Here is a 142,194-nt window from a genome sequence, read left to right as displayed (position 1 = left end):
CTGGGAATTGAACCCAGGTCCTCTGAAAGAGCATCCAGTCCTCTTAACTGTGGAGCCATCTCTCCAGCCCCCTCTCTGAAAATAACGTTTAAGGATTTATTTACTTCATCTTATGGGTATGTATGAGTGCTGCATGTGTGTATATGTACCATGTGTATGTCTGGTGCCTGAGGAGGCCAGAATCCAATTTTGGGATTCCCTGGAGCTGGAGTTGCAGGTGTTTGTGGCATGTGAGTACTGGGAATCGAACCTGGATCCTATGTAAGAGCAGGAAGTGCTCTTAACTGCTGAGCCATCTCACCAGCTTCTATTTGTTTATTTATTTATTTATTTATTTATTTATTTATTTATTTATTGTGTGTGTGTGTGTGAGTGTGAGTGCACGTGCGTGTGCACCATAGTACACATGTGAAAGTCAGAGGACAACCTGTGAGATATCTCACTCCTACCATGTGGGTCCTGGGCACTAACCTTAGCTCATGGGGCTTGTCTGAACATGCCTTTATCTGCTGAGCTTTTGCATTGCTTTTTAAGCTCTGGGTGTTTATTTTTTCTGCTTCCTTAGGAAGAGAGAACTCTGAGGAGATTTCTGTCTCCTCACATTCCTCCCCCCCTCATCTCCTATGTGGCTGCTGTGTTTCTATCTATGGGGTTGGGGACTTCCTATACACGTATGGTGATCCTTTTTGCCAGGAGATACCTGACAGCTCCATGGGGCACGCTCACGTGGAAGGGCAGTCAGGTGGGACAGGCTTGGTAGAAGCCTCCTGTTAGTGTATGGAGACTTTCGCCTCGGCCAGTTGGTCTCTCTCAAGTGAGTCTCCCATCTCCCACCTGGGAGTATAAACCTTCCTTCCAGGATGCTGAGAAGTGTGAAGGAGAAAAGAGCTGCCACCCCACAGTTCAGGGTACAGACGTCCACTTATCCCTTTTCCCAGTATGGTGCATAAAGTGGATTGAACAGTGGCTCCCCCAACAAATATGCCCATGACGTATGCCTGGAGCCCACGAGTGCTCCGATGTGAGCCTATCCAGAAAAAGAATCTTCGCAGATATAATTGGATGAGGTCATCCTGCATTCCCCAGATGTCACATCCAGTGACAAGTGTCTTATAAGGAGCTTACAGAAAAGATGAGCTCACAGGACAGTGAAGCCAGAGGCTGGCGTGATGCGGCCACAAGCCAAGGGACATCGAAGCCACTGGAAACCAGAGGGGCGAAGAGTGGCCTTTTGATTTTAGGCCTCTGGTTTTATTGTCTTCGGCCCCCAGTGTATGCTGGCTTGTTCTACCAGCTAGCAAACTTACTCAACACTCCTCCTCCAGCAGGCCCGCTGTTCCTCATGGCAGAGACCCTTTGGCTCAGTCTTTCCTGGGAGGAAATCTCCTTTTGCTGGGGTAGAAGGATGTTGGCTGCCTGGGGTGTGAGGGATGTGAGGGGCTGCCTGCTCCTACTAAAGAGTCTTTAATTTTTAAAAATTATACTTATTTATTTATGGAAAGAGAATCTCAGAACTGGGGATGGGAAAGGTGGAGAAAAATGGACCCTTTGGGCTTGCTTGCCAGCCAGTCTAGCCCAGTCTATGAACCCCCCCATTCAGTCTATGAACCCCCAGTTCCAGTGAGAGATCCTGTCTCAAAACTACAGTAATGACTCTGAGGAACAATGCCTGAGGCTGACCTCTGGTCTCCTCCTTCACAGAAATGTACACATGTGTAATCGTGTGCGCACGCACGCGAGCGCATACACACACACACACACACACACACACACACACACACACACAAATAAATCCTTCATATAAATGTACACATATAATTATATGGGCACACATACATGTAAATACTTTCAGAGAGAAGTAGAATATACTCAGTTTGAAGAATTAGGATAGCAAAGGTAAAGAGTATTAAAGAAAGTTCATCTAACTTAGTTGACATTCTGATTTCCTTCCTTCCTTCCTTCCTTCCTCTCTTGTTGGTTTTTCGAAACAGGGTATCTCTGTGTAGCTTTGCGCCTTTCCTGGAACTCACTCTGTAGACCAGGCTGGCCTCGAATTCACAGAGATCCGCCTGCCTCTGCCTCCCAAGTGCTGGGATTAAAGGCATGTGCCTTTTTTTTCTGGAGCTGAGGACCGAATCCAGGGCCTTGTGCTTGCTAGGCAAGTGCTCTATCATTGAGCCAAATCCCCAACCCCCCCCCCTCCCAGATTTCTTTCTTAAAAAAAAAAAAAAAAAAAAAAAAGCTATTAGCCAGGCGGTGCACAGGCAGATCTCTGAGTTTGAGGCCAGGCTGGTCTACAGAGCAAGTTTCAGGACAGCAAGATTATATATGTGTGTGTGTGTGTGTGTGTGTGTGTGTGTGTGTTTGCCTGCATGTATGTGTACCACCATGTATGATGTATGTGCACCACCATGTCTGTGCCTGGTGCCTGTGGAGGCCAGAAGATGGCGATGGAACTGGAGTTACAGACTGTGTGAGCTGTCATGTGGTGCTGAGAAATGAACCCCATTCTTTTACAAGAGCAGAAAGAGCTCTTAACGGCGGAGCCATCCTCCCTATTCCCTGTTCTGATTTCTTGGTTTTATAACTGACAGGCTCATGCGCCCTCCACCCCCATCCTAGCCCATAGGCACAATCATCTATACCCAGTGGAGTGAGGTTGGCATGATGAGATAAGATAAAGCCTCATGGAAGGAGAGTAGGGCACTTGGCTATTTTCACTTTATATTTTTGGTTGTGAGCCTAGCCTTTAATGGCTGAGCCATCTCTCCAGCCCGGTTATTTTCACTTTAATCTGTGGTTGTATTGCTAGAAATCCCTTCCTTGGAGATGTAAACAACGTCTACCCCTCCTTCTAAAGTCTTGATGACAAACTGAGGTATGATTCCACCAAAGTTCACCCAAGGGGGGAACCAGTGCGTTTATTAGGCTTACTGGGCAATGGGTGAGGGGCCATGAGAAGGGGTATAGACGACGTTAAAACAGCCGCATTGGAGGGTCTGCACTCAGCGGGGATGATAGCCTCCCTGTGGCTGGGCTACAGGGAGCCCCTGCCCTCTCGCTTTCCCTCCTATATGCCCCATCTCTTCCCAGAGATCCTGAGACCACGTGCAGTTAGGGCAGAACCACAGACATCTGGTTGTGGGGGGTGGCTACTCAGGAGAGGGTCTCATGACCCTCCCCTCCCTCTCCTTCCAAGAGAACAGTCAACAGTCAACAAGCCCAGCTGTGATGTCTTTGGTGGGCAGGAGGAGCAGCTGACCTCCTGAAGACGGTGGCAATCTGTCTTGGAGGGAAGTCCCATGCAACAGGTGGTTTGCATTATTTTGATTGACATGGGACTCCCCTGCTCAGGCATGCCTGTTCCTTCCTGCTGGGTGGGCCTGCCAGCCTGGCCTCACAGGTTTGGGACATTGTGGCAAGTTAGATCTTCATATCAAGAAATAGTACTGTGGCGACTTGAAAGAAATTGGCCCCCAAAGGGAGTGGCCCTATTAGGAAGTGTGGCCTTGTCGGATTAGACATGGTCTTGTTGGCAGAAGTGTGTCACTGTGGAGGCAGGCTTTGAGATCCCCTATATGCTCAAGCCATGCCCAGTGAAACAGAACTCTTCCGTTGCCTGTGCAAGATGTGGAACTCTCAGCTCCTTCTCCAGCATCATGTCTGCCTGCATGCTGCCATGTCCCACCATGACGATACCATTACCTAAACCCCTGAAAAGGTAAGGCACCCCAATTACATGTTTTTCCTCTATAGTAATTGTGGTCATGATGTCTCTTCACAGCAACAGAAACCAGAAGACAAGTGCCTTAGGACTCCTCCCAGTAACAGGGAGGTGGTCAGGTCTCCTTCTTCTGAGCTCACAAGTCTGACCCCTCCTACCTCTAGCATCAAGGACTGTAGGGACTTTTCAGCTATGGAAGAAACAGGGGGCATCAAGAGGGATTCTGGAAGGAGCTAAAGATACAGAAGTGGCTGGGGCTATTAGACAAGATGATGGGAGACTTATCATTCCAGACTGAGCCCTACAACAGGCCCCAGTGGGCTTGGCCAACCCAAAATGGAATCACCCATGTTCAATGCCACAAAACCAAACACAAACTTTGACAGACAGATCCAGAAAAAAACATGTTTCTCCTAAAAACAGGAGGTTCTTAGTCTGCCTGAGTCAGTGAGATAAGGGAGATAACCCTCTGACTTTTGAAAATTACGCTTATTTATTTTATGGGAGGGGCACGTGCATGTCACAGCCCATGTTTGAAGGTCAGAGGATACCTTACGTTGGTTCTCTTATTCCTCCTTGTGGGTTCTGAGGATAGCGCGCTCTATCCTCAAGCAGCTCAAGCAGCAGGCACCCTTACCTGTGAGCCATCTTGCCAGCCCAAGACCCTCTGCTTTTTGGTATTTTGATTTTAGTATTTTGATTAATGTGTACGAGTGTGGGTCTGCATGGGTCTGATCCCCCTGGAGCTGGAGTTAGAGGCAGTGTGAGCCCCCCCACCCATGTGGGGCTGGGACTCGAACTCCAAGGGAAGAACAGTATGGACGCCTCACTGCTGAGCCATCACCTCTGCAGTCCAAGACCCTCTGCCTTCACCCTTACGAAAAAGTGACTTGAAGTGATTTGGTGTCAATCACTCGGCGTTTTTTTTTTTTTTCCTATTGCTCTCTTTCCTTGATCCCATCTTATAAACCCAATGTGCTGGCCGCGCATGTGGGAGCTCACTCCGTCTGCAGAATGGAGGCTGCCCTGGTTCACCAAGCACAAATAAAAGCCAAGCAGACCCAGAATTAAATCGGGTCTTGTAATGCTATGTCTCAACCAACCCAAGGTCTTAGCTCATTACTCTTTGGCAGGGAACTTTGAAGGGGGAGGCTTCCAGGGGGCTGAACTTGATGGTTCTGTGTGGGAGGGAGGAGGAGGAGGCAGCGGCTACAGTTCCTCAGAGAGGACAAACTATGAACTGGGCAAACTGTGGCACCTCTCCTTCTGCCCCAGGACACCAGCCGGTCCGATCTACGGATGGAGTAAGAGAGGTGGGCTAGTGCTTGGACTGGGTGGAATGGGGGCATCTAACGCTCTTCCCAGGAAACAGTTTCTGGTATCTGAGGCCTCACTGCTCTCTTCAAGACCAGTAAGGAGTACCCCAATATCCTCACTATCTAAGAGGACTGGTAGCTGAGAATGGGGGAGCCCTAATGTCAGCCACCTCTTTTCACCCCCTCTCCCCTGCCCTTCCTCTACCTTCCCCTAGGAAGCAGCAGATAAAATCAGCAACTTGTTTTTTTTTTTTTTTTTAATAAAAAGGCACTTTAGGGCTTTTATGCAGGAGGCTGAGGCCCATTAAGACACAAATTAAATCTTTGTGGGAACAGCCAGAGTGTGGAGGCTCTGTGTGAGGAGGGCCCCTCACTGGTGTGGCAGCCCCCAGCTCCTGCTTCCACTGGCCTTGAGCCCCACCTCCCTCCCCCTCTCCCTCCAGGACTAAAGTGCATCTTAGCGGCGGGAAGGAAATTAATCAGTGTTTGCACGAAGGAGGTTATAGAGCAGGGCTGGAGTGAGGTGGAAGTGGAAGGAGCAGGTGAGGGAGTGGGGGATGGGGGCTGAGGGAGGGAGACAGGAAGTGACTCACTGCCGGTACCCCATGAGTCTCTCACGGTGTATCCGAGGGAAGGACCGAGTTAGCGGCCCTTGCGCAGACTGGGGAGCAGCGGAGGTTCAACCCCAAGAAGTTCTGCGACCACCCACACAATTTCTCTTCTCTCTGTGCCCCCTCCCTTCCCTCAAGCATTTTTCTGCAACTGGTCCAGGAACTTGAAAATCCTGACCTCATCTCCCTGGGATCATTTTGTTGTTGTTGTTGTTGTTGTTGTTGTTTTTCATGACTGGGTTTCTCTGTGTAGCCCTGGAACTCTCTCTCCATAGACCAGGCTGGCCTCGAACTCAGAGTGAGTGCTGGGATTAAAGGCATGTGCCGCCACTGCCTGGCATCCCTGGGGTCTCTTTTGAGGGTCCCAAAGCAGTGCGTTTTACTGAGGCTAGGGGTTCCCAGAACTTGTATGTGTAGGAGAGGGGACCATTGGCTCACACCCAAGAAGCCTGTGGAAGCTCTTCCAGGAACCTGGGGGTTGGACAATGCGGTGGGGACTGAGAAGTCAGAGCTGGGTCCACAGTGCAGGGGGTGGGGCTGTGGCCAGGGTGGGGGCTCCCTGTGTCTTCACACTTGTGCAGTGGCCACCTGTCACTCATTCATTTCTTCAGCAAATGTTTATTCTGCACCTGCCGCGCAGCTGGCAGGGGGCTAAGTACTTCAGTTAGGGAAGTAATGAGAAGAGAGAATAATGTTGGATTTCTTCTTTCTAAGAAGCACCCCACCCCCGGGGCAATTTGAATATTTTTGAAATCAGGGTGCATTTTTTTTTTTTTTTTTTTTTTGTTCGAGCCCTGAGTGTTAGAGTGATTTTCTGTAGTGTTTCGGCATCTGGGGAAACGGCATGGGCTCTTCACACCAAGGCAGTTTAGAGAGTATGAGACCCGGCCACAGCTACAGGTCTACCTTCAGGGCACTTTAACAAGGTGCCCGGCCCATTCTACATTCTTTTCTATTAATTAATTAGCTAATTAGCTCATGTGCACACCACTGTGGGGATGTGGGGTTCCAGCACAGCTTTTGGGACTTGGTTCTCTCCTTCCACGGTGTGGAACCCGGAGATCCCACTCAGATCAGCCTTGGTGGCACATTACGTTGCCTGCTTCATCACATCTCGCTGACCCCATGGGTCCTGTCCTAAATGCCTGCCCCGTGGCTTTTCCTAGGGAGACGTGAAGAAACGTCCATTTGTCCCAAAATAAGAAGTCAGGGACGGACTTAGAACGAGGATTCCGTTCAAGCCCGGCTTAGCAAGCCAGTGTGCTTACGGGGCCAGTTACACCACCAGAAGTCACTCCAGCCATGCTCCAGACCAAATAAACCAGGGGAGGTGGTACAGCTCTCTAATCCTAGTACTCAGAGGGTGGAGGCAGGAGGATCCAGGGTTCCGGGTCATCCTCGGCTACATAGTGAGTGTGAGGCCAGCCTGGGCTACATGAGAGCCTGCCTTACAACAATAAAACCCAGAGTTCCAACCCCTACTCAACTTCCCGTCTCCTCTCGAAGTGCTGGGGGTGGGGGTGGGGGTGGGGGTGGGAGGCTCATGAGCCTCTTCCTTCTTCTGTGAAGGATCCTGTCAGGCTCTCCTGCCAGACGGTCATATTTGCTCTGATTCAAGATCTCGGTGACCACATCTAATAAACCAGAGGAAACAACCACACGACAATGGTCTCATGGAGCCCAGGCTACATGAGCTCAGGGGATAATGGTCAGGTCCCTTAGCTGGGCAGAAGCAATTCCAAAATCAGGAATCCAAACCACCGCTATATCTTGGGCTACATGAGAAACAGGTCTCCTGTAGCCCAGGGTGGCTTTGAATTTGCTCTGTTGCCAAGGGTGGCTTTAGCCTTTTGTCTCTGGTCCTAAATGCTAGGCTTACACTGTGTACCACCATTCTGGCTTTAAGAGGTTTTTGTTTGTTGGTTTGTTTGTTTTTGGAGACAGTGTGTCATGTAACTCAGGCTACCCTCAAACTCAACTATGCAGCTGAGGGCGAGCTTGAACAGATAGATCCTCCTGCCTCTACCTCCGGAGTGCTGTGATTGCAAGCTCGTGGTGTCCCCAGTTATGGAGAGTTGGAGATCTCACCAAGAGCTTTCTGCATGCTAGGCAAGCTCTCTACCCACTGAGACACATCCTAGCCCCCTTCTCTAACCATTTCTGCATTGAAATTAGTACCGTCCTCATTTAAAAGACGAGGAAACTGGGGCCCAGGGAGACGAATTTTCGTCTGGCCCTCAAAGAACATGGCACCTCATAAGCTGCCTTGCGAACGTCAATGGTAGCCTAGTAACCACAGTCGAGTTGTCGGGGGTGCGGGGCCACAAAGAGGAGGGTGGAGGATGGAGTCTGCTTGGATATGGCCACACAGTGGCTTTGGAGCCTGGGGACCTCTCCCTCTCTCAGAAGAGCCCCCTTTTTCTTGGTGAGCCTGGGGTGATTAATCACAGAAACACATTCCATTCACTCCTATCAACCTGGCAGCTAGCCATTCTTCCAGGCCAGGGGAGGGGTTGGGGGAGAAGAGAGAAGTTCAGGGAAGGGCCAGTGCAGCAGCCTGGCCCTCCCCAACCCCTCCCACAGCAGACGCGTGGAGCTTTCTCATTCCGGTTTGTCTGTTTCGGGCTGGGATGCTTGGGCTAGTGAGGAAGGCTGGCACACATCAGGGAGGAAACGAGGAAAGAAGTTACTAGAAGTCCCCCTGTCTCCTTCCTCATTACCATCTGAGGCAGGCTGAAAGCCAATTTGGGATGTAAGGAGCCTGGGGCATCACCCTTTCCTCCTCCAAACCTGCAACCCTAGAGGCAAACCTCTCAGCCTGTTTTTTAGGCGGGATGGTGGAATGGAGTCTCCCGTCAGGAGGCCCTGGGCAGGAGCCCTCTGTTCAGCCTGCGTCCTCTCTCTCCCCGACTCCCTCCCCCTTATTCTCCACCTTTACCCAGGCCCAACTCTGCCAAGTGCTAGGAAATAAAGACCTCACCTGCCAAGAGGAGCCGGGAGGGGCGCCGAGGGCCCTGCCAGCAGCCTGGAGCTGTCAGGCTGGCGGTAATTAATTAATCAATCCATCCGGGAGGCTCTCAGAGGCGGCAACCACTTCTCCTGAGCACGGCGCGGTGGGCAGGGACAGCAGCTACTCCAAGGAGGTTGAGGTCCCGGAGACCCTGCCAACCTTGGCCACATGGCTGTTGGTCCTGTGACCTGAGGGGGGCCTGGAGGGGCGGAAAGGAGGGGCTGACTCACCCAAGCCTGGTGTGTCTATCCTGTTCATTGACTCCACAAATACCGTGCACCACCTGCTGTGTGTCTTAGGCTTGCTGGAAACAGCCTGAGACAGGGTTCAGGGCATACACATGCATGAGTGTGCAAGCACACTAACATGCACACTCACCCTTCTACCGAATTCCTGGGGAGGGGGACAAGGATGTGGTCTCAGTGAAACACTAGTCTTGGCTAAATCCACAGGGCCTGGAGCACACACAAAGTGCTAAATTGTCTTGCCCTTTGAGAGGACAGTCCTATCTGCCTCCTCCTCAATGGTCATTGGCTACGAGCTTGTGTGTGTGAGCCCTTAGTAGCAGACTCCACAGCAGCTGAGGCCTGACTGACACCTGTGTGTTTACCTGGGCCTTGGGAAGACATCTGTCAGTTTTAGTCACTAGTTCTGCAAGCACCATGACCCCTGGACCAGCAACCATCACCACAGCATCATCTGGGAAATAGCCCATTGCCATCCTCATCCCATATGTCCTGAGTCCCATCCCCACCACAGGGGCGGTCACAGGTTTTAGCAAGCCTTCCTGGTGGTTCTGCTCTCTGCTCCCCTGGGACACGGCACTTCTCGGAATGAGGGGGACAAAGAAGTCCTGGTCCCTGTGTTTATGGGACTGGGACTCTAGTGCAACTGACCGGTAATATGCATGGGGTCTGTACTCTTCCCATCCATGCTTAAAGGAACGGCAGCTAATATGGGTGCTCAGAAGGTGCCAAGCGGTGTGAGGAACACCTGGCCCTTTTGTATAGCTCTCTGAATGCCTACATTGGTATGAGACCCATGTGCTGCCCTCTGGTCCCTGTTTCAGGCTTTAGGACCATGGGAACATGAGTAACAACTTGCTTGGGACCAGTTTGCTGGGTTTTGTTTTGTTTGTGTGTGTGTATGTGGTGTGTGTGTATAAGTGTATATGTGTGTGTGTGTGTGTGTGTGTGTGTGGTGTATGTGTGTGGTGTGTGTGTGTGTGTTGGCTTTCATGTATTTGAGATATTATTTCTTTTCCACTAGCTACATACCTACAGTCCCAGGAAACACAGGCTACATTCATATAGAGACCAGATCTCCACCCTGCACCTCTGTGTCCTGTTTCTGAAGAAGTCAGCCTTGTGGGAAATAAGAGTATTTCTTTTTAATTAAAAAAATCATTTACTATTGTTTAAGACTTTTTTTTTCGACACAGGGCCTCCCTGTGTAGCCCTTGGAACTTGCCATGTAGCCAGCTGACTTTGAACTTACAGAGATTTCACCTGCTTCTGCCTTCTGAGTCCTGGAATCAAAGGTGTTCACCACCACCTCTGGCCTAAGAGATTTATTTCTATTACTTTTAATTATGCGCAATGTGGGGGTGGGGTGCTATAAGTGCAGGCACCCTCAGAGTCCAGAAGAGGATATTAATTACTCTCTTGTACTCTGGAGCTGTAGTTACGGGGATGGGGGCTTCTCGACATGGATGCTAGGAACCAAACTCAGGTCCTCTGAAGGAGCAGCAGCTGCTCTCAACCACGGAGCCACGTCTCTAGTCCCTAATTAGTTGTTTGTTTTTATTATACTTCTATTTATTTTGTGCGCAGGTGTGGGGGGCACACATGTACCATATTGTGCACCTGGAGATCAGAGGACAGTCTGTAGGCGTCAGACCCCATCCAAGTCCTCAAGGGCTCTCTCCAGATGAGCCATCTCTGCAGCCTAGGAGTATTCTTGAATGTCATTCTCTCCCTAGGATGGCTGGTGACAACGGATGTGGAAAGGACTGAGAATCAAATGTACACACCCACCAAACTCAGCCGGCACGGATCTCTCATTTTCCCCCCGAGCTGGATCTTCTCAACGCCCGTGACCACTCCAGCACCTCCAGGTGAGGGCAAGTGTGATGAAGGGGACCGCAGGGAAGGAAGAGAAACCTAAACTGGTTATGGTTAGAATAGCCATGCTTGCAGACTGTGCACAAGGTCCCCGCCTGTGGAGCTATTTGTCAAAGACCCTCTGAGGAACTACACAAGTGAGTGACTTTGAAACAGAAGCTGCGTCAGATACACTGTGAAGCCATTGGGTCTGCCTCTGAGTGCACAAAGGACAAAGAGCCTTGGGGACACTGCCCGTCCTCAGCCCTGGTCCTGTCTCCAGTCTTCTCTCTTGCTGGTTACATAACCACTGCCTCCTTAAAACAAGTCCTCTGGGCCAGGGAGATGGCACCTGCCAAGCAATCCTGGTGACTCAACTTTGATTCCCCAAACATACAGAAAGGTGGAAGGAGACAGCACACACACCCATACATACATACATACATACATACATACATACATATATACATGCACACACATACATACACACATACATACATACATATATATACACACACACATACATACACACATACATACATACATACATTCATACATACATACAAATACATACATACATATATACACACATACATATATACATACATACACACATACACATATACATACATACATACACACAAATACACACATACATACATATATACATACACATACATACATACATACATACTGTGGATATTGCTCTGTATACATAAAATGCTGATTGGCCAGTAGCCAGGCAGGAAGTACAGGCGGGACAAGCAGAGAAGAGAATTCTGGGAAGAGAAAGGCTGAGTCAGGAGATGCTGCCAGCCACCACCATGAGTACCAACATGTAAGATACTGGTAAGCCACGAGCCATGTGGCAAGGTATAGATTTATAGAAATGGGTTAGTTTAAGGTATAAGAACTAGATAGCAAGAAGCCTGAGCCATTAGGCCAAACAGTTTAAGTAATATAAGTCTCTGTGTGTTTGATTGGGTCCGAGCAGCTGCGGGACTGGCAGGTGAGAAAAATTTGTCCTGACCGTGGGCCAGGCAGGACCAGGAAAACTCCAGCTACCCATACATATACACATACACATACATGCATACATATGCACACGCATGTACGTGCACATACACAGAGATGAAAATAGACAGAGACAGAATAATAAATAAAATGTGAAAACCAAGTGTCCTGTTTTTACCTGGCTAGGTGGTAATTTGTTCACATCCCTTTATTTGGGGGTAGGGTCTCATGTAGCCCAGGCTGGACTCAAACTCATTATGTAGCAGAAGATGACCTCAAATTTTTGGTCCCCCTGCCTCCACCTCCCACTCCGCGTTTACAGAGTGTTGGGGATCTGACCCAAGGCCTTGTGCACGCCAGGAATACCCTCTATCAGCACAGCCACGCCCCCTTTTCAAATCCTTTTAGATGGCCTCAGGACTGAGTGACAGCCCCACCAGAGCAGGACAAACAACTCCTCACCGACTCATCCAATGGCCCTGAGGCTAAGGTGTCACAGCACTGCCATCCTTCATTCTAGGGTTAATTTGGCAATGCATTCTGGGTGTTTGGTCAGAACCAGGCCCTGAGGTAGGCCTGGGGGAGCCACACAGCAGGGTCCATGCTTTCTCTGTTCAGAGCCGCTGCCGGTGGCCGCCTTCACCTCATCATCGCCACCTGGTCTTGTTCCTACAAAGTGCTCTTTTACCCTCAATCTCAGGGCTGTCCCCACACCCTCCACTCAATTTCATCTCATTACGCTTGCTGCTCTTGACCATCCTGCCAAAATCACTTTGGATCTTGCTTCTTCATGCCCTATCCTCCCTCTCCCTCCTGGCTCCGCGTCACCAGTGAACTCGACAAGCCTGTTACGTCTTCATTGCTGTCCCTGGTAACAGCCTTCCTTGTCCAGGCTGAGGACAGAGCCCCGAGGCTCTGCAAGTTTCCCTGCGGATAGACACGGCTTCCTTAATCAGCACCCTTCGGGGACAGTGGTTCAATTCACCTCATTACATGGTCACCCGGCCATGATGGGCCATTGCTTCTCAAGGACACTGTAAGAGGCCTTGTCACCATCCTCAGGACCTGACACACCACATGTGACACTGTTTCCTTCCGTCAGTCTGGTAACCTTGTCAAGGAGAGAGGGTGACTTTTGTTCTCCAGCTACCAATGGTTGGCTTTCTCTCTCTCTCTCTCTCTCTCTCTCTCTCTCTCTCTCTCTCTCTCTCTCTCTCTCTCTCTCTCTGTCTCTCTCTCTCTCTGTCTCTTTCTCTCTCTGTCTCTCTCTGTCTCTCTCTGTCTCTCTCTGTCTCTCTCTCTCTCTGTGTGTGTGTGTGTGTGTGTGTGTGTGTGTGTGTGTGTGTACAGTCTTCTCTCTCTTCCTTCCTTTCTTTCTTTTTTTGAGCTAGGGTTTCACTATGTATCCTTAACTGTCTTGGAACTCTCTATGTAGACCAGGCTGGCCCCAAATTCACAGAGATCCACCTACCTCTGCCTGCTGAGTCCTGGCATTAAAGGCATGTATCAACATGCCCAACTTTTATTATTTAAAAAAAAAAAACTATTGTATTGAAACATACATTCAGGAGTTCTCAGGTCACAAGCATACAGCTTGATAACTTTCCAGGGTGACACGCCATATAATATTACTACCCAGAGCAAGAAACAAAACAGTACCTCACTTAGGTCACCCCATAAAGAAGAACCCTCTTAGGGCTTCTAACTTCACAGACTATTGTCTCTCATTTTTGAAATGCATACATTCATATATATGTGTGTGTGTGTGTGTGTGTGTGTGTGTGTGTGTGTGTGTATGTGTATGTGAAATGTACATATATTCTGTTTGTGTCTGCTTTTTGTTTATTGACTGCTGTGATTTTGTATCTTGCTGTTTACATTCTTTTTTTGAGATTATAATTTTTTTTTTAGCTTTTTATTTTTAGTTTTTTTGAGACAGGGTTTCTCTGTGTAGCTTTGCGCCTTTCCTGGATCTCGCTCTGTAGACCAGGCTGGCCTTGAACTCACAGAGATCTGCCTGGCTCTGCCTCCCAAGTGCTGGGATTAAAGGCGTGCACCACCACCGCCTGGCAAGATTATAATATTATTACATTTTCTCTCTCCCTTTCTTCCCTCCAAGCCCTCCCAAATACCCCTACCTGTTCTCCTTCATGGTCTCTTTTCCCACTGATTGCTATTGCATGCACATAGTGTGTGTGTATGTCTATATAATTATATATTATATATTCCTAAATATGGCCTGTTCATCTATATAATGCTACTTGTATGCATCCTTCCAGGAGGAACATTTGGCACTGGACAACCACTCGGTGTGCTCCTCCCTAGGGAGGACCACCTCTCCCGTTCCCAGATTGCCTCAGTTGCCTGTGGCTCAGTTGAGGCCCTGTGGGCTTCTTCCTGTCCACTCTGGCATGGCCATTGGTGTCATCCTGTTTCAGCTCATGTTTGGATGGTCATGGGTGTAGCTTCTGATGTTACTAGAAAACACAGCCTCACAGCAAACTCCCTGATCCTCTGCAACTTACAGTCTTTCCGGCCCTTCTTATGAAATGTTCCCCGGGGCCTTAGGTGCAGGATGCTTTTTCTTTTTTGAGACAGAATCTCCTATAGTCCAGGCTGGCCTACTACTCACTGTGTAGCCAAGGATGACCTTGAACTCCTATTCCTCCTGCCTCCATCTCCCAAGTGCTGGAATTGCAGGCATGTGACGTCATGCACAACCTTGTATTTAGTTTCTTTTGCTCACATTATATCTAACCTTCATCTGTATTGGAAGGCACCGTAGATGTCCTTTCTCATGGTTGCATAATATTCCACAATATGAATATTGCATAATGTATTTATCCATCCCCCTGCTGCCAATCAGCACTGCTTAACCCTCAGGACTATGATTTATGGGCTGCATTGATAGGACTTTCTATTTTTTTTTATCATATGACATGCACATGAAACTTCCCATGCACAGTCAGTCCCTAGAATTAAGTCTCTGGGTCACGATGTGTGTAATTGGTAGTTTTACCAAATAGCACCACTGTGTATTCCCATGAGCATCCTCACCAGCAGTCAAGGGATTCTGTGGACTGGAGGGAAATCTCCCAGCATCTGTGTCTCCCTGGTGATAAAGCACAGCACTCTTTCACAGGCTCACAGCCAATCAGATGGCAAATTTGGGAAGTTATCTGTGCCAACCCTTTGTTAGTTTTTCTAGTGGCTTATCTGCCTTTTTCTTGTTGATTTGTAGTGGTTTCTTTTCTATATTCCGTGTGTACACCAAGATGTCATCTAACCTTCTTCAATTATTTGTGCAAATGAGTATATCAGATCCCAGGAGGCAGCTGGGGAGCGGGTAAGTTCCCGTTAGTGGAAAGCTGAATCTGAAGGAGTCTGTGAATCAGCTGTCAAGGCTTGTCTTCATTCACACTACCATGCTTTTCTTAAAAATTGGTGGGGAACATGGATGATCAGAAATGATACATTGAGGGTGGCCTTAATAAACTGGGTGAGGCAGGATGGCGGGAAAGGCTGTCACAGTGTTGCTGAGGACTCTGAAGTTGGTTATGAGCAAACCTAAGGGTGAGCATTGGCCACCCCACTTCTGGGTGTGTCATTGTGGACCAACAAGCCTTCCCAAGCATCCCTTCTCTCTTTCAGGATCAGAGAGGAAGGCTCAAGCTGGTGAGATGGCTTTGTGGGTAAAGCTGCCTGCCCTAAGCCGGAAGACCAGGACCAACGTAGTGGAAGGAGAGTCGCCTCCCACGTGCTTGCTAAGGTGTGGGCACATGGCCATACATGCATGTTCAAACGCAGATAAATATCGTTACAGCTATCTCTAAAAATGAGGAGTCTCCATCGCATCTGAGGTTAAACAAGAAAGCAGGTGATGGGGTTTAATAGTCATGCAAATGTCAGATACCTCTTGAATTTGAGAAAAACCCACAAGTCCAGCTTAACGCGGCAGTGGATCAATAAGTATGCATTGTTGAGCACCTAATGTATACCAAGTGAGCAATCAAGGTGGAAAAAAACTGATGTAAGACAGTCTGGATGCAAAGGCCACTTGTGCCACCCATGAGGGCCACGGTAGGCATAGTACCTTATGTATAAAGAGATAGAATAGTGCCTGACCACACAGGGCGGGTGTGAGAACGCAGTGCAGCCATTTATGTGAAGATCCCACCTTGGTTCCATTTCTGTGGCTGTAACAAAAATACAATAAAAAGAAGCTTGTGGGAGAAAGGGGCTTCTTATCTGCTGGCATTTCCAGATTACAGTCCACCATGGAGGGAAAGTCAAGGCAGGAACTTCGAACAGCCAGTCATATCACCGTCGAGGGCAGAGAGAAACAAATGCAGATGGGCTCCCTCGTGGCTTGCTTCTGCTCAGCTCCATGTTTCCACTCTTGACAGTTCAGGACCCCCCTGCCTAGGGAATGGTGCTGCCCACAGTGGACAGGGTCTTCCTATATCAGTTAAGACAATCTCCCCTGGACATGCCCGGAGGCCAACCCAACGTGATCATCCCTCATTGAGACTCTTACCAGTGATTCTCAGTTGTTTCAAATTGACAATTAAAACTAAGTATAACAGCCCCAGCGGAGGTGGTAGCACACGCCTTTAATCCCAGCACTCAGGAGGCAGAGGCAGGCCTGATCTACAAAGCGAGTTCCAGGACACCCAGGGCTACACAGAGAAACCCTGTCTCAAACAAACAAAAACAAACAAAAAACCTAAGTATAATGGACTCATGCTAGGCTCACAGAAGGCACACATATGTCAACCGATATGTCATGAGGAGGTTTGTGTGAATGCCTATACATATTTCACATTACATTCACATTACACCTTGTAAGGTGATGTTAATGCTCGCTCCACTTAGAAGATAAGGAAATAGGTTGTGCATTACTACCAAGACCACAAGTTCGTGTGAGTAGCAGAGCCAAACTTGTGCCTAGACCTCCATGGATATGTTACCATTTGGCAAAGCTAATCCAACTGCCGCCAGGCTCGTATGTGTCCAGCTTATTTTTAAGAACATCAGGAAAACCCTTATCAGAAGCCGTCCTCGATTTCTCGAGGGTTAGAGGGTCAAGAGAGGCCTGAATCTTTTGATACCCGGACAGATAGCGTGGGTATACCTGGCCCGCCATGAAGGAAGGGGGCTGCTAAGAGTGAGGGCAGTGAGCCCTGAGTCCTGAGCTGCAGACCCATCAGGAACCCCACACCAGAGGCCCTCTGGAGCCCCAGGACCCACAGCCTGGGATGGCCCTCGGGCTTTCTGTAATGAGCCTGCCATACAGTTGGACAGAGACTTATGACTTCTGGTGTCTGGGCCGCCTCCTCCCGCTTGTCCTCCCTGGTTATTTATCACATTTGTCCCTCTGGAGAGGCAGGGCCATCGCTTACACTGTCCAGAACAGGGAATGCAATAAAGCTGGTTCTACACAAGTCCTGAGCCCTGCCCTCCCCACACCCGTGGTTTGTCTGCTGGGGGTGGGGCAGGGCCCCCGCGGCAACGTTGGCCCCTGTTCAGCTTCCCTGGAGATCTCTGGCAGTACCGCCACGCACAGTGACAAATGTCACTCACCTCGCCAAGCTACCATAGCACAAACAGAGTCATACACAGCATCCCAACATCCACTCATTCAATTACCTCTTACACCACCTGCCCCCCAGCCATCCAACTGCACCAGTATCACCCCTGGGAAGGTAATGTCAGGCTGAGTGAATATTCCTCATCATAAAATCCAAAAGTCAAGATGCCTTGAAATCTGAAACAGTTTGAATGATGACATAATGGTGTTAAGTGGAAAACTCTACACCTGACCTCGTGTGACAGGTCCCAGTCAAAACACAGGTGCTCTAAAGAGATTGTCTAAAATTATACCGTCAGCCTGGGTGCCTAAGGCGTACATGAAACACTAATGAATTACATGTTTAGACTTGGGTCTCCTTCCCAAGATATCTCATGAATCTTTAAAAATAATTAGATTTGTTATTATTTCTGTGTATACGAGTCTTTTGCTTGCACATATGTCTGTGTACCACGTGCATGCCTGACGCTCATGGAGGTCAAAAGAGGGCGTCAGACCCTCTGGAACTGGAGTCATGGATGACTGCAAACCACCATGTGGTTGCTGGGACTTGAACCCTGGTCCTCTGCAAGAGCAGCCAGTGCTCTTAACCACTGAGCCATCTCTCCAGCCCCCATATTGTCCCTTTTAGTTTAGCTTGCAGAAGCAGGAGAATGAGAGTTGTCACAGCTGGTCTGCCTCTTGGGTCATCTCTCAGAGGCTCCTAGAGAAAGCAGGGACCTTCTCCCATGACTCCCCTTGGTTCCTTGGCTGATGACATCATTGGAAGAGCTTGGCTCTAGACAGGCCTGACCTTGGACTTGTCTGTACCATTCACATCTCCCCAGGGTCTTAGTGGTGTCATCCATAAAAATGGGAATAGTGCAGATCATCTCATGAGGTCACAGGAGGGAAATGTTGTGTGCAGTAGGTGCTTTCATAAGCATCACATAGAAGAGTTACCAACAATACCGTTATTCTCTAGCCTCCTTGCCTCTGCCTAGAGAACTTGCCTCCTTCCAGCCTGGTCCCCTAGCCCAGGACAGTAGCTTCTGTCTTTATCTCCCCCGCCTGACCCAGTTTCTGTGAAAACCTGAGATTCTCATGGGGTGGAGATGACAGTCACATCTACGGGTCTCATCGTCCTATTAGGACAACATCAGTGTAAACATTAGTTATTCACAAACCCAATTACATTTTGATTGCTCTGACCCAAGTGAGATTGGGGTTGCTCTCAATCCACATTTCTCTTTTGGCACAGGCTTCCTAAGGTTCCCAGAGACGAAAACAACCTCCCTCCCTCCCTCCCTCCCCTCAGCTGGACCCTGGCAGGAGTCTTTTCCAGACTTCATTTCTTCTCTTTCCCAGTTCCCAGATGTAGCCATTCCTGGGCACTCTGCCATTCAAGGGGAACGGATCTTGGTTAGAGTGAACTGAGAACTTCCGTCAGGGAACCAGGGAAGAAGGGAGTGAATACGGGGGATTTCGAGTCTTTACCCAGTTAAGGAGACTTGGAGGAGCTCCCTGCTTTTGGAGCACAGCTGGAGGGCTAGCCTGCTTTTGGAGCACAGGCAGAGGGCTAGCCTCCCCCTCGCCAGAAGACTCAGTTCTAGTCTGTGCCTCTACTAAACCACGTTCATCGTTAATTCCCCTGGGAAGCCGCTTCTCCCCAAATCTTTCCGGGTAAGTCTTTGCTCAGGTGAAAATCTTTGGCGTCTCCCACAATCCCTTGCTCTCTTTCACTCCAGTCCATCAGCACCCTCACCCTTTCCACTGCAGCCCCTGTATTAGTCCCGCCTCTCGATGCTATAACCAAGCAGCTGACAAGAAGCAATTTCAGAGGGGGGCTTTAAACTGGACATGGTGGTCGGTGCCTTCAATCCCAGCACTCGGGAGGAGAGACAGGTGGGTCTCTGAGTTCGAGGCCAGCCTGGTCTTCAGGGTGGGTTCCAGGACAGCCAGGGCTACAGAGTGAAACCCTGTCCCAAAAAACAACAAAACAACAACGACAACAACAACAACAAAAAAGAGGGAGGGTTTATTTTGGCACACAGCATAAGGGGATAGATCCTGGCAGGAAGGGATAAAGGCAGAGGCATGAGGCAGCTGGTGTCACACATCTGTGGCCAGGAAGCAGGGAGTAGGCAGGAAATGGAGCGAATCTATAAAACCTCAATGCCCTCCCCCTCCCTCCGGCAAGGCTCTAACTCCTAAAGGCACCATAACCTTCCCCACAAAGTACCATTTGGAGACCGAGTATTCGAACTTGTGAGCCTATGGGGGACATTTCACATTCAAACCACCACACCCACTCTGGGCCCAGGCACCGTCATCTTCTGCCAGCATGTCCACAGCTGACACCTAACTGACCTCCTCTCTCCTCACAGCTCACCCCCATGGAGCCTCTGCCACCTTTTTGCAGTGTGCCCAACCAGCGCTCAGACGCGGCTGCAAAGGCTGGCCGTGGCGGCACACCCCTGTTATCTCAGCATGTGGGAACTGGAAACAGGAGGATCTGGAATTTGAGGCCAGCCTGGGCTATGTCGTAAGACCTTGACCCCAAAACAAAACAAACAAACAAAGCCAGGGGCTGGAAAGGTGGCTCAGCAGTTAAGAACACTTGCTCCCGCAGAGGGCCGGGGTTCAGTTTTCAACACCCACCTGGAAGGCAACAATTGCCTGTAACTCTAGGTAATCTGATGCTGTCTTCTGACTTCTATGGTCACAAGACACAGGACACAGACACACATACAGGTAAACACTCATGCAGGTAAACTATATAAATTGGAAAAAAAAAAAACAAAACCTAAAACAAAATCCAAAACCATCTCCACTGGTTTCTGTTTCTCCCAAAGTGAAAGATGAAGTCCTTAAGATGACTCTGAGGAGCCTTGGCCAGATGGCTCATTGGTTAAGAGAACTGGAGTTTGGTTCTCCATGCCATTTAATATGTATCAGTTCATTTTATATGCATCAGTGTTTTGTCTGCATGTATGTATGTGCACCATGTGCATGTAGTACTGGGGGAGGCCAGAAGAGGGCACTAGACCTCCCTGGAGCTGGAGTTACAGTTGGTTTTGAGCCACCACGTATGTGCTGGGAATCAAATCTGGGTCCTCTTAGAAAAGCAGTCACTGAACCCCCTGCCAGCCCCATAAAATAAATCTTTATAGTCACTTAATAAAAGTCTATCAGGCTGGCCTTGAGCTCTACATAGCCAAGGACGACCTTGGACTTCAGATTCTCCTGCCGCTGCCTCTTGATTGCTGGGATTACAGAGGAGTACCACCACAGCTGTTTTACGTGGCACTAGGGAAGGAACCCAGGGCTCTGTGGATGCAAGGCGAGCACTGTGAACTGAGCCACATGTCCTGCCCCCTCTGTCACTGTTGCCATCACTCACAAGGCTCTAGTTCACGGGGATGCAGGCACTGTCGTCTCTGGCTTCCCTCTGCCCTTGATGCTTTCTTCCAGATGTCCACGTTGTTTGCTCACCTGCTTCGCATCTCTGCTCAAACGTCACTTTACCAAAGAGGCCATCTTTACTTGTCAGAACCCAGGAGACAACAGATGGCAAATCCAGATCCTTTGATGAGCAGTTAAAATTAGATTGGATTGTGCAGTTAGAATCTCTGTGGACCATGGGGACAGTGCTGGGACCCCCAGGCTATTAATGGCAGCATTGTGAGGAGAGCTGTGACCATCCGAGGCCAGACTGGGTAGGCAGAGGCAGCTGTTACAGCATCCAAGATGCAGAAAAAAAACAAAAACAAAGCTGCACGATGCTGGTTCAAGACCAGCCTTGGCTAGATGAGAGCCTATCTCAAAAATAAGAAGGGCTTGGGGTTCAAGAGATGGCTCAGCAGTTAAGAACACTTACTGCTCTTATAGACTTGAGTCCAGTTCCCAGTACCCATGTTTGGCAGCTCACAAATGCATGTAACCCCAGCTCTAGGGGATCCAACACCCTCTTCTGGCTTCTGAGAGCACTTCACGTACGTGCACATATGCATACACAGACATGCCTGCATATACATTAATACAAACAAATCCTTAAAAAATAAATAAAATGGGGAGGGTGTTATGTGGAAAGGACAACCTGGGGGCTGAGAATGTTGAGAACCAGTTACAGCCAGCCCACATCCTCTCTTGTCTCTGCTCTTCTTCAAATCTCCACCCCCTGGCCAAACTCACAGAAGTCAAAAGTCAGGGGGCTCAGGTGACGCTTTGCCTGCAAAGCAGTGTCCTAGAGCACAGATCTGGGTGAAGCAAGGCATGAAGGGTCAAGGGGAGGGTGCCCTTGTCACCTAGTGCCCCGGAGTATTTCAGTCACCACCTGACTCCACACCCATCTGCCTTTCCTGCCTGTTTTTCTGCTTCCCATTCACCATCTTTTAAAGTACCCAACTTTTTTTTTTTCCTCATCCTCCATTGTTTTGTGAGTCCTACAAGAACCAGATTTTATCTCTTTAGACTACAGATGCATCTTTGGTGCCCAGCCCAGAGCCTGGTGTACTCTAATAAATATGTGACAAACTGAGTCACCGTTCCAAGGTGGGCAGTGGGGGAGAGAGCCAAGAGAGCATGAACGCGTCCTGAATGCGTCCTGAGGTTACTTCCTGCAGCTGAGGTCTCTGGGCTTGGCCCTGGAAATTGCCATCTGTAATGGAGAAAGAATGCATTTGTTGTTCGGGTAATTGGTAGTAACTGATGGTAATTTCGAGTAATTAAACACTAATTAATTCAATGAGTCAGTAATGTATTTATTTATGGTCTCCGTGTTTGTTCCCTTATAAATATTGGTGTTACTTTTGTCAGGCAATTAAAATCCACTGGTGGGGACTGGCTGAGGTCCCAGGAGAGTCCGGAAGCTTGGCCTGGTCTGAGCCAAGAATGAGTTGCGGAGAGCCTGGAGAGAGGGCTGAGCAGTTAAGAGTACTCGCTGTCCTTGCCGAGGACCTGGGTTTGGTTCTCAGCACCCACAGGGACTCACAACTGCCTGTAACTCCCATCTTAGGAGATCTGACACCTTCTGGCATCTGTGGGCACCTGCAAGCATGTGGTAATCACACACACACACACACACACACACACACACACACAAAATCTTTTTTTTTTTTTTTTTTTTAATCTCTGTGTAATTTTGGTGCCTGTACTGGATCTCGCTCTGTAGACCAGGCTGGCCTCGAACTCACAGAGATCTGCCTGGCTCTGCCTACCGAGTGCTAGGATTAAAGGCGTGTGCTACCGCCACCCAGCTTGTCCCCCCCTCCCCCGCTACCCCCCCCTTTTTAAAATAATCCATTAATTCCAATCTGTGCTGCCTGTGTACTCCCGGGTGTGGAGCCATTTACTGGAGGGAGCAAAGTCAACCTACCAGGAGTCAAGACCCTTTAAGAAAACTGACTCTAACCCCCCCCCCCCCATTCCTGTAGCTGTCGACTCTCCATAGCTCCTCATGTAGGGGTGAGGGCTTGAGCATCCCTCCCACTCCATGCTAGAAGTCTGACTGGCTCAATTCTGTATAGTTCTTGTTCAGGCAGCCACAGGTGCTGTGAGCTCTTGAGGGCAGTGGCTCTGTCATGTTTCTCTCTGGTCCTCCCTGACCTCTGACAGGACCTCTTCCTCAGAGACGGTCCCTGAGCCTTGGGAAAGGGGTGTGATACAGGTGTGTCCCTTTGTGTCCAAACACTCAACGGCCACTTATTCTCTGCACTTTGAACACTTAAGTCTTCCTATAGAGTCCGGGATCCCGGCCCAGGGAATAGTGCCCCCCACAGTGGGCACATCTTCCCACCTCAATTAACCTAAACGAGACAGCCCCTCACAGCCATGTCCAGAGGCCCTAGGTGTTTCTAGATGTCACCAAACTGACACTTGAGATGAACCGAGGCAGGGGGTGAGCTTCTGACCAGTGTTCTCCAGAACTATCCTTTCCCTGTGTGGCAGTTCCAAAGTGGCCATGGGAGGCATGGGGCGTGGGGTTTGGACTCAGATGGCTGTGATGAACTGGGGATTTCTGTGACACCTCTGAACCTGTTCACTTATACCTGTCTGCCCTGTAGAGCTGTCACAAGCCTGAAACTGGCCCAAGCACATGAAGCCCTCTGTCTGTGCGGCGAACGGGTAGGAACTGTTCCGCACTGTTCATTAGAATGACGAATATGGGTGCCTGGCCCAACTGTGACTCGCTTCCCCCCCCCCCCCCCCCGGTTTTTCCTTTTTGTTCATGTGTGTGTATGTGCACTACATGTCTGCCTGTGCCCTCAGAGGTCAGAGGAGGGTGTGCGACCCCCCTGGAACTAGAGTTATAGTGGTTGTGAGCGGCCATGTGGGGGCTGGGAACCGAACCTGGGTCCTCCGCAAGAGCAGCTGGTGGGTGCTCTTCACCGCTGAGCCACCTCCCCATCCCCCCAGTCTCACCCGTTTTAACTTCGGAGATTCCTCTTCCTCCACGGGTCCAGACCAGCCGTGGGAGTTTTCCCTCCATGGACTCCAAAGGCATCCCTGCTTCTCTCCCTCAGCCCGTGAAGGGGTTATCTCTTTCTCGGGGTGTCCAGCTGTCGGCGGGGAATTCTGTCTACACTGTCTTCCTTCCCAGCCTCCGCTAGGACAAGCGCACGGTGACCTCCTCTTGCAATCCCAGCGGCCCCTGGTCCCGTGTGCTCATCTCTCTGTCCTGTCTTCCTGCCCTTCATTCTGTTGCCTTACCGCCCATCTCTCCTCCTCTCTCTCCCTTTGTTCTCTCCTGTCTCCCTTAATTAGCGACACTCTGGGACTGAGGTGTTTTTATTATGTTTTATTTATCGAATGGCTTTACTGTTTCCTGTTCTTAATTTAAAAGGCAGATCGATAAAATACTTTATATTCCCTGCTCAAAACAAAGCTAAGTCAAGTTGTTTTTTTTTTTGTTTTTTTTCTTTCATCCGCGCGGCTCTTCCTTGTGTCTCTCTTTCTCCCCGGGAAGAAAAGATTCCTCACCTCCGTCCTTGTAATCGACAAGAGCATTTAATTCATTGGCTCCATTCATCCCCCGTTAATTATTCAGTAAGTAGTGATTATGTGCCCGGCACTGTGCTGGACCCAGGGACCCCAGAGATAATTCAAAGCCATGTCCCTGCCCTCCAGAGGCACCTGGCTACCTGGGGAAGCCGGACACCGACATGTGACAGAGAATGCTCCAGATGCCATGTTAATGTGCGATGATAATGTGTGTCGTGTTACATGCAGCCCAGGGAGGGAGCGGGAAGGCTTCTGGGGGTGGGAGGCAAGTTGGGCCAAGAATCAAAGGTGAACTGGTGTTTTTTTTTTTTTTTTTTTTTTTCTTTTCTTTTCTTTTTCAAGACAGGGTTTCTCTGTGTAGTTTTGGTGCCTGTCCTGGATCTCGCTCTGTAGCCCAGGCTGGCCTCGAACTCACAGAGATCCACCAGTATCTTGGTGCAGGCTCACAGAGGCAGACCGACCCTAGGCCAATGAGACGTGTGCAAGCAGTTGACTTAGGTGCGTCCCTGGGAACTACGGTAGCGGGTGTCAGTTCCCTTCTTCTTGCTGCTGTGGCGAGACCCCTGAGACAGACCACTTGGAGGAAGAAAGATTCACCACTCCATTTCCAAGAGTCAGTCCACAGCTGCTTGACTCCACGTTGCTGGGCCTGTGCTGAGGCAGAATGTCACAGTGGGAGCGTGTGATGAAACAGCCAGCCTCTTGCCCTGGCGGCCAGGGAGCAGAAGGAGAAACAGGAAGGAGCCAGGATGGAGATTCCCCCCTCAAAGGCACACCCTCAGCGGCACTTCAGTCTAATGAGCCCCCCACCATCCACAGCTGCACCTCTCCCAATAGTCTTTTCCATTTTTAAAAATGTTTCAGTTAGTTGCTTTGTTTATTGTGTATGTGGACCGGGTGGTACTTTGTTTATTGTGTGTGTGGACCGGGTGGGCGTGTGGAGATTAGAGGATATCTTGTGGGAGCTGAATCTCCCCTTCTGCCATGTGGCTCCCCCGGGGATCAAACTCAGGTATTCAGGCTTTGCCGCAAGGCCCCCTGCCTGCTCAGCCATCTCACTGGCCCGCTCTGTTCAACTTCAAATCGGCCAATGGATTAAATAAACTACTGGTTAGGGCAGAGCCTCACAGACCCCCAGAGGTGTGCTGTGGTAATTGCCTCTGTGTCTCTCAGACCAATCTCAGGAATCGAGACTAACAATCACGGGGAAAGGCAGAAGAAAAGGCCTGGTAGGAAAGAAGTTAGCAGAGCAGGTCATTCCTGTGGGGAGCTGGGCTTCATCCCCTCTGGAGGTCTGGGGGAGACTCCAGAGCATGCATCAGAGTTGTCCCAAGTGGTCAGGGAGGTAGCTGTCAACTGTCACCCATCATTGGTGATGCTACCAAAGAGGTAGGGTTCCCCCACAGCTCTGGCCGGCCACTCGGATGGCCAGAGAGCCTTCATGCGGGGAAATGAGGGCTCTGGTGGATTGGCGTGCACCAAAGTAACCAGAATGAAGGAACGCCTGTGGTCACCAACACCTCTGCTCCCACGGGCGTTGGGAAAACGGAGGGATGTTCCAGATAGAACTCTAGAGAGTGCCCTTGCAGTTTCAGGAGGTCCCAAAATTCAAGTTCAAGAGACCTCACTCATTTGCAGAAAAATGATAAAAACACCTTCTCCAATCATCCGAGGTGATTTGCAGGGAGCCCCTGCTCGCCCAGGGCCCTGCGGAACACAGCCCCATTCAGCCCGTTCTTTTGAATCCCTCAACCGCACCTCCTGCCAGCCTATGCGAGGCTATTTATGATGTCCTGTCGATATCTGTCTTGGCGCGGGAGCGTGGAGGGGACGGATGGGGCCTGGGGTCCTATCCATCAGTCACTTGGCCGCAATCTCTAAAGAGATTTTAATTGTGAGCTCAGATTTACTCCCGCCATCAGCTGCGCCCGCCCGCCTCTTCACCAGCGAGAGCAGGGCCTGCAGGGCTGCCGCGCTTTGCCAAATGCACGTCTTGTAGCAACGCTGAGGAAATATTTGCTGCAGTGAAACAGTGTGCCCTGTGGAAAGCAATCGCCCTAAATCGCCCCCTGACAGCCGCCCGCCCGGGCTCCTTGCTACGCGTAACTGCTTTCCCTCCTGGCTTCCACCCTGCTCCCTGCCAGCAGGGACAGTGGCCTCTAACCTGGGGGAAGCTGAGGCAGGGGCCACAGCGCGCCCTCTCCCAGACCGTGAGGTAGAGAGGATTTCAGTACACGAAGGAAGCAGGACGGTGGGGGTGGGGGAGGGTGAACGACCTGGCCCTGAGTGAGGCAGGCCAAAAGGCGATACCCTACGGCCCGTTTACAGCTGGCGTGGGTGCCCAGAGAAAGGGACATCCACCTAACCTGTGTGGCTGGTTAGGCTTTGGTGATTTGGGAGTTGCCAGAAGGTTTGGTCTTTGGACCTCCCCAGCATCCTATTTTCCAGGGACTAGGAACCCCTTCGCCGCTGCAGGGCTATCTCAGGGGACACCACCATCTGCTTCTAGTGTGTGCCTCCTTCCAGCGGCTCCTCTCCTAGATCCCCCCCCCCCGTGTGTGTTTGTGTGTGTGTGTGTGTGTGTGTGTGTGTGTGTGTGTGTGTTGAGCATGCTCAAAATACATAATAGGATGCTCTCAGAGAATTAATAAAAACAATATTTTAAACAATGCTTATCCTGATAAGAGGAAAGGAGGGAAGTGGGGAAGGAGAAGAAAAGGAGAAGGAAGAGGAAGGGGAAGAAGAGGAAGGGGAAGAAGGAGAGAGAGGAGGTAGATTTGGAAGAGGAGGGGAGGGAGAAGGGAGATGACAGAGAGGAAAGAGAGGGAAGGAGAGAAAGGAAGGAGGGGAAGGAGGAAGAGGAGAAGGGATAGGAGAGGGAAAGAGGAGAAGAGGAGGAGGAGGGGGAGGAGAGGGGAGGAAGGAGAGGAGGAGGAAGAGAGGGGAGGAAGGGGAGGAGGAGGAGGAGGAAGAGAGGGGAGGAAGGAGAGGAGAGAGGGGAGGGAAAGAGGACTTTCCCAATCTGTGAGGTCATTCAAATGAGAGCCTTCCATTCTGCCTCCAAAGCTCACGACTTGCCCGGCCCCAAAGGTCCCATGTGGTCTAAACGCCCACTCCCTTGGCCCCCAGCAGGCCTGTTTGTGAAATTCATCCTACCTGCCCGCAAGAGCTGGGTGCTGCTGATAACAAAACTCTGGAAATGGATCTTTCAATAGGGGCACCTCTCCCTTGGTTGGACATCCCCCCCACCCCGCCCCGCCGCCCACCAAAGAGCAGGGGACACCATACATAGGAGCATTAGGGGAGGTGGGAGACTGAGGCCTGAGCATGGGGACCCTGTACACCCAACTGTGTGGAGGGGGGGTGGCCCTGAGGGGTCAGAGAACACCAAACCCTCTCCCCACAGCTTTGCCAAATTAGGCCACTAGGAGAGAAGTGGCTGTTCCTCCCTCCCTCCGGGTCCCCTGGCTTCTGCAGTGCCGGCCGGCCCCCCCATTCAGCGGCGTCTGTTGGGCTGAGTGCGCAGTCGCAGTCGGAACGCTGGTGAGCAGGCTCGTCCCGGACGGGTTCCACCGCCACACGGGTCAACCATCTGAGAGGCAGAGGAGGTCAGGAGGTGCGCACAAATGGCTGGGGAGCACCCATGAGGCCTCTCCACACTGTGAGGGTGGAGACCTCTGAGATCACTCCCTTCAGTCCCCTCATGTGAGGAGGGAGGGAGCCTGTGGGGAGGGGTGTCAGAGATGGCCAGGCAGACTGCTGGATCCTGTGCTCTGAAGTTCTGGCCATGAATGACTCCTCCCTCTCCTTGTCTCTTACTTCCCTGCTTCCGAGTCTGTCCTAATGACCATACCAGACTGTGCCTGCAGCCTTCTCTGGGGAAGGGTAGATGCCCACCCCACCCCACCCCGGCCTTTCCTTCTCCATCAGACCTGGCCTCCTGAAGGCCGGAGCCCACAGAACCCACAGAACCCACATTATCTGGTAGATGGGGGGATACACCTCGCCCCTGCAAAGGCTGGAAAAGCACAACCCCTCTGTCACCCTGCCTGGGCCGGGCTTCCTTCAGTGGCCTGGACACCCAGCTGTGGCCTCAGGGATGACTTGTAGGGAGCAGGAAAGTAGGGGGTTGGGCGAGAAGAGGTCGCTTGCTTGTCACTGCCCTCTGTCTCCAGCCAGATAGCCTGCCTCACCTTCCCCAGGTTGTTTACCTTGGCCCGCTCCCTCGGCCCTGCTCTCTCCCAGCCGATCTGATTGCCGTAATTAGTTAATCAGTAACTGGCATAATTTCCCCCTGATTAATGCAGGAATAATCACCCGCCAGGGCTGCCAGCAATTTGCTTATCAGAGTCACTTTGAAACAGCTTTGAAAACGAACGATTGGCACCTTCCGCAGGGTTAAAATTAGAGTCGGGGAGGCCGCCCTCTGCCGTGGGCGGCTGGGAGTGGCAGGCTGGGCTGCCAGGGGAGCCTCCACCCCAATGTCTGGGGCAATGTCTGGAGTGGGTGACTACCACAGGTCTGTGTCTGGCTGATCCCAAATGGTGCAGCACCCCAGGACAGGGGAGACAGGTCGGGGTGCTGTGGCCGCCTCTGGAATGGAGCTGGCCCACTGGGATCTGGACAGAGGCCTTGGACAGCACAGGACAGGGGGACATGCTTTGCATGGTAGAGTAGTAATAATAATAACAGCATCCACAATAGCAAGCCAGTCACATTCAGTTTATTTATTTGTGTTTTTGTGGTTCTGGGGATGAAACCCAGGGCCTTGCGTAATCCAGGCAAGCACTGTACCCCTAAGCCATTCCCAGCAGAGAAACTACTCTATTCTTTTATATACGTCATCTCATTTAATCCATGCGAGATGAAACTATCCACTGAGTGAACTCATCTACTGAACCAGTATCTGACGCTTTCTTTTTCATAATTCTACCTTTAATTAAGGAAAATTCCCCACGTGGGCAGAGAGCATTGGGATAATGAGCTCCTATGAGCTCAGCGCCCACTTTCTCCACATCACCCCATGTCCTCCCCATCTGGTTCCATCTGCTCCACCCTCCGCTCTTGTTAGTGCTGGTGTCCGAGTCTTTAAACCAGCCCTGATACAGCAGTGTTCTCCCTGTAAAATGAGGTGCAGTAATCAGAGGCTCTGCCTCTTGGGGTTCTCGGGGCGTTTAATGAGATCCTTTGTGGAGGTGTGAGGTAGATATCCTGTATCATTATTTTCAGAGTGGAAGGGAGCTTGGTTGGGTGTTGAAATCTGTGGGGTCCAGAGGAGAAGCATCAGAAAGAGTTGGGGAACGAAGGAGGGTCATGGTCCGCTGGTCTGTGTGCCAGTCAACTGAGTCGGAACACACACACACACACACACACACACACACACACACACACACACAGTTACCAAGTAGGTTTATTACTCACAGACAAGCAGCAGGGGTAAAAGAGACCTGACCTTATGGGGAGCTGGTTCCCCAAGACTCAGGAAAGCTGCCAGGAGGGAGAGTCTCCTCGATGCAAGGCTTACCTGAAGCATAGCAGGGGGACCCTGGGAAATAGACCGCAGGGATAATATTCCATGGGCTAAAGCCTTGATGGGCATCTGCCCCTGGGAGGACCTGGAAGAGAACTCACACTGTACTGGGAGACTACAGAGGTGAGAAGGGAAGCCTTGCCCAGACCACAGGGCACTCGGGCTGCTGCGACTGGGTGGGTTAAACAACCGATTGTAACAAGTCAAGCATTGCCACTAAGTAGTGTGGGGGCCTGACCCTTTGCACTTGCGTGTCTATATACACGTGTATGTGTGTGTGTGTGTGTGTGTGTGTGTGTGTGTGTGTGTGTGTGTGTGTGTACATGCACCTGGTCTCACTCCTGACTTGCAAACGAGCTGTTTTGTGCACTCGGGCCGTAGCAGGAGGATGCAGGCACGTGTCCTGCACGAATGCATTCTTGAGGGCTACAAGGAAGAAAGTGTGGCAGAGACTGGGTGGGTCGAGGGATGTATGAGGATCTTGCTGGTGCAAGCTTACATGCCTAAGTCTTGCAGGAATGGGGCGGGGGTGGGGGGCAAGGCTGGTGTGATTGTTTTGTTTTATTTGGATTGACCCCGGGGCCTCATTCCTTCACCACTGCTGACTGTTGCGTTAACTTTTCCAAGGGAGGTGGGAACGAATGTCTGCGCACCACAGATAGGGGTGACCAAGCCAAAAAGACCAAAGCGGGGCTGGAGAGATGGCTCAGAGGTGAAGAACACTGACTGCTCTTCCAGAGGTCCTGAGTTCAATTCCCAGCAACCAAATGGTGGCTCACAACCATCTATAATGAGATCTGGTGCCCTCTTCTGGTGTGCAGACATACATACAAACACAATACTGTGTACATAATAATTAAATAAATCTTAAAAAAAAAAAAAAGACCAAAGCAACAATGGCACCACAGTTCAGCATGGCGAGACAATGAGATCACAGGTGACCCCCCGAAACAGCTACACCGTCAGGAAGTCCCACCCCAACATGCAGGACTTTCCTCATAGCTTCATAGATGAAATGTGCCCCTACTTCAATTAACCTTCCACACTCTGTATCAAGACCCCAGCAAGGGCTGAATTGAGGGAGGTACACGCACAAGGTAGAGGAAGACACAGTTGGAATCCCAGATACCGGCCTAACAACACACACTCCCTCGCTAGCCCGCTGCCGAGGGAAGGCAACAGACCAGAGTTTGAGGGTCTCTTGTGGGTAGTCAAAGTGCTTTAAGATGGGGATGGCTGATACACTCAGAAGACAACCCGGCCCCTGGGTATTGGTCTTTCCCCTCTATGTGAATCGCCTGGGGACCTACATGTGGGTTCTGAAGGGATGGGGGGGGCGGGGCAGTGTTCCTGAAGCTGAGCAGAGGCTCCATGGTTGCCCTTTGGCTCCCGGCCTCTGTTTCCAGTTTTCTTCCATCTGCTTGAAGAGCTGAGACTCTTGTTCAAATTTTGAAAGGTCTTATCATAAAAAACCCGGACCCAGAAATTGGGGTAAATACTGAAAGATCAGAGAGACAAAGGAACAAGCCATCTCTTACCTCTAGGATTCCTCGGCCTGAAAAGTTTTCCTCAGCTGACACACTTTTGTTCCTGTCTCCTCACGTCTTATATACCTTTCTCTGCCCACCCATATCATCTCCTGTCTCAACTTTCCTAGTGCTGGGATTATAGCCTTGTGAACTCCCAAGTATTGGGATTAAAGGTGTGTGCCACCACTGCCTGCCTCTGTTTCTCTCCTAGACTGAGTCAATCTCATGCAGTCCAGGGTAGCTGTGAACTCACAGAGATCCAGATGGATCTCTGCCTCCTGAGTGCTAGGATTAAAGGTGTGTGCCACCACTGCCTGGCTTCTGTGTTTAATCTAGTGGCTTGTTCTGTCCTCTGATCTTCAGGCAAATTTACTAGGGTACACAATATATCACCACATGGGACAAAACACAGGCAGGTGACAAGGGACCCTGAAGGAGTCCTCATTTTCTCACAGCCTTAAGTCTGTGAGAAGCTCGAAAATCACCCCAAGTGCCCTGCCTGAGCTGGGAGTGCAGGGGCTTCTGCATGCTCAGAGCTGCAGGGGGCGCTGCTGAGCGAGTTGGGAGCAGAAAAACAAAACAAAGCAACAACCCAAAGGACAGGGGCTTTGGCCCTGACCACAAGGTTCTCACCGCCTGGTGGGGATGGGAGGAATTAAACAATGATGTAGAACAAGACAAGCATTGCCAAGAAGTGATGCACTTTCGAACATATCAGAGCCCTGACCTGGCCTGCTGGGGCCTGGACCCTCCACACATGCACGCTGATGCATACACACACACACACACACACACACACACACACACACACACACACACACGGCCTCACGCTCCTGACTTGCAAATGAGCGGTCCTGTGCGCACATTGTCAAGGAACACCTGTCATAGAGAAGTCTTTGTTAGGGTGAGAAATAATGAGAAGTTAATTTAGAAAGATTTCTGTCAAAGAGGTGAGACTGTGTGACTAGCGGCATTAAAATAAAATCATTTAAACGCCACAAAAGAATTTAAAAATGGACTTTAATATGAAAAGAATCAAGCTCTCTGTGTTCACCTGCTCCCATCGGCCAATTTCCCGGGAGCAGAGGGGGGCGCCCCACCCCCACCGTGGGGCGATGTCACGTTTGGTGTGTGGCGCTGGTCTGGCCTGCTCCCACGGTTTGCAAACAGCTCCTGCCTTCCTGAAGCTCTGTCTTCAGGTGCTGGCAGGTTCATCTCCTGCCCTTTGGGCTCCTCCTTCACCAGCTGCTTCTTCTGTCTCCTCTCTTAGCTGCTGGCGCCCCTGACACTGAACCCACTGCTTACTTCTCCCGTGAACTCCTTCATTCTCTTGGCTTCTTGTTTGCATGTTCATTTTTCTCCCTGCCTGGGTTTATCTTTTTTTCAGACCGTCTCATGTGGCCCAGGCCAAACTCACTCTGTAGCCCAGGCTGGCCTTGAACTCCCGATCCACACGCCTCTGCCTCCCAAGTGCTGGGGTCACAGGTGTGGGCCACCACGCCTGGCTTCCTTCCTAGGCTTTTTATCACCAGCTTCCAAACCATCACTCTCCATCCGTTCTCCCCCGCCAAAGGATTCCTGGCTGCCATTCTCCATGGGTCCCGGACACCTTCCTCAAGGTTCCCTTGCGGGAAATTCTAATTCAATTTGTCTTTTTCAATTTGTCAGTCTTCTTCTGCAGATTGAATTATCCTTCTTTGATCTCTACACCTTCATCGGGTACCACCATTATCTTAGAACTTCGATCCAGAAATGTGGCCCCCACGTCTACCCCCACACACCCTGTGATTCCAAGGGCTTCCAGCTCCTGACTGGCTCTGCCTCTCCCACATCCTGAATACACCATAACCCTGCTGGATCCTCATCCCCTGCAGGATCTCTGTCTCTCCAGGTCCCCCTCCAGTCTATCTTCCAAATCCTGATCTGGGATCTGAAGTCCAGACAACTCAGGAGTGCTCTGTGATGATTTCAGCCAGCTTCCTCCTTCTCTCCTGAGCCATCTACCTAACCATTGCTGGGGAAGCTGGGGGACCGAGGGGTGAAAGCCTGCTCCTCGGCACTTGGGAACATGGTCCTCGCCACTCATTTCTACTTATTTTTATCTTTTTTTTTTTTTTTTTCTTAGCGCTTTACTACTGAGCCACACCGCTGTCCCTACCCAGTTTTATTAGGTGGTATTAATTTGGGCTTCAATACTAGAGATTCCACATCATGGTAACTTAAAGATGTTGTTTCTTATCCATGTGGATGTCCAGCTGGAGCTCTCATACTTAAAATCCTTAGGACCCAGGATTATTTTAGTTTATTCATTTGTCTATGGATGTTCATGGTCCAGGATGCTAGCTGGGGCTCCAGCCATTACCTCTGTGTTCTAAGTGTTAAAGAGGACAGGGCATGTACGGCCTTTTCAAGACATCTGTCTGGAGTTCTGTGATGCATTTCCTCTTGCATGCTGCTGGCCAGCTGCAAGGATGAGCTGTGACATTTAATCTTTGTGCTGAACTGCGTACCTGGTTGAAAACCCCTCTTGTAGTAGTATTCAAGAAGGGTTTTGTGGGGGATATCTAGAAGTATCTGATGCCATCTGACAGTGACTCACCCAAACGTCTCTTCCTTCAGGTGCCTTCTCAGGTCCCCAGCCAGTTCTTCCCAGGTTCTCACTGGCAGTATTAATTAACCACAGCCGGTGCCAGTTGGTTCCTCCGGGACTCTAAGGCCCTGGGAGACGTGTCACAAGCCTGAGCTGCCCTGTGGCTGATCACTTGTAGAGCAGAGAATGTGGTGGAAGTGACCCAGCCCTTGACCACCCAGGTCCTTCCTGCATGGCTAGCAGGGCTCTGCAACTTTGGCAGCTCCTGGCTGCTACCACATAAGGAACTGTCCTGTGTGTCTGACTCCTTGGTTTGATCCAACAGCACTGTATTGAAGTGTAATTTACACATCACTTTTTTTTTTTGAGACAGGGTCTCACTATGTAGAGCAGACTGGCCTGGAACTCACAGAGATCCACTTCCCCATGTCTTCCCAGTGCCAGGTTTAAAGGTGTGTGCCATTACACACAGCCACATACCCTTTTGAGGCAAGGTATCACTTATTATACAGCCTTAGCCATCCTTGGACTTACTAGGTAGTTTGGGCAGGCTTGCCTTGAGCTTGTGGTAATCCTCTTGCCTCAGCTTCCCAAGTGTTGGGATTCCATATGCGAGGTCACATACCCAACTCTTACTATACTTAGCTCTTACTTATTTCTGTGTGTGAGAGAGAGAGGGAGAGGGAGAGAGAAGGGGAGGGAGAAGGGGAAGGTCTCATGTAGCCATGTTTTCCCTCAAGCTCCTTATAAAGCTGAGGATGACCTTGAACTTCTTATCCTTGCCCCTCCATGCTAGGATTACAAAATCTTGCACCACCAAACTCAGTTTGTGACGTGTTGGGGATTGAACCCAAGGCTTCAGCACACCAGGCACACTAATTTACATAGCTTAAGTTTTGCTAATCATATCGAAGCTCAATGGATTTTTAATAAATGTTCTACGTAGCCACTCCTCTGAGCCTGAGAGAACCGTCTCCTTTCCTGCAGAGGTAACCACCGTTCATTCCCCGCATTCACCTGGATCTTACTGAAGCTCATATTAACAGCAGCGATAGTTGGCTGCTTAGGGACTGTGAAGGAATCAGGAACTGGAATGGGGCAGCATCTCTCTCTCTCTCAGTTCTGAGTCTCCCCCAGCTTTTACATGTCAGTCACACCTGTCTGTAAGTCCCTCTAACTCTCTCAGCTTCCTCCAGCCCCAGGGCCTTTGCACTGGGCAGTCTATCTTCCAGGCTCGCTGTGGCTCCCTACAAGGCCCCAGCCCTCCGTGACCTTCAGATCTCAGTTCAAACATTGCTTCTTTGTGAGGCTGCGCCTACCCCCACCTGAGGGTCCTCCCGTCCCACGGAGCCTCGGACCCTGCCTGCAAAATAGCCCTCCCTTCTGTGTTCGCACAATCCCTGATGTGGTGGGTGCACTCGAGGGCAGCCCCCCGAGGGGTCCTGCCCGTGCAGAACCCCTCGTTAATGGTGAGACCTTTTCCCTGATTGCGTCGGCAGATTATGTTAAACAGGAAGACTCTAATGAAGGGTCACAACCAGCCAACTTCGAATCGACCAAAGAAGACAGCTCAGAAGGCTCTCAGAGAAGATCCAAGTTCCTTTCTCAGCACCCACGTTCCGATGCTTGAAACCACCTGTCACTCCAACTGCGGCAGATTTGATGTTCTCTTCTGGCCTCCCCAGGCCACTGAGGGAGGTGCACATGTTGTTTATATGCACACACCCATGTGTATGCACACAATTAAAAATAAATAGCTAGGTGTGGTGGCTCACACCTTTAATCCCAGCCCTCAGAAGACAGTGTGTGTGTGTGTGTGGGTGGGGGGGCAGGCAGATCTCTGTGGGTTCCAGGACAGCCTGATCTACATTAGTGAGTTTCAGGACAGCCAGAGCTACATCCTGAGACCCTGTCTTAAAAATATATAAACGCATCTATCCCTTGGAGAGCCTGGCTTAACTCAGAGAAAAGACTCTGAAAGAGGAGCTGAGTGAGACCTTCTTTGAGGCCCATGACTTTTCTGCTGGCCTGGAAGCAAGTCTTCAAGGAAGGAAATGGATTCTGACAGGATTGAGTGGCCATGTGGGGCTAGAAATCCTGAACATAGAAACTAACATGAGGAACACAGGTTGTTTTTAAGTATGCAAGTATGGGGCCATTTGTTATGCAGCAATGGGTAGCTAATACATTGACCTGCCCTTACCTTTGGACTCAGAGCTTCTTAAGAGCTATTCCCCTTCTTCTTCTTCTTCTTCTTCTTCTTCTTCTTCTTCTTCTTCTTCTTCTTCTTCTTCTTCTTCTTCTTCTTCTTCTTCTTCTTCTTCTTCTCCTCCTCCTCCTCCTCCTCCTCCTCCTCCTCCTCCTCCTCCTCCTCCTTCTTCTTATTATTATTATTCTTTTTTTTGGTTTTTCGAGACAGGGTTTCTCTGTGTAGCTTTGCGCCTTTCCTGGAACTCACTTGGTAGCCCAGGCTGGCCTCAAACTCACAGAGATCCGCCTGCCTCTGCTTATTATTCTTATTCTTATTCTTTGGCTTTTCAAGACAGGCTTTCTCTGTATAGTTTTGGTGCCTGTCCTGGATCTCGCTCTGTAGACCAGGCTGGCCTAGAACTCATAGAGATCCACCTGCCTCTGCCTCCCGAGTTCTGGGATCAAAGGCATGTGCCACCACCTGGCCGATTTTTTTTTTTTTTTTTTTTTTGGTTTTTCGAGACAGGGTTTCTCTCTGTGTAGCTTTGCGCCTTTCCTGGAACTCACTTGGTAGTCCAGGCTGGCCTCGAACTCACAGAGATCCGCCTGCCTCTGCCTCCTGAGTGCTGGAATTAAAGACGTGTGCCACCACCGCCCAGCGACCCGGCTGATTCTTAAGAGCTATTCCTTTCAATTTTTTGGGTCGCTTTGAAACAGGGTCTCATTTAGCCCAAACTGGCCTCAGATTCCCTATGTAGCTGAGTGATCTTGAACTCCTGATATTTCTAAATCTATCTTCCAAGAGGGAGGATTTCAGGTATGCACTACTACATCCAGTTTTATCTCATTTTTTAACAATGCCATTTATTTATTTAACATGTGTGCACACAGCTGCCTTGGCGCACCTAGGGTGTTCAGAGGACACCTGCAGGAGTTGCTTCTCCCTTGCTACCATAGGGGTCCAGTGATCAAACCCAGGACATTAGGCTGGTAGCAGACACCTTCACCCACTGTGCCATCTTGTTGCCACTTTATGTTTTTTTAAGACATTCTGCAGAGGCCTGAAACTGAAGCTAGTGCCCAAAATCTATGTATTGTGTGCTTTTCCTCTGTACACATAATTATGATAAAGTACAATTCATAAATTGGGACTGGTAAGAGATTAATAATAATTAAAAACACAAGTTAAAACAATATAATAAAAACGCTTAAAACTGCATTGGTTTTAGAATTTTCCAATAATATCTTTTAATAAAATTTCTCTGTGTGTGTGTGTGTCTATATGTCTATCGTGTGTCTGTGTGAGTTTATATGTACCATATGTATGCAGGAATCTGCAGAGGCCAGAAGAGGGCATCAGACCCCCAGAACTGGAGTTATAAGTAGTTATGTAGGTGCCGTAATCCAAACCTCAGTCCTCTGCAAGAGCAGTAAGTGCTCTTAACCCCTGAGCCACCTCCTCAGCCCCGCACTTAATATCTTTGGATACCACAGAAAGAGAAATTGCATGCAGGAGAGGAGGGCCACAGTTTCTCAAGCTCTAGTACTAGATAATCCACTCCATGTCCATCCACCTTTTCTATTCCATGCGGATTTTTGAGATGACACAGTTCTTGAGAGTCTGTACCACATTTGCCCAGGACCCTAGTTCATGTCCCAGCACCCATGTTGGGTGGCTTACAACTGCCTGTAACTCTAGTTCCCAGGGATCCAATCCCTCTTCTGAACAATTTGGGCATCTGCACTCAAATGTGCACATAACTCCCACACACATATGCCCGTGATTAAAATTTTTTTCAATATTTTAAAAATCTTAGAAACTTGTCTTCACAAGCATTATCAAAAGAATTCAGCACATTATAATGTTGACCATGAACGTGACTCCGCCCGATGCTTCCGAGGGGTTGCTGTGTTTCTGCGAACACTTAACATACCTAACGATGCTATGGTGCCCCTTCTGTGAACATTTAACATACCTAATGATGCTATGGTGCCCCAGTGCATATACCTCTGCTCATTGTTTGGGAACCATGGACCTGGTGGGTACATGGAATTGACACAAGAAGTGAGCATTACCTGAGTGAGTGACAGAAGTGACCGTGCTGGGAAGAGAGCCCGAAGAGAAATGGAAATTATGGAGGGGAGGGGCCCCCTCCCCCTCCCCTGGCACAGGGACTCTACTGAGCTGCCAGAGAGCATCCAATCAGAAACTGGATGCCACTCCAGATGTCTCAAACAGGAGGAATATAAGACAGACAGCTGGTCGGACAAGGGATGGTGAGATAGCTTGGGCTGGTGGGAGGAAGCTGCTAGTCTGTCCCCTTAGACTGTAGAGACAGAGGCAGGAAGTTATTCTATACCCCAAGGTGACTGCAATCACCATCTCTAGGGAGAAGGGAGGACGAAGGTCAGAAAAGGACCTGAAATCAAACCAGCCCTTGAGAAGGCATGAAGGACCTGGCTATGGGGCAGAGAGCAGACAGGGGGGAGGGTGTGGTGGTATTGTGTTCCCCAAAATATTGTGTACTCTAATAAATTTATCTGGGGTCAGAGAACAGACAGCCACTAGATACAAAGGCTAGAAAATGGTGGCACTCACACCTTTAATCCTAGCATTCCAGAGATAGAAATCCCTCTGGATCTCTGTGAGTTCAAGGCCACATTGGAAATAGCCAAGCATGGTGACACACACCTTTAATCCCAGAAAGCCAGCCTTTAATCCCAGGGAGTGGTGGTAGAAAGAAGAAAGATATATAAGGCGTGAGGACCAGAAACTAGAGGCATTTGGCTGGTTAAGCATGTGGCTGGTTAAGCTTCAGGTTTTCGAGCAGCACAGTTCAGCTGAGATTCATTCTAAATGAGGACTCAGAGGCTTCCAGTCTGAGGAAATAGGACCAGCTGAGGATCCGGCGAGGTGAGATAACTGTGGCTTGTTCTGTCTCTCTGATCTACCAGCATGGACCCCAATAACTCGCCTCCGGTTTGATTTTATTAATAAGAACTTTTAAGATTCCTGCTACAGGAGGGCACCTCATCTAGACCCTTTTTGCCTGACTTAGGGCCATGTGGGTATCCTTGGGACCATGTGGGTATCATTCTGAGAAGCTCTGGCTTGTCCTTGAGTGTGTGGTGGGGGGATACCCTGTGTGCTCCTGGGCACCAGAAAGACTCTTTGCCACTGGTAATGAGACCAGGCTCAAAGTACAGAGCTTTGGGGATGGGGCCGGCTGTCAGCTGGAAGCATGGCCTCAGGTCACTCTCCCACTCTGAGTCTGGTCCCCACATGCCAAGGACCCACAAGACCCCCTCATTCCTCTGACCTTGACTGCCCTCCAGTGTACCACTAAAGCAGATGTTGGGAATGGGGTGTATGGCTTGGTTAGTTAAGTGCTTGCCTGGCACGCACAAAGCCCTGGGTTCAATCTTCAGCATCGCCTAAACTGGGCACAGTGGTGTGTGCCTGTAATATCAGCACTCAAGAGGTGGAGGAAAAGGGAGGCAGAAGTTCAAGGTCACTCTTGAGTATGCAGCAAATTCAGGCCAGGTTGGCCACCTCCATGAGATCCTGGGAAAAAGCAAAACAAAACAAAACACTTCAAGAAAAAAAAAAATCTGAATGTTGAAACAGGCCACGAGGGTAACTCTTGGGTGGGTGGGAAGGTGGGACCTCAGGGCTGGAGAGACGGCTCAGCAGCTAAGAGCATTGGTTGCTCTTGCAGAGAACCTGGGTTCAGTTCTCAGCACCCACATGTCAGCTCAGAACCGTCTGTAACTCCAGTTCTGGGGGTATGATGCCTTTTTCTGATCCCTGTGGGAACCAGGCACATGCTTGGTACATGTACATGCATGCAGGTGCACATGCATCCATCCACACACACAAAATAGAAATAATAAATACTTTAAAAAAGAAAAGAAGCCAGGTGGCAGCGGCGGCGGCGGACTCCTTTAATCCCAGCACTGGGGAGGCAGAGGCAGGCAGATCTCTGTGAGTTCAAAAGCCAGCCTGGTCTACAGAGTGAGTTCCAGGACAGCCAGGGCTATTACACAAAGAAACCCTGTCTCGAAAAAGAAAAGAAAAAAGAAAAAAAGAAAAGAAGAAAGGTAGGTCCAGATTCCATCTACTCAGGGTCTATAGGAACCTGCCAATCAAGCTCCTGCTTTTATTTGTGTGTGTATGTGTGTGTGTGTGTATGTGTGTGTGTGTGTGTGTGTGTGTGTGTGTGTGTGTGTTGTGTGTGTGTGTGTGTGTGGTGTGTGTGTGTGTGACTACAGCTCCTCAACCTGAAAGCCTCCTTTTGGTCACTTCTCACTGGGTATTTGGTCACAGTAACATGAACAGTGACAGGATTAGAAAACTTTCTCTTAGACTCCCAGGTCAACAGAATACAATCATGTCCTCCAGACACCGGGTTCTCAGCACGGTGTCAACCTTGATTCCTCTGTGCCCATGTTTCTTTCTTTTCCCTAATGGACAGTTTACTTAATAATCAAACTGATTTACACAAGCAGAGAGCTTGTTCCAGCATAGGGGTCACTTTGGCTCCATGTGGCCTTGGGATAGTGATTGCCCCTTGTAGATGAATTTCTAAACAGTCTTATCAAATAAGAAACATAGAGCCAAATACAGAGGTGCAAGCCATAGAGATCAGAGCAACAGCCGCCAACTAACCTTAGCTCACCACATCGCCGTAGCTTCCCAAGAGAACTTCTTCCTGTCTAACCTGTGCCTTTATTGCCTTCCTGTTCTGCCTTCTCATTGGCTCTTAGCCCAGCCACCTCACTTCCTCGTCACTGCCTGTCTATACAGACCTCCAGGTCTCTATGGTTGGTACTGGGATTAAAGGCTCGTGTCACCACGCTTGGCTGCGTCCTTGACCACACAGAGACTCTGCCTGCCATGTGATCGGATTAAGGGTGCATGCCACCAACATCCGACTTCTGTTTGATGGCTGGCTATGATCTCTGATCTACAGGCAAACTTTATTTATTAATATACAAATAAAATATCACATTTCAGCACAAATAAAATATCACCACATCCCCTCTCTGTTCTGTAGTGAAGACCAGGTCATGACCCCTGCCCAATGACCTCCCATAAGATACTGGCCATGGGCCTCCTCCCTCCTCGAGGAATGGCCATGTGTTGACTGGAGATGGTGAAGGCAGCAGGTGGTAACTATTTAACAGAGCGTAGCTAGATGGGGGTGTGTCTGGTACATCTCGTGGATGGGCCTGGACGCTGCGCTGGTGGGATGCGATGGAGGTGGTGTGGAGAGCGAGGTGTGTGGAGGTGTGTGGCGCTCCTGTGTGGAATGGCGACCTGATAGCTTCCCCCTGTGTCTCCTTCCCACTGGCTGCCCACGTCTCATACATACCAAGTTCTTACCACATCAAGAATTCATAATCATCCCAAAATATTCAATGGGGATATGAAATATTTACACACAAGGCACCAGACGATGAAACGAGTGTGTCCCCGGCCCTGACAGAAGCCTCTCTCCTGCAGGGACAGGATGGTGGTCTCCCTCAGAGCGCTGGGCTCCCAGGGCAGACTTTGGTGTGAGGTGTGGGGACAGCATTAGCTCTCTCAGTCTCCTCCCTGCTCCCCATATGGGAGCCTGGGGGGGCGCAGGTTGGCCTCAGATTGGCAGGGGACATCTGAGAGAGCGACAGGAACCCAGGGGCTTCTTATCCATCACTGGAAACTCAAACCCACTCTTCCCCCTACCCCAAGTGTTTTGGGGAAACTCCTCTGCCTGCTTGCTTGCGCCCCCCCCACCACCACAGGGACCTTACTATCATCATTTAACAACTTACATTCAAAAGCTCTTCTTTGCAAGGCAGACATGGTAGCACATGCCTACAGTACACACACACACACACACACACACACACACACACACACACACACACACACACGGAGCATCCCAAGTCCAAAGCCAGCTGTAGTGAGTTCAAGACCGGTCTAAGCTACATAGAGAGACCCTGCCAGCATCCTTCTCTCCCTGAAGAAAAAAAAAAAAAAGAGGGAGGAGAGGGTAAGAAAGTAAGCAGGCCCTGGCATTAAAATGGCTCCACATTCCACCCACCAACCCTGCTTGGCCTGGCATCCCCGCAGCTTGCTCAAAGGTCACCTTGCCCATCCCCCCTGGCAGCCTGGGTCTCCAGTGTCAGCAGACCCCAGCTCTGTCAGCACACTGGGACACACCAGAGCACAGATGGGCCCCCAAGCAGCCCTAATGGCCTCGTCTGTCTAATTAGCATGCAATTAGCCTAATGCATATTTTAACATCACATCAGAGTTGCTCATCAATCATCCCCCAGCCAGGCATAGACGGACAGACAGACAGTTGGCCTGCAGAGCTGGGAGGAAAAAGATCGTACTGATGACTTTTTTGGGGGCCCTGTCCCCACTCCCAAGGAGCTACAGGGCGGCCTGGGGGCCGTGCCAAGTCAAAAGATCAAAATTCTTTCCTTCTCACTCCCATGGCAGGAAAGAGATGGCCAGGCCTGTTTCTCCACTGCAGCTTAACTGCCACTTGGGCTGGCAGAATTGGCTGCACCTTCCTGCTAGTTAAAGCAGCTGCCCAGGATACCACCTCCCCCATCAGGCTGGGAATCCTTTGAGGACAGACTTGGCCTCTCTTTTCTCCACCTTTCCCAGAATTCCCAGCTCAGGACTATGATCCCAGACAGAAAGAGCACTGGTCTAGGAGTCACTGAACACATGTGTCACACAGAGTAGAGAAGATGGAGGCTTAAAAACTAAAGGTGTGACCGGGTGGTGGCGGCGGCGGCGGCGGCGGCGGCGGCGGCGGCGGCGGCGGCGGCGGCGGCGGCGCACGCCTTTAATCCCAGCACTCGGGAAGCAGAGGCAGGTGGATCTTTGTGAGTTCGAGGCCAGCCTGGGCTACCAAGTGAGTTCCAGGAAAGGCGCAAAGCTACACAGAGAAAACCCTGTCTCGAAAAACCAAAAAAAAAAAAAAAAAAAAAAAAAACCTAAAGGTGTGATCCAGTGCAGGCCCACTGTGGGCTAGCTGGGTAACCCTGAGAAGCTGTCTCAATATCTCTTGAGCCTCCATTTTCTCAAATGCAAAGGAGCTCTCCTCCTGTCTCCTCCACGGGGTGGGTAGAGAATTCGCTAGTTGGCATTATGCTCATCCACTCTGCCTTCGGTTCTCAGGCTCCTTCTTGGACTCTGGCCACTTGGCTGCTGGTACCAAGACAACCCTTGACACCAGAGCTGAGTAGAGGCCTAAGGGGGGTAGAAGGGCTTTGTGAGGAGAGGTAGGGTGCAGTCACGATTGGGAGAGGGAGAGCCTTCCTCCTCCATGGGGATGGAGAGGAATGTGACATTGTTCCCACCAGACCCTGAGCGGCAGAACACAGAGGCGCCTAAATATTTCATGGTCAAATTCATCAATAATGGAGACCGAGACTAAATTACATAACTGTCACCTTTCTGTTAAATAATATTTTCTGCAGGGGGGCTGGGAGGGGGCCAGGGAGGCCTTTATTGCAAGTCATGAATGATTTAAGAAGCAAATAAAGGGGATCTGGAAGAGAAGACAGGGACTTCTAGAATCATCTAACACATTGCCCTGCCATGGGGGACAGCTGGCCAGACTCGGAGTACAGGTGGAGAGGGTCCTGGCATCTCCACAGAGTGTGTTAGACAGACCTCTGTCACTGTAACAAAACACTGGAGATAAATCAATGTAGAAAGAGGGACGTGGAGACCTGGGGACGTAGCTGGGTTGGTAGAGGACCTGCCTAAGCGGAAAGCCGTGGATTCCATGTCCCCACTGCCAGAGCCTGGGTGTGGTGGCAGCACATGTCTGTGACCCCAGCTCTCCAGAGGACCAGAACTTCAAGGTTATCCTCTGCTACATAGTTTGGGGCCATCCTGGGCTACATGAAGTCTTATCTCAAACAGAAAATAACAAATCCAAATTAAACAAAGAGGGCTAAGTGGGATGGTTCAGCAGCGAGTACTTGCTGTGTGAGTAGAATGGTCTGAGTTAAATTCCTAGGACCCAAACAAAGGAGAAAGGAGAAAACAGAAGCCACAGAGCTGTCCTCTGGCTTCTACACATGTGCTTTGGCACATGCTTGCCCTACCCTCAACATTATTCACACACACACACACACACACACACACACACACACACACACACTGCCAAAATAAATTTAAATTTTTTTTTTTAAAAATTTGTTTGTTTTTGAAACAAGGTTTCTCTGTGTATCTCTGGATGTCCTGGAACAGGCTCTGTAGACCAGGCTGGCCTCAGACTCAGATCCTTCTGCCTCTGCTTCCCAAGTGCTGGGATTAAACATGTGTCACTACCAACTAGCTTATAAATTTTACTTTTTTTTTTTTTTTTTTTTTTTTGAAACACGGTTTCTCTGTGTAGCCTTGGTGCCTGTCCTGGAACTCGCTCTGTAGCCCAGGCTGGCCTCGAACTCAGAGATCCGCCTGGCTCTGCCTCCCGAGTGCTGGGATCAAAGGCGTGTGCTACCACTGCCCCACAAATTTTACATTTTTTTTTTAAGAAAATAGAGAAAGAAAACCTGATATGGCGATCCAGGCTTGTAATCCCAGCTCTGGAGAGGCTAAGGCAGGAGGATTGCTGCAATAGTGTCTTCAACCTGAGCTACCAACTGAGTTCCAACTATATGGTAAGACTTTGCATCAGAGGGAAGAAAAGGGTCTAGGGAGCTGGCTCAGTGTTTAAGAGCACCGGTTGCAGAGGACCTGAGTTTGATTCTCAGTGTCCACACAGAAACTCTGTAACTCCAGTCCCAGGGGATCAGACGCTCTTTCCTGGCTTCTATAGGTATCAGGCATCCACGTGGTGCACATACATACATGTAAGCAAAACACCCATATACATACAAGAATAAAAGAAGTAAATCTAAACGAATTTTAAATGTAAAACTAGGAGAATAGCTTCACTTGTGGGGAGAGTTTGTGGCTCGCAGGAGGCCGGCCCCAGAGTGTACACGGTAGAAGAAACTGATCACTTCATGGCAGCCAGAAAATGAACAGTGCCAGGAGAGGATGGGGTTCCACTATCCCCTTCTACAGTGTGTCCCCAGCAACTGGAGGTCTTTTGTTTTATTTATTTATTTATTTATTTATTTATTTATTTATTTATTTATTTATTTATTTTTCAAGACAAGGCTTCTCTGTGTAGCTTTGGAACCAGTCCTGGAGCTTGTTCTGCAGACCAGGCTGGCCTTGAACTCACAGAGATCCAACTGCCTCTGTTTCCCCTGTGCTGGGGTTAAAGGCATGCACCACTACCGCCTGGTTCACTTATTTATTTATTTATTTAATCTCATGTACATTGGTGTTTTGCTTGCATGTATATCTGTGTGAGGGTGTCAGATCCTCTGGAACTAGAGTTACAGACAGCTGTGATCTGTCCTGTGGGTGTTGGGAATTGAACCTGGATCCTCTGGAAGAACAGGCAGTGCTCTTAACTGCTGAGCATTCTAGCTGGAGGCCTTGAAATAGGTCCCACCTCCTGAAGGTTCCACTGTCTCCAGAGAGGCCCATGCCTCTTGTCTATGCGCCTTAAGAACAGTCCAGAGCCCATCCACAGCTTTGGAAGCGGCCGCGGTTGGAGCGTAGAATGTCCTCCATAGGTCCGTGTGTTTGAACAATTAGCCTCCAGATGGTGGCGCTGTTCGTGAAGGCTGTGGAACCTTTGGGAAGTGAGGCCCGCCCGGCTGGAGGAAGTGGGACACTGTGGGCAGATCTTGAGGCTTTGGAACAGAACCCCACTTCTGTTCTCTCCCTTTTCCCTGATGGCCGATGCAAAGTAAACAGAGGTCTCCCACACTTGCCGCCATGCCTTCCCTGCGGCCATGTTCCTTCACACCCAACCGAAAGAAACCCTTGTCCGGTGTTTTATCACAGCGATGAGCAAAGTCACTTAATATAAGGACGTGCCTCTCATAACGGGTTTGAGCGGACAGCGCACCGACCTTCAGTTTGCATGGTCAAGCTGTCCATTTTACATGGGGAGAAAGGCACTCAGGAGACAGCCAGAGACCAGGGCACCAGCTTCCTATCCAACCGAGGGGTGCTACATGTGGGGAGGCTCCGCCCGAAGGGCACCTTGGGCGGGTTTGTCTCCTATAACCTGGGGCTGTCAAGGGCAGGACCTTTTTCATCAATGAGCTCCCCCCTTGTAATCCCCCTCCCAGCCTTCCCGCCCCCCCCCCTCCATCCCTCCTCCATCAGACCCACAACTCCGGGGAGTCCGCAACCACGTGGTATGATCCTACTAGGGACTCCTGGAAGGCTGGTGTCAGTTCCACCAATCACAGTGGGGGCCCAAGAGGCCAGAACCACATCTCCTCTGTCAGACTGAGGGCATCTTGAGGTCTAGAATGCAAGTCTGTGACACCTGAGGGAGGCGCCCAAGACCTGCCGCACCTCTGTCTGGAAGGGATGCGGAGAGTGGGGCCGGGCTCCCCGTGGCTCCCAGGCTTCACAGCGGGTGAGCCCTCCCCTCCCGGGGAAGGAGTCTCCGTGGGCGTGTGTGCAAACTCACCCTGCACCGTCAGCCCATGTGGGAAGGGTGAGGGTTGGGAGTGCTGTGCCCGCTAAGTGTATAATTACACGGTACTTGGGGTAATTTCCCTGTTCCTCAAGAAGCGCACGTTGGCCCTGATTTTCCTATCTGCAGATTGTAAGCTCGTAATTAGTAGCAAATTACCCACACAAGTGACAAATTTTTGTGCTTTCAAGTAAACAGACAAAATACCCACAGTTCATAAATTGCCTCTCGGTGCAGCAGGCACCTGGCTCCTGGCAATGCCCAGCCTGCCCACACGTGGCAGAGAAGAGGCCGGAGTCAGTGAGAGGTGCAATGGCTACAGAGAGAGAGGAGAAGGCGGCTGGCTCTTCTTTACACTTGACCCTTCCAGTTTGCAGACCAACAGGACGCCAGCAGGTCACGGGCGTTGGGAAAACTTCATGGTCCCTGGCAAGGGCTGGGGACGCTAGGGTGTCAGCCTCAGCCTCAGTGTTAAGTGGGTGCCTGTAACCCATCTGTCACTCTGAATTTCATTGGTATTCTCCCAGCTAGTACCACCTCTCTGGGTATCACATGCTGACAGAATTACAGGTTTTTGTTTTGTTTTGTTTAAGGCAGGGTCTCATGTAGCCCAGGTTGGCCTCAAACTTGCTGTGTAGCTGAGGCTGGCCTTGAACTCTAAATGCTCTTTGCCTTCACCTCCCAATGCTGGGATTACAGGTGTACACCACCACACCAGCTTTATTACACGTCTTTGAATATTAGTCTTTGTTTAGAGTATTATTCTTAGCCCACTCTGGGCCACGGGCCTTTGGCAGTCTGTCAGCGCCTCTGGATTCCACGTCAGTTGGTAGAGTCCTTGCGTGACATGCACAAAGCCCTGAGTCTGTCCCCAGCACTTCATAAACTGAGCAAGACGGTGCATGTCTGTCATCCCAGCGCTTGGGAGATGGAGGCAGGAGGAACCGAAGTTCAAAGTCATCCTTGGCTATACAGCGAGTTTGAGGCCTGCCTGAACTACATGAGACAATGCCTCAAAAATACACACACACACACACACACACACACACACACACACACACACACAAGAGAATAGACAAGCAGACAAACAAACAAATAAGAAAAACAAAAAACAAACAAACAAAATCCAGAGCTTTGGAAAAAAAAAGAAGAAGAAGAAGAAAAAACAAAACCCAGGCAGTTTGGAGTTCAAATCTTGCCTCCACTCTGTTTTAGCTGTGTGACCCTGAGAGTCTGCTAACTTCTCTGTGCCCAGTTCCTTATGGCAGTGGTTCTCAACCTGCGGGCTGTGACCCCTCTGAGGGGATCAAATACCAGATCTCCTTCAGATCAGATATTTACAGTATGATCCAAAACAGTAGCAAAATTACGGTTACAAGATAGCAATGAAATAACGTTATGGTTGGGGGTCACCACAACATGAGGAAACTGTATTAAAGGGTCGCAGCATTAGCAAGGTTGAGAACCCACTGCCTTATGGGTGACTGTCTTACACGGGGTTGTAAGGATTAGACGACGTAATGTGCGCGGACTTCTTATCAGTCCCTTGCACACAGCAAGTGCTCAACCGACGAGGTGCTTCATTTATCACTGTTAATCCTCAGTTGGTGTGAATCAGTTCTTAATCCCCCGCGTTTGTCTTCTGCGGCGTGCGTGCCTGCGTGCGTGCGGTCATGGCTCCCACAGCCCGTGATTGACAAGCACTCATTCAACAAACGCCGATGTTCCCTGTTCCCCTTGAGTTCCCTGGTGCCATCTGAATGTACGGTGTCCCTCTCCTCCTGGCTCACACGCGCTCTGCCACCCTGCCTGCCCCCAGGGTCATTATTTATTTTTTTAAATGGGAGCTCTCACTCCATCAGGCTGACAAGGGGTAATATTGTGACATGCTGCCACCGGTTCTGTTGTGTGTGGGAATCTGCTACATTGATGGGTTCTAACGAAGCACACCTCCGTCGCCGCTCTACATGCTCCCATCTCACGTGACTCTGAGCTAGCTTTTATGTCCTGCTTTAACTGAGACTGGGGCAGGAGTCTTGTGGCAATTCCCGCCTGAGTCTTAGGAAGGCCTGGCAGCCTGGTGAGCTGTGGCTGGCTGGCTGGTACCAACTGGCCAGAGCCAATCGGTAGCTTGCAATGAATCTTTTGTGTTGTTTTTGTTTCTATTTTCGGAGACGGGGTTTCTCTGTGTAGCCCTGGCTGTCCTGGAACTTGCTCTGTAGACCAGGCTGGCTTGAACCCACAGAGATCCGCCTGCCTCTGCTTCCTGAGTGCTGGGATTATAAGGCATGGGCCACCACCACGTGGCCCTTGTTGTTTTTGAGACAGGGTCTCAGGTAGCTTAAGTTTGCCTCCACTTCACTGTGTAGCCAAGGCTGGCCTTGAACCTCTGACCCTCCAAATCTCTGCCTTTGGAATGAGCCTTGATAAGAGAATTTATACCATAGAAACTGGCAAATACTCCAAACCAAAGGCTCCTCCTTCTTTTCCTCCATTGTTTGTTACCCAGTCTCTCTCTAGCCCCAGCTGACCCGGAACACACTCTATAGCCCACGTCGACTTCAAATTCACAGAGATCTTCCTCTCTCAGCCATTGCAGGAGTGAGCTGCCATACCCAGCTCTTTTTCTTTTTTGTCCCGAAAGGCCCATCACCCCTGCTAGTAGCTCCCACTTTGAGTTCCAGTGAGGCTGACCCACCATCTGAGCAGTTCTGTGCTAACCTTCCCTCTGCTGTGGTTTCAGCAAAGACCCTGCCCCTGATAGACCCCAGACCCAGGGTACTACCTTCTCGAGGGGGTGCCCCAAGAACCCAGACTCTGATCCAGTTGATGCAACAGCAGGAGGTGTTTATTGTTGCGGCCGTACAGTCGGGCAAACTCAGCTCCAGAGAGCAAGAGTCACACCTATTGCAATCACATGGCTACTTTTTTTTTTTTTTTTTTTTTTTTTTTTGGTTTTTCGAGACAGGGTTTCTCTGCGTAGTTTTGCGCCTTTCCTGGAGCTCACTTGGTAGCCCAGGCTGGCCTCGAACTCACAGCGATCCGCCTGGCTCTGCCTCCCGAGTGCTGGGATTAAAGGCGTGCGCCACCACCGCCCGGCTCATGGGTACTTTTAAAGGAAAAACCCACAAAAGCCATAAGATTACAATTCCCATACAATTTCGTTTCACAAGATCATGGTCTGGTCACAGAGTGGGTACAGTCACATCCGCATGTACATTCTTCCTGAAACCTCAAGGGGGGTATCAGGGCGGGAGTGGAGTTTACACAAAGGTCACAGTGGTCCTTTCTGGAACACTTGCAACTATCCCAGTCACAGTTGAGCACGTTGTAACAGAAATCTCTTTATATTGTTACATTGTTGCAGCGGTGGTTGAATAATGGCTGAGTCAGCTTACCCTTGGAACTAGATTTGTAGTTTCTCATTTCCTGGGGCTTGGGGGTATAAGCCTGAAGGGTTAGGGTCTTTCACCCCAACCCCTGTTGAGAGCCCAGGGCACAGGGAGAGATCCCCAAGGCAACAACTACTAGGAATCCAGCTATCTGAAGTGAGCCTTTCCAGCTGGCTGTAACCCAATGGTTCTCCTACCCAGGGCGTCACCTGGGAAAGAAACATCCATAGATGCTGCACCCCAGGAGTCAGCTCATCCTTGCCGTAATCCTGCAGGGTTATGATTCAACTAAAACACTCTTGTTTTAAACCAGGAAGTTTGGGGCACGTTGTTGTATCACAGCAACAGATAATTGAACCAACTGTCCTGTGTCCCTAAGACAAAGAACCAGACAGCCCCTGCCACCCTGCTTTCTTCATTTTGTGACCTTCCGTACCTTTCTGTAGTTCCTAAGGGTCCAGGAACCCCAAAGAAAGGTTGCTCTGAGGAGGACAGTGTGGCTTGCCCTGGAGCCATGCCTGTCTTGCAGAGATCCCAGGCAGCATCCAGCTCACCCTCCTCCACAGGACACACAAGGTGAAGAAGGGATGTGGAGCGTGGGCTTCCACTGGGGATCTGAGACAGGCGCAGAGTCCCCTCCCTTCCCTGTTGACATTTGCAAAGGACTAAATTAGGAGACAGGTAAATGCTATTCTTTTCTTCTCCCGGGGACCAGCGAAGAGCGGGGGGAAGACTCTCATGAATCTGACTGCTTGAAGCTTAGTAAGTGTGTTAGGGTCTAGGATGATGCCAGCATCGCAGGGCATTGGACTGTCACCCTCAGCCAACGTTGCTAGGGCTGGTGTGGGGCAATGACCCTCAGCCTAAACCGGCATCCCAGTGTTTGGATAAACCCGAGGCCCCCTGCCTCAGGCGTCATTACCCATCAGTGATCAGTGTTTCTAATTCTCTGATGGAGCCTCATTTGGGAGATTTGGGAATGGGGACGTGGAATTCCTGAGAATTCCTGGAAATTTCTGATGTACATTATTGTGTATTTCTTTCCACCGCACTGTTTTTAAATAATGATGCATGACTGTAAATAATAAACAGTCCTTCAAGGAATGTTCAAAATCTCAGAGCTCGGTTTTTTTAGAAGACATAATATAAAATGCATGGACTGTTATTACTAAGAGCCACTCTATTTTCACAAGATTATATATTTTAATAAAATATAAGATAGTTCTCTACCTGGTGTAGATGTTGGACAAGCAAAAGCATCAGAATAAGGAAACATAAAAATCACAACTAATAGCTGGGAGTGGTGGTGCATGCCTCTCTGTGTAGCCCAGGCTATCCTGAAACTCTCTTTGTAGACCAGGCTGGTCTCGAACTCACATAGATACTACTGCCTGCTTCTGCCTCTTGAGTGCTAAAATTCACACCAGGCTAATGATGATTTTTTTTTTTATTGTAAAATGAAAACTTTAAAATCCACAGAGCACTCATTAGCTGGCCTGGCAGTCACGATCTTCATTTTGAAACAAATATTCCAAACATGGAAAGCAAAAATTTTGGTGGTGGCTCGGGGTGGCGTGGGGGGATGGGCGGTGGGGGTGGTGTTGACGTCTCAGAAAGGACCAAGCCTGTGTCTATGAGCACCTTTAATATGGGAATCGGGATGCTCAAGACTCTTCCCAAACGATGAAGTGCTTTGTCTGTCAGCGCAGGTCTCATTCCTGTCACTAAAATCGATGCTGCTGCTTCTGTTCATTCATATATTGCATCCGCTTCTGAGTTTGCAGCCGAGAATTCCACAACATTCCCGGTTTTTTCTCTTTGCATTTCGTTCATAGTTAATATTCAATCACCGGAAAAAGGCAGCGCCCGTGACAGGATGGTATTTGAAGAATGGTAACATTTGGGTCTCCCCGCAAGGTTAGCAGCGCTATGCATACAAAAATTGCCAATTTAGGGGCTTATTCTGCTTCTAAAACTTATTTCTTGAAATATTGCCCACAGGATCTGCATAATGTATGCTATGCAAATAAACTTATTAATATTTATTTTATTTGGAAGATTGACTCGCCGTCGGCAGTAGACGGGGCCCACAAACATGCACTGATATAAAGCAAGGGCGGTAAGGAGGGCCCTGATGAGATGGCCACTTCCTCCCCCCGGGGACTCTTGTCTCCCAATTCCCGGAATATTGCATTAACCTTCAACTCTGTGTATCCAGGATTCTGTCTCCTGTTTTCAACTTGACAGAAAAGGGTTCCTTTGAATTGTAAACATTCCTGTGTGGATTATGAGGCGCAAGTCCTCGAGGAGAACTTTTAATACCTCTCCTCGGTTTTCAGAATTTGGGGGATTTGAGATTTGGGAAGAGATAACTTCCTGAGAAATGCATTGCAGCATTGGGATAATTTGGGTGGTGGTTAGGAGAGCCATGGGGGCAGGAAATGTTCAGGGAGCTCCCTTGTGTTCCTAGGTCTGTAGCACGGCTTCAGGATGTGGATTTCCTCTGGGGAGAGTGAATTCAGCATGCCTGTCACCAGACAGGAAGGGTGGCCGTGCCGTGGTCCAGGACTGGGAAAGGTAGCCAAGAGAAGGCAAGACTCAGGGAGAAAGACCCCCTGACATCGATGGTGCCCCTGTTCCTACCTAGACTGCTAGGCTCACCTAAAACGATACTGTTTCTCAAGGACTTGTTTTAGCCTGTTTACCTTCTCCGTGACCTCTGGGGCATCCATGAGCTTGGCTGCACTGTATTGGAGAACTCTAAGGTCAGGATTCAGTGTAGACCTGCGTTGGCCCATCTTCATTGTCAGATGGAGTGGCTTTAGAGACACCTAGGAGACACACCTGCGGCATCCCTGAGAGGGTGTTTCTGGAGAGGTTTAACTAAATCGGAAAGACCCACGGAAGAGCTAGGGTCCTGAGCCGAATACAAAAAGGAAAAAGAGGAACCCTGCTGGGCACCGAATCTAGCTTCCTGGTGGCAGATACAGTAAAGCCAGTCACCTGACAGTTCTGCTACTATGATGGTCTGTGTCCTCTCAAACTGCAAGCCAAAACAAATCCTTCCTTCCTTAAGTTGCTTGGTCAAGTACAAGTTGTTTTTGTTGTTGGTGGTGGGTTTTTGTTTGTTTGTTTGTTTTTGTTTTTGTTTTTCTTGTTTTTCGAGATAGGGTTTCTCTGTGTAGTTTTGGTGCCTGTCCTGGAACTCACTCTGTAGACCAGGCTGGCCTTGAACTCACAGAGATCTGCCTGCCTCTGCCTCCCGAGTGCTGGGATTAAAGGCGTGCGCCGCCGCCGCCGCCGCCGCCGCCGCCGCCGCCACCACCACCACCGCCTGGCTTGGTCAAGTATTTTGTCACAACAAGGAGGAAAGTGCTAACACGTGGAGCAAAGGTTAGTGGGAGACTTCAGCAACCCCCAACGGGCAAAGCCATCCAAGGCTCAGCCTTCCCCAGACAAAAGGTTAAAATTACCCTGCTGGAGGAAGAACTGACTAGCTGCGGTACTTATCAAGATAAGTGAGGCGGAGGATGAAATGACAGGTAAATGACAGTTACCGACCTGCAGTCCACTGCGGAAAGAAGAACTATCGTGTGCACCCATCTTGCACGCCTAGCCTTCCTGCAGGGATTTATCTATTTTAATGAAGTTTCCTTCCCCCTTCCTCACTGCCCATTGTGCTCATGTGGGGATGCTTTTGACGGCCATCTTTAGAACCTACTACATAGATTATAGGATGAGATATTCGATCATGGTGGATTAAGGAGAGAATGAACTTCCTTTGTCATCCTGCGGCCGTGACCTGCAGGGATTTGGCTGGTTCCCTTTGGGGAAAAGGAAGAGGAGATTTTTCACCAGGAGGGAAATTGTATCATGTCAGGTAGAAGCAGGTGATAGTGGTGGTGGTGGTCATGACAGGCAAGTTGAAGAATGGACTATAGGGGCTGAAGGTGTAGCTCAGCGGTTAGAAGCCCTTGCTGATCTCTCTGAGGACCTGGGTTCAGTTCCCAGCTCCCACATGGCAGCTCACTCCAGTTCCAAGAAACCCAATGCCTTCTTCTGGCCTCCACAGGTACTTTCTCTGCTTCTCAAATGTGGAGGTTACAGGTATGAGATACCATGGCTGGCCTCTGCCTAGGGCTTCTAAAAAAAAAGAAAGTATTTAATTTGGTTTTATGAATATGAGTGTTCTGTCTACATGTATGTCTGTGTACCAAGTGTGTGCCTGGTGCCCTCAGAGGCCAAAAGAAGGCGTCAGATGCCCTGGAACTGGAGTTACAGACAGTTGTGAGCCAACATGTGGAAGCTGGGAACTGAACCCAGATCCTCTGCAAGAGCAGCCAGTGCTGGTAACCATAGAACCATCTCTCCAGCCTCTCTGCCTAGGACTTTAAAACACTCCTCCTTTATGGAGAACCCCCATGTATTCTATTTGTCTGCTTGGACACCAAGTTCCCTGTCCAGGTGGCCACACACGCTCTTTCAGGATGGGGATGGACCTTGATCTTGGGCCTATCTTCCAAGGGAAGACATCCAACTGATAAAAGGAGGAGGTCCATGCTGGCTCACCCTTTCAGGCCACGCTCAGCTTGTTCCATTGTTTCTGGGCCTGTGATGGAGCTGAACACCACAGAGAGGACTGTGTGGTAAAGCAAAGCAGTTTACCTCAAGGCAGACAGGAAGCCAAGAGACAAACCCAAGAAAAGACCTGGGCAAGATAGAGCCCCCAAGGACAGCACCCCCAAGTGACCTGCTTCTTCCACTTAGACCCTGCTTCCTATAGTTTCTAGCACCTTCCAAAACAGTACCACCAACTGAGAAACAAGACTTCAACACATGAACCTGTGGGGTGGTTTTTTTTTTTTTTTTTGGCTTTGTTTTTCCAAGACAGGGTTTCCTATGTGCATCCCTGACTGTCCTGGAACTCACTATGTAGACCAGGCTGGCCTTGAACCCAGAGATCCACCTGCTTCTGCCTCCTGAGTGCTGGAATTAAAGACATGCAACGCCACCCTGACAAGCCTGTGGGATGTTTTATGTTCAAACCACAGAGTGTTATTGCTGACTCCCAAAGGCTCCTATCTACTTCATCGTGCAAAGTAGGTTTCGCTCATCTCCAACGGGCCCCCAGATTTGAACAGTTCCAACATCGCTCCAAAGTTCAAGTCCAAAGTCTCCCTTGAGATTCAAGGCCAACTCTTTGTGGGAACCTTTGTTACGCGTGACATGAAACAGAGGCTGGAGAGATGGTACTGCGGTTAAGAGCACTGGTTGCTTTTGCAGAGGACTCAGTTCGGCTCCCAGCACCTATACCGAGCAGTCCGGAACTGTCTGGAATGCCAGTTCCAGGGCATCTGAGGCCCCCTTCTGTGGGCACTTCATGTACACTGTGCGCACAGACACATGGAAGCAAAACACACACATAAAATATAAATAAATAAAATGTCAAAATCAAGTTCTGTTCTGCTATGAACAAAAGCACAGAGTAAACCTATTCTTTTATTTGTTTGTTTGTTTGTTTGTTTATTTATTTATTTATTTTAGACAGAGTCTCACTGTGTAAGCTTTGGCTGACCTGGAACTGGCTATGTAGACCAGGCTGGCTTCGAACTCAGAGATCTGCCTGCCTCTATCTCCTGAGTGTGAAATTAAAGGGGACCAGGACCAGGACACATAGCCTGTGAGGGACATTTCATTAAAACCATAACAACAAAGTCTACTCATTAAAATGTAAACAAGAAATCTACAATGAGATGGTACTTCCAGAAGATTCTTTGTGAGGATCCTATTTGTGCTTCTAAATTCTGTCATATCTTGCTATTCAGGCATTGTGATTAGAACAGATTTCAATGCATTTTATTTCATAGATTGCTGGCTCTAGAACTATGTATTTTTAGCATGTGGGATTCCGTTTGCATTCTTGCCCTGGATCTTGCCAGTATCAGGGACTAGCCCCAGTGAATGGGCTCAGTGGCATTAGCATCTGTCCAGTCGCAGGTGAAGAAGGCTGACTGGTCTAGTTCTCATTCAGACACAGCTCCTACCTGAGACATTTCTAAGCCTTAACTTCTGGTTTCCCCAGAGACTCCACATGTTATCTAATCCCCCTTGTGAATTCCTCTGTTGTGTCTGTGTGTTTGTTAGTGGGTAGTCATATGTGTGTGGGTGCAAAATACATGTTCATCTGGGTGTATGCATTTGTGCATGTAAGGACATGTGGAGGCCAGAGGTCAATGTCTGGCATCTTCTCAAGGATGGCTTTCCATATTATTTTGAGACAGTCTCTTTCAGAGCCTGGGGCTCAACTGAGTCTGGCTACAGTGGCTGGAACCAGGCTAGACTGGCTGGCCAGTGAGTTCCAGGCATCTGTCTGTCTATGCCTCAACAGAGCTGGGATTTCAGGTCCGTGTTGCCAAGTCCGGAGTTTTTATATGCTTGCTGCGGAGTCAAACTCAGTACCTCATGCTTGTGTGGCCAGCACTTAACCAGCTGAACCATTTCCCCGGCCGGCGCCTGTGAATTCCTCTTCTGCAGAAAGCAGCAGCAGTGATCTCTGTTGCTTGCAGCTTAGCGAGCCTGATCAAATGCAACTGGCTCCAGGTTATCTCATTTGAGTCAGTTCAGCGCACACTGAGTCCTTGCCCCGTGGCCGGCTGGCTCACAGGCCAACAGTGAGACAAAGATGTACCAGACGGATTCATATTATGAGATAATCGTAGCTGACATTGCTGGGCATGGTGGCCTATGCCTGTCATCACAGAGCTTGGGAAGTGGAGGCAGAGAGATGAGGAGGAGCTCAAGGTCTTTCTCGGCTACATAGGGAGTTTGAGGCCAGCCTGGCCTACACAAGACACTGTTTCAAGACGAAACGAAACAAAATGGTAGGGCTGGAGAAATGCTCAGCCGTTAGAAGATTTTCCTCCCAAGCGTGAGGACCGGGACCTGGAAGTGCAGAACCCATGCCAACGCCACGTGAGTGTGGTGGCCCACCTCAGAAGATGAAGACAGGATCTCCAGCGCTTGCTGACTAAGGAGTTCAGCTGTATGAGCTAGCTCTGGGTTTGATTGAGAGATGCTGATTCAATGAATGACGTGGCTGAGTGCAAGCACACATGCACGCATACATGCATACCACAGATACAAGAAAACAATTAAATAAATACCCCTGAGGCTGGAGAGGTGGTTCAGAGGGTTAGCTGGCTGCTCTTGCAGAGGACCTGGGTCCAGTTCCCAGCCGCCACGTGGTGGCTGACAGCCATCTCTAACTCCAGTTCCAGGGGTCTCAACACCCTCTTCCAGTCGCCATAGGCATGCATATGGTACACATACATACATGTAGGCAAAGCACTTATACACATGAAATAAAAAAAATGAATAAATCTTTAAAAAATGAAAGCCAATAGATTAAAAAAAGAGAAAACTATTAGCTGACATTAATGAGCACACGTACTGAGACAGACACTATGTTGTGAACCCCAACTCCCTCCCCCCCTCCCCCAATATTTTGGTTCTCATAACCACTTCTTGTGGTAATTGCTGTCGTTGACCTCACATTGGGGACAGGGAAATCAAGACTCAGAGAAGGTGGAGTAACCTAACTGAGACACACAGCAGGCCTCTAACGACAATGAGGAGATGACCATGTGCACTCTGGAACTGGTTGGCCAGAGGCAGGGCGGGGCACTTCAGACTGTGGAAAGTGTGTTCCCAAAGGACCAGAGGCACTAGGTTACGGGGACAGAGTGGCCTGTGGCGGTGTGGGGCCAGGGAGGGGAGGGCAGGAAGGCAGGGCCCAGACCTCGCCCCCCCTCATCACCAAGCACTGAACTGAGCTCTGGTGCACTGAGCCTGAGAAGCCGAACTTGATCCTGGAGGCTGTGGAGCCATGAAGGGATTTTCAGTGGATTTACAATTCGGAAATCCTCTTGCAGGTTTGCAGGGTGTGTGGGCTGGAAGGAGGACGCTATTGGGAGGCCTTTATGTAATCCAGGTGAGAAACGAGCAGGGCCAGGATGAAGCCCCGCTGGTGGGAAGAGGAAATGGATGGAGGGCCAGAGATGAGAGAGGGAGGCCGCGCATACTAAGAGGAAGGGAAGCACTCAGGGTGAGGTCCCCTGAGTCTGCCTGGGAGGTGGGGGTGCTGCTGAGCCTAGGCTGAGATGAGAGCTACAGGAGAAAGAATGAGGCTGTGTTCTAAGCAGCGAGGTGGCAGCCCCGGGGAGCTGGGCTGAAGATACAGCTAATGATGGCGGACAATTACGAAGGCAGGCAGCAGAAAGGGCGACCTCCCAGGGATGCAGGAAGATTAAATGAATTAATACACACGGTGGGCTGAGAATCGCGCCTCTCACAAAGCAAGCATGCTAAAAGAATTTGCTATTAATTTTACTATTGTTAGCCTTGTTTCTCGGTGCAGGAAACTGGGGCAGAGTGCTCGTGGAGCTGGCCAGGGTCACGCGGCCACAGGACGGCTACCGGCTCACCCAGGGCACTGTCCTGGCCCCACACCATGCTGCCTGCGGCAAACGGAGTGTGGAGAGTGACCAGAGGTGTGTGTGTGTGTGGGTAGCTCACACAGGGGGAGCAGGAGAGGGGTAAAGAGAGAGGCCAAGAGAAACCCTTCTTTAGCTAAAGTGTGTGTCCTGTAGGCCTCTCTGGAGCCCAGATTTCAGCTACATACACTGCTCATCCCTGGAGAACCTTTAAGAGATAAACTCACCATCTTCTTGCCTCCTACCCATGAACCTCTGCTTCAGTCATTCTGGAAGGGTCAAGGTCCTGGACCAAGTTTGAGAGTCCTTGGACACAGGAACGAGGCTGAGCACCCAGGACTGAGATGTAAGGGTAGACATGGTACCAATTTGTTTGTTAGCATCTCTTGAGACAAAGGCTCATGCATCCCAGGCTGACCTCCAACTCAATAAAGAGCGAAGAGTGACCTTCAACTTCTGATCTTCCACTTCCTGGCATGCACCACCACAGTGCATGGGGATGCAAGCCAGAGCTTTTCAAACTTTAGGCAGGTGCCCTACCAACTGAGTTACGTGCCAGCCCCGCAGCACGGTCCCTGTTACGTGCTGAAATGAAGACTCCATGAGGCAACACTGGCGGGTGATGGCGGCAGGGCTGAGGGACGGGGATGGGGTGAACCCAACGTGGCAGCCTTGACACATCCCTGTGGGGTGGGCAGCCGAAGCAATATGCCTCAGATTGGGTTCGGCGTCCCCCTGGAAAGTCCCTTAGAACCTGTTTCCTCCTGGTGAGACTGGACCCCCGAATCTCTGCCTTGCAGGGTTCCTGCGATTAAATGACAGGATGTGAGGCTCCTTTAGGGGCTGCAGGGAGGGTGTGCGCGCGTCTCCAAACAGAGCGCTCTGTCACAATCCTGTTGCTTCCACCTCTGGAGGTGGCTGGTGACAGACTGGGAAAAGAGCGTGGGGGAAGCTGTCTGGGACTCGTGGGCAGCTCAGTGGCTTGGTAGACAAGCGGAGCGAGGTCAGCGTGGCTGCACTGAAGAGGTGCGGGGGCGGGGGCTGGCTCATCAGACCCAGGTGGGTCGATGGACTGTGACCTCCTCCTCCATGCTTATCCTGGAGCATGCCTGCTGGTGTGTTGCTCAGGAGTGCTGCGGGTGTGTGTGTGTGGGGGGGGGTGTTTGGGGCTTGCCTGAGTGCAAGCATGTGGTGCGAGCGAGAGTGTGTATGTGTTTTTGCATGAGTGCATGTGTGCGTACGCCCAGCTTGGCTCCACACTCAAAAGGACCCCCCTCCCCAGAGAGGTGGTAGGTAGGATGACTTCTCTGAGAAGCAAGCCTCTCCAGTGGGTGACTTTTCTGCTGACCTCCTCTTCCGAGCCGTGGGGATAATTGGAGCGCTTGCAGCGTTCGGTTTGTTTGGGTGTCAATGTCGGATGAGCCAAGCACGCGCACATGGGTCCAGTGCCAGCCAGCCACCCACCCACCCATGGGGCAACCACAGGTCAGTAAAAAGGGCGGTTGTTTACCAAGGTGCGCCCTGGTGGTATTGAGATCGGCCGGATGGTGGCCTCTTGGCTGCCGGTGATGAGTGAGAGACTGGGAGAAGGAGTGGGGGGGAGGGCTTGTGATGTCTCAACGTGCCCTGGCTCAATAAACAGCCCCAGAGAGGCCCACTCTTGTCGTATCGATGTCGTCCTCCAAAAGCCAGCTTCCTGCCGCAGCTGTGACTGGAGAGCTGTGCACTTTGACCCTGGTGTGATTTGTGTGTTGTGTGTGACGGTCCTCTGAGCTAAGCACAGGGAGTTCAGTTATGCCTGTTTGCAAAAGACCATCCCAGTGGGGCCTGTTGACTGTTCACACACACACTCCAGGGTCACAAGGGTCACAAGGCCCTCACCCATGGATCTAGCTCCCCCATACCACCTGTTGTATGCAGTTCTGCCTAATTGAACATGGTCTGGAGAGGAGCTAGAGTACATAGACCAGGGAAGATTAGGGGACTGTCCTTCAATGCCCCATTCTTAGGGTACTAGGTTGCAGACACTCACAGGCCATCCATCCTGATGACATTTGACATGATGTAATCATGTAGGTAGTCATCTACAGAGTTTATACTGGAGAATCACTCAATAGTTACACACACACACACACACACACACACACACACACACACCCCTCATTCTAAGTACATTTATGATTTTGTGTTGGGTCACATTCGCAGCTATCCCATGGGCCGCCGGTGGGACGTGTCTGGTAGAAGTCTCTTGGGGCTCTGGGTGGGTCAAAGAGAGGGTAAATGTGATCTCCACCTAGACTGGGTTCCTCCTATGGGGCTAGCATCCCATACAGGAATGTTGTGGTAAGTTTAACAACAGGCTCTCTCGGGAAGGGTCCCCTTGCTATCTCGGTGTGTAGGGTTGTGTCAAGAAGCCCGCCAGTTTGGGAGCGGGATATGCTAGTTTAAGGACACAATTGTGGCGGCATCTCTCCAAGCTGTAAAAGCTGGGGTCAGCTAGTACCTGGTGCATAGCAGGCCTTCAAGCAATACCTGTTTAAATGAATAAGTGAATGGACAGATACCAAATGAATAAACACATGGGCGAACTAACGAATGAATGAATGAAGAGCTGGCTGGCTGGCTGGGAGCTGAGTCAAGAGGGCTGTTGCAGGTTGGGCTGCTTTTGTTGAGAGACAGAGCAAGGGGACAGAAACCTCGGAAATCAGGACCCGGCTGACCCGAGGGGTCCCAGCCCCAGCTTCCCCAGCTCTGGGCACCGCTTAGCATTCTCTCATAAATAACCCGGGTGCCGCTGGATGCGGGTTTGGGACAAAAACCGTATTAATGAATTATTGGAAAAACTGAGCCCTGCTCCAGGCCAGAGAAGCAGCAAGCACAGGGGGGTGCTGCCAGGAGGCCGGGGGCGGGGGGAGGTCCTCTGAAGAGTGAGAAAGAGAATTTAAGAGCTGCAGTTCACACAGACTGAGGGAATCCCTCACAGCCTGACTGGGTTGGGGTCAAGCTACCTCAGGACCTTTGTTTGCTCTTGCAATGCCCCTAGACACCCCCCAAATCTCCCCACCCCACCCCCCACCCCGTGACACCCTCACTTTGCCTTGACTGAAGGTCGCTTCCTCTTATATACCTCCCCTGATGACCTTGCCTAACATGACATTGTTCTCCGCTCCCACCCTTCTATTCTCCCTCTATTTTCTTTTCTAGATTTTTCTAGAAGCAGACCCAGATGAAAAATGTGAAAGTGAACAGGATTTGTTGGCTCTAGGAAGTAGTTAAAAAAAAGGGGGGGTGAGGAAGGTACGGACAATGAGTTGCCACCGTGTGTGTGTGTGTGTGTGTGTGTGTGTGTGTGTGTGTGTGTGTGTAGATGTAGAGCTCATGAACACGTTCTCAGAGACACCTCCCTGAGTGGCGAGGGAGCTAGGAGGGTTGGCCCTAAGCTCCGTGAGTCAAAGGTCAGGAGCCGTTCCTAAGGAACGTTTTCCGGTGTGGCTTGAGCTGATGAGATAGTTCAGTGGGCGGAAGGAGTGTGACACTAATCCTGACGAGCTGAGTTTGATCCCCATGACGGGGTGGAAAGAGGGAAGTGACTCCTGAAGGTGTCCTCTGACCTCCACGTGCACACTGTGTGGCATGTGTTCCTGAAACACACGCACACGTGTGCACACACGCACCCCCCTCCCACCCCATCCCACATCTAAATAAAAAATATAAAGAATGACATAGTTTGGCATCAGAACCAGTCATTCAGGAAGTAGGTCTTTGGGTACAGCACTTCCTGTCTCTCTGACTCCTCCCCCTAGGTTTCCTCCAATCACTGTCCTGAGCTAGGGCATTCTATACCCGGAAGTCCGGCTTGTGCTGGTTTGGCCTGGCCCACAGAGGCCTGCAAAGCCGCCTCCTTCAGGGAAGAGCATTCTCCCAGGACCTTCGCTGGAGTGTTGGGCTTTCCTGCCTCATCTGGAGTAACCAGCGCTTTAGGCGTCGTTGCGGGAGCAGCAGAATGCCCCACTGTTGGGGTAGGGGCGACTGGGGGTCTTCTGGTGTGCGGAGAGGCGCTTGGGCACACTGATCCCAGATGACCCCACCTCTGCTTGTCCTCAGTGCTGGATGATGGGGAAGCGTGCAGACGCAGGAACGAAGTAGCCGGACCCTCTCTGGGTCTGCAGGCCACTTGTGGTCATGAGGATGCCGTGGTGGGTGCCTCTCAGAGTGCGTCCAGGGCAGTGCGACCTGGCATAACCTTCAGGAGCCACGGTGACAAGACTCGGTGACATGGCAACACAAGGTTTCTTTTCCTGGACCCTAGAGAATCAAACATAACGAAGGCTGGTTTCTCAGCATTGCGGCAATCGGAGACTTGGGATCCGAATTTATTTGACTTGGAAAAATAAAACAGGATGACATTTATTGCGGGAGGATGTGGCGGTGTAAATTCAAGCCCACTCCAGTGCAGGAGGCCCTTGGGGCCTCTAGGCGGAAGGGTCTGGATTGAAAGGCTGGCCCTGGCCAAGTAGGGGGTGGGAGGTGGGGGTGGGAGGGGCACGGAGGCCACTAGGGAGACAGCTGAAGGATGTAATGTTTTGTTTTGTTTTTAATGTTCTTGAAAAACAACATTTCTTTATTTCTGATAGTAAAAATAACACAAGCTGCTTGTGGAAAATTGGGGAGAAACCATAATACATGAAGTCAGAGTTGCAAATCACCCCTAATTCCATCACCCACGATAGTCATTAAAACAGTATTATCCAACCTTCTCATCTTTATTCCATGCCCGGCTCTTCCCATAATTGAGGCCATATTAATATTATTTATATAATTTATATTCCATCTACCGAGGACAGCGGATCCCTGAGCTCTACGCAGTAAACAAATGAGAAGCCCGCACACACAGTCCCTTGCCCATCCACACTCACGTCTTAATTTGCAGGGCGGTGGATCACAGAGGGAAAAAAATGACAGGTCCCCACCCTGCCAGCAAACAGTATGGTGACCCCGAAGTAGCGGCCTCACACCCTCCGTGCCTCAGTTTCAGAATCTGTACCTCATTTTGAGGAGGGTCATATAGCAATGTCCTTTCATAACTCTCACGGTGCTATCCAGCCACGGTGGAGCAAGAACAATCTGCATAGCTTTGGCATTCCATTTGCTATATGACTTTAAGACGTCTTCTTCTTCTTCTTCTTCTTCTTCTTCTTCTTCTTCTTCTTCTTCTTCTTCTTCTTCTTCTTCTTCTTTTTCTCCTCCTCCTCCTCCTCCTTCGGTTTTTTTGAGACAGGGTTTCTCTGTAAAGCAGTCCTGGCTGTTCTGGAACTCACTCTGTAGCCCAGGCTGGCCTCTAACTCACAGAGATCCGCCTGCCCCTGCCTCCTGAGTGCTGGGGTTAAAGGTGTGTGCCACTGGAGAGGTGGCTCGGTGGTTAAGAGCACTGGCTACTCTTCCAGAGGACCTGGGTTCAGTTTCTAGTGGCTAACAACACTCTGTAACTCCATTTCCAGGGGACCAAATGTCTTCTCTCCCAAGCAGTTGAGGAAGGGGGTCTGTGGAGGCAAGTGGTTTTTAGTCTAGGCTGTGAAATTTTAAACCACAGCCTCGCCTCCCCAGAAAGCGCCGGAGTAGGGGGATGAAAAGGACGTGTAATAAACGGGCTGGATTATCTTCAAAGGATTGAGAGGTTGGTCCTTTCCATCCCTGCAGCCATGCCTGAATCCTGATGCGCCATCCCCTCACTGGTAGGCTCTGGAGGTTCCCGTAAGAGCCAAACAATGAGACTAGTTAATCAAAAGGACAGCGAATCCCCTGGGCTCTGGGTTTTCTGAACTGCTTGCCCTGTGGCGGGGCGGAGGGGGGGGGTGAGGGGGGAGGTGGGGGGGTGGCGGGGGGAGATGCTCAAAGCAATCAGAATACATCCTGTGGAGTCACAGGACAGGACAGGGTAACCAGGGGGAGGGGCACAGGCCCACATGGCCCTAGGGTTAATGTAGGGTGGAGAGAGGAAGAAAAATAAGGCCCTAGATAGAGTGATGCCAGCCTGGGGTCACATCAGAGCAGAGGGAGCAGGGCCCATACTCTCAATGCTCAGTGGGGCCGGAGATGGTTCTGGTCCTGTGGAATCTGTGTGAATGGTGCCCCCTGCAGGAAATGCCATACCTTCCCCCCCACCGCGTGTGTGTGTGTGTGTGTGTGTGTGTGTGTGTGTGTGTGTGTGTGCCCGCCCCCTCCACATTGATGCAGATTTCCGTGTCCCCCAACCCCATACTCACATCACAAACGAGTCATGGCCTGCCTGGCCTACAGAGATAGTTCAAGGCTAGCCTGGACCACTTTAGAAGATCCTGTCTTTAAATAAAAAAGGGCCTGGGTGTGGCTCAGCAGGAGACTGCTTGCACAGTGTGAGTGAGACCCCGGGGTTCAGTTGTGTATGTGTGTGTTGCGGGGGTGGGGTGGGGGTGGGTGAGGAGGGGTATTGGTGACAAAAACAACTGGTAGAAGGTTAAATCTAAAGAAGCTAGGAGAACTCAGGGCCTGTCCTTGAGCCCCCAGGCTATGACCTCAGCTTCACTGGTCCCCTTCCTGGGCCATCGCTGCAAGCTGGGGAACATTTGATCCTGCTTCTGGCAGAGCCTGCTGGGAGAGTGAGAAAAGCCAGCTCAGCGGAACAGGATACTTCCACTGGGGCCCCAGAAGCCAGAGGACAGCGGACTCTAGCAGGAAGAGCGCCTGGCCTGACCTCTGGCCCAGCCACATCTCAGAAGCGGGAGGCAATGGGGACAACTGTCCACAACCTGCTTATACAGGGACTTCCTGTGGCCACCTGCCCCTGGCCTGGTTGCTTCCTTTCTCCAAGAATCAGCCCCCAGGCTGCATGTGACTCAGATATATCTTCCGAAAACCTGGGCATTTGCATTTGCCCGTAATCCAACTATCGACAGGGTGATTCAGGCCTCATCCAAAGCCAATTTTTGTTGGTCAGTGTGGTCAGCTTGGCTCATGAGCACACAGGTGACTGCTGTGTGTTCAGCCATGCCCTGGGTGCTGTGAAGGGCCCCCACATGAGCAGGACACACAGAAGGATATAGTTCAAGACACTGGCGCCTGTTCTAGGCCTGGGACGTGGGTGACATCTGAGACTGAGTGGCAGCTGGGGTTCCAGAAGTAGCTGACCTGCAGATGCCGGGCAGTCCCAGGGGCTGAGGTGGCTCCCCTGGAAAGGCTATGGGAGGTGTCTTGCCTGAGTGGAGCCTGGCACCTCAGAGAGAGCGGGTTCTCTTCCCTGTGTATGTTACCAGCTGCCAGCGTCAGAGACTCACCATCAAACAGGCCCAGTTCCCAGGAGCCTAGAGAGACATTTGCATTTAGAGGAAATGTCCAAATAACACCCCAGGCTGCTTTCCTGGGGCGCTAAAACCGGGAAGCTGTTGCCAGCCAGGCAGAGGGGGCAAGAAGCAATCTTGTATTAGGAGCACAGAGTCAGACACTGGTCCAGGGCCTTTACTGTGAGGGTCCATCTCTAGATCTGTATTTGTACCCGTTTCTGCACCAGGGTCGGAACCCGTCTCCCCTCGCAGGCAAGAGACAGGGCCCAGGGCTGTGTCTCTTCCCTCAGACCTAGGCTCCCTGTGCCTCCTCAGATGGGGCTCCCTGTGGACAGGGTTTGCCCCCCTCAGACTGGGCCTCCCTGGGGACTGGCCAAGTCTCCACTTGCTGGTGTCCTCTGTCCACGATGACAGAGGTAAGAAACTGGACTGAATCAATCATTCGGTTCTTCTTCCACTCGCTGTCTGCCCTGACCTGCCCAGCGGGGACGCAGAGCCCGGCATCCCACCGTCCCTGACGCCTGCTCAGAGTACGGAGACCATCTATTTTTTAAAGTCGGTGTTAAAACAAAATTACTTCCGATCTCCTGAGCCATCGGTTCAAAAGAGGTTAAACAAAGCCTCCCCTGTTCCAACAAGAGTGCGAGCAAAGCGGGACTGGGACCGCGCAGGTGACTCTCCGATGGGAAATGGCGTGTTTTAGATGGCAGGCCTCGGCCACAGCTCGCAGGCCTTGGAGTCTGACGCTGTGAGGAATTTTAAGAAGTGGCCCAGCAACATGGATGTATGGCAGAAAATTCTGGAGCCCAGAGAGAGGAAGGTCACACGGAGGCAGGGTGCAATCACGGCACAGTGGTAAGCTAGTCAGGGAGTAGCTCATGGCCTCATTGTTCACATCTGTAAAATGGGCAGGCCAATTGTCTTAACCTGACAAGAAGAAGGTGAGGATAAAACAGTATAGTCTATGTGGAATTCACTGGAACGTTCAAATGTGAGGGAGCTGTCTTAGGGTTTCTAGTGCTGTGACCAAAAGCAACTTGGGGAAGAAAAGGTTTTTTTTCATCTTCCTCTTCCACCTCATAATCCATCATTGAAGGATGTTGGGCAGGAACTCAAGGCAGGAGCCTGGAGGCAGGAACTGAAGCCCTGTTCTTCCAGGGTCTCTGCTTTAGTTCCTGCCTCCAGGTTCCTGCCCACTCGTACTCCAGAGGGGTAAGAGTCTATCATGGTAGAGAGGTGTGGTATCAGCAGCAGGTGTGACGATGGTGGCCAGAGCAGATCTCAGAGATCTCAGTGGACTGGAAGAGACTGAAGCCTTTTTTTTTTTCCAGTTTTTCGAGACAGGGTTTCTCTGTGTAGTTTTGGTGCCTGTCCTGGATCTTGCTCTGTAGACCAGGCTGGCCTCGAACTCACAGAGATCCGCCTGCCTCTGCCTCACGAGTGCCCACCTTCACTGACACACCTCCTGCAGCAAGGCCACACCTCCTCAACCTTCTCAAACAGCTCATCAACTGGGAACCAATGATTCACATACGTGATTCCACAGGAGACTTCTCATCCAAGCCTCTTCGACCTCAGGGCTCCTCCCCCTTAGCTTCTCAGTTGCTTCGGTGGCTCCCTCGCCACACAGGACCTTTGCACTGGCTCCCTCGTCCCGGCAGTGTTCTTCTCCACAGGTGTCTGTGTGATTCCGTTCTTCTACTCTACAGTCATGTGTAGCTAGAGTTTTCCTGCCTTGCCCACAGTCAGGACAAATCTTTGTCACTCGCCAGTCCCACAGCCGCTCAGACCCGACCAAGTAAACACAGAGACTTATATTGTTTACAAACTGTATGGCCGTGGCAGGCTTCTTGCTAACTGTTCTTATAGCTTAAATGAATCCATTTCCATAAATCTATACCTTGCTACGTGGCTGGTGGCTTACCGGTGTCTTCACATGCTGCTGGTCATGGCGGCGTCTGGCAGTGTCTCTCCGCCTCAGCCTTCTGCTTCCCAGAATTCTCCTCTCTCCTTGTCCCACCTACTTCCTGCCTGGCCACCTACTTCCTGCCTGGCCACTGGCCAATCAGTGTTTTATTTATTGACCAATCAGAACAATTTGACATATAGACCATCCCACAGCAGTCATAGCTCCAGCATTGATAAGAATCTAGATTCTTGCCGGGCGGTGGTGGCGCACGCCTTTAATCCCAGCACTCGGGAGGCAGAGCCAGGCGGATCTCTGTGAGTTCGAGGCCAGCCTGATCTCCAAAGCGAGTTCCAGGAAAGGCGCAAAGCTACACAGAGAAACCCTGTCTCAAAAATAAACAAAACAAAACAAAACAAAACAAAAAAAAAAGAATCTAGATTCTTTCTCTGATCATCCAGCCCTCACGCCTCCTCTGCCTCTCTCTAGCTTTAGCATCCTCCTTGTTATCTAAACACTAGATATTTTCCTTATGTGCGTGGCTTATTGTGTGTCTCTTTACACCTCAGCAAAGAAGATATTTGGGGGTTGGAAAGATTGCAATCTTTCCAACTTCTTTCTTTCCTTCTTCCAGAGGTCCTGAGTTCAATTCCCAGTAACCACATGGTGGCTCACAATCATCTGTAGTGAGATCTGGCGCCCTCTTCTGGCCTGCAGGGACACGTGCAGACACAACACTGTATACATAATAAATAAATAAATCTTTGAAAAAAAGGTGTTTTGTCGTTTTTTCTTTTTTTTTTTTTTTTTTTTTTTTTTTTAAAGTTTCACAAGCTGGGCAGTGGTGGCACATGCCTTTTATCCCAGCACTCAGGAAGCAGAGGCAGGAGGATTTCTGTGAGTTCGATGCCAGCCTGATCTACAGAGCAAATTCCAGAACAGGCAGGGCTACACAGAGAAACCCTGTCTTGAAAAATCAAAAATAAGAATATTTTTTACATGAGTGCTGGGTTTATGGTGTGTGTGTGTGTGTGTGTGTGTGTGTGTGTGTGTGTGTGTGACAGCATGCCTGTGGGAGTCAGGGCAGCATTTGGGAATCGGTTCTCTCCTTCCACTGTGTGAGCCCTGGGGATGGCACTTAGGTCTTCAGGCTTGGTAGCAGGCCTGATGAACCATCTCACTGGCTGCAGAAGGGATCTTGTCTCTGTTTGTGTTGGGTCCACAGCACCCAGGGCAACCAATGAGTGGTGCACATAAAGATGAGTGTGTTTATGTGAAGCCTGCACTCTGTCAGCAGGGCCTACCTGGGTGTAGAGGGGACAGGGAGTGAGTGGCAGGTTTACAGCCTTGGTGACAAAATTTGGTAGGTTTCCCCCTCACTGAGACTGTCATGGGAAGATTGCATTATCCTTAGTCTTGAGCTGTGCAATTTATAACAGAAGTTAACTGCTTACTAATTAGCAGCTGGAACCATTAATTGGCTATTTGTTAGAGCTCGAATTAATAAACTGGTCTTTCAGCGGGGTCATAACTCTCCCGGTTCCTTGCCCCCCCCTCCCAGCCAGCCTCCTCCCCTTGACCAGAACTCAGCCTGCTGTGCGATCCAATCAATACCTGCCACCGTATGATTTCCAGACGCAATCTACCTCGCAAGGCGACCACACCATCGGGGCCAGGCCGAGTCTCCCTTCTCTCCTCCTCTCTTCCCTGCCAGGCTCTGACTCACAGGAGGAGAGCAAGAGGCTGGAAGAGAATGGAGAGCTATCTAGCAACAGTGAGGTCATTAGAGCCTGCAGCTAGCTGCCCTGGCTGAGCCCTGCCCTGGGACCCTGCGTCCCCGGCCCATCTTAGTCACACAACCAGCCGTCAGCTAGTTCAGGGGCCCAACCGCGGTGTTTCCTCCGAGAGAAAGGAAGGAGGGCCCCAAGTAGCCTGCCACACTCTGATCCTAGGCTCCATGGGTCCCCTCAGGGGTTCCCAAAGGTCGTGTGTGTGTGTGTGTGTGGGGGGGGGTCTAGCTCTCATGCCTCACACTCTTAGCAGCCCCACATGGGGTCCAGAGCGCTGTTCTGGTGCGTGCAGAGAACCGGAGCTGCTTCTTATGAAAATGTGGCCAGTCGCCTCTGGGCTTGGGTATGTACGTGCAGGTAGGTAGGTAAGCTCAGGGGAAAAGAGCTAGGCCCTTCAGCCTGGCTACTTACGTCAGGAGCCTCTGACCATTGAGCAGCCTGTGAGACAGGCCAGGTAGGGCCTGTCACGTGACACGAAGCCTCTGCCCCTGTGGCGGGTACCCAGTTCTCTCAACCACTCTGTTGGGTAGGGATCTTATCTGCTTGACACCTGGGGAAGTCGAGGCCCAGACAGATTAGGGCTGGAACACAAGACTGAGGGCATTTTGCTTTCTCTGGGGTTGCCTGCCGCTGTCAGTTCTGGGGCTCGGTCCCAGGCAGCAGGCCTGGAACACTGGGGGAGGAAATGACTGAGCTGACAGGCGCACATGAACAGGCTGTCGAGGTGTTTACACTACACACAGCGAGTATTCACAAGTGGATTAGCACAGCAAATGTTCAATCCCAGCCTGCCAGGCCCCGGACTTCTGCTCCCCCTCCTCCCCAACCCTCCTCCATCACAAGGCCTCTTTCTTCTCCAGGACCCGTGCGTGTTCAGACAATATCTCGGTCCTCTCTGCCATGCCAAAGAGGAGCAATTTGATGCTGTTTGGGGTTGGGGTGGCTAACTGGAAAAGAAGACAACAGCTTCCCAGAATAGGCAAAGCCAGGGAGGGCCTGAGTCATCGGGATGACTCCCTGGGAGCTTCCTGGGGGATTCTGGAAGCTTTCCAATAATGGCAACACCACAGTCAACCGAGTTACTCACCGCCACCCTCTCAGTTGGTACCACTTCCCTTTCAGACCGGTGGGAGAGGTGGGTGGGAAGACACTGGATATCTATGGAGCAGATCATGCATGGTTTCCTTTGGGTTAATGGGAGGCTGTGAGTAGAGGGGATGGGCCTGGGGAAGGCTGCTTTGGGCTGCTGGATCTAGCCCATGGTGGGCATCATTCATTCGTTCAGTTAACAAATCTCCAGTTGCTGAGTTGGGCTTCGACACCCTTCACTGAACCTTGGACCCCCACGGTAGAAGGAGGGAAGAGATGAAGAGGGCAGGAACAAGTGTGGACAGCCTGGATGAATCAAAAGGAAGCTGAGAAAGGGTAGGCTGATGGGGCCCCTCCCCACCTACCAGACGTCTCATGCTCTCCGCTCCTCCTTAGCAGGTCAGGTCTGCCCAGGAGGACCAGAGGAGAAAGATCCCGGTGGGAAATGGACTTGGAGGAGGGGTTTGTTATTAATATTTTTTTAATTTATATGTGAATTTACACGCCAGAGAATCAACTCTTAGGGTGAACAGGTCTTTGAGTTTGGACAGATGCCTGGAGTCATGGATCCACCATCGCAGCAGATCCTGAACAGGATCCAATCTCCGAGCTTGTTAGCTGCGGCGGGTGTCGCGCTCCCACGGGCCGCTCTGGTAGAATCCCTGCGCTCACGCCGAGATAAATAACGGCGGCGACAGGTGGAGCAGGTGAGATTAGCAGGACCCGGGTGGGAGGACGCGATCGGAGGCGCCGAGGAGGTGGCGCGCCTCGCTCCCCAGCCCACGCCCCTCCCCAAGGGCGTCTGGAAGGAACTACGTCTTGGTCGCGGTTTCGAGGAGGGCCGGGTTGAGGTGACGGGGAGACCCCGAGTGCTGGACTCAGGGCCCGGCTTGGCTGCGGGAAGGGCGAACACCCCTAGCGCAAATGGCCACGCCTGAAGTCCCGCGGGGAGGCAGGGCGCCCGAGAAGCGGGCTAAAGGAGGCACTTGGTGTCCCCGTGGCACTGGGGTCTTGCTGGCAAACCTGTTGGCAACCTGTGGGCCAGGGCTAGGACGCGAGCTGCAAGCGCGTCCTCCTCCTCAGCGGCTCTAGCAGTGGCTCGGCGCCCGACCCGGGGAGAGGCCGAGGCGGCTTGGAAAGGGGCCGGGGCTCTGCCAGGGGCGGGTGCTGGTGGAGGTGGCGGGATTCCCAAGCCGAGCCAACATCCCTGCAGAGCTGACAGCAGGCAACCGGCTCTCGCGCCAGCACTGGTCTAGGAGAAAGCAGACGTCTCGGCCTTTCCCTCCGATCCTAGGCTCCAGTCCCGCCTTCTCCAAAGTACAAAACACTCCTAAGTGTCCAGTGCCCTGCAGGCTTGGGTCCCCGCAACGAGCCGCCGGTGCCTGGCCCGCGAGCGTGCGGCGACCGTTTGCACCCGGCCCGGGCTTTGCCAGCCTGGGCTGTGCAAGGGCGGGCGGAGAGCGTGTGCGAGTGCGCGGCTGCAGAGCCCGCGCCGAACCCACGTTCCCGCTACTGTCCTCGGGATAGATGGATCCGTTGCTGCTTTCTGACATTTTTCTGCCAGGGGGCTGGTGGGGGAGGCGGAGATAGCGAGAGAGAGAGAGAGAGAGAAAGGGATGGGGGCAGGAGAGAAGGAGAGAGAGAGAGAGAGAGAGAGAGAGAGAGAGAGAGAGAGAGAGAGAGAGAGAGAGAGAGAGAGAGAGAGAGAGAGAGAGAGAGAGAGAGAGAGAGAGAGACTGCTTCCCCCAGCCCTGTTTTGTTTTCTCTAATTGGTCCTGGGGGAAGCAAGGAAATTGGACAGAGGCTGGGCCGGGCGAGCTGGGCTGCCTTTAATTGGCTCCTTTTTTTAACTGGAGGGGAATCAAACAGGAGAGCGAGCGACAAAGGGTGGGAGAGCGAGAGACCGATCGCGGAGATGGGAGGAGGGAGAGAGGGAGGAGGGAGAGAGGGAGGCGGGGTGGTGGTGGTGGTGGGGAGGAGGTGGAGGAAGCGCGGAATGAAAAGCTCGGAGGGACCAGAAAGCAGCACAGCGAAGCCCAAGTTGCCGAGCGAGCGGAGCGCTCTCGCGGCCCCGGAGCCCGAGTGGCCGCCGTGCCCGGGAGCCCGGCCCGGCCCCGCCCGCTTGGGCCCCCTCGGGCCCAGGCCTCCGGGAGGGGGGCGGGGACGCCCAACTTGGGGCGCGGCGCAGCCCCGCTCTCCCGAGATCGCAGAGCCCGGGAGCGCCACGGCCGCGGCCAGACGGCGGGAGCGGAGCACGGAGACAGGAGGCGGCCGGCGGCTCCCGAGCTGCTGCCCCGGCCTCGGCAAGAGCGCGAATTATTTTCAAAGGACTCAAACTTTCCTCCTTTCCCTGCTGGCTGAGGTCCCTCTTGCTTTGGAATCGTTCTCCGGATTCCCGCGGGGGCGCCGGGACGCGATCGCCTCCCTCGGATTCCTCGGCGGCGGCTCAGCCAACTTCGTGGACCCGGGGACCCGGAGTGCTCACCCCGGGGCCGAATCCAGTCCTCGCTGCTCCCGCTCTCGACAAGACCGGGACCCGGGGCGCCCTAGCCTCCGGAAAGGGCGCCTAGCCCCGCTCCCTTGGGTCGGGCTGCCGAGCCCTCCGCACCCACTGCAGGACTGGAGCCAGCGGGTTAACCTCCCGGCCTGGCTCCACCGAGGGGCGTCCCCTGGGCGGGGAACGACAAGTTTGTCAGGCATCGGTGGCCTGTTGGATCCAAGCGCGGCCGCCGCAGCAGAGAGGTCCCCCGCGCTCAGCACCCTCGGCAGACAGCCCTGGGGACCCGGGGCTGCTAGGTGGCCGAGCTTTCTGGACCAGGGAGCTGGCTGCTGCGCCCGGTGCGCAGAGGCACCAGGGTCTGGGCCAGCGCCCCCAGCGTCCCCACCCGGGCAGCCGCCCTGTGGGAAGAGGACAGAGCCGAGTCGCCTCCTGCTCTCGGTCGCTGCGCTCTCTGTCGCGTCTCGGGGAAAAGGAGGGAAGGCAGAGGGCATCGCGGTGCCCCGGCGGATGCGCCCCCCGCCGCCTCTCAGGCTGCGCCGCCTCGCGGGGATGAAGCACTGGCCGTGAAGATGGAGGTGACCTGCCTTCTACTTCTGGCGCTGATCCCCTTCCACTGTCGGGGACAAGGAGTCTACGGTAAGAGCCCGCGTCCAGCTCCACCCTGGCGGAGCCGCGCGGAAACTTTGCAAGATCTTGCTCAAAGTGCGCGCTGCCGGGCCTTGGTGAAGCCCTGGGCTTGCACTCTGGAGTAGATGCCCGCGTCCCCGCCCTCAACCGGGCGCCAGGATACCGAGCAGCCTGCTCCCGAGCCCAGGAGCCGGTCCTAGGGTATGGCATGAAGCTGGGGGTGCCAGGGTGAGGTCTCGGCTTTCTGAAACCTTGCCAGGGGTTGGAGTGATCTGGAAGTCTTGGGAGAATCCAATGGGCTCAGGAGACCCGGAAAGAGCCCAAGCTCTGGGCTGGAGCAGCGGTTTCCACCGAATCTTCTTCTTCCCCTGGATCAGCCTCCCGAGTGGAAGCAAGCGAACCGGAGTTGTGCGCGGCTGGCTGGCGGGCGAGATGCTCGCCAGCACCGCGGCCGGGCGGCTGGCTCGCATTCCCGGCAGTGGCCACGGCTCGGCCGCCTCTTCTCGCTTCTTAACGGTCTGAGCCGATGCTGGGCATCCCCTAGCCCAGGCGCCTACCGTTCACAGCATCCCTTTTCAGACCTCTCCCGAGCCAGCTCTTCCTCTCCCTGGTTCCCAACCTCAGAACCCCAGCCCTAGCTTCCTTCTGCCTGCTTGCACACACAGACACGTTCAGTCACCGTCCTCAGGAAACGCAAACACCGCTAGCACCCATCCGGCTACGTGTCTAAACTCTGCCTCCCGCCACGCAGCTCTGCTCCCGCATCACCAAGCCACGCTCCGTCGCGCCAAGGAGTATTCTGGCCACATTTTCTCCACTTCATGCCAGTGGGTTTTCTCAGCGAAGGCTCCTTGGTTCAATGCTACCCAACCAGGGTTGTTCTCCCAACATGCACAGAGAGTCAATCCCTAGAGCCTATGGCCCTGACTTTCCCTTCTCCTGACCGCAGGGTGGGCTTTGTAGTTACTTTCTAATGATGTGTGGCTGGGGTGGGCAGCATTCTCCCTCTTTCTCTGGGGCCAAGAATCTAATTATTCTCTTTGAGAGTGGAGGGAGTTGGACCTGTACTGTGTGGGTGACAGGGTCCATGTCCCCCGACCACTAGCTTTAGGTCCCGGGTCTCTCTGCCTGTTCCTGGCAAGAGAAAGGAGCGTCCTGGGGAGCGGGTATCTGGAAAGTATACATCCCTGGGCTCCAAGAGCTAGCTGGCTTGGGCTTAATTCCCTGGTGAGGCCAGCCCAGGCATCCAGCCAAACTCCTTTTCTTAATTAGTTTGTGTGTCTCTTACAGCCTGGCCCCTGGCATAGGCCAGACAAGGCAGCCAGGGATGCTGCAAGAGGCGGGGCTGTATGTATTGGGGGAGGGGGAGGGGTATGAAACGGGTCCCCCCTGTCTAGGACAGAGGGAGATACCAGAGGCTTCAGAGTTCTCCTTTCTCCAGCATCACCAAAGATACCAGCAGCTTAGCCTCAGCTACCTTTAAGGGAATACCCCAAACGGGCTATTGCAACCTGCTCATACACCCTCTTGAGGTCTCAGCCTACTACCTGCCCCTTCCTCTGGCGCTCTTGGACTGGTCTGACGACCCCATCTCATGGCTATCTGGTTTGGGGTTCTCCACGAAGTCTTTCTTCCTCGGGGTGGCCCAATGTGCATTTAAGGAAAGTTCTCTGGGCCTACGTAGGAGCCCTGACAAAGAGGACAGAGGTCAGGAACAAAAGGCATGGTCTCTGTAGACCTGTCCTTTTCCTTCTCTGCACCCTCCCCTTTTCTTTATTTTCTCCCATCTCTCACGTGCCCTGGTCCCAGCTGCTCTTGTTACAAATCAAAGAAGGGTAGGTCCGTTGGGTCCACCCTTGGCTCTTCAGTGGCGTTCTTTGCATCTGCTTTTGGAGAGCTTGGCTCCAGGGGAGGCTGGGCTGCAGGGAGATTGCTGCTGCGTGGAAAATCTTCTTGCAGGTGCATGGGAAGCAGGAGAAAGAGAAGCTGGGGGACACTGTGCCTTGTAGTGTTACAAACACTGGTGACACCCCAGCAGGGTTGGGACTGGCCTAAGAAGTAGGGTGGAGAGCTAGGGCTTGTTCTGCCCCACCCATCCCTCTGCACCCCAAAGCAGATGAAGCAAATGAGTGGTAGTGTGCAGGAACTGAGATGTCCATCCGCCGCAGCCTCCAGCCCCAGCGTGGCACCTGGCACCCCGCAGGAACTCCGATGAGGTTTGTGGAGTAGATGAAGAGCTGCAGGTTGAAGATGCTTCATGAAATTCTCAGGTGTCTCCAGAGCTTGTCACTCACCAAGACAGAGGCCTTTTAGGTGAAGCTTTCTGCTCAAGAGAGCCATGGGGCCCTAGGCTTGCAGCCCTAAAAGAGAGAAGAGACCCAAGTGCTGGGTTTCGCTAGCATGGGGTAGGGAGGCAGTGTGTTAGTATGTGCTAGGGACAGACTTCAGCTGCTGCTGTCATTCTGCCCCAGGCCTGTGCTGCGGATGAAGGGTAGTCTCATAAGAGGGTGAAGGCAAGGCAGAGGGAGGAACAGGAATGGAGGCCTTTGGTGTGGGTGAGGGTCAGTGCAATCTGGTGGGAGACAGATGCTCAGAGCCCCAGGCCGTGCATCCTGCCGGGGTCCACCCTCCAGCTCTAAAGCCTGCCATCAGCAGCACAGGACTGGGGAGGCCCTCTCAGTCTGGCCAAGTGGCTTTGCTCTTCTTTAGGGCCACAGATGCTACAGCGGGCCGCGTGTGGGACCAGATGGTCCATTTGGAGCGGGGCCTCCTCCTTCCCCGATTCTCAATCTCTAGCCCAGTTTGTTGTTTACAGGGTGGATCCTGTAATCTGCTTTCTGCCAGGCCTGTGTGTGTGTGTGTGTGTGTGTGTGTGTGTGTGTGTGTGTGTGTGTGTATGGCTCAGGCTGGCCCCAGAGGTCTAGTTCTGGGACAAAGACAGTGAGCAGGTGAAGGAGAGGTGACTGACGCTCTATCAAGGCAGAGTTAGAGGCTTCCCATCCTCTATCCTGGCTTCCTGTCCCCCTCTCAGAGCAGTCAGACTTCCAGGCAGGGGCCGGTGAGCAGGATTCGGCTCCTTACAAAAACACAACAAACCCCTGGATTATTTAATATGCAGGAGTGGGAAGTGACATTATCCTTAAGACAGGTTGTTTGCAACTTACGGGGGGAAGTCAAAATATTTCACCAAAGGTGTCATCAGAAACTACTATCCTATGCTAATTTTTGTGGGAACATGAAGACAGATGTTGAATAATTTGACAAGAGCAACATCGCTTACAGAATTATCACCAAGTCGGCCCACCCCCCCCCCTTCCTCGGGGGAGTGTGGGGAAGGAATTTCGGGAAGTGAGTTTCCCAGTGTGGGGCTTCTGAGTGTTGATGGGGGGGGGGCGCTTGGGACTTCTCCTGCTGAGTTCCACACCCCTGCCTTGAAAATGGCTGTCTGTCTAGGGTCTTCCCTGGAGAAGGCCTCACCTCCAGCAGCGGGTTGTCCCTAGAGTCAGCAGCAGGCTTGGGTTTTCCTAAGTCCTCAAGAAGGTCTCCCCTACTTTCGTTCCCTTTCCCTTCTCTGTTATAGACATTGCCCGAGGGAAAGATTGCCTTGTGTCTACAAATCCAGGCTACTTTGCCAGTGCTGCCTTTGAGAATCCCCCAGCCCTGCCTGGGGACTCCCCACGGGGTCATTCTCTAGATCTCTTCCAGGTTAGCCTCCCCACCCCACTTCAAGCAAACTGTGCCTTCCTACCCTGCAGGCTGGGCATCTGGGCGTCATCCATGGGTGAGGTTCTAGGATCGGGAGGCGAGATTGGAAGGGATTGTACGAGTCAGGAAAGCACCCTCGAGGGACAGGCTGGGACGGTCCGAGGGGCCTACATGTAATTGGCCAGGTCTGTCTCTGAGCTGCGGCGGCTGCCGGGTGGTAAAGCCTCATTTAGAGCCCCGTATTAGCTTTGCTTTGCTGGAACATGGAGGGATGGGCGGGGAGCTCCGTGGGGAGGTGCAGGGAGCTAATCACAGCCGCCAAGGCCTGGCAAATGAATGATGCAGAAGATCGATACCTGGGGTGGGAGTGGAAATCAGGCCATGGTAGCAGGGCTGGCTTCTCCTGGTTGCCCAAGAGGCACGGAGGGGGCCTTGGAGTAGGAGAGTCAAGGCAGGATACGGGAGGATCCCTCCCTCTCAACCCGTTCCCCACAGCCACCTTGATGCCTCTTCCCGTGACTGGGTTCAGGGAGATTGGACCAGAAGGTACCCCACCCAGGAAAGTTTGGGAGACTGGAGATGGCATCTCGGTCTCTCATTCTAGCAAGAGCTCCGCTTCACCGTCTCCCTGTCCAGGCACCCCAATCTGAGTGGGTCCTCATGCCTGTGTGTCCGAGAGGTCGGGGGTGTAAATCCCTGTGGGCCCTGCGGTGGAAAGCTTGTGCTGCTCTTCCGGACATTGCCAGCAGGGGGCGGGCTTGGCCACCACATCGCTGCCTCCCTTTGCTGATTCCCCCCAGCCTGAGGTGGAAGGGGGCTCTCTCCAACTCCCACATACCTGCCTCGGAATCCAAGGGCGCCCACCACGGATAGAGCCACACTTCCTGCGTTTTCAAGATAACTCAATTCTTCTCTAGGTCAGGTGAGAACTTTTTTGGGCTCAGCTGAGCTTGCGGGGCTGTGTCGGTGGAGGGGTCTGACACCTCTGCACAATTGCCCCACAGGGTCCCAGGCCAGCATCTCCTTTCCCCCTGAAGACAAAGGGCCCACGTGGCATTTAATAGCTGATGCAGACGGCAGTCAAGAGCCATGCTTAGCTCAGAAGAATGAATCTTTCTCTCTCTCTCTCTTTTTTTTTAAATGGATTCTTCTTTTTTTTTCCCCTAAGACTGGATAACACATGCAAAACAAAGTGAGATTCAGCCTCCACGCGTTGGGTATGGCTCTTCCTGTGTCTTTTAGTATATATTCAGGGAGAACGCTTGGTGAGGCTGATGGTCCCTCACCAGCATGGTGGTACCCCATGCCCTGCCAAGTCTTGGCCTGACTATGGCTAAGACTTAATATTTCCCATGATATTCTGAGAAGGCAGTCCATGGCGGGAACTGTCTTCGTCATTGAACCGAGGTGACCTGCTCAGTGTGGCACAGTTGGCAAGAAGGGGGACCCCCCCCCAGTGTTGGTCCCGTGGGCCTTCTGGGTAGGAAGTAAGGATAATGAGAGGTGAATCTTTTCGGCATCTACCGCATCTTACCTCTGGTAAAGCTGGTTTGGAGCACCATGGGGCTGCTGGACTTGAGTCAGGAGAAGGAGATTCCACAGAGATTCGATAAATCCCTCAAGGCAAAGACAACATGAGGTATGCAGGAGAATGGGAAAAGTCACCTCTCAGGGCTTGTGGAAGACAGAGATTGGACCAGCCTTGGTCATTGGGCCTGGGGAGGCTGTCCCTGGCAGAGGGCACACAGAGCTGAAGACCCTGGGCATGGGGAGGGTTGCCCTGTTGGTCAGGCATTGGTTGACAGGAAGTCAAGGCTGTGAGGATTTGAAATGCCAAGGGATAATAATAATAGTGACAGAGATGATGAATATGCATTGATGTCTCTGGCTTGCATCAAGCCTCCCGGAAAGACAGACTCCTCAGTCCATTTCACCCTTGAGGAAGCCAAGAGGTTGAGAGAGATGAAGCTGCAGCCCCTGGAAGGGGCCCAGAGATGTGGACTGCAAAGCCCGTGATGGAGGCCGCACTGGAATGATGGGCAGGAGAGTCTTGGCTGGGGAGGCGGTGGTGTTTAGTGTTCTTAAGGGGGCAGTGTGGAGAGACCCTGCAAGGGTCCAGAGCTGTTGTGAGTTTGGGCCTGACTCAGTTGCTGGGAGAAGGGACCGGAGGAGCTGGCTATGTGGCAGGATTGGGGATGGTGACCAGCTCTTGTTTCTCCTAAGGTTTACATGCCTGTGGAGGGAGAGACTTTCCACAAACATGAGAACATGGATATAATGCACCTTACTGACAGGGTTTTCGTGTAGACAAGGGGACTGAGTAGAGACACTGTGGGTCAAGTTCATACATGGTGACTGGGGTTGGGGGCTCCCCTGTGGAAGTACCCCCAAAGCAAAGACCTCATGGATATCTCCAGGAAATATTCCAGGCAGAGGAACAGCCAGTGCGATGGCCCTGGGGGTAAGACGGACCTGGCTTGTCAGAACAAAAATCGAGGAGCCCGAGAATGAACCGGAGGAGGCGGATGTGCAGCAGACAGGGTCAACAATTAGTCTGAAGTATTGAAGGACCAGTGTTTGAAGTTTTCAAGGCTGTGTAAGGACTTCCGAGTGTAAGCGGGATTGGGTATATGAGGAACACAGTGGGCAGTTTCCTAACAGAGTCCTAACAGAACTCAGGAGGAGAAGCCGGTGAGTTAGAGATATTGCAGATCTCCATCATGAACCCCAGAGCCCGGCCGGGAAAGAGATCCCCTGGGGACAGACGAAGGCCTGCAGTTGGCAGTTGGGGAACGGACTCACAGTGGGAAGAATAAAAAACGCTGTTGATTAGGCAGATTTGGGGCAGGAGAGTGAAGAGGGTAAGGGCCCTGGGCTTCTGAATTGCTGCTCGATCCTGCCCCAGAATGAAGCCGGAGAAGAGGCTCTGTCCTGGGCCAGCCGTCTGTCAGGGCAGGCAGCAAACAAAGCCTGACAAATAGCTTTAATGACTGGGGGGCGGGGGTGGGGTGGGTGGGGTGGTTTTGAGACAGGCTGGCTATGTAGCCCAGAATGACCTTGAACTTCTGCTTTTCCCACCTTTACCTTCCAAGCGCTGGGAGTACTGGGGTTACCATCGTATCCCATCATGCCGCATTTATGCTGGGGACTGAACTCGGGGCTCCGTGCAAGCTAGGCAAGGACTCCACCAACTGAGCTGCGTTCCCAGACACTGAGTGTGGTTTTGAAGGTCGGCTTTGTGTATAGGCTGTGTGGCAGGGAGGCTGGTGTGAGGAGAGCGCAGCTCAGAAGAGGTGACTGTGCACCTTGGTCTATGTCCACCAAACAAGATGGACTTCACCAGGGAAGGTACGCGTCTGTGGGGGCCCTGGGCTGAGGCCAGGGTCCCATGTCCAGAGAGAGGAGAGAGGGAAGAGAAAGTGGATGTCAGTAGGGAGGGGATGTCAGAGGGGGCTTGAGAAGAGATGGGAAGCCAGGGACAGAGTTGGGGAAGGCACTGTGTGAAGGAGAAAGAGGAGGTGCTTCGGGGCCCACGGAGGGATGGGGGGCTCCCCAACTCTCCAAGGGAGGCTCTGGGGGGAAATGTAGATCTAGGCTGTGTTTCTATCGGAGCCCTCATGATAGTGACCGACACTGGTGGCACATGGATTGGTCTTGGCATTACAGGGGCAATAAGCAGGAAGGCAGGACCTCTCTTCAAGGAGAGCCTCAGTTTCCCTGTCTGGAAGGTACTGGGGTCACGGGGAAGCATCAGTGTAATGCTGTTATTTTGCCAGCTCCTGAGGTGAATTATAGGGATTTGCGGGAGCAGAGGCAGTGGCAGCATCCTGGGGGAGGGCTGTGTGTGTGTGTGTGTGTGTGTGTGTGTGTGTGTGTGTGTGTGTGTGCGTGCTGCATGGAAGAAGCAGTGTTCGTTTGAGAAATTTGGAAGACCTTGGAGGCCTAAAGTGGCTGCGTCTCTAACCTGAGCTCAGCTTGTATCTGGTAGAAGTTGAGGCTTTGGGATGGGTGACCTTGTGGTTTGGGAGAACGTACCCCAAGCTCTCTTTGGTTCCCTTCCAGCCCCAGAGTCAGCCAAGGATGCTAGGATTATCTGGTGGGTTGGAAGCCGTGAGGTGGCATATTAAAGCCATCCGGGAGTTTACCCACAGCGCAGGCCTCGCTCTGCCTGGACTCTGCCCTGCAGGAGCTCCGCAGATGGAAGCTGTGGCTGGGAGCCCTGTAATTGGTGCTTTGACAGAGAGGCTGGCTGGAGCAGCCCAGTGGGTGTAGACACATTAGACTAAGTCAGGCCAAACCGCATCTTCTCTCTGGGATGTCTCCAGGGCATTGTCCAGGCCACCACCCAAGCTGGGTGTCAGCCAAGCTCTTGCTGGACCCTGGGGGCTTTCATGCAGGCCACTTATTACCCCTGAAGCCACCAGCTGGATGGAGCCTTTCTGCTTGCATGATTCTCACAGAAGGCTCAGGCCAGGCGATCGGGATAGAACCTTATCCTTGCTCTTAACCACATCCCAAACCAGCTAAGGGCTGGAAGGTTGATGGGTGCTGGCTGTCCCTAAGAATCTCCCCACAGGCCTCATTTTCCAGGAAAGGTTGAGGGTCAGGCTGAGTGACATTACCAAGGTCCTACAGTTGGCAGGTAGATGGTAGGGCTGGGATTTGAACTCAAAGTCACCTAATGCCAAACTTCGTACACCCCAAGTGCCAGGCGATTTGAGCGGCGCCGAGGTGGTTTGTTCCCTAGTTTTTCTTTGGGGTGGGGTGGGGTGGGCTTGATTCTTGAAGCAGCACGAGGAGCCCTCCAGTCCTCCAGGGACCACATTTGGCTATGAAACACTGAGGCTTCAGTCTCTGGCTCCTCAGGTCCAGAGGTCCTCCAGGCTCCTCCCACCTTGGGGCCCTGCCTGAGCAGTGGTCCTTGGATTTGATTGCACATAAGATAACCCGGGACACTTCAGCAATTCCCAGTGCCTGAGTTGCATTACTCACAGTTAAATCAGCACATCTGACATTTTGGCCCAACTTCCTTTAAGGAGACTTCCCAGAAGCTCCTGGGTGGCTTCTGTTTACACTGGGCAGCCTTGAGTGCCCTGGCCATTTTAACTGTAAGGGAGGCTGAGGTGGGCGCATTCTTGTCTACAGAAGTACAGGAGTTCCATAGAAAGGAAGACACATGGGGTCAGTGAGGTGGCTCAGCAGGTAAAGACACTTGTCACCAAGCCTGAGGACTCGAGTTCAACCTGCAGGTCCCACGTGATGGAAGGAGAGAACTCATTCGGGAAAGTTACCGTTTGACCTCCACAAGCTCACCTTGGAATGAGTGTACACACACACACACACACACACACACACACACACACACACACACACAAGACAGGATGAAGGTGGATAGGTGACCAGCTAGACATCAATCTGTGGTGGTATTGTGTTCCCCCGAAATATTGTGCATGCTCATAAACTTATCTGGGGTCACAGAACAGAACAGCCACAATATTAGACATAGAGGATAGGCAGTGGTAGCACACGCCTTTAATCCTAGCATTCCAGAGGCAGAGATCTACCTGGATCTCTGTGTGTTCAAGGATACAGCCAAGCATGGTGACTCACGCCTTTAATCCCAGAAAGTGAGCCTTTAATCCCAGGGAGTGATGGTAGATAGCAGAAAGGTATATAAGGCGTGAGGACCAGAAACTAGAAGCTTTTGGCTGGTTCAGCTTTCAGGCTTTTGAGCAGCAATTCAGCTGAGACCCATTCTAGATGAGGACTCAGAGGCTTCCAGTCTGAAGAAACAGGATCAGCTGAGGAACTGGCGAGACCATCTAAGATTCCTGCTACATCAATCTTCACTTAGTCGGCTGCCTGTCCTATAATTGGGTTCCTGTTCGTTGGAGTCCAGAGGTCAATGTCAGGTGCCCTCCACTGCTCTCCGCTTTAACTTTTGAGGCAAGGTCTCTCCTGGACCCAGGGCACACGGACTGGCTAGACAGGCTGGCCGGCAAGCCCCGGGGACCTGCCTGTCTCTGCCTCCCCAGGGCTGTGACTATAGGCATGTCTGGCTTTATCTTTTTAAATGACTGATTTTAATTTTGGCTATGTGTCTGTGTGAATACACACACAAGGACAGGCACCTTTGGAAGCTGGAATAGGGGTTCCACATGCCCTGGAGCTGGAGTTATAGGTGGCTGTGAGCTGCCTGATGTGGGTGTTGGGAACTGAGCTTGGTCCTCTGCTAGGGCAGCCAGTACTCTTAACCACTGAGCCCTGTTTCCCTCACAAGCCTGGCTGTTCCAAGTAGTGCAGAGGGTCCCAACAGGGTGTGGCGGGGCAGGACTTAGCCATCCCCCTGTGGCCTCCTGTGACCCCCTGTGACCCAGATGGGGATCTCTTGAGATTCAGTGTAGGAGGAGACTTGAGGCCATTGAAACATCTTTTCCCCACCTGCCATTTCCTGACTGAGGAGGTGTGAATGGTGTGAGTGGGCATTTCCTGACTGAGGAGGTGTGAATGGTGTGAGTGGGCATTTCCTGACAGAGGAGGTCTGAATGGTATGAGTGGGCATTTCCTGACTGAGGAGGTCAGAATGGTGTGGGTGGGCATTTCCTGACTGAGGAGGTGTGAATGGTGTGAATGGGCATTTCCTGACTGAGGAGGTGTGAATGGTGTGAGATGGCATTTCCTGATGGAGGAGGTGTGAATGGTGTGAGTGGGCATTTCCTGACTGAGGTGTGAATGGTGTGAGTGGGCATTTCCTGACTGAGGAGGTGTGAATGGTGTGAGTGGGCATTTCCTGACAGGAGGTGTGAATGGTGTGGGTGGGCATTTCCTGACTGAGGAGGTGTGAATGGTGTGAGTGGGCATTTCCTGACTGAGGAGGTGTGAATGGTGTGAGTGGGCATTTCCTGACTGAGGAGGTCAGAATGGTGTGAGTGGGCATTTCCTGACTGAGGAGGTGTGAATGGTGTGAGTGGGCATTTCCTGACTGAGGAGGTGTGAATGGTGTGAATGGGCATTTCCTGACTGAGGAGGTGTGAATGGTGTGAGATGGCATTTCCTGACTGAGGAGGTGTGAATGGTGTGAGTGGGCATTTCCTGACTGAGGAGGTGTGAATGGTGTGAATGGGCATTTCCTGACTGAGGAGGTGTGAATGGTGTGAGTGGACATTTCCTGACTGAGGAGGTGTGAATGGTGTGAGATGGCATTTCCTGATGGAGGAGGTGTGAATGGTGTGAATGGGCATTTCCTGACTGAGGAGGTGTGAATGGTGTGAATGGGCACACTGGGCCCTCTTTCACCCACTCTGCCCACCTCACTCAGGAGAAGACCGAGACCAGAGTGAGCAAGTGACTTGCCCAGAGTCACCCAAACATTCCTGTGAGAGTCCCTCCTGGTCTCCTACCTGCCTGAGGCTGTGACCCCTCCCCTCCCACACTCCCCTACCCCCACCCCTACCCCCAGGCTCGGAGGCTCTCCAGGGAGTCCATCTCCACTAGCAGGTGTCTCATTTCAGCCTGAACTCTGTGGCCTGGGGAGTAGCAGCCTCCTGGCTTTCAGACACTGAAGGCTATGGGCTGGGAAGTTCTTCTGAGGTGACCAAATTCATTTGCCAACTTCTGGGGGAGCCCACTTGTGAGATCTTGTGAGGTCTTGTGAGATCATGAAGCCCCGCTACAATTTGCTGTGTCTTTCTTTGGGCCTTCATTTTGGGAAGTTCTTCTCACTGTCTGACTTTATATCGACTTGCTGTGCTGAACTTGAATCTGTCCTTGGCCCTGAACCTCCTCTTGCCTTGACGGAGGTTCATTTCTCTGTCTCTGAGTAGATCCTGGGAGGGCAGAACGGGAGGAAACTGAATTCGAGTGGCCTGATCCCTTGGGTTTGGTTCCAATGCTCCAGTAAAATGCAGGGGATCTTGGGGGGAGGTCGGGTTAGTTTCCTGCACCAGTGAGGCCTGCCCCCCCCCCATGGGGCAGGTGCAGAAGCTCCGGAGGGTGTGGCAGGCAGGACTCAGCCACACTACTATGGCCTCATGTGACCCAGATGGGGATCTCTGAGATTCAGTGTAGGAAGAGACTTGAGACCAGAGAAGACAAGTATATTGACTACAGCCTCATGGGCCCAGGCTGAAGTCAAAAGCCATACATGTAGAGGGAGGGACTCCAAAGTCAAATCTCTTTCAGTGTCCCACGCCACCTCTGAGGCACGCCGCTGTGCTATTGATAAGCTCCTGTCCCTCCCCACCCCTTCGGACCACATCCATGCTGTTCACAGTCAGCTAATGGGGGACAGGGAAGACCTGGGGAGCTGCGATGCAACCCAGGCCCCGAGGCTCAGGCCTGATGGGTAGGCGGGTTCAGGCATGGGGGTATCCAGGGGCAATATTTAGGGTAAAGGAGGGAGGAGTTAGGGCAGAGTGTCAACTCTGGGCTAAGGTCATGGTGCTTTAGTGGGGGTGAGGGGACACCCACCCACCATAGGAGCTGTGGCTTTAGGTGGCCTGGGTCGAGAAGCAGAGACGTACGCTAGGGAAACGAGGGGCCCCCTCCCCCTCGAGGAGTCTGATTACACCGGTTGCCCTGTGCCCTTCTGGATAGCTCTGGTTCGTATCTGCCTCTGCTCCTGGGGTGGGGACACACCCACTCCGGCTCCATTGGCCAAGCTGTTCCACCACGGTAGGACTTGTTAATCTTGCACTCTGAGCCCACTGGGCACCTGGGGACGCTGGCTGTAGTGGCTAGGATGGTGTCAGATGCCCCAGGATGGCAGGTGCTAGCAGCTAGGAGCTAGATGGATGGCCACTGAAGTGGCTAGGGAGACATGGGGGACTGGCAGCAGGTACCTCCCCACCGCCTTGGTGGATGGAGCCAGTTTAGTGGTATTTGCTCCGCCCATGACGTTTTAAGAGGTCACGGCAAGCAAGAAGCACTGCCTCCTTTGGGCCCTATAGCCCAAGGTCATGGGCGGAGCAAATACCACTACATTTCCCATTTTCTTTGTCTTGGCGCCCAACGTGGGGCACGAACCCATGACCCTGAGATTAAGAGTCTCATGCTTTACTGACTGAGCTAGCCAGGCTGGAGGGCAGTGTAGTGGGCACCCCATCCACTAGAGCTCGGTGGCCGTTACCTGTGGGCCGTGCTGGTGCTGCTGGGTCTGTCTGACCTCCGACCCTGCTGAGCTGCATGGGTATCAGCCCTCTCGTAGTTTCCTGGCGCTGCTGCATCTGTTGCAGCTGGGCTATCTGTACGGAGTTTGGCATCAGCTCGTCCTCCCTGGGCGTCTCATGGGCACTACTGGATTACCACCGAGCCTTGCGTACTTTGCTCTAAGCCTCGCCCGGGCTGGAGCTCCTCTGCCATCTGCTTCCTGTGGAACCTGCTGCTGTTGAGGCCCCGAATCTTTGCCGTTGTCCTGTTCTCAGCTCTCTTCCCCTACTACGTGGCCCTGCATTTCCTCAGCCTGTGGCCGGTACTGTTGTTCCAGGTCTGGCTTCAAGGCACAAAATTTATGCCAAACCCCAACTCTGAGTGGCTGTACCGGGGGAGGGTGGCAATCATCCTTTATCTCTCCTGGTTCAGTGTGGTTGCCCCCCCCCTCTCCCCCGCACCCGAGGCCGGTCCATCATCCACCTGATCTTCATCCTCAGTGACAGTATGCTGCTGGTCAGCACCTGGGTGGCACAGAGCGCCGGGCTGCCTGGTGCTTCTTGCCGATGTGGTTCATTATAGGAGGAGCCTGCTTCCTCCTGGGACTGATCTACTACTACCTCTGGCTGCACCCTCCCTGCCACGGGGAGCCCAACCATGTGGATGGGGTCCGAAGTCTCCTTCCTTCAAAACAGCCTAAGCTGCTTTGTTAACAGGCAGGCCACTCAGCACACAACTTCTTCCCCAAGGTCAAAGCGGAGACTTCTCTGCCCGAGGTTGGAGAGGTGGAGTCCTTCGAGGCAGGTTCTGACTCAGCCAGGAAGGAAGATGTGGAAATCTGGGCCTTGGAAGGGCCAAGGGCCAATCATATACAAGCCAGGCTGGTTTGCCGAGCTGGAGGGCTCAAGACTTTCTCCAGAGTAAGCTACTCGTTAAATCTCAGTGTGTGGGTTTCCCCTAACCAGCGGTTCTCACCCTTCCTGATGCTGCGACCCTTTAATAAGAGTTCATCGTGTCGTGGTGACCCCCAGCCATAAAACTATTTTCGTTGCTACTTCATAACTGTAATTTTGCTTCTGTTATGAATTATAACGTAAGTATCTGATATGCAGATGGTCTTAGGCCACTCCTGTGAAAGGTTGTCTGCCCAAAGGGGTCAGGACCTATAGGTTGAGAACTACTGCCCTAGACCTTTCTGGAAGATGGAGGTGGGGCTTGTCCTGGAAGGAGACAGGGTAAGAGAATAGTGAGGACAAGCAGGGATTTCCAGGGTACTTTTTTTCTGTCCATGGCCTTGAGGAGTGTGCTGCCCTGCAGCCCTGAACAACTGGAGCATTTCCAAGGACCACAGAGGAACACCTCTGGCCTTTTGGGGTGCTTGCAACTGGGACCCGAGATGAATTTAGCATTTAGTGAGCACATGCTGGGTGACACCCAGCAAGTGCTAGACCCAGCTCAAACCCACAGCGGTCAGAGGTCGACGGCTGAGAGGCGAGCTGGTCTATTAACTCCATCCTTCAGAAGCAGAAACTGGTGGCTAGGTGTAAGCCTGCGGCCTGCTCTGCCTCCTCGGTGGGACCTGGGCTAACACTGACTGAGATGTGATGGGTGTGCGTGTGTGTACATGTGCATGCACGTGCTTGGCACGGCAGGATAACTAGCAGGTGAGTGGCCATTCAAACCACCTCACTCCTGGGACATTTAGAGGCTACCTCAAGCTCCACCCTACCTTCTCCAGACAATGTGGTTCCTGGCACGAGCCTCGTGGTGAGGCCAATAGGTTCTGGCTCCTGGGTCTCCTAATCAGAACACCCTGTGTGGGTCACTTCTAACCTGTCCCTGTGGGAGGAGCTGAGGGAGCAGGTGGGGAACACTCGCTGGGAGCCAGCACAGGAGCTGACCACCTCCCTCCCCCATTCCGTCAGAGAGGAACATGAGGTCGCAAGTGTTTCTCACTGTGGACCCTGACAGGCTCTTGCTACCTCACACCAGAGCCTCTTATCTATCTCCTATGCACATGGAAATCTGGCGGGCATGCGTGAGTAGGTGCATTGGTGCTGCACACGGACGAATGCATGTGTGCACGGGGTGTGCCCTGGGGACCTCCTCAGGGATTCCGAGCAACTACCTTTGTCCCCAGCCCTCCAACCAGACTGTGGTTCCTGGCAGCCACCGGCTCAGCCCCAGCACCCCGGGTTCAATCTGTCTGTTCCTGGCTTTGGTCCCTGCTGGACACAGGCCCCCTCCTCTCCCCCCAAGAGGCCTGGAGTGGGGGGCAGGGGCAGGCCGAGGCTGGCCCGGAGCTCATGGCTAATTTTCCCGGCCACAATCGATCCAGCAGCTTCTCCTGAGTCTATTAGCAGTCGGCAAGTGAAAATATCCCCCATCGCGAGCCCTGACCTGAGACAGGGAGGGATCCATAGCAATTTGTTCAAACAGAGGAGAGCGATTCCCTCTCATTTCTATTCCAATTTATTCCAGGGAGAAGGGGGTCAGGCTGGGAGGCCAGAGCTGGACCCAGGCCTTGTCCACTGGGTCTCCTGTGCCAGCCAGGGTGGCAGCTGGTGCCATCCATAGCTCCTGGGGGGGGGGCTCTATGGGGAGCTGGGAGGGAGGCCTGCCAGCCTTCCCGGCAGGCTTTGCTTGGCTGCCTGGCTTGGTTGTGGGTTTGGTTTTCACAAAACACAAAGCCCACCCGCCAGAGCCTCATTCCCAGGCACCGGGCCCCGTGCCCGGCCCGGCGTGTGCTCACCCAGGACACCCTTGCCAGGAAAGAGGCTGGGCTAGTGGCAGGACCACAGTGCCCCCAGCTGGGCCCAGCAGGAGGCGATATGGGGCTGGGGTGGGGGTGGGGCTGCCTTCTGAAGTTCCATGGCCAATAACTTTTTGGGAATAGCCATGGCTCAAAGGGGAGCCAGCACCTTAGGCCTCCTCTGCACCTAACTTCCCGACCTAGGCTCCTACTCTGGGCCTGGTCAGAGCAAAGGTTTTGCTGGTGACCTAGCCAGGGAGTCTCTTTCAAGCTCCTTCAATAACCTCCGCTTCCAGGGCTGGGGATGTAGGGTAGTTGGTGGAATGCTTGCAGCTCCCCCACAGCCTGTGATTTCACCACTTGGGAGGTAGAAGCAGGGGATTCAGGAGTTCAGTCATCTTGGCTCCTTAGTGAGTTCGAGGCCAGCCGGGCTACCTGAGACCTACCTCAAGAGAGGGAAAAAAAAAAAGCCTTCTTCCCCCAACATTTGTTAAGCGCCTACTGTTTTCTGGTCACTGGGATAGAGAAGCCAAATTCCCGCTTTCCCCCCATCTACCTCAGTTTCTCCCCGCTGCTCCTTTTGCTCTTGTACACACCTTGTCCCCTCAGCCGTCTGCCTGGTCCTCTCCCGGCCCCCACGGCCCCAGAGAGCAGCATCCTTCTTCTGAATGAGGAGACCCTGACGACTGAAGCTTCAGGACTGGGCCACGGCAGCCCCTTCTCCGGGGACTCCTCGCACAGGCCCCCTTCAGACTCGGGCCTCTGAGGAGTGGTGCCATGGCAACCAGAGAGGAGGCTTCTGGGAAGAGTTGACCAAGTGGCCCCGCATGCATGGTGCTCCCTCCCTCTTTCACTGCTTGCTTCCTCCCTCAGAGCCCCAGGGAGGGCATGATGGGAGAAGATCCTCTTCACACTGAGGTGTCAGCGGCTCGCAGCTCTGAGGTCAGCTGCTGCACATGACTTATCAGGCTCAGGCGACACCACCAGGGCCTAATTTCAGCACCCCATAACTAAATATACCCGCAGTGGGTGAGTGATGCCTCTCTTGCTCAGGGTGGGGAGGGCGGTGGGGCCGTGTGGGCTGCAGGGAAGCTGCAGAACCTTCTGGAATGGACCCTGAGTTCCAGTCTCCGCCTCAGTCGTGTGAAAACTTGGGTAGGGTTTTAGTTCCCCCGTGCCTCAGTTTCCCTACCTATGAGGAGAATCGATGTGTGCTGAGCTGTGTCAGCCCAGTGCCTGGTCCAGGGAGGTTTAATGACAAAGATGGAGAGAGAGAGAGAGAGAGAGAGAGAGAGAGAGAGAGAGAGAGAGAGAGAGAGAGAGAGAGAGAATAGAAAGCAGCCACAGCTCCCATTTGCTCGGTGGCCCTGGAAGGAAGAAAGGTGGCAGGGTTCCTTCTGTGATCCTCATGTCTAAACATAACCCTCAGCATTCCCATCCCTCTGCCTCACCCAGACCCACCAGCCACCTCTCTGTCCCCGTAAACGCCACACTTCACCTTTCCTTCCTGAAAGCCGGCCCCCTCCATGTCATACCCACAGCCGTCCCCTGTGGAGCCCTCAGCCCTCAGGAGCAAATCCTTCACCCCTCGCCCACCCAGCCATTTACAGGTTGTTTTGAAGCAGAGCATTATAATCAGATCCCACGGTTTGTGCCATTAACAGCCAGAAAAAGGGAAAGAAACCTTTCAGTAATGGAGGGAGGGGGGGAAAAAACACAACTAATAAGAGCATGCTTAAAGTGGAGGGCAGGTATTGTATTTCTGGGTTTATAAATATACTGGATGCTAAAGAGAATACATTCCTAGACTCTGGGTTTTTGAACAACTGACTCTTGGAAGAAGATGGCATGTCCTTTCAGATATTTAACATATGTTCCCTCCCCGGGAGTGTTTGCTTTGAAGGGATACAGAGAGAGAACAACAACAACAACAACAACAAAAAAAAAAGCTGGGTGCAGATGGATTTTATTTCTTTTTAAAATATTATGTGCATGTATTTGTGTGTCTGTGTGTGTATGTGTGTGTGAGTGTAGGTATCCATGGGGGCCAGAAGAGGGTGCAGATCCCCTGGAACTGGAGTTCCAGGCAGTTGTGAGCCACCTGATGTGGGTGCTGGGTATTGAACTCGGGTCCTCTGCAAGATCATCAAGCGCTCTGAGCTGCTGAGCCAGCTCTCCGGCCCCTGGTGAGCTATATACAAAAAAACCCAACCCACAAAGTCAGGGCAGGGCTGTGGCTGTAAATGGGGTGCCCAGGGAAGGCCTCTTTGAAGGAAGTGCTGGAGAGGGCTCTGGAAAGTCGGGGATACCTCCCCAAGCAGAGCAATGGCAGGGCAGAGGGTGAGAGGTAAGGGTGGCTTGGCCCTGCTTGAAGAACGGTGTGGCTGGCCTCAGAAGGGCAGTAGATGGCGAGGTAAGAGGGAGCAGACGTCAGGACACGACTCCCGTGGCGGCTGACCTCCCGGGTCAGCCGGCACTGGCGCACCGAGGAGGCGCGCCTCTTGGCTGTGTCAGTGGAGATAGTTCCAGAAAGGTTTAACTGAGGAGGAAGACTCCCGGCCTGAAGATAGGCAGCACTAACAGGGGCTGGAATCCAGACTGAGCGAAAAGCAGGGAGTGTGCCCCTCTCTCTGCTCTGACGGTGGGCGTCATGTGACCAGCTGCCCCACGCTCCCACCGCCATGGACTGTGAGCCGGAATTAACCCTTCCTTGTCAGACGATACAGCCGGTGGTTGAAAGCACCGTTCAAGTGAGACAGGGGCAGCGGGGGGGTGGGGGGGGGGTGGGGGGTGGGGGGTGGGTGAGCGGAGGAAAAGGGAGTGTCGTTAAAAGTCTCTTCTGCTGCTGTGGTGCAGGCTAGGGGGCGAGAGAAGAGGCCGGACAGACCTGTCAGGAGGCTGCTTTAACCATCCAGGCAGGGGCTGGTGATAGGGACCAAGAACAGGGTGGCATACAGGAGGCAAGCTGGGGCAGCCCACTGGTGGGCTGTGTGTGGGATACGGGAGAAGGAGAGGTCTCACTCAGGTGGCTCCCAGCTTCCTGACGGACAGTGATCATCAGGAGACAGTGTGTCCCACTCATGTGTGGGTGCTGGCTCCAGAGGCCAGCGGCTGGAGTGGTGCGAGAGTCAGTAACCTTGGAGTGAAGCCACCCATGGGGCCAGGGTGACATCCTGGCCTCCAGGAACCCCCCCCCCCCCAGGTGACTCCACATGTAGACCGTCTTAGGGAGGTTCTGGAAGCACGACGGTGGTTCCTCCCTGGAGCTGGCTCAGAGCTCCACCGGGGACTCACAGCAACCGGGATAGGGGAAAGGGATCGCCAGAGCTGCGTCCTCCCTTCCTTTTCCTCTCTTTCTCTGCATCCTAGGAGTTGGGGCCCTGCCAGCTCCCAGGCTGGTAGATTGATTTTGCTTTCAGTGTTGTTATTGTTATTATCAGCCACTTAAACAACTTCACAGGAAGCAGCCGGCCCCTGTGCCCATCAAACATTAACCGTTCATTCGAGCTCTCTGCCCATACCTGTCGATACATTTTTACATAGCGGTAAACAGTCTTCCCTTCCGCTCTCCGCCGGCTTTATCTCCCACACACGTCTCGCGCTATTGACAGAGCTCTCAGACCTGCCACTTTAATGGGCAGGTAGCACCCTCTGCATTGATGGGCCGGGCTTGGGTCACCGTTTCTCTGTAGCCAGCTCCTGGGCAGGTGCCAATTTGCCTTTCTCTTGAATAATGCCACTATGAATATCCTTATGGGAGTGCTTTTCCCCTTTGCAATAATTTCTTCAGAGGCCTCTTCCCCCAAAGTGAGATCACCTGTAGCCTCTGGCTCTGAGACAGTCGGATGGGCTCATCATGCATGGCCTGGCTGTGGTGGTCCTGATCACTTCTGTGTGTTTGTCTGCCCTGGTTTCATAGATATACAGTCTCAGGCCTTTTAATTTCCGACTTTTCACATCCCCAGGCCGTGTTTGGACCTCTCAGCACCTGATGATCATAGCAAGAGTAGATCTGCACCGGGCTTTGCAGTTTACACAGCACTTTGCTAGATGTTGCACTTAGCAAGACACTGTGAGCCTAATGTTATTTTGTGGGGGTTTGGTGAAGAGCTGGCATGGAGCCTTCCCTCAACGCCCACTTCCAGCAAATTCGATGGAAAGGATTCCCACCCAGCCATCGCCATCACCTTCTGTCTGAGGGCTCAGTATCTCAGACGCCTGCCAGAAGCCCAAGTGGAGCCCTATGCCTTGGGGTTGGGTATTGGATCCATGGGCTCAGATGGAGCCCCATTAACCCTCCATCTCCCTGGGCTTTGGGGTCAAAGTCTTCAGGGCCCCTTGGCTTCAGCACAGTACTGCTTTGCCTGTTCCTGGCCAGGGCCTGACCCAGGCTCCACCTTCTAGAATGGGGATCTGGATTTGTACAGTAAGTAGGAGAAGCCTGATTCCTAGGACCTGTGTCCAAGGCTTACAGGGACAGCAGTACTCAGGGGGATGTGAGCATCCACACTGGAATAGCCAGGCTTGCAGTGCATATCTGGTTCATTCTGCACGCTCCTGGCTATCCTTCTGGAGTGTCTGTCAGGCGTCCAGTGCTGAGCCTGGGGCATCTCATCCTTACATGCTTAACACTATTTATAGTCAGCCCATTTTATAGTAAAAAAAACTGAGGCTTCAAATGAGAGTATTATGATTTGCCTCAAGTCACACAGCAATTATTGGGACAGGAAGCTTGTCCCCTGAGACACCCAGGGCAGATCTGTATATGTATAAGGGCAGGGGCCTGGATTATAATCAGACTCTGGGCTACTGGCTAAGACCGGGGCTGAAGGAACAGTGAGAATGGGAGAGCATGTTGGGGCTAGATGAGGACCCAAGTTAGGCTGCTGAATGAGTGAGCCAGTGAACATGGCCCCAAATCCGTGAGCCAAGCCAATAGGCAACAGCCTCAGTCCCCCGCCAGCAGGGGGAGCTCTTTCATTGGTGATCAGGCTCAGCCTCCTTTGCTGCTCTGACTTTTGTATCCTGCTAAAGTGTCCCCCACTCAGTTTTATTGACTCCTCTTGTGGGACTTTGGTACTATTTCCTAGGGGATCCTGGGTGCTATTACCAACTGGAAATGGAGCAGAAATTAGTGCCTACCAGGGACCAGTCCCTGTGCTGGGTGCCCAAGGCTCAATCCTCAAGTGGCAGTTGAGAGGTGGAGAATGAGGAATAGTACAGATAAAGAAACTGAGGCTCAGAGGTTTATTAACTTGCCCAAGGTCACATGACTGTGGAGTCCTGTCTCTGTCTCTCAGACCCACCTTATACAGCCCACGACTCACAGCCTCAATTTAGCAGGCTCCTGCCTGAGGTTGGGTGGGGCCTTCCTGCTTTCTCTTCCATGAGCGATGTTCTCGGTCTTCCTCAAATTTGGGCTGGTGTCCCTGCACCCACAGAAATCTACAGGTTCTCACGTAGAGGTCTTCCCCAGTGGCCTACGGAGTCTCGCCAGAGCCTCATGAACAGGTGGGCAGCCCCGATGGATGGCTGCTTTACTGACAGCTGACAAATGCGAGCTTCGCCTGGCCTACCCCCAATGAGGCACAGATGTGGTGAGAGGTGCCGAACATTCCCAGGGCCTGGGGGACAGAGGAGCTGGCCATCACTTTCAGAAAGATGGGGTTCAGAAGAGGGCCAGCCTTTTCCAGAAGCTTCCGGCTCTGCCAACAAGCTGTGCGTCCTCTATGTAAAAAGCGGCTTATTTCTGGGCTCCATGGTGGTGATGGGACAGCAGACTTCTCATCCTTGGCTATGGACCTGTGCCTTGCTCAGCGGTGGTACCCTTTCACTTAGAGGTGAGGGATCCTTGTCTCGGAAGGGGGAGATTGGCTGGATGTGTGATCGGTCTTTAATTATTTACTTAGCACGTGCATGTGACTGCATATGTATATGCAGATGCATGTGTGTGCAGACCAGAGGTCAACCTGGGGTGTTGTTCCTCGGGAGCCATCCACCTTGATGTATTGAGACAGAGTCTCTCACTGGGCAGTGGCTCACTGATTTGGCTGGCCAGCAAGCCCCAGGGACCTGCCTGCCTCTCTCGCTTCTCAGCGCTCACCACCATGCTCTGGCTTTTTACGCAGGTGGTGGGGGTGGGACTCAGGTCATTGTGCTTGCAAGGCAAGCGCTTCTCTGACTGAGCTATTCCTTCTGTCCTGTGGGTTGCGTTTTGATCAGCACAAAAGGCCTTGGGGTGGAGAACAAATTTTACCGTGGTCTGAGCTGAGGAGCCCCAAGGCTCCTCGCAGAAGAGGCTTTCTGTCTGTGAGGTTCTGTATCCTGGCTCCGAGGGCAGAGATCGCTCATTTTGGAGGCTCAAGAAGTGTTACAGAACCAATCAACACATAAGTGGAAAATTCAAAGGTGATTGTCTGTGCCCTAGGAAGGCTTGGAGTACAGGCAGAGAGGGAGGATGAAGAGCAGCCAGCGTGGCCTTGGGGTGATCGGCCTGGGAGAGAGAACCAGGGGTGGATGGGCCAAAAGTCTGCTGGAATTTCTCTGAAGATGCCTTGCGCTGGGGTGAGGCTGGAGGAGATAGGCAGAGAGAAGTGAGATTGTTTTAAACTGGTTTCCCAGCGTGGGACTGGAGGTATCTCTAGTCTGGGCAGGTTCCCAGAAGGTCTGGGTCACCCTGGCCGGCAGTGCACAGATGACAGGCTTTCGGCAGCGTGTAGATATCTGGACTACGTGAAGGTTAGACCGGCCCCATCTCAGAGACCATGAGGGATAAGGCTCACTTCCCTGGTAGGCCCAAGTCCGCCTGGCAAAAGCTGGTTCGGGAGGGCCGGCTGCCACCTGCCCCAGGAAGCCTCCTCCCAGACATTGGCTGCCATTCTCTGAGCAACTAATTAAGGGAGGAAAGCTTGCTAACATTTCAGCACTGTGAACTCCACTAAGTTACGTTACATGCATAAAAGGATCAATAAACATGTTCGGACCCAGAGATGGGAGGGCAAGAGGGGTCTCCACGAGGGAGGGGTAGCAGTGAAGGATGCTGCCCGCATGACCTGACCGGAGACAGTGTCCTCAGCCCAGGCCTTAGCACTGCACTGGGTACCCAGCAAATGAAATTCAGGAAGTGCGGTAGCTTCCAGACCAGAGCGGTTTGCGGGGACTTATGGAATGTTGCTGAGCCTCATCTTATCTGAAACATGGGAGCATTGGTAGGCTTGTTAAGGCAACACCTAAGTTCCTATCCGAGATGAAACACTCTGTGGAACACTGCAGAATCGATGTGTTTCTTCGCACACTCTTGTGGTGAGGGCGTGGGGAGACCCGAGGTATGACCCAGGTCCCCAGCTCACAGCAGTCCCTCTCTGACTCTCCAAAGCAGGCCTTCAGTCACAGCTGGTGGCCTCCGGGGGGAAACAAAGTAGCCAGGGATTCCACAGGGCAGTGAGCAGGGTCCCAGCTGTGCTATGGTCTCAGTGAGTGACCCAATCAAAGTGTTTCTTCCCCGTGCCTCAGTTTCCCTCTTTGAGAAGGAGGCTAAATAAGAACAGAGATAAGGAGCTTGAACACAGATAGGGCACACCAGGACCATGCCACTACTCAGCACACGTGGCCGGGGTGGCGGGCTCTTCAGTTAAATGTGTGCCACCCCCTAGAGAGGCCAGTGCCTGAGAGCTCGCGTTTGTGTTAGCCGCAGTGTGGCGGCCCATGGCTTAGGTGGCTCGCTATGCGTCCGACGCCATTGAATTTTATTTATTTAGTGTGTGCGTGCATGTTTATATCTGAGTGTATGAGCATGCTGTATATGTGGGACATCTGCATAGGTGTATGTGTGTTCCTGTGAGCATGCTGTATATGCGGGACATCTGCATATGTGTATGTGTGTTCCTGCGAGCATGCTGTATATGTGGGACAGCTGCATGTGTATATGTGTTCCTGCGATCATGCTTATGGAAGCCAGAGGAGGCATGTGTGAGGCGTCCTGCTGTGTTACCAATTCAGAAAGAGCCTCTGAGCCTAGAGCTAGGCTGGCAGCTGGCAAGCCCCAATACTGAGGTCAGGCTCTAGGTTTTCACATGGGTGCTGAGGACTTGAACTCAGGTCCCCCTGCTCACACAGCAAGCACCCTTGCGCTCTGAGCCATCTCCCCAGATGTTTTAACCACCCAGATGTTTTAACCACTCACATGGGTTTACTCATGCATTCCTCACAGTCACCGCACTTTTTTAAGTAAGAGGACTGAGGCTCTCAAGGCTTGAGGGGTACTGTAGTAAGGGTCCTCAGTCCCTGCACGACCCCCAGCATGAATTTCCAGTGTGTTTATGAGACATCCCTTCCAGTTTCCTGTCCACCCAGGGAGGGAAGAGGACCAGAGTGGGAGGTCTCCTGTCCCTCTTCTTGCACCTGTTTCATCGTCCTGGGAGCGGTCATTGGTCACGAGAGCTTGTGTTATTTGGGCCAGTGTTTTACACACATTGCTTTGAAGGATCATGCTGGCTCTAAGGGAACCAGCGGTCTCATTTACGAGCCAAGATGCTAAGGCTCAGAAAGGTTGAGAGAATTGAGCAGTGTCTCCTAGCAGGTGGGTGACAGACCTGGACATTAGTACCAGACCCGGTGACGTCAGAAGTCTGCTCCCTTCTCCTGCTGTCCTTTGTTCCATCCCCTGCTTTAGAGCTTTCACGGCACTCCCGGAAGCCTCCTTGGTCCTCTTCGATTCCCTGCTTGGTCATGCTCTTTGAGAGTGAGCCCTGTCTACTTTTAGTGACAGTACCCAGCAGAGCGCCTTGGACCCTAGCATTTGTTGTTGGCTTGATGGCAGAGGGGATCGTGACAGGCCCTGGCTTGGTGGCCTTTTGAAGCAGATGCTGTTCCCTGAGGCTTCCCAGGATGTGCAGAGCTGGGGGCTGAAGAGAACTGTCAGGGACAGAAGCATTGCACACCGAGCCAGCAGGGTCTGTGGTAGTGACCTGGGGAGGGCAGTGCACCAATCGGCATGCCAAGGCCAGGGGGCACGAGGTATGTGATGCCAGGAGGAAAATGTGAGGCTGGAACCAAATTAACTCTTTTTTTTTTCAAGACAGGGTTTCTCTGTAGCCCTGGCTGTCCTGGAACTCACTGTGTAGATCAGGCTGGCCTCAGACTCACAGAGATCTGCTTGCCTCAGTCTCCCGAGTGCTGGGATTAAAGACATGTGCCACCACTGCCTTGCCCAAATCACCTCTTAACACGTGACTTTTCCCGGGGAGATGTGAATGAATGTCTGTCCACCCACGTAAGGCACCTGGTGACACTGAGTTTGTGGGAGACTTAGAGGAGACTTGAGGACTCAAAGGCAGGCGCATCCCCGGAGCTCCCTGTACAACTGGCAGGCACCTCCACCAAAGAGTCTTCGCTCCAGCAGTGTTCCTGCCTGTATGGCCTTGACCAGGGGTCCTGTGACCCTCGAGCCCCTATGAATTGCCTGGTAGTCTTCTGGAGTCTCCCTCCTCCCTCAGGAAAGAGGTGTTCCAGTTCCCCGGAATCGGCTACACAACCGTCTCCGATGTTAGGGGATTGCGTGATGGTTCTGGGTTCTCTGGGATAATTACAATGATTCAATTCCGGCAGAGAGAGGTAAATAGATGTTTTGTTTCTTTTTATTGTTTCTTAAATTGAAGTATAGCTTAGTATGTTAGTCACTGTGACAAAATACTTGAGAAAATCAACCTAAGAGTTGAAGAAAGATTTGTTTTGGTTCACGGTTGTTACAAATGCATACTCCCATGTCTGGCTCCCCCCCCCCCCCCAAAGGACAGTTCTTTGTTAAACTCAAATCCTCACATGTGCAAGCACTTTATCGACTGATGTATGTACTTAGCCATAACCAGCCCGCTTTGAGACAGGATCTCACATAGCCCAGGCTAGCCTCAAACTCTACATAGCCAAGAATGACCTTGAAGCGATCCTCCTGCTTCAGCCTCATAAATGCTGGGATTATGGGTGTGTGCCATCATGCCTGGTTTTATGCAGTGACTGGGATCAAATCCAGGGTTACATGCATGCCAAGCAAGCACCCTACAAATTGAGCTACAGCCTGGGCCCTCTTTATCAAAGGCCTTTGATTGACTAAGTTAATAACCTCATGATCCAATCTCCTCTTACCACAGCTGGGGACCAAGCTTCCAACACATGAGCCTTTGGGGGAGGGGCATGCCATATACAGACTATATCAGACAAGGTGAACATCCAAACAGATACCAGACAGGATGAACGCCCAAACAGATACCTGGGCACATGGACCTCGCCACCATTGAACCGGCACTCAGATGGTGGTTCTTCTGTCCCACCTCCCTGGGACATTCTGGTATTCCCTTCCCAGTTATTAACACCTTGTCTACCCAAGGCAGTCACTGCCAAGCCTCTGTCACTACAAGGTTGGCTTTTGCAGTTCTGAATTTTGAACAAATGAAATCATGCATTATAGACACTCTCGTGTCTAGGTTCTGTCAAATCGTGCCTGGGAGGTTCGGCGGCGTTGGCCGGGCTATCGTTCATTTCCTTCACTTAGGCTGACGTCGCACCGTGTAAAGACACCAGCGGGGGCTGTGGAGATGGCTCAGTGGGTTAAAACACGTGCCGTGAAAGCCTGATGACTTGGGCTGGAGGCTTGGAGCCCGTGGAGGATCTGGGCACAGTGATGGAAGCATCTGTAATCCCAATACACCCTGAGATGGCGAGTAGAGCCGGGAGAGCCACCAAGAGCTCACGGCCAGCAAGCCTGCAGCCTGGAGCTGAGCCTCCTTGCCTTTGTTTTTGTTTTTTGTTTTGAGACAGAGTCTCCTTGTGTAGCCCTGGCTGGCACAGAACTTGCTATGTAGACCAGGCTGGCCTTGAACTCACTCACCAAGCTCTGCCTCTCCATTGCTCTATACAAGCACATGTCGCCACACTGAGTTCACCTCTACCACTCTTGACAGGTGCATGCATTGCTTCGGACTTTTTGTTATTGGAAGGAAAGCCACTCAGAAGATTCTTTTTTTTAAAAGGTTTATGTGTATGTGTGTAGAGGAGGCAGGTATATGCGTGTGGGTGCCGGGAACTGGACTCAGGTCCTCTGCAAGATCAATACGTGCTCTTCTTAACCACTGAGCATCTCGCCGGCCCCTTGGAGGATCCTTGGACCTGCCATGTCATACCATAAGTGCTCATTTCCGTTGTAACTGTCCCCAAGAGAGGAACAGGCATCATGGAGCACACGTATGTTTAGCATTCAGAGGTATGGCTCAGATCTCTTCCAGTGTATTCTACCATGTTAGGGTAGGGTCATCTTAATAGAAAATATCAGCAGAGGGAGGTGGGCAGTCTTAATGATGTCGTTGTGGTGGCCGCTCCCTGCCCACCTCCACTGAGGAAGCCGCAGACCCTGCCTGCCTCTGCTGGCCAGGCCCCCCTCACCCTGGCCCAGGCTCGCTGTACCCTGAGCGTGTGAAGCTTTGTAGCTCTTTTCCATCATTCCTTATCAGTCACCAGAGCTGTCATTACAACATTGCCTTGCTGTGGGCAAGCCACAGCGTCCAAGATTATAGCTTATCTTCCATTGAGGCCTGTTCAACCGATGTCTTCCTTGTCAAGAGGCACCCCGGGCTTCCCGCAGACATCCATGCAGCCTTCTGGTCTTATCAGCAACCAGCATGCATGACATCTCTTGGTAGCTTGTTGCTTGATGAGGTTCCTGGAGACCTGGGCCAAAGATGCCTATCTCTTCTGTGTATGGTGACGTGCGTGCATTTTTATGGCACGGTGACAGTGACGGGCCCAGTCCCTGGAGTGTGGTGTGCATTTTATACGGACACTGTGCGCCGATTACAAAATCAATAGCAAGTTGAAAAGACCTCAGAGATCATCAGTCCGCTTTCCTCCCACAGATGGGGGAACGGGCTCAGGGTGGTGACTCAAACTGTGCAAAGACACACAGCTTATCGCTGACCTGTTCAACCCGGGTTCATTCCTCTGTAATAGACATACAGCCAGGATGGCCACCTGGACACTGTTTGCCTTGTTAGGCGTGGCCGGTGTCGTGCCGAGCGGCCGTACCACGAGTGTTTCAGCCTATCTGGGGTTGATGGCGCGTGCCTATCATCCCAGCACTTTGAAGGTGGAGGCAGGAGGATCAGTCAAGTTCATCCTTGCTGCGGAGTACCCTGGCAGCCAGCCTGGGCTTGGTTGACACCCTGTTTCAGAGAGTCTCTTGAGCTGCTGGCTGGTTGCCTTTTGGGACAGTGCTCAGGTTGGAACATTTGTCCCATCAGTGATGATGGCGGGCACTCCTTTGGAATACCTGGCAATTCTATTTTCACTCCTCATGTTCATGCCCCCACCAGGTAAGTTCTAGGAGTCGGCTGCATCCCCATTTCAGAGACACGTAAAGTAAGGCCCGGACATCACTGCTGTTCCTCCCTAGATGACATGCGATGTGGGACTCAGCTCCGGCCACTAGCATGGGTCTTCCTTGTGCTTTGAAGGGCAGATGCTGCTCCTCCATGGAGCCTCCTAGGATCCGCCTGCAGCTGCTACCGCTTTCCCCTCCCAGGTCCGCCCTTAGTAACCTCTCCTTGTGAATTCACCCCTCAACATGGGGCCTTGTGTAGGGACCAAGTTGAGGCCTACAGACCACTATCCTGAACCTGACACACACAGTCTGATGTGTGTATACTCTGGATGCAGGATGCTGGAGGGCCCCAGATGGGATGCTCCCCACTTATTGCATCTGCTCCCCTAATCCCTGTACTCTCAGTCTTGAGCAAGCAGGTGTGAAGCTGTGGCCTCACCTCCTTTCCAGAGCTCAGACTCTAGCCAGGGTGGAGGTGGAGGTGGGGCGGGGGGGTGGGGGGTGGGAGGAGTGTGTTAGGAGGATGGGACTAGACTTTAGTCAGTTTCCCTGTGGGCCCCTCTAGCCCCACCCTTGACTTATACCTCTGGACGCTGGGTAGAAGGGGTCCACAGTCTTTTGAGGGCTCCTAGCCTCCCATTAAAACTTCTGTCCCTTGGAGGAGAAGCTATGTGCAGCTTGGGGACAACGTGAACGGATGATCTGGTGCTGAGAGGGAGCTGTGCTGAATTACCTTCTTTAAAAGCCGAGGCTGGAGGGGCTGGGGAGGCGCCTTAGTGGATAAAGCATGAGCTTTAATATGTAGGGCTGGAATTCGGGTGCACAGAACTCACGTAAATACCATGTGGGCGTGCGGTATACCGTTCATCCTGGTGCTTGCTTGGAAGGGGGAAGAGCTGGATCCCCCCGAGCAAGCTGGCTAGCTGTCCGAGAAAGATCTGGGTTCACTTGAGAGCCTCTGACTCAATGAGAGTAGAATGGAGAGTGACCAAGGAAGACATTCCTACCATCAACTTCGGGCCTCCACTCCCATGTGTGCACACGCATTCACATACGTACTCACACACACAAGCACCACACATACACACATACGCGAAACAAAATCTAGGAAGCAGAAGCTGAGAGGGTCAGAGCGGGTGGTACAGAGGCATAGATTTGCTAGGCACGTGTGTGGTCTCAAGAGGAACCGAGATGGGCAGCCAAGCGGAGATGAGGTTTAGGAAGTTTAGCCTTAGCCTGTCCCTAGGGGGAGTCTGAAAGACTGAGCAGCCTCAATCACCCCTCCCTCTGAGTGTGTGTGTGTGTGTGTGTGTGTGTGTGTGTGTGTGTGTGTGTGTGTGTATGCACGCACACATGCATGCTGGGTAATGGGTCACCTGCGTGCTGTGAGCCATTAGTGGCAGAGGGAGATGGGCACACCTGTCGTATTGTAGACCTGGGCACAGCACCAAGAGCGCCCAAGACTGGGAGCCAAGCTAACATCAACTGGCCACCCAGCCTTCGGTGTTTTCAGACTTGGGGGTCACAACCTGCGACCCAAGTCATGTCTGTCCACTGTCCTCAAAAAGCCAATTAAAAGAGACAAATCAATAGTAGGATGCAGAAAAAGATTTACTCAACAGAGCCACATTGGAAAGAAGGACAGAGATCCAGTGAACCCCAAAAGTCCATGTTAGGGGGTCCTGAAATAAGACTAATGACATGCACATCGAAGCAGTCCCTGTGACGGTGTGGCCCCGCCCACCACTGACCCATCATCCTCTGGGCTTCGGTCTCTTCCTGTGAGGTGACCTGATGCGTTGTTGGAATTATGTGAAATCTCTTGCTGGAGACAAAATCCTCTTCTGTCTGGTCCTTCTCCTTCTCCCATGATATTCCTGGGGAAAATTCCCATTCCTCGGGATCCTTTGTTTTAATAGTCTGATAGGATAGATTGGGAGACAGCATCTCTTTAGAATTTCTTCATTTCTGCCATGCCTGTTTCAGCAGAGTATTCACAACACCCCCACCCCCACCCCACTGTCCTCCTCCCTCACTGAAAAGCAAATATGGCGGCACCTCTTTCCCAAATCCTGAGCTCTCCTGACTCTGGCCTGGGCCCCGGGAGGAGTCCATCCTGGCCCAGTGTGGGTGAAGTCTGGGAAGCCGGTCTGGACTCTTCCCCAGACACACTGAGAGGCCCACACCTAGCCCCTGAGCTCCGTGAGTCCTCCCTACCCCTCCTCTGTCCTCTCTCCACAGCCCCAGCCCAGGCCCAGATCGTGCACGCAGGGCAGGCCTGTGTGGTGAAGGAGGACAACATCAGCGAGCGAGTCTACACCATCCGGGAGAGCGACACCCTGGTGCTGCAGTGCCTAGTCACTGGGCACCCCCGGCCCCAGGTAAGCTGGGCCTCGGCCTTGCCGGGCTCCCGTCTGCCCACACACTGTCACCCGGGATCAGAGTCTGAGAGGAAGCAGGAGGTGAGGATCTACACTCCACAGGGCTAGCGACAAGACAGGACGAGACAGACTGGGACCGGACGACTAGCCTGGAGATGGACTCTTTAGGGAAATGCTGGATGCTGAGGACAGCGGAGAGGAGAAATGGAATGCTAGTTGTTCCATTTCACTTCATCCTCTGTGGAGCAGACACATCTTTACACACACCTTTAAGAAATGCTGGCGAGGGGACAGTATGCCAAGGAGGACCCATGCTCAGTGTTCTCTCTCTCTCTCTCTCTCTCTCTCTCTCTCTCTCTCTCTCTCTCTCTCTCTCTCTCTCTCTCTCTCTCGCTCCTCCAAAGGCCCCATTTTACAGCTAAGAGAAAGCAAGGCCCTGGGAGTCTGGGCAGACTCCCAAGGTCCCACAATACTTCCGCTAGCAGAAGCAGACTCGGAGTCTAGAGGCTGCCCTCTCTCTGGCTTGGCACGCTGCCCTCCTCTTTGGGTTAGGAGCCGCAGCGGCAGCACTTGGGGCTTTTCGGCAGGCCAGAGCAAACTCCGGAGGTTCAAAGACACAAAGCAATTAGAAGGGGACAGAAGACAAGTGTCTGGAAATGCCAGATGAGTTTTGCCATAGATCAAGTGCTCAGGTTCAGGCAGGAGGTAGCTAGCGGCTGGCGGTTGCCGAAGGCTGATGGAGGAGGCAGGTGGGGAAGGAGGACTGGAGGAACTGGCCGCCTGGCGAGCTGCTGTGACCTTTAATACTTGAATAGCGGTAACAAAGGTGGCAATTGGATTCTAGGAAGGACGTTGAAATACAGAATCTTTTTTTTTTTCTTCCCTGATAATTTGGGGGAACGGAGACAGCTTTCACAGCTTTGGCTTTGAGATAAGCAGATGTGCAAGGAAACCCCTCAAGATTTCTTCATCTAAAGCCTCCGCCACAGCTCGCTCCTGCTCAAAGGTTTGTTTGGCTCGCTGGCAGGGCAGCTGCGTTTCTGTGGACCTTGGTGTCACGTGCGGTCACGGCAGTGGGGATGTGGCCAGTGAGGCTAGGGAGAGAGCTGCCAGGCGATGCTGACCCATCTGTGTATGTGTCCCATAGGTGTGACCACTGGAGGCCATGGCTGGGTGACAGGGTCTCAGGGGACCCGGGCAGGCCTCAGATTTGCCACATAGACAAGGATAACTGAACCTCTGCGCTTCCTGCTTGTACGTGTGCCATGCTGGCATCACAGACACGAGTTCCCACGCCCAGTTTGTGCGGGGCTGGGGCTCGAACCCAGGCTTCGGTGCATGCTGAGCTAGGCAAGCGCCCCCCTGTCTTCCTGTTTTTGTTAATGGTTTTATTGCTCGCCCTGTGGGACAAGCTCACGTATTTGGCTTTGCCCTACCTCCTCCGCAGTTGGCCAGACTCTTGTCTTCAGTCCCGTCCCTGGACCACCGTGGTAGATTGAAATTGATCTCCCAGGCTCTTTGCTTGCCCCCTACCTTGATTCCACTGGAATGAACACCCCCAAATCTGCTCCAACTTAGCAACTACCAATGGCTCCCCATTGTTTACCATCTTTGCTCAAGGCCCTGGGGTGCAACTGGAGACTTTTTGTATCCTGGCTCCACTTGCCCCTGCACACCCGTGTCCCGGCCATATGCCCACCCCCCCCCCCACCGTCATTCTCCAGGTACACCCTATCCATTCTGCTTCTGTCACTGCGGTGTCCTCTCCCCAGCTGTCTCCTTCGCTGCCTGTTTCCTGACAGTGACACTGAGCATCTGTCATGGTCCAAACACAGTTGATGGGTGTCAAGATGCATCTGGGGCACCTAAGCATCGGGGGAGCAAGGGGTGAGCCTCAAGGCCCTTGCCAGCCAAGGTCGGGACAGAAGAGTGGGCAGACACAGAGCTCATGGGTTCAAAGAAGAAGCAAGAGCATGGGCGTGCTAGGGTCTGCGACCCAGAGGGAGTCTACACAGAAAGGGAAACCGCAAACCCAAGATTTTGTTGCCACTCAAGCAACCAGTGACTTGAGGACAAGTTGTTGGGCAGGGAAAAGGGGTGATTCAAAGAGCTAGCCAGCTGAAAGAAGATGCAGGTCGAGGGATGTAGCTCAGCAAACGGAACTCTTATCTAGCGTGTGCTCTGGGTTCTATTCCCCAGTGCTACAAAATAAGGTGTGGTGGTGCACGCCTATAAACCCAGAGCTTTGGAGATGGAGTCCAGAGGATCTGGAGTTCAAAGTCATCCTCGGGAATATATCAAGTCCATGGCCAGCCAGGGCTATACCTGAGATCCTGTTCAAAAATAAAAAAGAGGCTCTCTCCCAGGTGGTGATGTCTGGCTTCTGTAGGAAGCTGTGGAACAGACAGATGGGAGCCAAGCAGTGTGAGTCCTCGGGGTGGTCACAGACTTTGGGTGCTCTGCCTTTCTGATGTGCAGATGCTGTCCACTATAGGCTCCTGGAATATTCTGGGTTCTTTAAATCTAAAGCAAAAGTTATGAATGAGCAAGCCTCTGTTCTTTGTGCTTTTGGTTTGCTTTCCAAGGAATAATTAATCCTGTAGCTAATTACTAGGACACAAAAGTCTCCTCTGGGAACAAGAAGAAATGGAAAGCTGCTTTTCCCCAGAGTATGGGAGAAACAGAGAAAGGCATCTGAAGAAGGCATTTGAGGGGGTGAGGGGGGCAGTTTTAAAGCTGTTAGGTGTCATCTACTAGAAAGCCAGGGGGAGTACACTGTATATTATATGGCCCAGCTGTGTGACCTCCCAAATTAGTGGGATTTTAAGTCAACTAAAAAGAACAAATGAATCGAGAGGGGTTTTTTAAAAGGATTTTCCCCCTGGGTGCCAGCCACAGTGAGCAGAAGCTGAGGAGCCTGGATTTGCACACACCTCAGGAGGAGGAGGAGGAGATGTGTGCTCATACACGCACGGCAAGTAGGCCCGAGGCACACGGGAAGCCCACGGAGGCCGTGTTGCCATTGCTGAGACAAAAATGCCTGAGAAAGTCTCCCAAAGCATGCCCCTACTGTGACAAACGTCTTCAAATGAGTTCCCATAAGCTGCATGCCATCAAAACGGAACCCACCGATAATCCACCTCCCCAAAGCCCATTGGCGAGCATCAAAGCCTTGAACACGCGAACCTCCTGGGGACACTGCACATCCAAACCACAGCAAGGCTACAGCCCCGTCCAGGACGAGGAGCTGATGTGGCTCCAGAACAAGAGCTTCTGCCTCTGACGGGGGACCAGAAGCCTGTGCCCAGAGTCACAGCAGGGTGCCGGCACCCAAGAGAAAGCAGAACCCTGCTTGCTCCGTGTCTTGATCAGTTTGATGTGGGAAAGAACAAACAGAAATCATAGGATTAAAAGCAGTAGTCTTTTCTTTAAAAAAAAAAAAAAAAGAAAGAAAAAAGCCTTAGTACCTCAGAGATAGCTAAAGAGAAAATGAGTAAATTGGGTGATAGATCTAGGATATTAGACACAAGTCTGGAGAAGCAATGGGAATTATGAAATAGGGGTTTGAGGATGTAGCTCAATTAGTAGCATGCCTAGCACGCGTGAAGCCCAGGGTCGGACCCCAGCACTGCATTAAGGGACATGGTGCTACACTCACGTAATCCCGGCCACTGTGGAGGCAGAGGCAGAAGAATCAGGAGGTTCAAAGTTATCTGTCAGTTACATAGCATTTGAACCCAACCCGAGATAAGAAAAAAAAAAAAATCTCTGACTCCAGTTCCAGTGGGTCCAACAATCCTCTTCTGGCCTCCAAAGGAGGCATGCACATTGTACACAGAAATAAACGAGACAAAACAAAACAACCTACCCAAACCAAAATCCAAGTTTTTGAATAGTATGCTAAGATCCACATAGACAAATTAAGATAAAGCCACAGAGCATCACCAATTAACCAAGAGCACTATTAATAATAGAAATTGTTGAGTGACTAATGTATCCGAGGCACCGCATTTAAGTGCTCCGCTTCCTAAGCCTCATAACTTGCAAAGTAGGCATTATGCTATATTAGTTATTGTTGACTGGCAGATACTTCAAAACTCAGGGGCTTGGAGCCTGGAACCCTTCCTGTCTCCCAGTGCCAGCGGCAGGAATCCAGCAGCGACTGATTCCCACGCAGGCTCTCTCACAAGACTGTGGTTGGGTGCCGCTCATCAGCGCATGACTGAGGCTGGAGAACTCTGCAGGGGGAAGAGGGCGGCCGATGGCTTCTCCTGGGCTCCTCTCCACAGGACTGCTTAGGGCAGAAGAGCAGATCGAGCCATGGTGGAAATCAGTTTTCATACGCTGTCGTAGACTCTCTCCTGCTGAAGTCTATGGGCCACACAGACCCTCCCTAGAACGGTGGGCGGGGCCTACAGAAGAGAGAGAAGCCCATCTTTGGAGACTGGCTTCCGGGTACAGCTCTTTCCAATCCAAGAGTGTGAGATTGAGGGTTGAGTAACCTATGAGGTCACTAAGCTAAGAAGTGGGTTAACACACATCGTTTATTCGGTTAACAGGCTTCCCAGCACTAAGTATACACTTACCCAATCCTTGGTTAACTCTAGGCAACTTAGTTGGGCAGGCTCCTGACTTAGAGCCTCCTCCCTCTGATCTTGACCTCTGCCCTGAAGCTCTCCTCACTGAGGCGTCCTGAGGGGTCTCCTCTGTGCCTTCCTGCCACTTGTTTGGGTCAGGCCTGGGTTCACTCTCTCCTGTGCCTTGGAAAGCGTGGGGCAGGCAGGGGACGCCCGTGCAGGGCCCTCGGCCCTCTCTACGCGGACCTCAAGGCGGTGACTCGCCCACCCAGGTGCGGTGGACCAAGACTGCTGGCAGCGCGTCTGACAAGTTCCAGGAGACGTCTGTGTTCAACGAGACGCTGCGGATCGAGCGCATCGCCCGCACGCAGGGCGGCCGCTACTACTGCAAGGCGGAGAATGGGGTGGGAGTGCCGGCCATCAAGTCCATCCGCGTGGATGTGCAGTGTGAGTGGAGGCCCTGTACCCTGACAGTCCGTACCCCTACAGGGGACAGCTCCCGATCCCTCGGGGGTGGGGAAAGGGTAGGACGGAGAAGTGGAGGACTGAAGAGGCTTCTCTTTGGGAATGGGCCACTGTATCTCCCTAAACCTTTTTCTCATTCCCATGTCACCCTCCTCCCATGGACCTTGATGGCGCCCTTTAAAGTGGACAGGGCATGCTGGATTATATTTCTTCCACGGAGGAGGAAAAGCAAGGTACCAGAGCAGGACAGCTTCCTATGTGAATTGAGGACACAATTAGGAGTTCTGCGATTTTCCTCTCCACCACCCCATGCAACTGTGGACCCCAGCCACAGCCCTGGCTGGACACTAGACTCTCTGAGGACAGTTTAGGATTGTATTTATTTATGTAGTGTGTGTGTGTGTGTGTGTGTGTGTGTGTGGCAGAGCGTCTCAGGACAGCTTGCAGGAGCGTGCTCTCCCCTACCTCCTGGGTCTTGGGGACTGGAGGGAGGTATTTTACCCACTGAGCCATGAGGCAGGCAGGATCCCTGTGAGTTCGAGGCCAGCCTGGTCTACAAAACAAGTTCCAGGACAGCCAGGGCTACACAGAGAAACCCTGTCTCGAAAGACCAGAAACAAACAAACGAACCCTGCTGATCCCTGGGCTCAACTTCAACTTGCAGAAGTTCTTACGTGCGTGCGTGACAGGGAATGTGGCCTGGCATCAAGGATGCTCTTCAGCCACCAGTTCAACAACTGTTTCCGTCTGCACCTGAGTAAGCACCACTGGTTTTAAGGGGTAGTGTGCTTTGAAGGAGCGAGGCTAGGGCCGGTCCAGCCTATGGTCCAGAGACCATATGCACCCTACAATGGCCGTAAATAAAGCCTGGCACAAAATACCAAACTTGCTCAAAACACTAGTAGATTCGTTTCTTTCTTTTTTTCTGTCACTTGATTTTGCAATTCTTAGTTATGAATTATCTAGATGAAAACATCATGTTCCACTGTCAAAATGTAGGCAATTCCCTTACACCCTTTTCCAGACAGTAACACCCCAGAGACAATCACCACCCATGAGGGGTTCCGGGCATTGAGTTAAAGAGAAATTTCAGGTTGAGATGTGGCCCAGTGGGTAGAGTGTTTGCTGAGCATGCCAAAGGCCCTGGCGGTGATGTCCCACACTGCATAAATTGATGTGGTGGTGTACGCCTGTAAGACCCAAGCGTGGGCAGTGGAGGCAGGAGTCTCACGAGTTCAAGGTCAGCCTCAGCTCCATGGTGAGTTCCAGGCCAACCTGGGATAGGTGAGACCCCGTCTCAAAACAAAAACAAAAACAAAAACATAAAACAAAGCAAAACTTGGGGCTGGAGTGATGGCTCAGTGGTTAAGAGCACCAACTGCTCTACCAGAGGAACCAGGTTCAACTCCCAGCACCCACATGGCAGGTAGCAACTGTCTGTAACTCTAAGATCTGACACCCTCACACACACATACATGCATACACAAATGCACATAAAAAATAAAGATAATAAATTGTTTTAAAAAAAACAAAGCAAAACTCAAAAAAGCAACCATAGGAGAAAAAAAATCTTCATATCGTTTAACTGGAGCTGGATGCTGCCCATCTGGTCTGCTTCGTCAGTGAGGAAACCGAGGCCCAGAAAGAAAAGGACTAGGCAGTCGCTCTATACACTCACAGCCAATGAGGGAGCTGAGCTTAGCTTTCTGTTTGTCTCCAGTGTATGGCTGCCTGTTCCATCCTGTGAGAGGTGTAGAGCTAGAGGCCCCATTCAGGTCCCTGGGAAAGAAGGGCAGCTGCTAGGGAGCCCTGGAAGCCATTAGATCCAGTCCCCTGCCTCCAACACCATGGTCAAGCTTGCGGAAGCGAAGGCGGGCATCAGCTTCCCGTGCCTTTGGAGAGGGGCTCTGCTCTCCCCAAGGGCTGCAAGGCGCCTGAGCCCCCTGCTCTGGGGGCGCCTCATCTTGACTTAGGGCTGCTTGTCCTTGCAGACTTGGATGCGCCCGTGCTGACGGTACACCAGACAGTGAGTGACGTCCGAGGCAACTTCTACCAGGAGAAGACGGTATTTCTACGCTGCACCGTCAGCTCCAACCCACCCGCCCGCTTCATCTGGAAGAGGGGCTCCGACACCCTCTCCCACAGCCAGGACAACGGGGTTGACATCTATGAGCCTCTCTACACCCAGGTCAGGATGGGCAAGCTGGCTCCTCACACTCTTGCACCCCGCGAGGGTGCCCCCCAAAAAGGGGCTGAAGCCTGGTGGCCCAGACTCCTGGAGACTGGCCCGATCTCAGCAATTCAGGGCCTTGGTGGGAGACACCTGTTCTAGAGTTCACACAGCCTGGGGGTGAAAAGTCAGAGAGCAGAGAGGTCAGAGGTCAGAGGGAGTCCCAGACAGGGGAGTCCCAAAGGCAACATATTCCCCCCAGAGCATGGCTGGATAGGAAAAAACATCCAAAGGACAAGCAAACCATCTGTGCCTGCTGCTGTGGCTGAGATGGGGACCCATGAGCGGATGCTATAGGATTTGGGGCGGAAAGGCCTCTCGGTCCATACCTCCCCCGCACGTGGTTCCAAGGGATGGAGATAAAGCCGTTCTGCCAGGGAGGGCTTTCCAAAGTGACTGTCAGCCAAGGCCTTACGTGGTCTGTGGGCCGGTCCCGTGTTGTGTGGGTTACAAGCCACAACGGTATTCCCTGCTCACGCCTGCTCTTCCCCAGAAGGAAAGGGCACTGAGGCCTAATCCTGGACAGTGTGCACCAGGGCTGCCTCTGCCCCAGAGAAGCCCGTGGTGGAAGCACTGTCAGGGGCATGGCGGCTTCCTAGGGGAAGAGGTACGGGTAGGGCTTGAGCAGGAATTGCCTGTGGACTGTGGTGTGGTGTAGATGAATGGATGTGGGGGACCCCAGGAGACCCAAGCAAGCCCTTACTCCGGTGATCCACTGCCACCCAGGGGGAAACAAAGGTCTTGAAGCTGAAGAACCTGCGGCCCCAAGACTACGCCAGCTACACCTGCCAGGTGTCCGTGCGTAACGTGTGTGGCATCCCCGATAAGGCCATCACCTTCCGGCTCACCAACACCACAGGTACAGGCGCGGCCCCGCCCCGCACCTACCTGGACCCGCTCCCCACCCTACCGCCCAGGTCTTCCTCTCCAGCATCCATTCCCGGGTTTCTCTCGTCCCTGCCAGAGTGCCCCTGACCTCTCCCCCTACCCAGGTGTTTCTGTCCCCTCATCTCCCTCTCGTTTAGCCCCGGAAGCCTCCTGAGACCCAACCTCCTTGTCCCCTCAGCACCGCCAGCCTTGAAGCTGTCTGTGAACGAGACCCTGGTGGTGAACCCCGGGGAGAACGTGACGGTGCGGTGTCTACTGACGGGCGGCGACCCCCTGCCCCAGCTGCACTGGTCCCACGGACCCGGCCCGCTGCCCCTGGGTGCTCTGGCTCAGGGTGGCACCCTCAGCATCCCTTCAGTGCAGGCCCGGGACTCTGGCTACTACAACTGTACAGCCACCAACAACGTAGGCAACCCAGCCAAGAAGACGGTCAACCTGCTGGTGCGATGTACGTGGTGGCCCGGGGGAGGGGCTGGTGGGAAGTTGTGCGGTGAACGGGGTCTCTGTCCTTTGGGGACTGCAGGTGACCTGGGGGAGGGAACCATCTGTTTGCTAACAGAGGATGAGGTGTGTCAGGGAGCCAGGGTCCAGGCACTCTGATTTCCCTGCAATTCAGCAGCCTGCCATCAGGGGCAGAAAACCCGGCAATTTGTAATTTACGAGCAGGGCTGATGCTGATGATGTTTCATTTAGATTGGTAAACAGAGGCTGCGGAAAAAAAAAAAAAAAGTGGGTGCTGTAGGCTTCAAGGGAAACTTCCTGGCTTTCTAGCTGCAGATTGGCCAAATTTAAGTGACAATAACACATGTTTCTGTCGTTATATATGTATTAATTTTTTTTTTTTTGAGACAGTGTCTCACTATGTAGCTCTGGCTGGCCTGAGATTCACTCTGTAGATCAGGCTTTCCTCCAACTCACAGAGATCCACCTGCTTCTGCCTTCCAAGTGCTGGCATTAAAGGTGCTTTCTCTATGTGAAAATCTTTAGGAGCATAGAGTGTCAGTGAATCTGAAGATAACTTATTAAATGTAAAACAATATCAAACTTAGACAAGATCTAAAGAAGTACAGATGCGTTCCTCACTACCTCTCAGCCTTGGTCGCTTTCGTTAGCTGCTTGTTGAATCTGGAGTCATCTTCTTCTTCTTCTTCTTCTTCTTCTTCTTCTTCTTCTTCTTCTTCTACTTCTTCTTCTTCCTCTTCCTCCTCCTCTTCTTCCTCTCCCTCTTCTTCCTCCTCCTCCTTTTCCTCCTCTTCCTCTTCCTCTCCTCCTCCTCTTTTCTTTGATTGTGCAGTGTTAGGGTTTGGGGTCTTTTGTTTGTTTGTTTTTAAGACCCAAACTTTCAGGTCATGATGGCGCAGGCCTGACACCCCAGCACTTGAGAGGTGGAGGCAGAAAGATTAGGAGTCAAGATCATCCTTGGCTACATAGGAAGTCCAAGGCTAGCCTGGGCTGCCTGAGACCCAGTCTCAAAAAACAAAAACATGGGGGCTGGAGAGATGGCTCAGAGGTTAAGAGCACCGACTGTTCTTCCAGAGGTCCTGAGTTCAATTCCCAGCACCCACATGGTGGCTCACAACCATCTGTAATGAGATCTGGTGTCCTCTTCTGTGTACATTAAAAAAAAAAAAAAAACATGGACTGGAAGGATGGCTCAGCCCCCTTACAGAGGAGCTGAGTTCAGTTCCAAGCACCCACACTGTGGCTTGCACACACCTGTAATTCCAGTTCCAAGGGAGAAGACCTTCTTCTGGCCTCCATGGGCACTGTGCACACACTTGGAGCACATATATACATGCAGGCAAATGCTCATACACATTTAAAATAATTTTTTTTAAAGAACAAACAAGTGAAAAAGAAAAAAGAAAAAGACCCAGGCTTATTCCCAGCCCTTGAGGCTTGAAAGTCAAGTACCGGTGTTGACAAACATGACTGAGCTCCTCAGACTGGCCGCCAAGTTCGCCTCTCCCTGACCAGCCTCTTCCCGAGTCTCCCCTCGGCAAGAAGCCAATTCTCTTCCGTTTGACTCGGATTGAGAAATAAATGAACAAGGCTGGAGCTCTCTGATCTCAGCTTTCTCTTCCACAGCACACTCCCCGATCAAAGATGAGCTGTCTCCACCTGATCCCACTTGACCTTGAAACCCTGGGGTGGTGAGATCTTTCTGGACATTTGTAGCTGTGGTGTCGCCTCTCAGGGTGGCTCTGCAGCCTGCCTTGTCCAGCCCAGTGCTGATCTCCAAGTCACTGTACCGGTGCCCTGCCACATTAGCGCCTCACTTATTAAGGGACTTTAACTGACTTCAAACAAGACCCACATTTTAAAAAGCATCCGGACCCTTATTCTCTGAGGCGTGTGATGTTGTGCAATTGCATGCAAGATCATCGTGTTGGCTTTTTATGATCAAAAAAAAAATCACAGTCTTGTAAAGAATCAGACAGTACAAAAGGGGGGGGGGAAGTGCGATGAATTGCTCTTCCGTTTCCTTATGATCCATGCTGGATGGAGCAGCTATCAAGTCTCATGTTTCCCTTCTTTATCAGTACTTTGTATATGCAAGGTTTAAAACACAGTGAAAACAAAGCAGTGTGTGGTCAAGAAGGCCTTGAGGGTACAGGTCAGAACGGCTGAGCCCCATCTCCCTCCAGAGACAGGGGGATGGATGGGTTAGATGCACTGGTTCATGTGTGATGCCTGGGCCAGCCCCTGTCACTGGTGGAGTGTGCCCGTTAATAATGCCTGGAGTCAGCACCCACCTCGCTTTTCTGCAGAGAGCTCTTCAGAGCTATTGAAACACCTCTGAGCCATTGTAACCATTTCCAGACAGGCCTGGGGTGCCGCCAATTTGAGAGGAGAAGCTGGGGTTGGACATGGATGCCCATCCTTGGGTCAGCCCCAGCCCTTCCTCTGCTCCCCATCTCCTTGCAGCCTTGAAGAATGCCACATTCCAGATCACCCCCGACATGATCAAAGAGAGTGAGAACATTCAACTCGGCCAGGACCTGAAGCTTTCATGCCACGTGGATGCGGTGCCCCAGGAGAAGGTGGCTTACCAGTGGTTCAAAAACGGCAAGCCGGCACGCATGTCCAAGCGGCTGTTGGTGACCCGCAATGACCCTGAGCTGCCCCCTGTCACCAGCAGCCTGGAGCTCATTGACCTGCACTTCAGTGACTACGGCACTTACTTGTGCTTGGCTTCTTTCCCGGGATCGCCGGTGCCTGACCTCAGCATTGAGGTCAACATCTCCTCCGAGACAGGTGGGGCCATTGGGAGCTGGGGGGACGCTGGGAAGGCCCAAAATGGGGGGAGGTGAGGGACACACACAGCAATTTGCAAGTGGATGTCTAATGGGAAGAGGACACCATTTGTTCATCACACACACACATACACACACACACACACACACACACACACACACACACACACACACACACGCTTGTTGGGTCCCTGTCCTAGCCAGGCTCCGTGACAGGCCTTCGGGTAGAGTGCTGGGAAGAGGAGATGCTGTGTTCCTTGAACGTGATGGGAAGATGAACGTATTCCAGACAGTTCATGAATAAACGTATCGCTGAAAACTGTAATGTGAATGAGATCTGAGGGAGGAGCAAGATTTTGCTAAGCAAAAGAAAGCCAGGGAGACCACAGAACCAGCATATGCAAAATCACTGTGGTGGGAGAGGACACTGGTCATCCGGAGGGTGGAAGAGAGACAGTATCTAGGAGAATGGAATGGCACAAGCTCAGAGAGGCCACCCTGCGGACCTCTCAGCCATGGAGGTCACGGTGCCAGCAGGGTCAGGCTCCCTGGCTGGCTGGTGGCATCTTCTCCTTGTTCGTATCTGTGTCCTAGACGGGATTAGGGGAGGTCCCGCTGGCTTCAGCCTTCAGAGGCCTGCCTCCAATACAGTCACATTTTGTTCATCCACTGGCATTAGGACAACAATATATGGATTTCGAAGGGATAGAATGCATGCATCTTATGACAGGCCATAGTGAAGAGTCAGGTTCTTATAATAATTCTTATAATAATAATTATAATATGATGAGTTGATAATAGGAAATCGAGCATTCAGTATGATTTCTTCATTCACCTCTGTGACTCATTTTATGGGGTGGCAGGGTTTTGTTTTGTTTTTTCATTATTTTACTCATTTATTTTGTGTGGCTATGCATGTGTAGACATGTTCTGTGGTGCATGTGTGGAAGCCAGAGGACAGCTTGCCGGAGTTGGTTCTCTCTTTCCACCCTGTGGGTCCCAGAGATCAAACCCAGGTGGTCAGGTTTGGCAGCAAGTGCCTTTACCACGGAGTTACCTCACCGGCCAGTTGGGGGTAGCAATTTATCTTCTCCTTGTGCTGAGGAAGAAGCGTGCCTTAGAAGCTTGAGTTTGAGAAACTTAGCAAGCAATGGAGCTGGGATGAGAGCCCAGCCAGGGACACTGTAGGAGGACGACATGAGGCTGAGGCTGGAGGACGGTTTTTGGGAGACGGCTCCAGGACCTTCTCCCGAGAAGCCAGCTGAACTTGAACTTGGCTGGCGAGCCGCGTGACCAACCAATACAGTGACAACTCTAATCATTATGAATATTTCCTCCCTTGGCACTTAAGCTCTGTCTTCAATTTCTCTCGGCGGGCAATTAGACCCAGGGGCCTCAGAGGACCCTCTGCACACAGGGAAACCCAGTGAGTGAGTGGAGAGCCCGGAAGAGGCTTCTAAAAGGAGATGGACTTCAGGAGGACCTCAGAGTGGATCGGAGCTCCACCAAGACCACAGAGTCCTTCTGCAGAGTACTTTGTGCAAAGCTGTGGGAAGCGAAGAACCCAGACTCCAGCACCTCCAGCCCCTTCCTCAGGACTCACTGTCTGGACAAGGGACCTAGGGCTATTAGGAGAAGGGAGAGGCCAGGGAAAATGCTGGAACTCTTGCCTAGGAGGCAAAAGAGGGGTCTGTACAGGAGACGCTAGTGAAGGAAAACCAGGCTGCCTAGGAAGCCAGAGGCAGCTTACTCCAGGAGGTGTTTTCCACATGAGTCTTGGAGGGTGCTGTGGGCTCTGCCAGGTGAGGACATAAACCCAGAAGGGGTACAGCAAGAAGAAAGAATACGGGGTTGCACAGTGTAGGAGACTAGGTGTGTTTCGGGGTACGTGAGAAGATTCCTCACAAATCATGCAGCTGGGACGCACCAGGGCACAGATGGGAGTTGAGGCTGGGGAATGATGGAGGCCAGAGTCCGAGGGCCCTCTCCCCAGAGCCCAAGTATAGAGCTTTAACCTGAGGGCGCATGGGAAGGGGGTCTCTTCATCCTGGGGGGCCTGGAGGGCTTCAGAGCTAGGAAGTTTCTGACTGAGGGAAGAGGCCTAGGGCTGCATCTGCATTTGGCTCACAGGTCGTATGCCTGGAGCACAGAAGCCTTGTAAACGCCTCTGGGAACGATTTAAACCTGAGGGGGGGAAATGAATGAACCGGCTCCAAAATTCAAAGAGAAAGCCATGGAATGGAAGCCAATAGATGCGCAAATGTTGGCAGGGCACAATTTATATAAACTGGATAACTGGACCCTCGCCTGGTTTCTATAGTTATTTACAAATAATTGCTCTATATTTAATTATATTTAATGTTCATTACTTGACATTTAATGATGAAATGTTTGATGTGGGTTAAGACCCAGGGAGGTCTTCTCAAAACCCTTCATTTGGCAGTGTGTTGGGGCGGAGTGGGTTCAGCTGTGAATAACAGAACTCTAATTAACAGTGAATTAAGCGTGGGGTGTGTGTGTGTGTGTGTGTGTGTGTGTGTGTGTGTGTGTGTGTGTGTGACTCAGTCACTGTGCCACTGGTTGAGCATGTATACGGCCCAGGCTCCAGCTCCATCCTGAGTGCCGCAGCACACAGGCTGGATGTCTGCGGCTTCATCGCGTAAAGGTCGGCTGGTGAGTCAGCTGGTTTAGGATAGCGGTCTCCGAAAGTCCTCAGGACTCCAGGTGCCAAGAACTTCTTGTCATCTCCTCCATGATGGCAGTTCCACCTGCAGCCCTTCATTTTCTCTAATATCCCATTGGCCGGTATTTATTCAGAGGCATGCTGGGAAATGTAGTCTTTCGTCTGGGTGGCGCGCCCTTCTGAAACCCAAGTGTCCTTACTGTTTTGGAAGAAGGGCTGCAGGATGTCGGGAGATAGACTTAACGTGGTGTGCTGATACTGTAGGCAAGAAAAGCTGGAGAGATGGCTCAGTGGTGAAAGGTACTTGCTGCTCTTGTAAAGGACGCAAGTTTGGTTCCCAACATCCCTGTTGGAAAATCCAGGGTGGCTCACAACCCTCTGTAACTGCAGTTCCCACGGATCCGGTGCCCTTGATCTTTGGGCAATGCATGCATGTGTACACACACATGCATATACACATAAATACATATCCAATAATAAATCTCTAAGAAACCAAGGGCTAGAAGTAGAAGGGCTGGGAAGGGAGAGGTTGAAAGTGCTTGAGAGTTTGAAGCAGGAGGGTGAGTTTAAAGCTTGCCTCGGCTACATAGCAAGTTCAAGGCCAGCTACAAGGGTGGCCTGCAAGAGATCCTTTCTCACCCTCCCCGCACGTGCAAGAAAAAAAAAAGAAAAAGAAAAAGAAAGAAAAGGAAAAGAAAAGCAGGACACCCCTGTATGAATGTTAGGGAAGTGGAATGGTTAGGCTGACTGCATGGCTCTTTCTGAACGGGAGAGCCTGAGGTGGAGATGCTGGGAGTGGAGAGGATTGGGGAAGGCCACTGCACTGTGCTCTGGACATTCCAAGGGACCGTGGGACCCACGGGCTGGATAAGGGGGATAGGCAGAGCCCCACCTCGGAGACCAGGGGTCCCTAACTCCGTCCACCCCTCTCCACCCTCGTCCAGTGCCGCCCACCATCAGTGTGCCCAAGGGCCGCTCCGTGGTGACGGTGCGCGAGGGCTCTCCTGCCGAGCTCCAGTGTGAAGTGCGCGGCAAGCCCCGGCCGCCGGTGCTGTGGTCTCGCGTGGACAAGGAGGCCGCCCTGCTGCCCTCAGGGCTGGCCCTGGAAGAGACCCCGGATGGGAAGCTGCGGCTGGAGCGCGTGAGCCGCGACATGAGCGGCACCTACCGCTGCCAGACGGCTCGCTACAATGGCTTCAACGTACGATCCCGGGAGGCTCAGGTGCAGCTGACGGTGCACTGTGAGTCCCCTCCCCAGACACCCAGCCTAGGCCAACCCCACCCCTCCACCTATTGCTTGCACACCCCCAAAACTCTTTGACGATCCCTCCGCCGAGGTCCAGAGAAGTTAAGTAACGTGCCTCAGTTTGCACGGCAAGGCTTGGATCTGAACTAGGTCTAGAGACAGTTCTCCAAGCCCCGTGGCTGTGCGGTCTTTGGTTACGGTGTTGGTCGAGGGACCCACTGAGGCACAACCAGAGGACCAGTCTGGGAAGCGTGGCTGAAGGGGATGGCCTGCAGGCAGTCTGAGCCTGGCTGTTGTTGTATGAATGAGTTGCCAGTGTGTATCGGTCCTGAGATGCTCCCAGGCCAGGGTCACGGGACTAGGGGACAAATAAGCCTCCTCCTCCACGGTCCTACTGACCGCAGCCCTGGTCCCCAGTCCCGCCAGAGGTGGAGCCCAGTTCCCAGGACGTGCGCCAGGCGCTGGGCCGGCCGGTGCTCCTGCGCTGCTCGCTCCTGCGCGGCAGCCCCCAGCGCATCGCCTCGGCCGTGTGGCGCTTCAAAGGACAGCTGCTGCCCCCGCCGCCGGTCGTCCCCGCCGCCGCCACCGAGGCCACCGATCACGCCGAGCTGCGCCTGGACGCCCTGACCCGTGACAGCAGCGGCAGCTACGAGTGCAGCGTCTCCAACGACGTGGGCTCAGCCACCTGCCTCTTCCAGGTCTCCGGTGAGCGTCCGGTCGGCCCCGCCCCCGCCCTCCCGCCCCCGCCCACCTGGGGCCAGGCTCCGCCCCCTGCGGCCCTGCCACGCCTGGCTGGGCCTCTCTTTCCATCTAGTTCCTGCACAGTCTTAGGCATTCGTCCTTCCAAGACCTGCCCGTGCCAGGTGTAGACCTCGCCCCGTGGAGCCCAGATCCAATCTTTGACCTCCTCTCGAAGGCCCGCCCCCTCAAGATCACGCCCCCCTCCCCCTTAAGGCTCCTGGCTGGTGACCGGTTCCTTTCTTTGGCCTCCTACAACCACGCCCCTTTCAAATCCAATCTCTGCAAACACCAGACTTAGACCCCTTCAGCCTCATCCAGCCCTGTGCTCCTGTCCCTCCAACCCCGCTTACTCTCAAAACTTGGGCCCAGCCCCATCCCAGCCATAACTCTAGCCCTTCCTCCATGGTCCTTGGACTCAGAGACTGTGAATGGGGACAACCATTGGGTACCCCGCTTATAGCTTGGGGATAGATAAAAAGCTGGGGAATGTCGGGGTGAGGCTGGGCTAGCCAGAGCACAAGTCCCCCAGCCCTCCTCCCTCACCTCCCTCCCCCCCCAGCTGCCACCCTAGAGATGCAGGCTGCCGGGTGCTCAGACATCCTTCTCAACCGCTCTTTTGCATCAGGCCTCTCCTTAGGAGCCCACAGGGCTGCTGACAGGCCAGGATGGGGGACAGAAAGGCATGGCGGGGGTGGGCGGGGGTTGCTGAAAGGGCCGAGGGCAATAGCCGGGCTGCCTGGGTGGCCGGCGGTCTCTCATTTCTCCTTTCCTTTTTGAGAGCCACCTTCCTGCCAGATCTGGTGGCCGTGAGCCTGGGAGACCTGTGTGCGGTTGCCTGGCACCCCTAGATTCCTCAATAGCCCCTCCGAGGCACTGGGCGCCCCCTTCGAGTCTTGCACTACTCGGGTCCCCTCAAATGGCAGGGCCAGACCTCCCGGGCCTCTCCCCACCCACTCAGCTTTGCCAGCCAGAGGCCCCGGTGACATTTCCCACCGCCTTCCCTCCCCCTGTCCTCCCGGTCTCCCTGTCTCCTCACCTTTTGACCTCCACCTGTCATTTCTTCCTTCTCTCCCCTCTATACGCCTGACCCTCACCTCTACCAACCTCCCTCTGTTTCTTCCTTGGCCTTTCCTCGCGCTTCTCACCAACATCCCCTCTTGGGATTTACAATCGCGCCCCCAACTCCATCTCCACCCCCACCCCCACCCCCGGCCTCACCTGCATCCTCCCCATCCCCCTCTCCTCCCAACGCCAACTCTCCTCACGACACCCCTTTCTCTTTGTTGCCCCCACCTCTGACCCCCCCTTCCCCTTTCCCATGGCTCCTCTCTCCGTGTCTCTCCCACCTCCCCTCCCCCCTCCACGGCCCCATGGCCCCCTCCCTGCCCTCTCAGCCAAAGCCTACAGCCCGGAGTTTTACTTCGACACCCCCAACCCCACCCGCAGCCACAAGCTGTCCAAGAACTACTCCTACGTGCTACAGTGGACGCAGAGGGAGCCCGACGCCGTGGACCCCGTGCTTAACTACAGACTCAGCATCCGCCAGGTGGGCCAGGGCGTGAGGCTTGGGCAAGGGGGCGTGGTGCGGTGGGCGGGTCCTAGAAAGAGGGACAGGGAGGGGTTCCCAGACACAGCCCCTCCCGTCTAGGCAACTTTTCTGAGGCAGAGGAAGAGTCCAGATGCAGCAGGCAGACCTGGGAGCCTCTGAGCACACCGTGCCCTCCATACTGTCCCTGGGTACGCCCGAGAACCAGACACAAGACGGCAGGGTGCAGGGCAAGGCCAGTGTGGCTCATAGAATGAGCATCCACTCTGGTGTCCAGGGGAGGGCAGGGTCTCTGTGGGACAGAGCCCGGGTCCGTGAGCTACTCTTACGCTGCCTGTCTAATCTATGTGGTCCTGCCAAGAAGCAGTAGTGGGAGGGGAAGACTGGCCCTTGGGGACAGGGCCTGGGGTCGGGGGCACAGCTTCTAAAGAGTTTAGTGAGCTTACAGTTCTTTTGACCCTCATTTGTTTATCTGTGAAGTGGGATAATGTTACTATTTTATCTTAGAGGATTGTTGTTTTGAGTATTAGGCGAGTTATGATGCCTACGCACGTTCTAGTGCCCAGGACACACTAATTGTCCCTTACCTGTTGCCATGGTATACCGCGATATATCCTTGTTAGCACAGTGGCATCCTGGGAGGGGGCCTGGAACAGCAAATTCTTCCATCTCAAAGACGGGGAAACCCAGGGCCTGATGTCCCAGATCTTTGCTCTTTCTGCTCCCCTGAAGCATTCCAGGGCCTGTGCTGCCCCTCCAGGGGAGGCTATGGCCTGCTGAGCATCTGGGAATTCTCCTGTATCCACAGTTGAACCAGCACAATGCCATGGTCAAGGCCATCCCTGTGCGGCGTGTGGAGAAGGGGCAGCTGCTGGAGTACATCCTGACTGACCTGCGTGTGCCCCACAGCTATGAGATCCGCCTCACACCCTACACCACCTTTGGGGCTGGTGACATGGCTTCCCGAATCATCCACTACACAGAGCGTAGGTGATGGTGGTGGTGGCGGCCCTGGCGGTGGCAGGAAGGGTGGGCCCATCGCCTATACCCCTCCTACACAGCCCTTGAACTTGGAGCACCCCATTGGTCCCCAGTCCTGGCTCTGAAGACCCTTCCCCACTGACCCCCAGCCTGGGCACACTTTGCACAGCCATACACCTCAGTTCTCACTTTTTTTTTTCTTTTTTTTTTTTTTGCTTTTTCAGCCATCAACTCGCCCAACCTATCAGGTAAGACCCCAGTCCTTAACTTCCCCCACCCTTTAGGGACACAGAGGCTTATATGGGATGTAGGGACCTTAAGAGATACTCAGAGAGAAGAATAACTTCTTCCGGTGTTTCCATGGAGAAGGGCCAGCAACAGAGGATGGGGCCGGAGACGCTGTGCAATCAGAGTTTATCCCGGGGCTCCAAGACTGCACGCTGGTGGAGGGCACTGTCCGCCCGAAGTAATGGAAAAGTCGAGCTTCCTGGCCTCCCCTGTTTCTGCCGGAAAATTCCCTAAACAAAAAAGCACCTTAGGGAGGACAGGGAGCAAGGGTGCTAACCTGTGCTGCTGGGCTTCTGCAAGGGACCTCTGTAGAGAACTCAAGGGTGTCTGAGTCTGAAGAGGTGCATTGTTAGTTCTTTATTTTCCCAGCTTCTGACAGAAACTTGCTCTTTAGCGGTGAACGTAGACAACAAGCCACAGCAGAATAATCAGCACCTGTTACGCTGTCATCCGCAGACACCCAGTGTTTCCCCGTCGCCTTACAGTTGTTACAGACATCTGTAAATGTCATCTCCATTCATTAGTACTGCAGAACCACGGTGGTTATTAGACCTAACACTAGATCTTGTGATTTAATTATATAATAAAGAGGCCCTGTTATTATAGAACAGATTACAAGAATATTTTGACAACTGTATTTCAATGTAATTGATTTCCTTTGAAGCCCCTGTGCATTTTATTGTATGTGTCTAGAATCATTATTCTGGAAGGAACTCTTAAACCAGAAGGCTGAAGCTCTGTTCCTGAATAAATTTGGTCCTCCCACACTGCCTGGTCTCTCTGGCCCTGAGGTCCCGGACTCATTGTTTAGATCGTTTAAAGCTGGCTTAGGGGTGTTGAGGGGAGGCAAAGACAGACAAGGGGCTAGTTGTCTCACCCCTGTGCCCTCCACACAGACAACACCTGTCACTTCGAGGATGAGAAGATCTGCGGTTACACCCAGGATCTGACAGACAACTTCGACTGGACTCGGCAGAATGCTCTTACCCAGAATCCCAAGCGTTCTCCTAATACTGGCCCCCCGACTGATATCAGTGGCACCCCTGAAGGTGAGGACGTGGCCTGTCCTTAGGAGTAGAGGATGACCTCGGGGAGGAGTCTAGGCCCGTGGAGCCCCAGTCTGAGAGTGGAGGGAGACACATAGAATCCTCGGGGACCCTCTGAAGGAGACATGCCCTGTCTGAAGGATTCCCCAGTCTGAGGGCAACAGAACTCTGGCCTGACTGAAGATCAGAAAGGAAGAAATTGTCCGTAGAGCTGGGGACTTCTGAACTCAGTGGGGATGGGCTTGGGCAGCTTGTGCTAGGTCTAAAGACCAGGCAGGGAGGAAGTCAACTGGACGGAGGCTGGGTGGCTGAGGAGCCACGTTGCTAGCACGCCCCCCTCCTTTTCACTGCAGGCTATTACATGTTCATTGAGACATCCAGGCCCCGGGAGCTGGGGGACCGAGCCAGGTTGGTGAGTCCCCTGTACAATGCCAGCGCCAAGTTCTACTGTGTCTCTTTCTTCTACCACATGTATGGGAAACACATCGGTGAGTCGGAGACCATGATATTGACTGTGCGAGCTGCCTGGGGAGGATAAGGGAGCCGCAGAAAGCTCAGAGGACTTCCCCAGGAGGCCTAAGCTTCTCAGGTTGGCTAACCTGGGAGTAGGGGTGGAGGAAATGTGGGCAAGTGGGTGCTGAGGATGGAGACTACAACTTAGCTGTTTTGGTTGTATATCGACTGCTTGCCAGGTCCTGGGGCCCATACAATTCAGAGAGGTTCAGCATTTCCTCAAGAATCTTAAAACACAGCATTGGAAGGGGGTGTCTTCCTGAGCTGCGAGGGGAAGTACTGCTTCCTAAGTATGAGAGTATATAAATATATAAGATGGGGAGAGAGGTTGGGGAGAAGCACCCCTTTTCATCCCTGAGCTCGCCAGCACAGCCACCTCTGCCATGTGCCAGCATCAATCACTTGGATGCAGGAGATAGACAAGTCCCTGTCCTCCAGTCTAGGGGAACAGGCAAATCTGACCGCTAACGGCATCTGATAGGAGTGGCTGACCACCGTGGTAGTGGAAGGACAGCGCCAGGGCAGCAGATGACAAGGAACACGAGGTCTGTCTGGAGGCTGGGCCTGGGAGACCGCCCGGAACATGAAGACTGTCTAATGTGCTGTTTACGATGGGTGTGTGGCCATGCATGCCTTTGATGCCAGCCTTGTTTGAGGCTTGGTCTACATAGCCAGTTCTGAGCCAGCCAGGACTATATAGTGAGACCCTGTCAAAAAAAAAAAAAAAAAAAAAAAGGTTTTTTTTTTTTTTTTTTTGTTTTCTTTGTTTTAACCTGCAGCAGAGCTAATGCATTTTACAGGGACCGAAAGTTTATAAGAGTGCAGTAAATACCTCCCGCTCTTCCTGGTCCCGCCGCCGCCACCACCACCACAGCAGGCAGCGCATGGCGTCTCCCTCCCTCTCCCCCCACTGTTTTATACTCTGTTTTTATACTCACCGTCTCCCTCTGGACCATCCATCATCCTGGCAACTCTTCCTTATCAGTCCACCGAAGCTGCTTTGTTGCCCCTGTATGCCCCCCCCCCCCGCCCTGCACAGCAGAGGGGGTGACTTTAAGTTTCACCCAGGAGAAGTGTCCACATTGAGAGAGGAGGGTCATGCCGAATGGATGAGCCAGGATGGGGGTGGGATAGGAGATTCTGCACTCACGGAGTCCCCGCCCCCAACCATCTGCACAGACCAGCACTGTGGCTGGGTCTGGACTCTGTGAGACGGTTCCCCTGGGGTGAGAAAGACGGGGACCCTGGCTGTGTGCCCCGTTGGCACTGAGTTTCAGAGCAGTCAGTTCCTTCTAGATTCCCCAATCTTAGTGCTGAATCACCCCAACCCCCCGGCAAATGGAGATGGTGGGTCACCGTCACCACACCGTCAGAGTGGTCCTGGGCGTCCAGGTGTCCGGGGAGCATAGAGGATATAATAAATCTAGGGGATTAGGGAGACAGAGAGCCTGAGAGGACAGACACACTCTGGGCTTCCCAGGAGTGGAGCAGACACTAGCAGTAAAGCCATCAGGAGGCAGCCTTGAGGCCAGCTAAGGGGACTCTCGTCGTCAGACCTATGGGTCAGGAGTGGCTTATTCCAGAGGTGAAGCGCATCCCGCCCACAGACAGACTATCCAGCTGTGGAGAGACTCCATCCCAGATCATGCTTCTCCTCTGCCCGGGACCCTCTGACCCTTCCTGTGGCCATCTTCAGGTCTCCCGTGCCGGACACAGCTCTGACCTCTCTCTGGCCCGGTTTCCAGCCTGCTGACACTGGCACCCCATCCCTTGCTTGACTGCTCCAGGCACATCCCTGCCTCTGAGGGCTTTGCTCAGAGTGGTCTCTGGCCTGGAATGGCACTCCTTCCTTCGCTCAGGTCTCCTGGGGCGAGCCTGACATAGCTGCCCTTCCCGTTCCTCGAAGTGGTTTGTGCTTTGCATGTGTGTGACTGTGGGGCACGTGGTTGCGTGTGTGCGGGGGGTTGCATGTGCGCGGGTCTGTGTGTGTGCACCTGCCTGTGGAGTTCGGAGATCAACCTCAGACATCGATCCTCTGTCAAGTTCCATCTTATTTGCTTTTTGTTTTGTTTTGTTTTGAGGCAGAGTCTTTTTAGGTAGCCCTGGCTGGCCTGGAGCTCACTGTGTAGACCAGGCTGGCCTCAAACTCCCAGAGATCCACCTTCCTTTGCCTTCTGTGTGTTGGAATTAAAGGCCTTTGCCACCACATCCAGCCAACCTTAATTTTTGAGAAAGCGTCTCTCACTGAACCTGGAGCTCACTGATTCCACTAAAGAGATGGCGTAGCAGTTAAAAAAATGGTTGCTGTTCTTGAAGAGGACCTGGGTTCAATTCCTGACACCCACATGATGGCTCAAAATGGTCTGTAACTCCTGTTTGGGGGCATCTCTTGCCCTCTTCTGACCTCTGTTGGCATCAGACACACGTGTGGTGCACATACACACATGCAGGCCAACACTCATACACATAAATTACAAATGAATAAATCTTTTTAAAAGATTGTTTTTGAGACAGGGTTCCATGTAGCCCAAGCTAAATGAAATTGTTTTGAAGTTGAGTGCTTATAAGAACCCTAAAAAATATTAGACAAGTAGCCGCCCTCTTAGGGGTCCATGCCTGCCTGATGAGGCCCTGCCAGCCCTGAGCCTCTAGCATGTCCCCCAGGCCTGGCTCTGCTATGCCCCCCCCAACACACACGCACTGTGCCTGGCAGCTTTGGGCACCAGCTGTCCCTAAACTTTGTGTCTCGTCGGCTCTCCTTGGTCTCAGCCAACTCCTTTCATCCAAGGCAGGTAACATTTGGTGACTCTCCCCGCAGTGGGGGGAGGGAGGTGTCTGTCTATCTGGAGTCCCAGATGGTGCAGCTCTGTCTGTGGGCAACTCCATGGAAATGCCAGCCACCAGGCAGGCGCCTCTGAAGATGGACTTCCCTTTCCTGCAGAGCCAGGTCTCTTGTGCCATGGGCGTGGTGGAGAAGGGCTGAAAGAGACATCCAGGGGACACTTATAGCGTCGGTGTGACTTTCAGTAAGCTGCAACCCGCTGTTCTCCGGGTGCCCCTCAGCACTCCTGGGGTCCAGATCCCCGAGGCGGCACCCGTAGGCTACCGCCCTCTGAATCTTACGCTAATTGTGTTCACCCTAGCCACGTAGCCCCCAGATTTACGTCTTTAAATAAACTCATCCTATGTTTCAGGGTTGTTTTTCAGCTTCGTCCTAGCATCAGCATTAGAGAGAGCATGACTCGAAAGGCCAGCTTTACCCAATATGTAGTAAGACATCCAAATAAGGAGCTGGGGAGACGGCTCAGCGGGGAGAGTGTTTGCTGCTGGAGCATGAGGGCCTGAGTTCGGATCCCCAGCACCCATGAAAAAGCTGAGTGGCAGTGCACATCTGTAACCCGATGGGGAGGGGGAGGTGGGGACCAAGACAGGCAAATCCCAGGGGCTTGCTCAGCAAGCCAGCTGTCAGTCAGTGAGCTCCAGGGTCAGTGTCCAAAAAGATGCTAGGAAGATACCCAATGCTGACCTCTGGTCTACACACACACACACACACACACACACACACACACACACACACACACACACAAATAAAAATAAAACAAATCTCTCTATATATAATTTTATAAACCTTACAAATAGGGGTTAGGGATTTAGCTCAGTGGTAGAGTGCTTGCCTAGCAAGCATCAGGCCCTGGGGTTCGGTCCTCAGCTCAAAAACAAAAACAAAAACAAAACAAAAAAAACCTTACAAATAAATAAATTAAAAAGGTAAGCTCCTTTCTGCTCCCCAGTAACTACGTACCGTGTGGGTGTGCACTTGTGCTCTGAGAATCCTGTCTGAACTGAGGTGAGGGATGTACCTGTTCTGGCATGGTCTCTCTCCTAGCTGGGGATGGCGGTGTATGTGTGTGTGTGTGTGTGTGTGTGTGTGTGTGTGTGTGTGTGTGTGTGCTTGTATGTGTGTTGGTGTGTGTGTGTTTGTGTGTGTATGTGTGTGTGTTTGTGTGTGTATGTGTGTGTGTGTTTGTGTGTGTATGTGTTTGTGTGTGTTTATGTGTGTGTGTTTGTGTGTGTTTGTGTGTGTGTGTATGTTTGTGTGTGTATGTGTGTGTGTATGTGTGTATGTGTGTGTGTGTTTGTGTGTGTATGTTTGTGTGTGTATGTGTGTGTGTGTGTTTGTGTGTGTGTGTTTATGTTTGTGTGTGTTTGTGTGTGTGTGTATGTCTGTGTGTGTGTGTGTCCCCACCATGCACCCGGCCTGATTCATTGATTACATGGAAAAGAAAGAAAAAAAAGGAAGGAACTCCGCAAGCTGGTCTGGGGACAGGAACAGGCCCCATTAAGCAGGGTCGTGCTGTGGGCAGGGCTGACGGTGGTGGGGGGTGGGGGGAGGCCAGCTTAAGGGAGACAGGAAGGCCAGGATGTCATTGCCAGCCTCACCACGCTCTCCCTTCTCCTGCCACAGGCTCCCTCAACCTTCTGGTGCGGTCCAGGAACAAAGGCACGCTAGATACACATGCCTGGTCCCTCAGCGGCAATAAGGGCAACGTGTGGCAGCAGGCCCATGTGCCCATCAACCCCAGTGGGCCCTTCCAGGTCAGTTACTTGGTGAAGGCTGTTCCTAAGGCAGGTGGCTGCCCTGGCTGGAAGCTCTTAGGGAGGTCCTGTGCAGGTTCCTGGGGGTGGGGGGGCGTTAAGGCAGGGGGTGGGGGGCTTCCAGGTAGCCTGAGGGGAAGGGGTGGGGAGGCTCTGGTGCCAGGCCCAACTTCCCCAACCCTTCCCCCTGCTCTCTGACCCCACCCCAGATTATTTTTGAGGGGGTTCGAGGCTCGGGCTACCTGGGGGATATTGCCATAGATGATGTCACACTGAAGAAGGGAGAATGTCCCCGGAGGCAGATGGATCCCAACAAAGGTATGTGACTTGAAGTGGGTTGGGGGATGGTGGGCGGGTGGCTGCTAGGGAGCGGTTTAGGATGCCTGGGTGACGAGAACTGCTCATAAGTGCCCACTTGGGTACTACCCTGAGTCAGGCTGTGGGGAAAATGGAGGACTGACTTGTCCATAGTATGTGCTGTGGCTCCAGTTGTCTGAGCAACGACTGTGTGCCAGGCACAGGGGCAGAAATCTGCAGAGCAGGCTTCTCTTAATGCTCCTGCAGCTCCCCGGGATATCAAATACGATTAGACCCATTTTGTAGGTGAAGAAACTGAGGCCAAGTCCTTTGCTCTGTCTTAGTGAGCATGAACAGCAGCACACTCAGTTAACCCTCATGAGTGTGTCTGTGTGAGCTAATTGTGTGAACTCCTGCCTTCAGGCCTCCTTCATCCCCTGAAGGGAAGCCGCGAAGTCGCGGGGCCTCTCACAGCCTCTCTCTCTGTCCCCTCCCTGCCCCTGCTGGAGCTAACCAGAGCCCTGGCCTGTTTCCTCTCTGTCTTGTGTCGCAGTGGTGGTGATGCCAGGCAGCGGAGCCCCCAGCCTGTCCGGCCTGCAGCTTTGGGGATCCACGGCCATCTTCCTCTTGGCATTGCAGAGATGATGAGAGCTGTGTGGGCCCCCCACCCCACCCCGCCCCCGGCACACCAAAGTGTCCACATCGTACCAAAGACTGACCCCTGCCAGCCGGGGTGCCCAGGGGCGGGGCCGGCCCGCCAGGGAGGGGGGCCTTCATTGGCTGCAAGGATGAGCGGAGAACACGGACAGAGGCCCGGCCAGGCTCTGATGGTTGTTCAACACACGCACACACTCACACACACACACTCACACACACACACTCACACACACACACAGATCTATTAAAGCACAAGTTTCTATCCGACCTGCCAGCACCTTCTTTACTCTGGAGACAAGGGACTTAGCTGGACGGCGTCCGACACCTCCGAGGACCTCGGTGCGACGCCGGCCTCATCTTGGCTGCACTTGACCTTGCCCTGTCCCCTGACTGACTCAAGGCCGAACTCCAGCCCAGACAGAGGCTTGCCAGAAGGAGCCGGATGTGGGCACACACATCAGACTTGCGCTGCTCGGATGGAGGTCACAGGGGTCAGAGGCAGGCCAGGTGGGACCTCTCTGACTGAGAAGGAAGGGGCACCTGCTGCAGGCAGGCAACTGTCCCCAGAGTGTGGAGACAGGCTGGATGGTTGAGGTACCAGTCAACTCAGACCCACCTGTCCCTCAGATGTCATACTCCCCCCCTCCCACTGCACCCACTTGGAAGGGACCCAGCCCAGGGCTTAAGGTATGTGCAGTGTGTCCCAGCTTGGGGCTTCTGGAGAAACTGGTGGTGTGAGGAGTGTCCATGCCATGCTCCCGGGTGGGGCTTGGCTTTGAGAGAGCACAGAGTCTTCCCCTTCCTGCCTCTGTGATTCCATGTTCCCACAGAGAACCGTGAGCTCATGAGTGGAGTGGACCCCCTGTTTCTTAGGTAGTTAGTCTGACAGGGAGTTCTGGAGGGAGGGGGCCATGGAGGATAGGACACTGTCTAGCCAGCTCTGGAGCTCTGGGGTGATGGATGGAGATGGCTGCATCTCCTTGTTCCCTGGGAGCTGGGAAGAGCTTTGTCCTTGGAGCTTGAAATTGATGGGATAGGATCTAGAACTTCCCTCTCTGTTCCTCTTGACCCCCTGCCCAGCTTCCACGGGAGAGCAGAATCCTAGCCCCTTCTTGAGTGAGTCTTTACACGTGCATGTGGGTGTGTCTGTGTATCTGTGTGCAAGAGTGTCTGTGTGTCTCTGAGTATGTAAGAGTGTGTGTGCCCATCTGTGTCTGTGTGTCTCTGAGTGTGTAAGCGTGTGTGTGCCCATCTGTGTCCGTGCACCACTGTGCACATCCCTGGACGGGAGTGTGCAGGAATATGAGGTTGAGCATAGTAAGCCCAGTCCCCGTGGGTGACTGTCAGTGTGCATTTTCACCTTAGTGACATGGTATGTTTGTGGGGTGCTGGCCTTAGTTACAGTCTCAGACTGCCTGCCGCAGCCTAAATCTTTCCTCTCCTGTGGATGACAAAGAACTTGGAGATGACCCTATTGAAGGCTAGCCGCTTGGCTGAAGGTGCCGTACAGGGCTCTTCCTTGTGCATTTGGGGGGGGGGGGACAGCCTCAGAGAAGAGGCTTGGGACCCCAGCAGCACCATAGCACCAGGAGGCACATTGAGGATCAGGATCCTTGCTGCCCAGCCCCCAACTCCACCTGGCCTATGTCATCATCGTCTTCATCATCATCATCATCATCATCATCATCATCATCATCATCATCGGCTGCTGGGTAGTCAGGCCAGGCTACAGCGGGACCTTCTGGTACCCAACCAGCATGGCTGCCTTCCTGGCCCTTTGGAGGCCTCTGTCTGAAGAGAGTTTCTCTGGTCTCCAGGACACGCTCCCATGGCATCTGCCGGTATTGCTCCCTGACTGTCCCATCTGTGAGGAGTCTGTTGCCCCAGCTAGACTGCAAGCCCCTCCCCCTCTGAGCCCCTCCTCCATTCTTGCTGGTGTAAGGGAGACCCAGGTGGAAACCAGGTGGAATGGATTCCATAAGCCAACGGTCCCTGGCCCTGACTATAGAACCGACCCTCCGGGGTCTTTTTAAAAGTGCGAATGCTTGGGCCTCAGCCCGGGGTGAGGGTGAGATTTAATGGTGTGGGAATACAGCCTGGCATTAGAAACAGTGAGAAGTCCCTTAGGACACCCCAAGAGGGGAAGCTCGCATCCTCTCAACTCCAGGGCCATGCTGGAGAACCAGCTCCACTTCTTCCTCCTTAGGGTTCCCACCCCACCCCAAGCCTGCTCCCCCACATCCGCCCATTGTCCTGGCTGCTCTGTTATGGTAACTTTATATCTCAGAGCCAGACACAGGAAAGGTACACAGTATGCATTGGTCCCATCCGTATTCCAGAATCTTCCCTGTGGTGAGAGTAGCCATGCCTAAGGTGGTGTGGCCTGAGATTACAAAGCCTGTCTGCTGAGAAGCCTACCCTTGTGTGCAAGTGGGTAAGGCTGGGGTGGGCATGTCTGTGTGAGGCCGTGGTGTGCGGGAGCTGTGATGTCAATATGCGTGTGTACTGGAAGCACTTAGATGCGTGTAGGGCTGAGAACCTAAGGATATCTGTAGGGTAGGAACTCTGTGCACATGGATGCCCGTGAATCAGCATTCCTGTATGTATCCTTGTGGGTCAGTGTTGGGACGGGTGACTGTGAACACCCCAGTCCCGGGAGACCAGGCTGATGGGATCTAGCGTATCTCTTCAGTGGCAGCCTCACCCTCTGTGTTGAGGGAACCGAGGAAAATTGTGGCCTTAAAACAGGGATCCCAGAGCCAGCTCTCAGGGTTCTGGGGCCCTTTTACCCCTGGCCCCTGCAGGTTAGTGTCTGGGGCGGGAGAAAGGGATTCATGGGACCAGGTACTGAATAGCAACCATAGTCTCAGCTTGACTGTGCTGAGACCACAGGGAAGCCCCCGGGGTTGCGTCATTCATCCGAAAACCAAGCCTGCTCCTCCCGGCACATTCCTCCCATCATCCCCCCCTTTCCCAGTCACTGTCTTTCTCCTGTTCTGTGGAAGTACCTGTTCAGGCTAGCAGAGCCAGGAAGAGTCTTAGACATGCCGGCCTCTCATGGCACAGAGTTAGAAGCTGGAACGGAGAGGGGCGGGGCCGGCTCAAGCCTTGGAAGTCTGGCTACAGCCCTGGGGGCATCGTGCCATGGCCACTGCTCCTGGGAACCGCTTACCTGACTGAATAGCCATGGGCGACTGAGCGGAACTGACCCTTCTCGGGGCGCCATCGACGCTGCTGGGCCTGTCACACACGGGACAGGTGTCACGAGGATCTTTTTGAGAGAGGAACCGTCTCCCTGGCCTATTCTGGCCTCTTCTCCCAGGCCACAGTCACTCCAAGCCCGTGGACAGCACGGTGCCTGCCATTCTCTGTCAACACTGGCTGCAGCCGCTGCTCCCTCCTCCAGGCTCCAGACAGAGAGGACTTTGTTTCCCCACTGGCCGCTGCTGTCTGCCCAGGAGGCTGGGCTGGGAACCAAGGCTAGCAGATGCTGGTGTCCCCATCGTCCTGACATCCTCCCCAGGACCAGGAAGGCTGCAGAGGACATTCAGTGTCCTTGGATTTTCCTCTGCATGGACAGCTCCATGGGGCTGAGGTGGGGAGGGAATGTCCTAGGAGTGTGGTGAGTGAACCTGTACTTGAGAGTTCCTACAGGCCATTGGCTGAGCTCAGATTCTGGCTGCCTTCTGTTCTGTGAGTGCTGTGTGTGTGCGTGTGTGCGTGTGTGTACGTGTGTGTGTGTGTGTGTGTGTGTGTGTGTACATGTGTGTGTGTGTGTGTGTGTGTGGTGTGTATGGGCAGAAGGACCACTCTTTTCTGGAGACCTCTTGACCCTTAGCACTGGAAGGGGCCTTAGAGGCATCTAACCCGGTGTGCCCATTGTACAGGTGAGAAAGCTGAGGTTCAGAGAGAAGGCACCTGCCTATCCCCATCCCTCTCCCTTCCATGTGTGGCCAGCCTTCATTGCCCAGGGGCCCTGTCAGAAATGCTCTCCCTCCTAGCACCTTCTTGCTCTCCATCCAGACACCCCATTTTCCCCCATCTCAGCCCAGTTGGGCAGGAGGGGGACTGCCCCAGGGCACCCCCAGGCATCACCACCCCCTGCCCCAGAGCAGCCTGCTCACCAAGTCCTTATCCCCAGCCTATAAGGGACAGGAAAGAGGGGACTGTTCCAGCCCTGGGGCCTCATCGATGGGAGGAAAGCCAACCCCTCCCCATATGCCCAGGCCCATATGTCTGCCCCGCCCACCCTGCTACTGAGGTAAAAGCACAACAGGAGACCCCCCCACTCACGGGTGACATGCCTTGGGGTCGTCTTGGGTCTCACGACCTTGCCTCACCCCTTCGCCTTGCTCTGTCTCCACCCAGCCTCTGTTCCCCCACTGCCCACCTTTCTCTATCCCACGAACCCCAAAATGTAACCTCTAGTTGCGGCCACGGTTGTTTCAATCAATAAAGACGCAGTGTTCTAGAACTCAGGGCCAGCCTGCGTGTGTTGGGCTTCAGGGAGGGGGGGCAAGGTGACGGGCTGGGCAGGGGCAGCCTTGCTTCTCTTTGCCGCCCATCACTGTGACCTGAACAGAGGGTCCCTGTGTCCTGTGCGCCCACGGCGAGCCCTTGTTCCTGTTCCCTTGTCACACAGACACAAGCACCGCGGTGATGGCATGGAGTCTCCCGTCTGGTGGGAGAGGTAGACGTGGAGCGAAGACTGACGCCAGGAAGTAGATCGTGGAAGCAGGGGGCTGGCAAAGAGAATGGGGGTCCGGGCCTTCGGACATTTGGTTAAGCGTGGAGCAGGCTTGCAATCCCAGAATGTGGGAAGCTGAAGCAGGGGGATCTTGAGTTCGAGGCCAGTCTGGCCTACATCAGAATGAGTTCATGGCCAACCTGAGCAGTTTAGTGAGACCCTGTCTTAAGATAAAATTTAAAAAAAAAAATAGCATGTGTTGGGGGGCTGCTGAGAGAAGGTTTAGGTGCAAGACCTCGCCCTGCTCTTGCCGAGGATCCAGGTTCAATTCCCAAGCATGGGATGGCTGATAACCACCGGGAACTCTAGCTCCAAGGGATCTGGTGCCCTCTTCTGGATCCTGCAGGCACCTGCACTCACATGTGCACATACTCACACATAGACACACATGCGCATCATTAAAAATAATTTTTTAACACTTGGATATAGCGCTGTGATATTTGGGGGCACTTGCCCCAAATCATTATACGCCTGTCTTTCCTATTGTTCAGGTGCCTCAGATTGCTAGGACTTCAGAGCCGTGAGGTCTGCCACAGTCACTTACTTCTGCTTCTTCCTCCGCTCTCCTCAGGAGAAGTGGGCTTGCTGAGGTCACGGGGCAGCCAGTGGCGAGGGAAACCCATACTGCTGGGGGTGCTCGAGGATCAATGGCCACATCTGGATGGGTGTCACAATGGGGACTGTAGTGAGACGGAGCAAGCGGCAGGAAGATTCTGTTTGTTACTTGGTTGCAATGACTGAGGTGGTTAGAGTCACCAGGCCCATGTTTCACATGGGGAAACTGAGGCTTCACAAGGCAACAGGCTGAGGACTCTCTGCCTAGACACCTTCTTATGGACACACCTGGCTAGAGACTTATAGCTTGGGTAGTCTGGTTCACAAGGAACTAGAAGATTTAAACTCTCTAGACACACACACACACACACACACACACACACACACACACACACACACCAAGAGGGACAGACTCCAAAATTAGTTGAGTTGTGACAGAGATGGTGTCCTGTGCTACATGCGGTTCTGGGTTCAAGGTAGAACTAAGAGCTGAGTCCATCAGCTATAGAAACTTCTAGCTCCTGCTGTGAGGTAAAGATGGCCGGATATCCCTCCTTACGTTTCCAGTGGAGAGGCGGACCTGACTCCCTTCTCCTCCAGTCTGCACTTGTCTTAGCGATCTTTTTGTTCACCTGAATGCGACTTTCCAAGCTGTCCTGTCCCAGGGCCAACATGCACCCGACTCTACTGAGACTACCAGGAGGCAGGGAGTCCCCCACCCCCCCCACCCCCCGCCCTGAACCATCCCAGCTGGGCCTGACCTGATAACCATTTCCACCAAAGCACCAGAAGATTCGGGTATGGAGCCATTTGGACTCCAGACCGGCCATTACTCCGGCGGGTGCAGCACAGAACACATCTGCCTGAATTTCTGACCATCTCATCATGGGACATGAGGCAGGGGCTAGTTCACTTGTTACCAGTGCAAGAGTTAACCTGGCCGGAATGTTTCGTCATCTGCATCCCGCCACACCCCCAGCGGAGCGTATCCCTCCCACCCACACAGTTCCTCTCCTGACTCATGTCAGCTCCCTCAGAACGTTAGCCAAGCGGGTACCAGGACCTCAGCTCCATTTCTCCCACAGGAGCTTCCTGTGGCAGCTGCCAGCATCCACTGACTCAGCCTCTCAAGAGAAGTGGCTGCTGGCCTGACTGCTGTTGTACATCCAGACACACACACACACACACACACACACACACACACACACACACACACACACAGTTGAGCAACCTGTTGACTAGCTGCCCGCTGCCACCTGGGAGCTCATCAATTGGGCTGAAGGAAGGGGTCATAGGTGTACAACATGGCTAACATTTTTAGAGAGCTTGTGGGTAGACCCACGTCAAGAGGCAGGGGACAGGTGGCTCCCATGAGTCTTTTCTTTTCCACCCTTCCTAAAGTGGCCATCCATTCCAGGGTCACTGTTGTGTGGTGTGTGCACCATGAAAGTCCTCCGGTTGACCTTGGCCAAGGGCCCTAGGTCTCGATACCAGGATCCAGGTAGGTGAGGTCACATGCAGAAGCATAGTCTTCTGTTTGCTCTTGTTAACTGATGAGTGAGAGACTCTGGGGAGGGGCCACATACATGTCTACTGACCTCCGAAAGGGAGCCCTCGACAAAGAAGCCATTGGACTAAGACCCAATTTGGAGAGGCAATGAGGTTTTTGTTTGTTTTGGGGGGCTACTAACAGGAGTGTGGGCGAGAGGTTACTTGGAGGAGCAGGCATGACTCAGAAGCAGCTGCATCACCAAAAAGCTCTCCCCCAAACTGCTGATGACTCCAGAAAGTTGCAACCTGGGAGTTTTCAGCACAGTATACAGGCAGTTCCACCATCCAAGAAAATCTCCCCTCTGCAGCAGCTGGCTCGAGTCTCCCCCGAGACTGTGTGCTGTTTCTCTAAAGCTGGCGAGAGCCGTTGAGAATTTTACAAGTTTTGGTTTTCCCAGACATGCTCCCTCCCTTTCCTCCTGAACCTCGTGGGCCTCCCCAGCCCTCCTGGAGGGGATGCTCTAGTTCTGAGGAGCAGGCCACACAGCTGACTGTTTTAATTCTGTACTGCAGATAAGGACAGCCAGGTTCAGAAAGGTGAGGTGGTCACCAAAGATCATAAAAATCAGGAGGAGAGACATCCAGAAGTTGGGCTTTCAGTATGGAGTTCCTCCTGTGCCTGATGGCCTGCTCTGTGTTCCCTCCTGGGGACTGCCATATCTTGCTAACCAGCTCATCCCCAGGCGCCGGGGAAGCCAGTCCTTCCCGTGGGGCTTGGGCTCCAGCCTCTGCCGTTGATGGAACTGTCCCGCTCCTGCTTTTCTTTTTCTAGCATCCTGACCTTTTTGCATACGTCCTTTGTTGAAAGCTTCACTCACACCTTTTTTAGAAAGAGGCTGAGTAAAAATAAATCCAAGGAAAAAAGCCGACACACTTCTCCTTGAAGTCACCCCAAACCCAGGCAGAGGCCTCCCTCCAGCCGGCTTCTCACACCTCCAGCTTCCAGATCCATCTTTCCCGGGCACGCAGCCTGTCAGCACCCAGTGTGGCTTCCTGCCCTGAGGTCAACTTGGCAGCTCCCTCAGATGCAAGCCCCTTATCCATCATCATCAGGACTCTCCAGCTGTTCAGATCTTCTCTAAAGATGGCGGGGTGGGGAGTGGGGTCTTCCTGCTCCTCTCAGGTACCCTGTGGCCAGTCGGAGCTCAGGTGCATGGATTCTGCACTTAGGGGCCTCCCCCCAGTTGCGCCAGCTGCACTGAGCAGGGCTCTGCCCTCAGATCTTATCCCCCACGGCCATCCAGCTACACTCACTCTCACCTGAGAGATGGGGAGAAAAGAGTTGAACGTGAATGGGGGGGGGGGCAGGGTGCTGAGAGCGCAGCGTTGGTACAGTGGGTGTTTTCTGGTCAGAAGCATCTGCAAAATATGAATGAGAGAGACTGGCCAATTGGAAAACAGCATGCTGATTACCACTTCATTTGTGTGTGTAAATGTGTTCATGTGTATGCAGGTGCATATGTGTGCGTTTCTACGCGGGTGGGTGGGTGGGTGGGTAGGTGTGCGAGGCCAGAGGACGGCCTCAGGTGTCATTCCTCATGTGCTGGTTTTGAAGATAGGAGCCTGCCCAGAAGGCTAGGCGGGATGGCCAGAGAGCTTAAGGAGTCCTCCTGTCTCTGCCTCCCCCGTGAGAGGGTCACAAACTCATGTCAGCACACGAGGCTGGTTCTCGCCTGTGTTCTGGGGAGCGAACTCACGTCCTCGGGGTTGCAGAACAGGCGCTTAACTCGGCCATCTCCCCAGCTACCATCTCATTTTTATACAAAAATATCTGTGGTGCTGCAGGGTGTGTGTGTGTGTGTGTGTGTGTGTGTGTGTGTGTGTCCCAAGTCCTAAGACTCTTCCCTGGCATGTGAACACTGGTTCTCACAATGGTGAAAATTCAGAGACCCTGAGTCAGCCCTAGGCCTTCTGCATTGTCTGAATACTTCTAAATAAACATGTATGATTTTTAATAACCAAGAAGAAAGTCTTATTTCCCTGAGAAAACAAAAGGCAGAAGTCATCAAGGACTATAGATTAAAAAGTAAAGGTCACCTTCTGTTCTTCATATTATTTCCATAGCTTAGACATCTCAGAGTTTGGGAAGAGGCTTTGAAATGAGAGCTTTTCTTCCTAATTTATTCAAAGAAAAAATACTCATCCAATTGGGAGGGAAGACAGGAAGAAGGGGTATGAGCCAGGTGTTTAATTAATTAATTAATTAACTAATTAATTGTCCGTGTGTATACATAGGGGCACAACATGCATGTGGAGATCAGAGGACACCTCTTGGGAGTCAGTCTCTCCTTCCATCATGTGGGATCTGGGGATTGAACTCAGGTCGTCACGCTTGGTGGCAAGAACCTTTACGCTCTGAGCCATCTCATAAACCCCCTTGAGCCAAGTAAGAGCAGCCTCAGAATCCACAAATTCCAGGAGAAATACTAACATGCAATGTTATGTCTAAAGTGGCATGCATGTGTGTGTGAGAGACAGGGGGAATGCAAAGGTGTACATGTGCATGTATGCATGAACATGGGTGAGTGTAGTACATGTGCATGTATGCATGAACACGGGAGAGTATAGTACATGTGCAAGTATGCACGAACACGGGTGAGTGTAGTACATGTGCATGTATGCACGAACATGGGTGAGTGTAGTACATGTGCATGTATGCATGAACATGGGTGAGTGTAGTACATGTGCATGTATGCACGAACATGGATGAGTGTAGTACATGTGCATGTATGCATGAACATGGGTGAGTGTAGTACATGTGCATGTATGCATGAACACGGGAGAGTGAATTGCATGCCCGCCTATGTATGCCTGCGGCTACATTTCCCCTACAATCAGTTGTAAAGCACGTGAGTAATTAAAACCCTGGGGTGGTGGTTGCTACCATCAGAGGAGAAGCAGCCCGGGAAGGGGAGGTGTGGGGATCGCAGCTCCCACACTTTCCTCACTCTTCGTCTTCCTCATCAGCCTCTAAGCATCCTCACCCAGAGTTGAGGCCCCAGTAGGGAGACTGAGGTCTGGTGCCTGGGGAGGAAGACGATGATGTGATCAGCCAGGACTCTTGTACCCTGTCACTTCCTCTAAGCCTCCTTGTGCCCTCTCTCTTTTTTGGCTGACGGGTACCAAAGCCCTTAGCTCCAAGAAAGGAATGAGAGGTAAGGATCAGTCAGCTGTTACTCTGGCCCATGAGCCCATAAACTGGACCGCCTGGAAACAGAAGAATCGCCCACCATTCTGCTTTCCTGGGAGGCTGGATTAGGCCCCCTCTCCAGACAGGACTCTCGGAGTGATAAGAGTGGTTTACAGGGAGGCCACACAGCTGTAGAGGCTGCTGCTGGGATCCTGGGTCAGACTTCTTACCCTACCACCTGTCCATCATTCCTTGGATAACTTTATGCCCAAGTAAACAGGCTTTGAATGTAATAGCCGCCCATGTCAGTGGCTCCCTGAAGGGAGAGAAATGAAATCTCATGCTTGCTGATGGGGTAGGGGTGGGGTGGGGCATCCTGAGGGAGTTTGGGGATCTGAGGAAGGATAGAGAGCTCTTTGGAAACTTGTGTCCAGTCCAGGGAGAAGGAGCAGGTGGGGACAGCAGGTCCCGGGTAGCTATCTCTGCCAGACTGAAAGGCTAAGAGGGAGGGCTCATGAAACTCACAAGAAAGCTGTAAGAACTCAGAAAAAAGCCTTTAATCCCAGCACTCGGGAGGCAGGTGGATCTCAGTGAGTTCGAGGCCAGCCTGGTCTACAAAGCTACAAAGTGAGTTTTAGGACAGCCAGGACTGTTATACAGAGAAATCTTGTCTCGAAAAAAAAAAAAAAAGAAAGAAAGAAAAAGAAAAAAAAAAGAACTCAGAAAAAAGTGACAATACTTGTGAGGCCCCTCTCTGCAGTTACATAAACCATGAACGGTGCTGGGGAGAGGAGACTCTTCAGTGGAACTGCCTACAAGTTGGACAGGGAACTCCTGTGAGCCGTCACCCATGCTGGGGTGAGCACCTTTGAGTCACCCATGCTCCAGTTCACCGCATAAGACTTGGTGGCATCATTTTTTTGATCTGTTGGCTGTGCCCTACCTGGAGTGAACAGATATTTGTCTCCATCTCCCCAGGGACAGTCAGTCATACAACAACAGGCCTTAGGAGGAGATGGGGAAAATTTCCAGAACATTCCAGGCTTCCACACACATTTATTTTGTCTTATCCTGGTAGGAGGATCTTCTTTTCCATCAACCTCATATCACTGTGTAGCTTGGACAGATGTTATATCAGGTCAAGCTCCCGCCATAGCTTGGGAAGAAAGGCTGTCAGCCTCTCAACTTTCCCATCCTGTACATGGCAGTCTCCATGCCTGCCACCGACAGTGCTCTTGTGGCCCACCGCTGGCCTCTGCCTCGAGAGGGTCAGAGAGGGTATCTGGATTTCCTGGAGGAAGACTAGAGAGAGGAAGCCTAGACAAAGACTGGACGCTGAAGGAGTGATATGCACTAAGTTACTTGTCTGGTGTGAAGATGGCTGACTGGCCCCTCAAGGCCCAGTTTCCTGTGAATTAGGAAAGAGTCTATAAGCTTAAGGATTCTTCCTGTTCAAGTGATCAATGAAAGGAGAGAGCAGGGTGTTCCTAAGGAGTGCTAAGAAAGAGAAGGGACGCTGTAGTTGGTTTTTATTTTTATTTCTTTAACTCTTTGGGGCCCTCCATCCAGCTCCCAAATAAATACATAGAGACTTATTCTTACTTATAAATGCCCGGCCTTAGCTTGGCTTGTTTCTAACCATCTTTTCTAACTTAAATTATCCCATTTCTCTTTAACTATGTTTTGCCTCTAGGCTTTTTACCTTTATTTTTATATCTTTCTTTCCTCTTTACTCTGTGGCTGGCTGTGTGGCTGAGTGGCTGGCCCCTGGCTTCCTCCTCTCCTTCTCCTTTTCTTGTTCCTCCCTCTTCTCTCTCAAGCCTGGATTTCTCCTCCTATTTATTCTTTCTGCCTGGCAGCCCTGCCTAGCTTTCTGCTGCCTCACTATTGGCCATTCAGCTCTTTATTAAACCATCAGGTGTTTTAGACAGGTACAGTCACACAGCTCCACAGAGTTAAACAAATGCAACATCGAAGA

General features: G+C 52.4%; 1 protein-coding gene and 1 pseudogene across 1 annotated transcript; both read left to right on the top strand.

The window, feature by feature from the left end:
- The first annotated feature begins 73,142 nt into the window (after positions 1–73,142).
- On the top strand, positions 73,143–130,498 carry Mdga1 (MAM domain containing glycosylphosphatidylinositol anchor 1). The gene is made up of 17 exons (XM_006983074.4): positions 73,143–73,879; positions 104,083–104,222; positions 109,072–109,246; positions 111,256–111,452; positions 112,221–112,353; positions 112,561–112,830; positions 115,311–115,640; positions 119,267–119,563; positions 119,986–120,273; positions 121,704–121,855; positions 122,664–122,841; positions 123,061–123,084; positions 124,021–124,173; positions 124,524–124,658; positions 129,149–129,279; positions 129,489–129,597; positions 130,130–130,498. The coding sequence occupies exons 1-17, from the start codon at positions 73,813–73,815 to the stop codon at positions 130,219–130,221; spliced, it is 2,871 nt and encodes a 956-aa protein (XP_006983136.1). The 5' UTR covers positions 73,143–73,812; the 3' UTR covers positions 130,222–130,498.
- On the top strand, positions 86,759–87,435 carry LOC121824609 (XK-related protein 8 pseudogene; annotated as a pseudogene).
- Positions 130,499–142,194: the final 11,696 nt, after the last annotated feature.

The sequence above is a fragment of the Peromyscus maniculatus genome, chromosome 21 (assembly GCF_049852395.1).
Source record: "Peromyscus maniculatus bairdii isolate BWxNUB_F1_BW_parent chromosome 21, HU_Pman_BW_mat_3.1, whole genome shotgun sequence".
Lineage (NCBI taxonomy): Eukaryota > Metazoa > Chordata > Mammalia > Rodentia > Cricetidae > Peromyscus > Peromyscus maniculatus.
The sequence above is the reverse complement of the archived record's forward strand: the minus strand, read 5'-3'. Positions and strand labels throughout refer to the sequence as shown.

Excerpts from the sequence above, each read along its gene's own strand:
- Mdga1 (XM_006983074.4), top strand. The coding sequence starts at position 73,813 with ATGGAGGTGACCTGCCTTCTACTTCTGGCGCTGATCCCCTTCCACTGT. Across the intron at positions 111,453-112,220 it reads ATGAGCCTCTCTACACCCAG|GGGGAAACAAAGGTCTTGAA; the intron begins GTCAGGATGGGC and ends ACTGCCACCCAG. Across the intron at positions 129,280-129,488 it reads ACCCCAGTGGGCCCTTCCAG|ATTATTTTTGAGGGGGTTCG; the intron begins GTCAGTTACTTG and ends ACCCCACCCCAG.